The sequence below is a fragment of the Micromys minutus genome, assembly GCF_963924665.1.
Source record: "Micromys minutus genome assembly, chromosome: 1".
NCBI classification, from domain to species: Eukaryota; Metazoa; Chordata; class Mammalia; order Rodentia; family Muridae; genus Micromys; species Micromys minutus.
The window spans coordinates 237,325,737-237,469,915 of record NC_137969.1 but is presented as its reverse complement, the minus strand read 5'-3'; positions in this window follow the sequence as shown (position 1 = coordinate 237,469,915).

Sequence of the window (144,179 nt, the reverse complement as noted above, 5' to 3'; positions counted from 1 at the left end):
GCAAATTAATCTTTTTAAATTTATGTAATTTGGGGAAAGTTTAATATTTAAGGTTTCAGTGACTTGAAAAAGTTGATAGTATATTTGTGAAAAATTTAGTACACGTGACAAATGTATTGAAGTATTTACTACATTAGTCAGTACATATGCTATATTAACCTTGCTTTGGTGCTGAGGGTGCTGCTGAGATAATAAACTTATTATAGCTAAATTTCAAAACTCTAGGCAAAATGTTTTGGTTTTCCAGTAGTTACAATTAAAAAATACTTGTAGGTTAAGACTACTTCATTCATTCAGACCCCTGAATAATGACAAACTTTATATTTTTTTGTAATGCCCTGGATTGAATATTAAATCCATGTTCTGTTAATTAAATTTATTTTTTTTTCATTTTTATTAAATATTCTCTGTATTTACATAACAAATGTTATTTCCTTTCCTCCCACTCTCATCCCCTCCCCCTTCTCCCCTTGCTTCCATGCAGGTGCTTCTTCTTCAGACCACCCTCTCCCATATTTCCAATGGTGTTAATTACAATCACAAGTCTTAGTTTTATATTTTGTGGAATATTATTACACTCTAATGTATGAAAGCCAAATAAGTACACAATTAAATAACAACATATTTTTGAATGTAAGCTCAAGGCTATAACTATTCTTTTTAACATTATACATTTCCAAAATTTTAAAAAATCTACTCAGTAATAGTTTATGTAATTAGATTATTACTTCATTATAAATTTTAATGCATACTTATCATATCTATGAAACCTTCATTGTGTATAAAATGACAGAAGTTCTAATATAATATGTCTAAATAGGCAATTATTGGATGATATATTAAATTAATTGTTTATTGAATATTTTGGTACTATTTCATTGTATATAGATTGGGAGTTTTCAACCTGTGTTTTTTTTTTACCCTTGGCAAAACTCTTCAAAATTATTTGCATTACAATACATCAGAGTAGCAAAATTATGATACTAAGTAGCTACAAAAATAAATTAATGATTAAGATTCACCACAATGTGAGGAACTGTATTAAAGAACCATGGCACTAGGAATCTTGAGAATCACTGTTATAGAAGAGCATCTACTCACCTGTAATTCACAATAAACTGAAGTAATAATCGGAGACATCACTGAAAACCCTTACACAGACAATTCTCCAAGCATGTGATTACACTTCTCTGTTTCTCATGGTCCTAAATCAACCTTCCCACCCACCCCCATGGTTTTCTGCAGAATGGCTATTTGACATTCTATATCTTAGTGCTAAACCAACACATAATAAGAATATTTCTTGTCTAAATTCCAGAGTTTTCTGCAGGAAACAGACTGAACCAGATATTGTCATTCACATTATTTTTGTGCAAGATAGCCTGTGAGACTTTTTCTGGGTATTCAGGAAACACATAAATTCAAAACACACACATTCCAGATATAAAATCCATCAGAGACAAAAGTATGACTCTACTAATGTCCTAATTGGTGAAACAACGATAGTTGCATTCATGTTGCTTATTGGAATATAGCTGAAGAATTTCTTACAAGAGAATAGGCGACTCAAAAGCTGTTTCGTCAGTGAAAGTCAGTTCTGAAATAAGAGATATTAATGAAAGCTGCTGCTTCTGATCTTACTGCGATGCTTGCAACTCCTGATCTTACTGGAATTCTTGCAGGTAGCTCAACATATCAAACAGAATATTCTCTAGGTAACTTGGCTTTCTTCAACTACTTGAGTTTCCTTCTCTGGGAGTTGTTTACTTTTTCCATAATCATGTAGATCTCAGTTTCCCAAGACACATGAATGTCGTTTATTTACTGGGTCTTATGAGACTTCTTTCTGATTCCTGGAAGAAATATTTCAGTACAGAAGAAATTTCCATGCAATTTAATATCTCCAGACCCATAACACAAAAATACAGTCTAATGCTCGCAGGACAAGATGTATGAAGCCCCTAATTGATTCAGACAAAGCAAATTTAACATCTAGACAACTGATTTTATAGAATCAAATGTCCAAGTAAAAGTCAGAAAATACAAAGCAATATTATATTTTAAAATCAATGTTATGTGTATGTGTGTGTTCATGCATGTGTGTCTAAGTAAAAGCCACTATTTAGTACAAACCATTTAAAACCTTATTTAATAAAATCATAAAATCCAATTATGTGTATTAACATTTTTTTGCATTTTAGATATAATTACTTATGTGCTTTGATGGAATATAATGTAGGAACTTAGCAACATATGAAGATAAGTTTCACCTCATGTACAGTCAACAGACTATTATTATCATCAAAAACCATATTTTTGGTAAAAGCCAAATCAGTATAGGGAGAATTTCTTTAAATTCTTTAATTCATTAAAATAATTTTACAGAATGAATTAATCACAATTCTATGATCTGTCCTATGCTTGGATTATCAGTGCAGGAAGAAAGTGTTATGTTACTCTTCATTTTGAGAACTCAAGATCTTGGTGACATTTCTTAAAATAAGTGGTTCTGTAATTTGAGTATGTGTTTGCGTCTTTTTCTCCCAAGCACTATGTGTGGAACATGGAGTTCAATTCAGTTCTTTAAACAGCATTTAGTTTGAGTGCACCTAGTCATTAGCAATAACTTGGGCTTTCCACTGATGGGAGAGAAAATAGCAAAATATAGTTGATGTGATCATAACCCGAGCATACATGAATTGGACTCTTTTACACAGAGAGTTGATCTTGTAAAATTACAAAAGCAGATCAACATTTGAACTGGATGTTTATTTTAAGTTAATTATATCACTCTCTGTAGCACAAAGGCAGCCCTGGAGCAGCTACAGATGTGAGGTTGAGTACTAAAATGGTTTTCAGTACCTTTAACTAAGTTGTGTAGCTCACTTATTTAAAAAGCTAAAATCTATATCACTCTTTCAAATCTTAAAATAAGCTAACAAAAAAGTACTTTTTTATCCATGCTCTGAAGTATGTAAATCATATTTGAGGTCTTGGTGGTTCTTAGATGTTGCAGTTAGAGCTACTTATCTGATGTTCTTAGTTCCTTAGAGAAATGCATCCATGTTGCTGAATAACTGCCTAGTGCTTCTGAGGAATAAATTCTCCTTCAATTAAGAATATAAATTTAAAGTATTGCCCACTCTACCTAAATTTAAATAAACTTCATTTAAAGCACACGTGTTGGACCATGTTAGGAAGGCATACTATAATTATGGAAATGCACATTACAGTGAGAAACTGATTACTTTACTCAAAGAATACATCATTAGATTTATCTTAAGGAACAGAAGTGCTTAGAGTTAATTAAGCTTGCTGTAGACTTGCCAGAAATTGTGTCATATTCCGGAAAGATGCCCTAATGCTAAGAATTCAACCAGTTCTGGACAATACTGCAAGTCTGTGTTTAAGGATTGACACAGACATCATATGAGCAAAATCCTTACCTGTGCTTAGTTCCATTAGAAAAGTACTATAAATTCTGGATTGTAAATAGGAGGTTTTAGGTACCAATAATAGAAATTAGATGGAAGCTTTCCAATTTTTGTGATGTGTGCGTTGTAATTCTGCAGGTGTTCAAGCCTGAGACTTGACTAAAGTGAAAGATGTTTACTAGGTTTCTAAGCAACTGCAAAAAGAGTTTCAAATCTAAACTTCTTAGTTATATGCTCAGGTAATTCAGAGGAGAGCTTCTAGGTTAGTGCTTTTTCTCTTAAGAAAATGGTGTTTATCTCAAAGTCTCATAATAAATAAGTTCTCTCTCTCTCTCTCTCTCTCTCTCTCTCTCTCTCTCTCTCTCTCTCTCTCTCTCTCTCTGATAATCTGAGTTATTTTTTACTATATTTTCTCATTTTTAATGCATAACAGTTTTTCACATAAATAAATCAAATAATGTGGCTGGCTTACCTTCTACCCAGAGAACATGCCCTACTCTTTAAACATTAATTTTATTGTTCTTCCACAATCATTAACAAATACACAAGGTCTCTGGAAATTTTACATAGCAAAAATGCTTTACAGAAAATGGGAAGTATCTTTGAAGATACACCCCAGTCTGTTATGAGTAATTATCAGGTTGTCTTGAGATTTAGCTACTGTGGTGAAGGAAGAAATGTTTGCAAGGACTAATGGGGTATGCAAACATTTCATTACTCAGATCAGTTTTTATGTCAAAACCAAAGGTTGGGCACTATGGCATGATGGGAAGCATCTCCTTATTGAACTGTATGTAAACCACTTTTATTCTCAATGAGGCTTCTTACATTACACATACACTACTTTGATAACATTATATATCTCATGATAGTACTATATATGTTGCTTTCTTGGGTGGGTTCAAAGAGCTCTCTTTCTCTCTCTCTATCACCTCTCTCTTTCCTTTCGTCTCTGTCTCTGTCTCTCTCTTTTTGTCCCTGTGTCATTGTATATATCTGTCCCTATCTCTGTCTCCCCCTCTGTCTCTGTCTCTCTGTCTTTTCATATCTCTGTTATCTACAAGAAGCAAGCTGGAGTGGCTATTCTAATATCGAATAAAGTAAACTTCCAACCAAAAGTTATCAAAAAATATAAAGAAGGACACTTTTTACTCATTACCGGGGAAATCTGTCAGGAGGAACTCTCAATCCTTAACATATATGCTCCAAATAAAAAATCACCCACATTCATAAAAGAAACTCAAAAACTAAAGCTCAAAAAATACATTTCACCCCAAACAATAATAGTGGGAGACTTTAACACCCCACTCTCACCAATGGACAGATCAGGGAAACAAAAACTGAACAAGGACACTGCAAAACTAGCAGAGACTTTGAACCAACTAGAATTAATAGATATATACAGAACATACTATCCTAAAGTAAAAGAATACACCTTATTCTCACCACCCCATGGCACCTTCTCGAAAATTGACAACATAATTGGACAAAGAACGAGCCTTCATCGATATAAGAAGATTGAAATACTCCCATGCAGCCTCTCAGATCACCATAGTCTACGGCTGGTCTTTAACAACAACAAAGACAACAAAATCCCCACATACACATGGAAACTAAACAACGCTCTGTTAAAGGATAGCAGGGTCAAAGAAGAAATAAAGAAAAAAATTAAGGACTTTCTAGAATTCAACGAAAATGATAACACAACATACCCAAACCTATGGGATGCAATGAAAGCAGTATTGAGAGGAAAACTCATTGCCCTAAGTGCTTCCAAGAAGAAACTGGAGAGAGCTCACATCAGCAACCTGACAGCACAGCTAAAAGCCCTAGAACAAAAGGAAGCAGATATACCCAAAAAGAGTAGACGGCAAGAAATAATCAAAATTAGGGCAGAAATAGACCAAATAGAAACAAAAAAAAAACCATTGAAAAAATCAACAAAACAAAGAGTTGGTTCTTTGAGAAAATCAACAAGATTGATAAACCCCTAGCCAGACTAACTAAAGGGCAAAGAGGGAGTATCCAAATTAACAAAATCAGAAAGGAAAGTGGTGACATAACAACTGAAACTAAGGAAATTCAAGAAATCATGAGATCCTACTACAAAAACTTATACTCCACAAAATTGGAAAATCTGGAGGAAATGGACGAATTCCTAGACAGATACAAGGTCCCAAAGTTTAACCAGGACCAAGTAAACCATCTAAAGAACCCTATAACACCTAAAGAAATAGAAGAAGTCATCAAAAGCCTCCCAACCAAAAAAAGCCCAGGTCCAGAAGGGTTCAGTGCAGAATTTTATCAGACATTTATTGGGGATATAACACCAATATTCGCCAAACTATTCCAAAAGATAGAATCAGATGGAATATTACCCAACTCATTTTTTGAGGCTACAATAACCCTCGTACCTAAGCTACACAAAGACCCTACAAGGAAAGAGAACTTAAGACCAATCTCACTTATGAACATTGATGCAAAAATACTCAACAATATCCTTGCAAACCGAATCCAAGAACACATCAAAACCATCATTCATCATGACCAAGTAGGCTTCATCCCTGGGATGCAGGGATGGTTTAACATAAGAAAATCCATCAATGTAATCCACCATATAAACACACTTAAAGACCAAAATCACATGGTCATCTCACTAGACGCTGAGAAAGCATTCAACAAAATCCAACACCCCTTCATGTTAAAAGTCCTGGAAAGAACAGGAATCCAAGGCCCATATTTAAACATAATAAAAGCAATATACAGCAAACCAACAGCCAACATCAAACTTAATGGCGAGAAACTTGAAGCAATCCCACTAAAATCAGGGACTCGACAAGGCTGCCCACTCTCTCCCTACCTATTCAACATAGTACTGGAAGTCCTGGCTGGAGCAATTAGACAGCAAAAGGAGATCAAGGGGATACAAATCGGAAAGGAAGAGATAAAAACATCACTCTTTGCTGATGACATGATAGTGTACTTGAGTGACCCCAAAAATTCCACCAGAGAACTCCTACAGCTGATAAACAAGTTCAGCAAAGTGGCCGGATACAAAATTAACTCAAACAAATCAGTAGCCTTCCTATACTCAAAGGACAAACATGTGGAGAAAGAAATTAGGGAAAAGGTACCCTTCACAATAGTTACAAAAGCTATGAAATACCTTGGTGTGACTCTAACTAAGGAAGTGAAGGACCTGTATGACAAGAACTTCAAACCTCTAAAGAAAGAAATTGAGGAGGATCTCAGAAAATGGAAAGATCTCCCATGCTCATGGATTGGAAAGATCAACATCTTAAAAATGGACATCCTACCAAAAGCAATCTACAGATTCAATGCAATCCCCATCAAAATTCCAACCCAGTTCTTCATGGAATTGGAAAGATCAATGTGCAATTTCATATGGAATAACAAAAGACCTAGAATAGCGAAATCCATCCTCAACAACAAAAAAACATCTGCGGGAATCACTATCCCTGACCTCAAGCTATATTACAAGGCAATTGTGCTGAAAACTGCATGGTACTGGTACAGAAATAGGCAAGTGGATCAATGGAATAGAATAGAAGATCCAGAAATGAGCCCTCATGTATATGGTCACCTGATTTTTGACAAAGGAGCAGTAAACATTCAATGGAAAAAGGACAGCCTATTCAACAAATGGTGCTGGTCCAACTGGCACTCAACATGCAAAAGAATGAAAATAGACCCGTTCTTATCTCCTTGTACAAAGCTCAAGTGTAAGTGGATTAAAGATCTCCACATTAAACCAGATACACTGGAACTATTAGATGAGAAAGTAGGGAAAACCTTAGAACACATAGGCACAGGAGAAAATTTCCTGAACAAAACACCAATGGCTCAAGCTCTAAGGTCAAAGATTAACATATGGGACTTAATGAGATTGCAAAGTTTCTGTAAGGCTAAGGATATCGTCAAGAAAACAAAACGGCAACCAACAGAATGGGAAAAGATCTTTACCAACACCACATCAGATAGAGGCCTAATATCCAAGGTGTACAAGGACCTCAAAAAGCTAGACACCAGAGAATCAAATAACCCTATTAAAAAATGGGGTACAGAGCTAAACAAATCATTTTCAGTTGAGGAACACTGAATGGCCGAAAAACATCTGAGGAAGTGCTCGACATCCTTAGCCATCAGGGAAATGCAAATCAAAACAACCCTAAGATTCCACCTCACACCAGTCAGATTGGCCAAGATCCAAAACTCAGATGACAGCAGATGCTGGCGAGGCTGCGGAGAAATAGGAACACTTCTCCACTGTTGGTGGGGTTGCAAGCTAATACAACCACTCTGGAAATCTGTCTGGCGATACTTCAGAAAATTGGACATAGTACTACCTGAAGACCCAGCTATTCCACTTCTGGGCATATACCCCAGAGACACTTTAATACACAACAAAGATATATGCACCACAATGTTCATAGCGGCTCTATTTATAATAGCCAGAAGCTGGAAGGAACCCAGATGTCCTTCAGAAGACGAATGGATACAAAAATTGTGGTACATATACACAATGGAATACTACTCAGCCACCAGAAACAATGACTTAACCAAATTCTTAAGAAAATGGCTACATCTAGAGAAGATCATCCTGAGTGAGATAACCCAGTCACAAAAGAACAGACATAATATGCAGTCACTGATAGTGGGATGCTAACCCCAGAGGCTTGCACTCCCCCAGAAACAACTCACAGACTGTATCGAGTCCAAGAAATAAAGAAAACAAAAACTATACATATATTCACAAAACAAGAGGACTTTGACTATTTCCATGTTGCGTTTTGTTTTGCATGTACTTTACGCTTATTGCAACTAGTACGTTTTCAATGCATACTGTCAAGCCCTTGAAAAAAATCAAGTACTGACTAAAAAACATATTCACATGGTTTTATGTAAAATTTATTTTAATGTCTGAAAAAACAGTACTGACAAAAATGTATAATTTTAATCAAAAAATTTTTAAAATCTTTACATTTATCTTTGTTTCGCAAAATAAAGTCGTTTAAAAAAAAAAAGAAGGTAAGCTCTTAACCCGGATGATCCTTGAAAGGAAATCCTAGTGCCAGGGGCAGACTTCTTCAATATGCCATATCGGCCATGGTGGCCGGAAAAGTCTTGCAAACTTTAAGGGTTCTCATGGTTGATGGTTACTTAGAAACTGTTGGTAGGGAGTTTAGGCTGAAGATCATCCTTACTAGAGTCAGATAATAGAGACTTAACAGAGTCTGTGCTGGATGATCCTTCCCCATAGTTAGTTTTAATATTGCTGAGTGAAAATAATGAACAACGTGCCTCTTTGCTTACAGATTGTGTGCACTACTAACATGCTGAGAGTATGTACTTACTAATGCAACTGTCACACTACTGTAATCATGTGCATTGGTGTTTGACTTAAGTACTACATCCATATCTTAAACTGGAGAGCATATGTGGCTGAGAAGGTTGTAACAATTATAGCTCATCTTGTCATATTGCCTTCTAAATCTTTGTGTCATGTTTATGGATTACATTTCTGTCTTTTACCCTGTTGGTTATGATACTACATAGACTCATAATCCTTCATACTACATAGAACACATAACTGTTGCTATAGTGTGGTGACAAAGTGTTCAACCAATAATGCAAGAAAGTAAACAAACTTTTATGTCACTTCTTCTGTGGTTCAGGAACTGCAGAAAAGAGGAATGAAAGAAAGATGAAGAATCTGAAAAGAGTGGTGAGAACCCTTACATTTTCTCCAAGATGAAAGAAAAAATTCCGTTAATATATTCATATAGTTTTATGTAAAATTTATTTTAAAATCTGAAAAAAAAGTACTGACAAAAATGTATAATTTTAAGCAAAAAATGTTTAAAATCTGTACATTTATCTTTGTTTTGTAAAATAAAGTTGTTTAAAAAAATTCCTTTCTGGAAAGATGAAGGGTTTCATAAGTCTCATGAAACAAGCCAAATTTTCACACATCACGAATTCCTTTCTCGATGTTGTAAGAGGAGTAAGGAATTGCTGGAAGAGAGGATACTCTTGGGTAGAGTTGAATGGAAGCTAGACATGAATCTGCTCAGAGAAACGGCTCTTCGGAGCAATTGGACATGTTTCAGGGAGCATTTGGATGATTAAGCATCATTTTAATTATTTAGTATTTTGCAGATAACTTCTTAGTCAGGCTACTCCAAGTAACCCCAGTAAACTAGCTGGTTCCACAAGTTAGACATGGGTAGAATGATTTCGCTGTTGTATTTGCTGTGCCCTACCTGGCGTGAACTGTTATTTACTCTGACCAAACCTGGAAGTTCACCAACAATGATGTTTTTATAATATATGCCATTAATATAAGAATCTCTAATAGAGACAGAAAGAGCTTTGTATAGGAAATCCATGAAAGAACAAGAATAGGACAATGAAAAGTGGAAAATTAATTTATTTTGAAGCTTGTGCACAACTATTTATCTTTGGATGGCCAGGACTTGCTTAAATATACTAGTTTCTAAGTTATAAAGAATGCCTCTTTTGTTGTCTGTGAATATTGCATAATTCAGACAATATGAACAATTGCTAATTCTTTCTTATTAGAAAATAATCCCATTTAATTTGTTCTTATATGCTTACCGCTCATCACCCAAGTTCGCAAATATTGAAATATGCATTTTGCACTTGGAAATTTGGAATTTTATCTTAACTCCCCCTCTGACATCTCATTTCTATCTAAATATTGATAATAATCGTTTGATATTTTCAAGAACCATTTTCATTTGCAGCTGAAATTATGCATCGAGAAGAATTGATCATTTCAAGGCAGGTTAGAATTTTTTTAATAAATTCTAAATTATGGCTTACATCATCATTACATTGGATATGAATTTAATCTAAATATTCTATGGTTTAAGAATGCCAGCAAATCCAAACACACTGTATTAAAAATTCATTTTAATATACTCTTAATTCATATTTTATAACATTTACAATTTTTATTGCACTTACATACTGCTTATTATAAAAATAGCCAAGACATTGTTCAAAGTATATTAAGGGAATGTTTGTCATATCATCCTTTTTGAAGACTGTGAACAATTGGAGCCAAATCACAAGGAGCTTCTGGTGAAAGACAAAGTTCAAACTAGAAAATGTAGCAAAATTTGTCCATTTAAAATCTGTTGGTTTACTAAATCCATGGGAAAAGATTTTTATTTTTATCTTGATTTTTAACTCAAAATTTAAGCAGAAATTAATTAGCCTGTTGCATTAATTTTTCAATACCTATTAAGAAAAATAAATAACATAGAATTTATTTTCAATGTCAGAAGAAAGCATGGCACATACAATTACAATTTTTTTCTTCACCTCTGTCATTTAAAAACAATTGCTTTTAGGTATTATAGAGTTATTTACATTGAAAGAGTTCTCCTATTGTATTGTTGGCTGATTACTGTTTTAAATTTAAATAAGAATTTTTGTTAGTATTTATGGACACAAGCACATAGCTTTAAAGCACCCCTAACTCTGTATCCTGCCTAATCACTTAAGATTTCTCTCTACCAGCTTTTTTGCCATGAAAATGAACAGCTTGCTTATATAAATTCGGGGAAATTACCCAAAGTTAACAATGCAAGTTTTCTCATATAGACTAATTCTTAGCTTAGCACGTTTTAATCTTTAAGACATTCTGTTTAATAAATACCTTTGATTATATTCATACTGTTTCTAAGCAGTGTGTGGAGAGAGTATTTCTTAGGATTCTTTCTCCAATGGAACCTTGACACTATTTCACTCATGTTTTTGTTCCTTTTAAGAAAACATATAATGCCCTATGGAGTATAAGTTCACCCGTTTTGGGGTTTATGCCATATAAACATTATCATGCAGAGATCTCAACTTAGGTGATGAAAATATAATTTACTTTGTGTTCAATTGTTACAGTGGACCTTCTTTATGATGTAAAGAACAGAAACAGCTTGAATCTTTTTTTTTTTTTCCCACTGATGATGTTGGGCCTCCCTATTGGTTTAATTCCAGATTCCTCCTAAACTGCAAGTATAAAAGATGTTAAATGCCATGCTTAAGGTGACAGCCCTTATTAGCCAGTATTCTGACTCTCTTCTGTGCGGTATGTTTTGCAGTCTGTAAATAACTTCGATATAAGGTGAGAAAATGGAGAGGATGTGTGGTTTCCCTGACAACAGACTTTAACTCTGATTATTGATGGCTTGAGGTTGGTCTGCCTAATTAACCCTGCTCTGCCTCAGTTAACTCACTTATAAAATTGAGGTCATTTTCCTGTCTACCTCATAGGAGATGCTGATTTATTGACAGTGTTTTTATTAGTTCAGAATTTATCATTTTCAGTGTTTCCAAAAGTTAACATACACACACATACACACATAGATACACACACCTGCACACACACATAGATATACATAAATACAAAATATACATGCACATAAACAAATACACAGATATATAGCTATATATAAAGATATACAATCAAAAAGATATACAGAACACATGTAACCCAACAAGAAGAAAGACCAAAGTATAGATTCCTCAGTCCTACATAGAGGGTGTTCAGGACTTGGAAGCAAGAGAAGATGGGGAGAGGAAGAAGAGGGGGGCAGGATCAGGTGTGAGAAGAAACAAGGGAGACCTACAGAGGGTGAAGAAATTGAATGGAGGTGTGTAGCAATAGGGGATGGGGAACTGGGGATAGCCAACAGAAACTCCCAGACCCCAGGAAAGCAAGAGGCTCTCAGGACTCAAAAGCATTACATAAGCTGATATACCCAACAAAGAGGAGAGTAAGCCTGTAAAGACCATATCTAGAGGTTATGCATAGCCCACCATTAAAGACTAGGGCAACCCACCTGTTTAAAAATTTTAACCCAGAATTGCTCCTGTCTAAAGGAAATACAGGGACAAAGAGTAGAGCAGAGGCTGAATAATAGGCAATCCAGAGACTGCCCTACCTGGGAATCTATGTCATATGCAGTCACCAAACCCAAATACTATTGCTCAAATTAAGAACTGCTTGCTGAGGGCTGGAGAGATGGCTCAGTGATTAAGAGCGCTGACTGCTCTTCCAGAGGTCCTGTGTTCAATTCCCAGCAACCACATGGTGGCTCACAGCCATCTTTATTTGGATCTGATGCCCTCTTCTGGTGTGTCTGAAGACAGCTACAGTGTACTCATATATATATATATATATATAAAATATTAAAAGAAAAAGAACTACTTGCTGAAAGAAGTCTGATATGGATGTTTCCTAAGAAGTTCTTCCAGAGCTTTACAGATACAGATGAGGAACGTAGAAGTTAGGGGAATAGAGGAATAATTGAAAGAGTTGAAGTGGTTTGCAACCCCATAGGGAGAACAACAATATCAACCAAACAGACCCCTTAAAACTCCCAGAGATTAAACTACCAGACAAACAGTACACATGGAAGAACCCATGGCTCCAGCTCAATTTGCATATGTAGAAGAGAATGGCCTTGTCTGGTATCTAAGGGGGTAGGGGGTCCTTGGGCCTGTGAAGGCTTGATGCTCCAACCTAGAGGAATGCTAGCATGGCAGGGCAAGTGTTGGTGTGTGTGGGATCACCCTCATGGAGGCAGGGGGTGGTAGGTGTAATGGGGATTTGTTCAGAGACAAAATTAGGAATCTGGGAAAGCACTTGAAATGTAAATAAATGGGGCTGGAGAGATGGCTCAATGGTTAAAAGTACTGACTGCTCTTTCAGAGATCCTGAAACCATGCTAACAAATATTTGTAATGGGATCTGATGCCCTCTTCCCCTGTGTCAAAACAGAAATGTAAATAAATAAAATAACTAATAAAAACTAAGATAAAATAAAACAGACACCTATACAAGTACAAAACCAACACATAACATATCAGAGATATGATAGACAGACACATATATACATACATACAAACATGAACAAACACACAGAAACACATATACACATATGATAACATAATATATATATATATATATGTATATATATATAGAGAGAGAGACAAATACATTATATACAATTATACAATGTACATGCAAAAACACACATATACATACAACGATATTTATACAATTTTTATACACATATGCACACACACCAATACATGTAACACTGAGATACTGTATATTTACTCACAAGAGTGTTTGCACTCTCTTCCCCACTAAATATCAGACTTCTGGAAACGAATTGCTAGCATAGAAGTACATGGTACAATGTTTTGTTATGTTCTAGATAGTCAGTCAATAAAACTCATTCCTCAGACTTAGTTGAGTCTTATGGATATTAAGTGTCTGGACTTTATCAGACTCAAGACATTTTCTTATTATATTAAATTCAATTATTTTCTAGTTCATGTAACCATGATAAGGTTCTGGTAATGTGGCATACTATACCATTTGTATATTATCAAAATAATTTTGTAAATTTACAAATATTATCAAATAACACATAAATGCCCTCTGTACCTTTTCAAACACTTAATAATTCCTTTTATTTGGCCCTGATTTTATCCTTCCAATAAAGAAGAACACATTTGTTGCCTTTTTAGCATATATATCTCACATTGAAACATTTTTAGTGTCCACTTACAGATTTGTATTTCAAGCATGATCATTAAAGGCAATAAAAAATCTTTTACTGCTAGTTTTGTATTCATCCAATTAAAACACTAGAAAACTCCACTGTAGACTTTACTAGAAAATTAAAGCCTTTATGATAACAACTTGGATTTACCCATAAACGTTGAAAGTGGAACAGGCTTAAGCATGTTCAACTTATAAAAAACAGGAAAATATTTTTTACCTATTTTCACCCTTCTAAAGAATCCCTTCTGACTATTTTATCTACTTGCTGTCTATGTTTCACATTACTCTGTTAACAAAAACATGAATGACTCCAATATCAATCATTTGTAACCTTTGACAAGTTGGTAGCTATGTTACTATTAAGTAAATCCAATATTATAGTCCATAATTTTCCTCATTTGAAAAAATGGCCATTATGATTAGGATGTCCTGGTAATTTTAATATTATTATAATCACATAATATCTAGAGATAACACAAAGTGTTCATGAATGGTAAATAATAAGAACTTTTTTCAGCAGTATCCCATCCTTTTTCCATCATCCCTTCCTCCGTGCTTCTGCAGGAATAATGAAACTGAAAATCCATTAATCACTCTGTTAGGCAGTTTCTCATGCCTGTGACAAAGCATCTGACTGAAGTAATTTAATGAAAGAGACCTGACTTAGGCTCATAATGTAAGAGAGATACAGAAAAAAAGGTTGGAAAGGCAAAACATGGAAGGATGAAATGGCCGGTCTCATGATCTCTGCAACCAGTCATTGAGTGGGAAAATGGTGCTCACATCTATGGACATATACATAAAACTAAACGCACATATACATCTTATATACACACCCATAACAAATACAAATAAATAGTGAAAAAGTAGAAAGTCTATGGACTAGGCCATGTAAAGAATTGCCAAGGGAGTTAGAAAAGTTGTGTGTGTTCTCTTCTGCAGGCTTTCAAAGCATCATTAGACAAACAGGAAGCACATGACTCTGCCTTTAATGATAGCTCTACTGTTAGGCATATTGTTTCTTCTCTGTGGGTATAATATTTCAGAGCTTTCTCTTGGGAATTGCCACTCATCAAATAAAATTTGAAAAATCATCTTCACTCAAAAATTATTGGCTCTAAGTAGAATGTTCTGTTTATTAATGCATTGGATAGCAAGAAAATTCATGTATCACGATGCTGGTCTGAGGTGATAAATGAGGATAATACCTGGTTATGAAGCCAGAGTACGTAAGACATTGAGACTCAAGTCAAGACTAAGCCAAATTGCAGAAGCTGGGTGTTGGGTAAGAGTCAATGTATTCAAAGAACCATAACTGGCTTAAACCATTGCTTTATGGAATGTGAATGGAAATTAGAAATCAGGAAAGAAGGTATTTTTTTTTTTTCTTTTCTTGAAGTTGCATATTTTTCCCAGATGAAAGGTCGAGGTGGAATAGAAGCAGGAACTGGGGGTGGGGAGTGGGTGCACCTGTGTGAAGCAATGACTAGAATGTAAATAATAGAAATAATTTAAAAAATAATAATTAGCATATTTATTTAAAAAACAGACTTGAAAAGGGAAAGCTAGGTAAATAAAAAACATCAGTGATAAGGTCAAGGTTAGAATCCTTGAAATTTTGCTAGAGAGAAAATTTTCACTTGTCATCAGCATCTATTATGAAGTTTAATTCAGTCACTTTTAGCTGGGGTAATTCGTAAACTTGGAAAGAAGCAAGAATATTATATAGCTTACTGCTGAAAACACTGAAAATTTAAAAGAGAACTTAGATGTGAATCTGATACCTGAAAGATACAGTTTCAAACTTCAAGTGAATGACACAACCTCACTCTGTTTGTGCGTGTGTGTGTGTGTGTGTGTGTGTGTGTGTGTGTGTGTCTGTCTGTCTGTCTGTCTGTCTGTCTCAGTCTCTCTTGGTCTCTTTGTTTTTCTCTATACTCTCTCTCTCTCTCTCTCTCTCTCTCTCTCTCTCTCTCTCTCTATCTATCTATCTATCTATCTATCTTACTTTCTCTCTTTGTGTGTGTGTGTGTGTGTTTACTTGCTATTTCACTATTTCTAGCACTATTACTTACTCTATTCATGCTTTTCCTGATTACAGAAATGATTTCATGTTTCAATACATATACTGCACCTGGAAAGTCTGTGTTGTATATTGTATTACAGAGATTATATGCCTGACCTTTGTTTAGCCTAATTCTGACTTTGATTATATCTTTCATCCTGGTGTTTCACTTCTGTAGGAAAAATAATAATAAAAGTGATTATATCAATGTTAACTTAATTAACTTAATATTTAACAAGACCTCAGAGTTATGAAACAGCTTCCTCATTCTAAGAACAGAGTTGTAAAAGAAAGACACAGTTCTATGTCTGAGAAGCACAAAATCCAGAATTAGTAAAATATTTTAGTGCTTCTTTTCCCATCCAGTATTTTCCAGGTCAATGCTTTGGCTTTAGACTCTCCCGTTTTATCTGCAATTGGCTCAACACATAGTAGCCATCAAACATTCATCAAAACAAATGTGATTTATACAAGACCTTGCTAGGTAACTAGAAGAGCTCTACAAATTTCTTCACTGGCTAACCCAAAACTACAAGAAAAAAAAGAAAGGAAGGAAAGAAAGAAGGTAGAAATAAGAAAGACAGACTTGGCTTACAGGTCTTCAAGTTAGGATGAGTCAAAGGCTGGCAGGAATACAGTCCTTTAGATATTTAACTTATCATTTTCTTCCACTTATTCCCAGTCCGATAACTGTTGTTATTACAGGAACCCAATTAGAAACAAATTCACTTGGAAGGTATCAATATATGATCTTTATTTTATTAAGACTCTGCAACTGAGAATTTAGGGGATAAACATATTCCACAGAAAGGCACATGTCTTGGTCTTGTGAATGAATATACAGAAAACATAAACACTAAGATTGTGTTCTTGTCTGAGATATTCAAAAAATCACCATCAATACACTGTAGTATCTTTAGTATCTCTACACTGTGTACGCTAAGTACTAAGTACTGAATGCTGAACCACAAAAGGCTAATTTGTTTGAAGGCAGTATACTTGGCTATATTATGGATATTCAAATATTATTTATCTCTGTAAAGCACAAGAATGGCTGTTCTGCCATGTTTCAGGAAATATATATTATATGTAAGACAGTACAGGACTCAGAAATCTGGGAATCACTTTAAATTGAAATATACTTCAATTTATCTGGTGCAGAAAAACAATCAGGAAAGGAAAAGATGATCTTTTCTCTTCTTCTTTTCATTAAAAGGAAGAGAAAAGATTCCATCTGAGAAATTGAAAACTTGAGAGTTCATTGAGGTCAACCTCCAATTCCGTGCAGATATGACCTGTGTAATAGTTTTGATAGTTGTTCATCCAGCATGAACTTCCAATCTTAAAGGTAACTGTATTCTACCTTGCTTATTCCATTTACAGTAGTCCTAATAGACTCTCCCAGCATACTGAGAATAAATTCAATTTCCTATAATTTCTAAACTGTGAATATGATCCTTCTCAAAGAATTATATTCTTTTCAAAGAATACCAAATTTGCCTTTTTAATCTGACTCTTAGTTTGTTAGAGAAAACCTTTGTGCCTCGTCAAAATTACTTAAGGTTGAGTTCCCAAGGGGTTTTAAACTTGCCTTCAGACATACTGTTTTTCCTACACGTATGGCTTATAATCTAATCAAGTATCAGAAATTAATTAACTTCAATAAACAATGGAGACAATATTAATGTATAATCTATTTGTACAAAATACCATAACACGTTAACTTTGCATTTAAACAAGCAATTTTTTTCTTTAGGCCATTTCAAGAAAAGAACATATTTACCTTTTTTAAGTGTTTTGGAATATATACCCAGGAAGGACAGTTGGCCTCTTTTAAGAAATACTTCTTATTCAAGAATGGTACAATAATTTTCTTAGGTGTACATTTGGTACAATTTTATTTATTCTTATTACTGTGCATATGTTCTGTCTGATTCTTACTCAAGTGATTTTAAATGTTGTTCATGTGACTCAGGAAATTCTGTTAAATGATGCCAGTCTTCATTAGTTTTCATTTGTTAACAGAAAATATTTCAAGTTGTATATTATACTAAGAAGTAATATCAAGGTCCTGGAAATTAAGCTTCAACTAAAACTTTATGTCCTTAGAAAACAACAGAAATCCATCTAATTATCCCCACTTATAAAATATATTCTTACTTTGTTTATAAAATTTGCTTTTACTTTTTCATCTTTTGTGAATTCCTTCCACACAATTTTGATGTATACTATGATATATTGTTACTTATCAATGAATTTGAAGATCTGAGACAAACTGAACTTTTTGTATGCTAGGCATGCACAGATATGTAATAACTTTACTCTGTAAAGTTTTCAGATATATGACACTTACTGACTAAAATCTTTTGATTTTAATTTCACTAGAAATACTGAGGCGATTCCTACACATATATTGACACATGGGGGATTCAATTCTGTCAAAGGACTATCTCCTCTTTCAGATAACTAAAGAGTCATTTTCAATATTAATACAGATAGAAGAAAAAGAATTTTCTCTATCACTTCTTACCCTCTTCTTCAAAAAAGCTTGATCATTGACTACATTTTTTAATTAAAAAATAGAGTTTAGGACTTTCCTTTGTCTTTTTCTCATTTAATTATCTCAGGATTTTATCATAAATTTAGAAGAAATTGTATAATTTCAATTATAATTATGAATGTGAATTGTTAAATCAGGATTACATGAACATATATATTTTAAAACACAGAATAGTTAAAAGTTTGTTATGTTCTCACTGTGTTTTCACAGATTGCACCATGGTTTGTTTCTACTAATCTAGGTGTTGTTTGTAATGATTCTTTGTTCTTCCTTAATATTCCTGATGAATATACTGGCATAACTAGACAAATACATGGCATGTTCATTGTACAAGTTTTTTTAAGTATACTGTGCTATTTTGTACACATTTGACTAACTATAGTTAAAATCTTCTGATTTCAGTTTCGTTTCAGTGTTATTACTAAATGTATATAACATTCAATTTTTTACAAATTTATTATTAATTCTCTGAGAGTTTCACATGATATATTTTGGACATTTTCATATATAACCCAATCCACCATATATCAAAATTCTTGAGGTTATCAATTTGAGATTTCTTCTTGCCAGTTTTCTTTCTGCATTAAGTTCAGTTTGCTTTCCCTTTCTAGTCTCAGAAATGGGACCTGTCATAATGTTTTGTTAGTCTAACAGGGAATTACATTATTAAAGAAACCTGACTGTTCAACTCCGCAGTTATAAAATAGCAATAGAACCTCAGAAATCTGTGATGTTATGTGTATATCTTCCATTGCCTGTGCTGTAATTTTTGTATAGCTGTTGTATGCTCATGTCTTGATTATGTTGTCAATATACATATATCAAACGAATATGTGCTGCTCACCTTTAAGTATAATATTCAAGTCACATTCCTCAGGGATATACTTAGAAGTAGATCCCTATGACCCATTGTCTATTTCTGGGCTTGTTCTTCAGTCCATAGGTGTTATGGAGAAATCCAGCAGTCCTGTTCCCCTTAGACATATTTGAGGGTCCCAAGACTAACCAGCTTAGAACCCTGCTGTACCATTCCCTTCCCAGTCAGTTCATCCAGGACACAGCCTGCAGTGATGATTTTCACACAGTCCTTTGGAAACCACTGCCTATTTCTAGGCTTACTCTTTGGTCTTAACAACTTTTTCAGGGCCACAAGGAAGCTTCTGAAAATCTCAAGAACTACCATCTTGGAATATTTCCCAACTGATCCCTTGGCGGAGAGGTCTATCTGACCCACAGGCAACAAAGTCAATTACTCTGAACTCTCTTGTCTGGTCCACAGCTATGCCCACTTTTCTGAGAAGTCCTGCTGTGATGAGGATCATCCCTGTAAACCCAGGAAAAATTGAATGCCTAAAGGTCAGTATAAGAACATAATCAACAAATCCAGGTCAATATGGCACCACTAGATGTTAGACATTTTGCTACAACACACATTGTATGTCCTAAAGAAACTGACACACAATAGGAAAATCTTAAGCCCAATCTTAAAAAGATGATAAGAGTTCTTTAGAAAGAACATCAATAATTCAGCAATAGAAATAGATCAAAATACATTCAAACTAAAAAAAGATATCAATAGAACTGTATAGTATCTGAAAAGTGAAATAGATGCCATGAAGAAAATAAAAAGGGAGGCAATTTTATAGGTGGAAAACCTAGAAAAAAAAAAAGAACAGAATCTATGGTCGTAATTATTACCAATACAAAAGGTGGAACAGAAAATTCAGTTGAGGAATATACAATAGGAAAATCAATATATTGTTCAAAGAAAATGAAAAATTTTAAATGTTCATGACACAAAATATCTAGGAAATGTGTAAAAGTATGAAAAGACCAAGTCTAGGAATAGTATTCTGAGTTCCAAAGTCGAGAAAACATCTTGAACAAAATAATAGAGTAAATTTTATTAACCTAAAAAAAGAGATGGCCATACATCTAAAAGAAGCTTACAGAACACCAAATAGATTGGACTAGAAAAGCAAATTCTCTGACATATAATAATCAAAACACCAAATAGTCATAACACAGAAATCATTTCAAAAGAGATAACAAGTCCCAGTCACATATCAAGGCAGACTTATAAAAATTTGTCTGATTTCTCAACCAGGACTCTAAAAGCTAGAAGCACCTGGGCAAAGGTCTTGTAAACACTAAAAGACCACAGATGTCATTCCTGATTTTTATACCCAGCAAAACTTTCTATTTACATAGATATAAAATACCAAGATATTTCACAACAAAATTAAAAATAAACTATACATTCCACTAATGTACTCCTACAGAGGATATTAGCAGGAAAAACCACTCCAATGACACTAAAAACACTCAAGAAAACACAAAAAATAAAAACTTCCTCACACCTAAAACTAATAAAAGTGAATCAAACATACTACCACCACCACCATCAAAATAAGGGGAATTATCAATCATTGTTCATTAATATCTCTCTACATCAATGAATTCAATTTTCAAATAAAAAGATACAACCAATAGCATGGATATAAAAACAGGAAACATCATTCTTCTCTATACAAGAACCATATATCAGCAGAAAAAATAGACATTGCCAAAGTGTCAAGAGCTTGGAAAAAAGTTTCAAAGAAAACAGACAAAAGAAGTGAGCTGGAATAGGCAATACAATATCTTATAAAATAGACTTTCAACTGAAAGCAATCAGAAGAAACAGGGAAAGATTTCATACTCATCAAACAAAAATCCACTAAAAGGACATTTTAATTATGATCATCTATACACAAAAGCAAGAGACTCGTATTTGTAAAAGAAACATTACTAAAAAGTAAATCACACATTGAGCCCCACATATTAATAGTAGAATACCTCAACTTCCCACTCTTACCAAAGAAAAAGTCATTAAGATAGAAACTAAAGAAAGAAATAATAAAACTAACAGAGGTTATGATGCAAATGGAACTAACAGATATCTACAAAACATTTCATCCAAACATAAAAGAAAATATTTTTGTCTCAGCAACTCATGGATCTTTCTCAAAAACTGAGTATATAATCAGTCACAAATTGTAGTGGTAAAAATAATACAGACAACAAACCCTCGCTATCATTGGGATCATGGAGCCATATGGCATCTGCAGGGCATTTTCATCTCAATGGTGGCTGCTCTTCTGCGACTCTGCCACAAACTCTGATCACATTTCCAGCAACCCTATACCTATTTTCACATTTACCACTAGAAAGATAAAATGAAAACACTAAAAACTTGTAGCTTAATACCTAGATTTATGTCAGTAAATTTCCACTTCTCAAAACGTCCACACAATAAATTCTGAAACAATTGATATTGGTATAAACTGCCCACTTAGATGAGGCAAATTTTCTTATAATATTCATTCTCTATTAAGATATTCATAGCTACCAATGACTATCTGTATCTATGTGGAAATGTTTCATCTTTCTCCTCCATCTTAGCTTCTACTCCTCTCTTTGCTTCTCTCCCCTTTCCAAAACTGTCTCCCTATTATTTTCACTGTCCAATCACATGTCTTGCCTTATATTGTGCTTGCCCTCACCTGTATATCAAACACAGCAAACCAATCCTAATCAGGAACCAAAAGATAGAAATAATCCCACATATCTTATCGAATGAACATGGACTCAAACTAGACTACCAGAAAAGAAACTATAGAAAGCATATATAATCATGGAAACTGAACATCTTTCTACTCAATTATCACTGGGTCAGGAAAGATAAAGAAAAAAATAAAGACTTTCTAGAATTTAGTAAAAATGAGAACACAACATTGTTGAGTTCCTTTGGAACACTATGAAAATGGTGCTAGAGGAAATTTTATAATAATATGTGCCCTCATAAAGAAATTCAAAATTTTCATATTAACAAATCAAAAATACATCTGTAGGCTATATAAAAAGAAAATAAAAAGCAAACCCTAACAGGAGGAGTTGATAATAGGAAATAATCAAAATAAGGGCTAAAATCTATCAAGTAGATAGCAAAAACTCAGTGAAGCCAAGAGCCGGTGAACAGAATGTAATGTGAATAAATTAAAACAGAAAAAAAAAAAAGAATTGCCTCCCAAGACAGGTATCTGGAAAAAGTGGTATCTCGTATAGTGTGGTAAATGTTCTTTAATTGAAAAGAGGTTATCATAAAAGGGACTGATCTTTTTGGAGGATGAAACTTTCTCTATAAAACCAGCTCCCAGTTATACATTATATTCATGGACTTTAGCAGGGCTTGTTTGGACTAAAAAAGAAGAAAGGTATTTAATTCAATCTTTTAGCTGCTTATTTTAATGGTATATATAGCAAGTAAAATTTAATTCCCCTAATCTTGAGTTATTTCATGTTTGGTCTACATTTTCATTTGCAGTTGACATAACCATCTGGTAAAACCCTAAAACCTAAAGATAAAGACAGATGTGTGATGCAGTCTATACCAGTTTTTATATAGAAATCTCTGCCATTCTTTTTCTACATCATCTGTAATATAGGACAGTATATATATGTTTATACTGGATAGTTAGTATGTAGGTTTTCCACATCAAATATCACACAATGGGATTCAAAAGCTGCCGAAAGCTACATTATTGTTGTTGTGAACTAAATCATTTCAAAATAGACATGAACTAGATTTTAAGGTTCTCTTTACCTTTGTATTTCTTTTACATGGAGATAAATGGTACCTTGAATAACATGAAAAGTGTGGAATCTAATATCAGAAAATATATGTTTTGTTTGAATGATTATGTGAAACAGTGTTGTGACAGATGTTGAATGTACAATGAATAGCAAGAAGGTGATTTTCCCAACGGCAGCATACAAGGGACCCTCATAGATCATTCACTATTTTTATTTTTTGAATAAATATTCAGAATATCCTACATTTTCTTTCCTCGAATGGTAAAATTCAACCTGTCGTTAAATATGCTTCCTGTTTCCTTTTTGCTTTGAAGAAATGGAAAAAATATGACAGGATCAAATTAGTCAAATGCCCAACATGAATTGGCATACAGTGAAAATGTACAACTGTGCTTTGCATAATAGTGCATTACCATGATATAATTGAGAGTGGCAGTTTTGCTTGGAGTTTGAACTAATAGAGTATGTTTTGTTAATTTTTTATTTACTGAGAATGCAAATAACCTTTGAATAACTACTATGTGACAAAAGCAAGATGATGAGACCACATTCATGACCTCTAGAAGTACCAATACCATCACATCTAAGTACATGTTCCTTTTGTCAACTTTCTTTTTCTCTCATAACTGGTTATAAATCCCTATCAATCTCTTCAAATTCGACTTCATTCTTGAATTTTTCAATACAATTAGAGGATGTCCTACAAGATAAGACACAGGGATTCCTGTATTTTATCGGGCTGAGCCCTTCCTTTGGTCAACCTTCTTTACCCATTCCCAATTTTATTGAGCCTCTCATAGCCAATATTCTACCATTTGATTTATTTGGGATGTACTTGTCTAGGCTCCACATATGTGAATATACATCTATTTTCATATATCTTACATGTCATTTAGCATAGTGTCACTGAGGTTCATCCATGTTATCATAAATGGTAGAATTTCAATTTTTAGGCATATAGCAGAGGAATAGTGTTGAATACATAACGATGTGCAGGCTAAAGTAACCTGTTTTAAAATTTGAAATAAAAATAGCTTTTGGTGATGTTCATCAATAATAATTAATATAGTTTGTTTTTTTTATTTTCACAATCGATTTATCTCCATTGCTTCTAATTATTCTTTCTTAAAGTTTGTGGATTAAACATTTCATTTCATTTTATTTCATTTTTAATTAGTTAATTTGTTACTTAATTCTTCTGCAGTATTTCTAAATTGAGAATATCTAACAATGATTACAGGCCACTGTTACTGATAATTCTCTCTCTGATGACTACAGTACTCTTCCCCACTATTTATAAAAACATATAATTTGAAATATTTATCTAAGTAGATTTAGCTAACATTTGCAAATATAATTAGCGCAGAACATAATTAAATAAACGATGTCCTTCCAGCAAATGATTTGTTTCTAAAATGGAAACTTTGATAGCATATAATTAGAAGTACAGCAACATGTTACATGGGTCTGCATGCTTTCATGATGTAATGCTTGCTCAATGTTTCCCATGGCAGTGCTTTTCAATTCTCTCTTCAGACCGATATATAATACAGAAATCTGATGTGGCTCTGAATATTTCAATTTACTTTATATGATTTCGGTACAAGCTTATTGTATTTTAAAGTTTCTCTGACAACAGAAAACTACAGCCAGGGTTAAGATAAACTGGTTTGCTGAAGTCTAAGGATCCATATTAATTTGGGACAACCAATAGTATCTATCCTGACAGTATTGAATGGCTGCTTAAAACGTAGGAACAATTTTTTCTTCAGGAACTAGCTCCTTAGTAAATATTCCGGTCATAAGCATAGAGCAATTATAATATATATATAATTTATAATTATATTATATTATATATAATTTATAATTATATATAATTTATAATTATATTAAATTATATATATATAATATACATATATATATAATTTAGAATTATTAATTAGAGAAATACTTGGTCAGAATATCAGAAGTGTTAGCAGGGAGGTAAAAGCGGGATATAATATAGATGTAGTACTTATTCATAAGTTTTTCAAAATTTTACAAAAATGTAAAACAATAACACGAAAAACACAGAGATTGTCTAAAACTCTGTAGACTCTGAAGTTAAGTCTGATGTCCTTAGAACACAGAACATGCTGTTTCTATAGCTTTGGTAATATTGTTTACAATTTCAATATATTTAAAAGAACATCGGTTTTCAAATGCAATACTAACCTCTAGCAGGAACAGCGGGCTGCCTTTATGTAAATGATGGGCCACACAGCCTTAAAAGCTTCTCCTGGAGAAAGACCTAATGGAAAAATGCTTGAGGGACCAAGGATTGCTGGTGCAGACAATGCTAGCTAATCAGGAACTGCTGTTTAGAAAAGACATTTTCTTAGGAACAATGAGGCTCATGGAAGGGTCTGAAAGGAGCTAGCAACAGTGCTCAGAGGATCTTGCTGCACCTGCTCCTGGAGTTTTTGTCATTGACCCTGTGTCACCTCTTCTCCAACCAAATGCCACGGGCAGGTAGGTTCAGGCAGCGAGGTCAGTCCAGGGCTCAAGCAACACTAACAGTTCTCTATTATTTTGAGGATTAAATGAAATAACATGCACTATAACTACAAGTTATTTGATATGTAATAATATATACAATATGATAATCTTTGTATTATAAAACAGAGTTTCTTGTACTTGTGGCATGCAGCAGTTCGTAGAAGTTTCGCCTAGCATGAACAGAGCCCAGAATTTCATGCTCAACACTGCATAAATAAAATATCGTGGTGCGCAACTGTAATCCTGCTTCTCTAAAGAGGTAAAGGTTGGAAGATCAGAAAATCATCTATGTTAACAAGGCTTTAGGTCAATCTGAATCATATACATCCTTTTTTCATGAAATCAAAACCAACCAAACACAAAAATACTATGGTCAAAATACTTTAATAAATTTCTTCTCTTTAGATCATTTAAAAAAAAAACTTAGAATAATGCAGGCATAATATTTACTTGGAGAAAAGGGAGATGAGCCCAGGAGAAGTTGCTCTTGAAAAGGGTTTTGAAGGATGTCTGACAATTGTCCATTATTGTATGTGGTACTGTGCATGCTTTATACATGATCTGATGAAATGCATGAAAAAGCATTCACTACATAGTCACGGGGGGGGGGGGGGAATGCCAATGGTTTATCAATGGAAGATGCAGGAATAAAGAACCATCATAATAGAACATGACCATCCATTAAAGCTACAATGATGTCTTCTGAATGAGTTAAGCTGTTTTCAACATTAGTGGTTTCTTTCTATACAAATGTATACTGAGTTATGTGCATTCACAGAATTTATCCAACAAGACTTTCTGTGACGGACCTAGCATACATGCATCATACTTACAATGTGAAATGTAATTTAATTATAAGAAACTGATTCCTAGTTGTACAGACCATCAAAGAGCTTGCATACTGAGTGTCCATTCCAGGAGAAGGGAATAAGCATAAAGACCTCAGTTTGGATATTCAGAGACATGTAAAATCCTGGCATGCTGCAACATGCTTGTGCCGTAGAGCTTCAGTCCAAAGAGGTGGATCCTCAGAGCTTAATGGACAGACTGTCTTCCCACAGTTGTAAGATCAAGGCTCCCTGAGATAAGTTGTCTATAAATATAAGGCAGAGAACTATAGGAAAAGATGTAAGTCAATTGTTGGTGTCTATTTGTAAATGCTTACCCCAGTACATGTACACAGGCAACACACACACAGATACACAAACAGACACACAGATACCACAGACACATATCACATATGCACAATGTACACATGCACACACATTAAAATGTCAATTCTGTTAATGTAAGCAAAATCTAGGAAACAATATGTGAAATTAATATGAATTAATTTTGATCTTACATTTATTTTCAAGTCCTTTTAAATACTGTATGCATAAAAGAAATATGTAATTATGTAACAAGGAGGAAAGTGTAATCAAATGTAAAGTTTTCTTCATGATACTGAAAGCATCAGTATAAAATTATTTCTTTCTAAAATGTTGATTGGACTTGTGTTTGTCATATAAGTAGTGTTTGCTCACAGGATGATTACAGATTCAATTTCTTTAACAGAATTTAACAGAATTACCCTGAGGTTGCTGATTGCTTTTTGCTTTATAAGATGTGTTTTCAAGAATTCTAAAGTGTATAAGATGCCAAATATTTAATGTGGTGCTTATTGCTTAACCCTCTAAGAATTTTAGTGATGTACACTGCATTTATTTCTTCTTTTCCTCAAACTTTGCTGAGTTCATGATTTTATCGACCTTTTAATGGATAAACTTCTAGTTTTGTTGTTTGGGCTCAGTTTTCTTTTTATTTCTATTTCAATGACTGACCATGATTTTATTTTATTTTCTTCTGTATGTAATTCATATTGTTAAACTTTTATTATCCTATTTTACTTATTTAGAAGTTAAATTTATTAATATTTTGTAAGAAATTTTTGTACAAGCTGTTAAAGTTATATAAAAGGCCGAAGTCATGAGAATATTGAAACAAATTTTTTACTATTTAGCCTCCCATAGAATGACAATCAAAACATTTTCAGTCCAGATGAAGAACATTTCTATTGCTGCTGTTCTGTTTTCCAGTGAGTCTGTGACTCCACATTAGTCACTTGCTTCTACTCTTCCATATTTTTCTTTTTAGAGATTTGTTTCATCTGGAATTTTTATTCCAATTAATCTGTATAACATATTGAATTTTAACCTAATTTGGTCATGCAGAATATATATCATTAGGATAGAGTCATGCTGTAATGTATTTCATTTTATTTCTGATTGGCCTCATTGTGATCACCCTTTGTTTATCAATTCATTGAATAGACATTACATTTTTGTCTTTTAGTTTCTCTCAACTGTGTACAAGTCTACAATGCATATTCATGTATAAGGCTCTATAGGACTCAGGTTTGTATTACTTAGATATAGATGTCCAAGCGCTTAATTACTGAATGAATGGTGGATACAGTAAGACCATTAAATTCTTTATAAAAGTTACAATTTCCACTATTTTACCCTTTTTGGGGAGTATCTAATTTTAACTTTCCTCACAGGCTAAAACATGTGTTTAACTCTTATTTTTAATGTATTTACTGAAAAATAAACACATTGATTTCTCAATGCGATTTTCATTGTAATAATACAATCTAAAGATTAATCATTTGAAACATTCTTTTCTGATTTTACGCATAACTGAAATTATAAATACTTTTTATTAGGCATTTCTTAATATGTTACAAGCTGAATTATACCTTCCAAAAGGAAATTTGGAAGACCTACCCCCTCAAGGACCTAAAAATATGTCTCACTCTACATAGGTCCTTAGGAGATATAATCAAGTTAAGAGAGGTCATAGTGAAAAAGAAGAGTCCTTAATAAATAAGATGGTATCTGGAAATATGCAACATGAAACCACAAATGTGGGAGAAAAGGAACCAAGGAATGCCTAGGATGGACAACATCCACATATGTCCTTAGGGCAAAAGGGAGAGGGGAAAAACATATTTAATAAGATGGTGGTCTTCTTGACACCTTTATTTTGGACTTAATACTTGTAAAAATGTAAAGTAGTGAGTGTCTCCTGTTTAATCCATTTGATTTATAGAACTGTAATTCAGTGTCTCTAAGAAAGTTATATATGTTATATCTTTAAAATGGATTATTCATTTCCTACCCATGAATTCTGATTCCACTTTGCAGACTCTAAGTTAGCACACATGGAATTTTAAATAGTTTCTTTTCATTTGTGATGTTTATTTGTGGGTCCATGATCCATTCTTCTGGAAAAGCAGACAGTGTTTTTAACAGCTGAGCCACATCTCTGGCTTAAACATCACATTGTCTAATATGATTGTCCTCTCATGACATTTGAAAATAAGATCTTTGATGGAATTTTGGAAAATACGACATCAGAAACAGTATTTTAATAATTGTGGAAATCAGTGAGAGAAATATTTAAATTAGAAATTCCACCTAACTCAATGCTCTAGAGGTTCTCATATTTATGTGACATTTTCTGCCTTTGACAGACACTATCTCATTTCCTTTATCCCCTGTCTTTGTCACAGAATCTCTCAAACTTTCATACCTTCTCTACTTTGACCTGTAAATAATTCCAAATTTCTAAAGTCATCAATTCCACTATAACAAGTGTATCTGGGTTTGCTGTTGTTTGGGTTTAAGAATGCTAAGCTCTGGATTAAAAAGATAAAAAGGGAAAGGGAAGAAAAAAAAAAAAAAACTTTGCTTTGCTATGCCTGGCTTTCCCTGCTGAATAAAAGGCCGGAAAATAAATGTTTGCACCTTTAATGACCTCCATTGTCCTGACTTCACAGAATCCCCAGAGGGCAGCTAATCCTTTGGAACAATACAGTACAGATGTTTCACAGGATAAGAAGGCTAATTCCAGACCAATCAGAGTCACTCCAAATGTCAGCAAACCAAAATAAAGTTAAAATATGGGACAAACAGACACAGCTCTGCAGTTTGATCTATGGCTTGTTGGGACATTCTTCAGGAAAGTGTTCCTTTTCTTCTTTGCCTGTGCCAGGGTAACTTTCTCCTCAGGGCAACATGCATTGTACACATAGATATTTTATATTAACAATGTTCAATACCCATTGGCCTGTCTTAAAATCACCACAATTTACATAGTGAGGAGATGTGTAACCTCTTTTTACTCTGTGGAAATTAACACTAGGTAAGACATTAAGAAGTCGTCATTTTATATATGCCTGATAGATATTTCATTTGTGTTCAACAATTTCAAATTTGTATTCAAGAAGAGTAAAACTCTGCAGATTTCCACTGTGATATACAAAATTCCAGGGTCTCAAGAAAATGTTTCAAAATTTGCTTAAATTTTCCAGATTAATGCTGTAAAATATTGTGCAAAAGGTAATTTCAATACTAATATAAACTACAAGACATAAACCATATGAGTAGATATGGTAGTAAACATGCTTGTTTCATATATACACACACACACATATATATATATAATATAAGTATATATGTGTATATATATATATATATATATATATACAATCTTACAATTTCCTGTTTCAAAAACATATTTTTATTGTAATTTTTTTGATCCTGACAATATTCAGACTTATATGTTTTTATGGGGGGATGAAGACAAGAAGTAAAACCTTTTCTTTTTTAATAAATGGTAAAGTTAATTATAATCTATAAATATAAGTATAAAGTTATCTGTAAACTATATTTTATTATGAACAATATAATTTATAAATAAATGTTTAATCAAAGACAGTAAATACAGAAGTGATAAAAACTTTAAACCTATTTTTTATAGGAAAAATAATTTTTCTACTTCTAGGATTATGTTGAATTTTAAGATTTTTATATTGTGTTAAAGAATCGTTATCATTTGGCAATATAAGAATGTCAAAGAATGGTTTTTTATGAAATATTACTATGTGTTCTTTGTAAATCTCGTTTTGTTTTTAATCTGTTTTTATTTGTTTCTTATTTTTAGTATTGTGAGTCAGCTCCTGTCTAAATGTGAGTAATGAAGAAACAGACCAAAGATTTTTGAGAGTTTAATCTAATGAGATTATTGAAATAAAAGTTATTTTATTTATTATTGAAAAGAGGTTATTTTACTAATAACACTAGAACTCTTGTATCCACAACAAAATGTCAGATAAATTTTCAAATTTAAAATGAAGCAAATAATCAAATGTTTTTATTTAGACACAAAAAAAATTGTGTACCATATACTTTAATATTTTTATAACAACTTAAAATATTATTACAGTTGCAATTTTATGTAATCTATTCTTTCTTTCATATTTTCTTGTAAATGTGTCTCTTTAAAAAAATAAGCAACAAATATTTAAATGCTTGTTTGCTTATGTTTTCTTTTTTCTTTTAAAATGGAAAATTATTTGTGGAAGAAAAATAGAAAAATAAAACAATACTTTGTTTATGTAGATAGTTTACACTGTAACTTTGTGAAAATAGTCTCTATCTGTTGACAAGTTTAATCATCATTTGGGAATGAAATAACTATTGAACAATACTATAATACTATTGCTTTAGAATAAAGGATGTATATATATATATATGGGGGGTTGTGTTTATGTCTATATTTATCTCAGTTTCTCTGCCTCTCCGTCTCTTTGTCTATCTGTCTGTCTCTCTCTCTCTCTCTCTCTCTCTCTCTCTCTCTCTCTCTCTCTCTCTCTCAAAAACACAAACACACACAGAGAGAAAACACACAAACGCAGAGAATCAAGAATAATACATATAGACACATCCTATCTTGTCTTGTTTCTCTTTTTCTCTGTAACCATCTTGGTCTCTTTCCCAATGTCTTTCTTTGATTCACTGCTTAAGTCTCTTAACACTCTCATCTTTTGCTAATCTATCACGTTTTTCCATTTAGAATTATGCAATGCTGACAAAGATAATTTGTTGTAATATGAAAGTCAGAACATATTGATAGAATACTAGAGTTTTCTGGTAACTCTAGTAAATTAGCTGTAATTTAGTAGAACACAATTTTCATAGCATTTGCTCCTGAAATTCTTTTTTTGCTTATTAGTTTGTTTTGTTGTGCTTTTTTTTATAGAGACTTAAGTATCATAGGTTAGCCATGTACAATCTCAAATTTCTGACATTCTTATCTCTAATTACTGAGAGTTGGAATCATCATAACCACTCAATTTCTTGGGTTGGTGGAAATCTAGTCCAGGACTTTGTGTGTGACATACAGCCTTGTATAGACTGAGATACCTCTCAAAAAAAAAAAAAAAAAAAAAAAAAAAGAAAAGAAAAGAAAAACCAAACAGTTTTTATTTTAAAGAATGTTTAGGTTCTCCTTTGTGCATTTTCTCACTTACTCACTTGTTTTCATCTGTTTTCTTAAAAATCATTATTGTTACAGCATCACTGGAACTCTGAATTCAACATTACCATTAGAACTGTGGCTAGTTCATTAACAGATTTTGTTAGTGCTATTCTCCAACCAGAAAGCAAAACAGTAAGCAGAAATGAACACTACCAAGACGGTTGTTTTTGGAACATGTTTTGCTGAGGGTTATTCCTGCAATGTGACTGAAAATCCCCTGCTGTGTGCCCAGGCATACTTGATCTCAGTATGTGCTTACTCATCTTCCTGACAGTTAAAAACAAGCAGAAGAATAAAGCCAGAGATTGAGTTGCAAAATGTACAGTTAAACTGTTCAAACATAAATGACGACATGGTCTTTGTACTTTAAAAATCACTTATGAAACATGGGTGAAATTTCTAGGTGTCATATGCATGCTGACTTAGCTGATTATGCTATTCCCATAAAATAATAATTCCATACTATTGGGTAACAATAGTAGCAACAGAAGAATTATTGCCTAAGCCAAACATTTTGGAACTGAGGATCACTGAAACTTTGAAACATTTGGAAGTTAAGAAACTACTTTCATAAAATAATAAACATTTTGATATGAAGAAGAGAAAAACAATGCCATGTTTGGCATTTTTTTATTTTATGCAAAGAACACAAAATAGAACATTCTGGAAAGTATTTTGCAGAATCAAAATATGAGAGCTTTATTAGATTAATACAACTTTATTAAGAAATCTGTGATTCACTACAATTAAAACATTATTAATAAGTATGTAGACAAATACTTTAAGTGAGATAAAATGCATGTGAATTATATTGAGACATTTTTTATTTCCTATTACATCAAATCTTTCCTATTCAAATGCTCTGTAATCAGTTGTGCAAAGTGTTTTCACAGGTTTTGAAAATTACGTTTCAATTTGAGCTTTCAAAGGGTTACAGTAATAAGAAAGCTATGCAACCAGATAACCATCTGAACATCTGTAAGGCCATCCATCATTGTGAAGAAATATTTTACAACATTCGACATCTCTGCTTAGAACTACCAGTGGGAGAAAGCATGCTTAAAATAATAGGGATTTTCTGGTCACGTGCCACATTTCCTGATCCATTGTGTTTGGCACCAGGAAACAACTTGGCATGAGCTGCAGAGAGATTCATCAGCAACTGTGAAAACTTTATCACTTCCTGAGCTGAGAGCCTGCATGCAGGAAGTGGATGTAAAAACAATGATTTGTAAGGGGAAAGGATGCTTGGCCATCAAAAAATAGTCAGTGTACATTTAACACTTACATGCCATGTCTTTCCAGAGAGAAAACTAGAAATTCACTGTACAAATATACATAGACCTCATCCTTTACAGAGGACACAGACCTTCATAAATAAACATGAATATACTTATACTTTGCCATAGCCATTTTGAATATTCTGTCTTGGAACTATAACTCGTGGCTTTGTGAGTTGTTTTCATCCAAAGTTTCATGTAAGATTTTAGTAGCAGATTTAGACTGTATAGTACCTGCTGTTCAAATATCAAGTCCTGAGTTTGAATCCTCAGCACCCATAAAGAGTTAGATCATATGTACACACACACATGAATATGTGCATATCACACACATACACGGGTAAAAAATATTCAAAAGTTTAAGTGTATATCACTATGTAATTTAGTATATATCACTATGTATTAAATATCCTGAATACTTAAAACCAGTGCCAAAATAAGATGTTTTAAACTATAAACATTAGTTTATTTATTAAGGGAAGATAGGATTTTAGCCAGAATGAAGAATAAATGAGAAATAATATTCTTGTACTCTGATTTCCTACAACACATTGAACCCATTGGTTACTTTCCCCATTCTAGTAACAAAATATCTGACAGGAAGTAAATTCACAGAGGCAGGGGTTTGTTTGGGCTCACGATTTTTTTTTTTTTTTTCATGGAATCAAATATAATTTTTTAAGGTTGTAATTAAGTATTTGTGGGTACATATACACACATATGTATATATGTAACAATAATATAGGAAAAGAGGTTATTAATTTGAGGGGATAGGAGAGAAACTGGGAGGGGCTGTAGGGAGGAAAGGGGGATGTGATACAGTTCTATTTTAATTAAAATATATTCTTTTTTTTTTTTCTTGAACTTCACACAGTCAAGGACCTGTGCTCATGGAATTGTGTCTCCAGAATTCAGAGGAGTATATCTCCTCTCAGATAAACAACTCTAAAAATGCTCTCACTCCTAATTTTGAAAGTATACCTTTGAGTTATTCTAGTTGTTTCTCAATGATCAAAATGCTAACTAAGATCTAATCCCTAAGGATTATATTTGTTATTATTATTTTTTCTTTATCTTCACAGTACTCAGTGGAGAATTAAGAAAAGTTATTTTACAGGGGGAAGGCCAGAAGAACAAATACATTGAGGGAATCTTTGGTAATGCAGTGAATATTGTTACATTGATCTTGAAGAGGGACAACTGTAGAACTAGAGGTATCTATTAAAAATGCTTTAACTTGGAAGAGTGGATCCATATACACTTTCCTTCACTTTGTATAATTAAGTTTTAACTGGATCTGTTAAAATAATTATTCCATTGTTTTACTGGGTAAATATGCTTTCGGTTCACAAGTTTGTACTTTTGGTGAATGTTATATAACCTTTCAGAACACTATTGATTTTATTCCTATGAACCTGGCTATTCAGAAGCTTTTAAGACTGCAAACGGAGGGTATAGAGAGCACGTTCTCATTAACCAATGATAGTGAAAATATACCAATTTTCTAAATCATTTAGTTGATATATTAAGTCAGCAGTTGCTTGCTTGTTCTGACATGGGAAAGATCTAACATACATAAATATTTGGATCAATTGTGAAGGTTCTTGATATTAGGGAATTTTTGTATTGTTCTCTTTTACAATTCATCTCATTACTGGCTTTATCTTCATCCAGGGAAGATCCTTTTTCCATTTTTCCTACTAAAGAAGAAAGGAAGAAAACTAATGAGGAATTATCAAAAAAATATTGCTGAACAGAGACATTCCACACTAACATAAACCTACCAAGAAAATGTAGTATGTTTAACTTTCTCTGCACCTTATCACCACAAAATGATGTTTCTGACCATAATAATAATTAGCAGTAGTGGAAATACATCCTATATCAGGAGAACACTATTTCAGGAGGTCCAGAGTTACAAACAAAGTCTAGCTAAATGAACAATTCTTTTGCTTTTTCAGAATCTAATTTCAATTTTATTTCAGTGGTAAAGAAAAACACTCACCTTTAAGGATATACAAATGTTCTAAGGTTAATTACAACAAGATCTTAAAGTTCATAAATGAGTGATGATCAGTGATTTTTGTGTTTCTATAAAATCTTGGAGTAGCCAATAACCAATAAAAGAAATTTTAATGTGGCTAGATAGGTTCTGATAACAGAAAAAAATTTGTTCTATTATATTTCTAATTGTGTGTGTGTGTGTGTGTGTGTGTATGTGTGTGTGTGTGTGTGTGTGTGTGTGTCTATATGTTAGTATGTGCACAAAAGCCTGGAAAAAATGATAAATCAACTGAAAGTGAAATTACAAGTGGCTGTGAGTCACCTATATGGATGCTGGGAAGTAAATTATGGTCCTTTGTAAGAATAATACATGTTATTTATTTATTTATTTATTTATTTAATTGAACAACTTTACTTTAAAAAACAAAGATAAATGTACAAATTTTAAGCATTTTTAAATAAAAATAAATGAATACATTTCTGTCAGTGCTTGTTTTTTTTTTCTTTTAAAGGTTTGATAGTGTGCATTAAGATCTTACTAGTTCCAATGAGCATAAAGTACATGTAAAACCGAATGTAACCTGGAATTAGTCAAAGTTTTCTTGGTGTGTAAGGATTAAGCATGTTTTTTTTCTTTTCTATTTTTTTCTTTTCTTGAACTTCATATAGTCTGTGAATTGTTTCTGGGGTTTTCAAAGCTTTCTGGGGTTAGTATCCCATTATCAGTAACTCCATATTATATCTGTTCTTTTGTGACAGGGTTATCTTACTCAGGATGATATTCTCTAGATGCATCCATTTTCTTAAGAATTTCATAACATCATTTTATTCTGATAGCTGAGTAGTACTCTATTGGTGTAAATGTACCACAATTTTTGGATCCATTCATCTACTGAAGGGCATCTGGGTTCTTTCCAGCTTCTGGCTATTATAAATAGAGCTGCTATGAACATTGTGGTGCATGTGACTTTGTTGTATGTTGGAGCTTCTCCGGGGTATATGCCCAGAAGTGGAATAACTGAGTCTTAAGATAGTACTATGTCCAATTTTCTGAGGAATCACCAGACTGATTTCCAGAGTGGTTGTACTAGTTTGCAACCCCACCAACAGTGGAGAAGTGTTCCTCTTTCTCCACATCCTAGCCAGCATCTGCTGTCATTAAATTTTTGATCTTGGCCAATCTGACTGGTGTGAGGTTGCATTTCCCTGATGGCTAATGATGTCAAGCACTTAGATGCTTCTCAACCATTCAATATTCCTCAATTGAGAACTTTTTGTTTAGCTCTGTACCCCATTTTTTAATAGGGTTGTTTGATTCGCTGGTGTCTAGCTTCTTGAGTTCTTTGTATACCTTGGATATTAGGCCTCTATATGATGTGGATATTCTCTGTGTTTACATTTCAAATGTTATACCCGCCCTCCCAGTCCCCTCCACCCTCCTGCTCAATTTGCTTCCCTGAAGGTGCTCTGTCTCCCAATCACTCTTTCTATCTCAGTGCCTTGACTGGTTGACATTTTTTTTCCATGAGGTAGCAAACCCTTTAGCTATATCAGTTTTTACTCTAGCTTTTTCTTTGCGGTCCCCATATTCAGTCTGTTGGTTAGCTGCAAGCATCCCCATCTATATCTCTATGAATCTGAGAGTGCCACTGAGGAGACATTAATATCTGGTTCCTGCCAGTAAAGTCTTTTAGGCATCAGAAATTGTGCTTGGGTTTGCTGACTGCTTCCAGGGTGGTTCTCTAGGTGAGGCAGTCTCTGTAGGTCTTTTATTTAATCCCTCTACTCTAATTGACCTTGTATTTCCTCCCCAGTTTTGTTCTTCTCTCTTCTAAGAAGCATTTACATTCAGGTCTTCCTTCTTTTTGAGCTTCATAAGTTCTCTGGATAGTTTCTTGGGTATTCTGAGCATTTTTTTTGGGGGGGGAGTACTATCTGCTTATAACTGAGTACATACAATGACTGATTTTTTGTGACTAGGTTACCTCAGCCAGGATGACATTTTCAAGTTCCATTCATTTGCCTAGAAATTTCATGAAGTTGTTGTTTTTAAGAGCTGAGTTGTGGTGTAATGTACCACAATTTCTGTATCCATTCTTTTGTTGAAGGACATCTAGGTTCTTTCTAGCTTCTGGCTCTTATAAAGAAGGCTGCTATGAACATGGTGGAACATGTGTCCTTGTTAGATGTTGAAGCTATTTTTGGTATGTGCCCAGGAGTGATAAGGCTGTGTTCTCAGTTACTTTGTCCAATTTTTTGAGGGACCACCAGACTGATTTTCAAAGTCATTGTACCAGTTTACAACACCACCAAAGGTGAAGGAGTGTTTCTATTTCTCCACATCCTCGCCAACATCTGCTGTCACCTGAGTTTTTGATCTTAGGTGTTCTGACAGTTTTTAGGGATAATCTCAGTGTTGTTTTGACTTGCATTTCCCTGATGACTAAGGATGTTGAGCAATTCCTTAGGTGCTTCTCAGTTGAGAATTCTTTGTTTTGCTCTATACCCCATTTTAGTAGGATTATTTGATTCTCTAGAGTCTAGCTTCTTAAGTTCTTTGTTTATATTGGACACTAGCCCTCTATCAGATATAGGATGTGCGAAGATCTTTTCCCCAATCTGTTGGTTGCCATTTTGTCCTTTTGACAGTGTTTTTGGCCTTACAAAAGCTTTGCAATTTTATAATGTCCCATTTGTTGATTCTTGCTCTTAGAGAATAAGCCATCAGTGTTATGTTCAGGAAAATTTCCCCTAGGCCTATGTGTTCCTAGCTCTTCCCCTCCTTATGATCTATTAGATTCAGTGTACCTTGTTTTATGTGAAGGCCTTTGATCCACTTGTACTTGAGCTTTGTTCAAGTAGATGAGAAACAATCAATTTCCATTTTTCTGCATGTTGACTGCCAGTGGAAAGAGCACCATTTGTTGAAAAATGTGTGCTTTTTCCATTGAATGTTTTTAAGTGCTTTGTCAAGTGACTATATGTATGTGGATTCATTTCTGGGTCTTCAATTCCATTTCATTGATCTACCTTTCTGTTTCTGTACCAATATTACGCAGATTTTTATTACAATTGCTCTGTAATACAGCTTGAAGTCAGGCATGGTGATTCCACTGGAGGATTTTTTTATTGTTGAGAATAGTTTTTGTTATAGTGGGTTTTTTATTATTCCAAATCAATTTGCAAATTGGTCCTAACTCTCTGAAGAATTGAGTTGGTATTTTGATGGAGATTTTACTGAACCTGTAGATTGCTTTTGACAAGATAGCCATTGTTATTCTGCTTATTCTTCCACATCATGAGTATGGGAGATTGTTCCACCTTCTAAGATCTTCTTCAATTTTCTTCTTTAGAGACTTGAAGTTCTTGTCATACAGATCTTTCACTTGCTTGGTTATGGACACACCAAGGTATTTTATAGTATTTGTGACAATTGTGAAGGATGTCGATTCTCTAATTGTTTTTTCTGAGCCTTTTTATCCTTTGAGTAAAGAAAGGCTACCAATTTGTTCGAGTTAATTTTATATCCGTTCATTTTGCTGAAGTTGTTTATCAGCTGAGAAATTCTCTGGTGGAAATTTTGGGGTCAATTAAGTATACTATCATAACATTAACAAATAATGACATTTTGACTTCTTTCTTTCTAATTTGTATCCCTCTGACCTCTTTGCTGACTGATTGCTCTGGCTAGTATTTACAGTACTGTATTGAATAGATAGGGAGATAATGAATTCTTATAGAGAGACCCATGTCTCCAGGTGCATATGAAGCAGAGGATATCATTCTCTGGCATCAATGAGAGGAGAGGACTTTGATCCAGGGATCTGGAAGAGGGAGTGTGGGAGAAAGAGCATCCTTATGGAGGCAATGAAAGGGGGAGGGGTATGGGATTGAAGGGCAGAGGATAACACCTAAAGTGTAAATACAGAGAATAAACAATAAAAAAATAGAAGAAAAATCCTACTTTTGTTGTGGTAGACACATAGCTGAAAGGCAGAGATGTGGAAGGCTTCTGAGAAAACCCCTAACCACCCCTCTCCAAAGTAACATCCTAAACAGGAAGTCACATAAGAGACCTCTTAAACAGTACGATGGGATCATGCAGAATAATAACTCTTGACAACTGAAGACTTCTGACAGAAGTATGAGAGGTGAAAGACTCAGTTTTATTTAAGGGACATGCTACTGAGAATTTGACCATGTTCCAAGCAAGTATAGATATAAAAACAGTTGGAGTTTTAAAAATTACTCCCATTTTTATTTTTACTGTTTGGTGGTAGTCATAAATAAGGGATGGACATAAAAGGTTTGGAAAGTACATATAATTTGGGGTAGATTATATGAAATTCCCAGAGAATCAATAAAATCTTATGTTGGAAAAAAATTAAAGCTCTGAGGCAGAAAATGTAAAACAATATGAATCTAATTCAAGTCTGTAAAAGGTAGGAAAGTACCACCAACTTCTTGTTGATAGATGAGGTATGAGAACCAATAGTCTTGTAGCAAGATTAGGAGAAACTTAATTTTTATACTGATAGACAAGTAACAGAGAAAACAAATAACAACTGTAGCAAAAACAAAGCCAAACTGGCAAAATCTACTTAAAATCAAAGAACTATGGAACAAGCTGCCAAGTTATTATTGGTATATATGTTTTTGAAATATCACAAGAAAACTTAAGCCAATGGGGATCTTTGAACTTATGCTAACTGTATGATTTCTAAAATCAATGACAGACACTGAGAACATTGAGCAAACTAAGAAAAAAAAAACAAACAAAATGATTATGATAAAGTCACATGCACGAGACCTAGGCAGCTTGCTTTCACTATAGCAGCATCCGAAAGAAAGAAAAAAAAAATGTTAGGAGAAAGGCTTAGTTTCCTGTGCTAATTAGTATTTAGCTCATTGCAACTTCTTTTTTAGCTTTATATCAGTTTTCCTAAGCTTCTCTATAAAGAGTGAGTTCTGTGAAGTTTCAAAGAGATGAGATGTTTATGCATGGATGAATTTTTAGCAGAATCATTTATGATTAGTAAAAAAAAGTGTGTGGGGAGCTATATTATAGTTACTTAGGTGCCTCCTGTTAGCTTTTCACCTAGGCTCCACCCAACAGTAACCTAGCAACATCCAGGTACAAGCCTGGATTGCTTTAAAAAGACTGTGTCCTCTTTCTCTCTCTGTCTGTCTGACTGTCTTTTTCTGTCTGTCTGTCAGACTGTCTCTTCTCTCATCTCTCCATGTTTTCCCAGATGAGCTATTCTTTTCTTTTCTTTTAAACTAGACCAGTCTTATGGCTGGTAATTCATGGGGTGGGAGAGATGTCTTCAGCATGGGCCTGCTACTACAACATGCCACAGCATTTCAATACATAATATTACCACCTCTTTGAAAATTTTAAAATTGAAATTCAAAACAAATCATTATATTTTATAGCACAATAATACAAAAACTTGTATTCATATGGATTAAAGGATTAGGAAGAATTTATTTCCTGTCTTTCTTTATCCCAGTCTTGTAATGTGAAAACCACTCTTTTAAATCAAAATGTGAATTTATTCTAAATCATTAGTTGCTTTTTACTGTCTTTGCAAAAAGCTTTCTCTAATTTGTAGAATCTGAGTGTAAATAATTTATCTCAAAATTGTCTAAGATGATCATACAGGTGTGTGTAGATTTACAGTTAATAAGACAGTCATATTTCCATGGTAATGTTTTGTATTAAATTAAATGAAGTTGGTTTACTTTTACTTTACCTGAAACGGCATTGTGTAATTAATACAACAGCACTACATGACCACCAGTGGAGGTCTTTTTTATTCTTGGGTTTTACAAAACAATGGCTATTTTTCATTATTTAGAAATATGCCCAATATTTCCAAAGATAAACATAGATGTATCTGTGTCTGAGATTTTAGTGAAGTTTATTCTATGCTATCAGACCAACACTTTGTGGGTATTGAACTCTTGAATAAATGTTATCATAGATGACAACTCTCCATTTCAACCATGAACAAAAATATCTCTCCTTTTCTCTTTTTACTAAGACAGAAAATAATGGTACATTTTCGTGCATTGTTCTCAATCCTTGTGCCTTACGATGCTATATTTGAATAGGATCAAAACAATACAGTTGATTTAAAATTGGGGGTGTTCTGGGCAATGATATCTATGATATCAGTAACTGGTTGTGCTGCTTGCAACAAAGCAGTGGCATGTGATCTCTGGATTTCTTCATCTGACAAAGATAAACATCCTGTGCATTCAGCATGATTCACAGTGTGAAGAGAGTGTGATTATTAGTTTTGAGGCTTTGTTGTTGTTGTATTGTTTCATTGTGTCAGTTTGATGCAAGTTAAAATCATCTAGAAAGAGAGAGATTCAATTAGGAAAGTGACTCCATAAAAACAACATGTAGGCAAGTACATGGTGGTACTTCCTTAATTAGGGACTGAAGTCAGGAAGCTGAGGGTGGGATAGGGTTTGTTGATTGCTATCACTGGGCAGGTTGTCCTGATTTTTGTTTTCTTTTCTTTTGTTTGATCTTGTAATTTTATTTGAGCCATTTCCATCTCTGGGCAGATGGTCTTTGTGTATATAAAATGTTGAAAAAGCAAAGGCAAAAAACACAATAAATAGTGTTTCTCTGTGGTTTCTACTGTAGTTCCTGCTTTGACCTGCTGCTCTGACATCCTTCAGTGATGAAGTGTTACCTGTGAATTGTAAGATACATAACAATAACAACAACAAAAGCAAAACCATTACTTTTGTAATAGCTGGGACAATAGGGAGAAATCCAGGATAAGAAGCAGTGAAGTATTGTTCTTAAGTGTCTTACAGTTTGGACACTTGCAGTGTGAATGGCCACTTTTCTAATACGACCTACAGACTACATTGAGTAAATTCTGTGTGTTCCTTGGGATAGTGGTCGTTACCTATAGCATGTCTCAGAGGACACCTCTAAATACTTCTTGCAGTGTCCAACTCAGTCCTGAATATGTGGGCATCTTTTTCCATACTAAAACATGTATGTATGGTTATATTAAATATATGGTGTGCTTTATGTAGAGGAGGTACTAAAATAGGAGATAGTCTGTTTATCTTTTTTCCTTTTTATAATATTATTTTTCACAAATAATGTTTTTTTTTATTTTATTACTTTTTACAATAATTTTTGTTGTTTTTAAATAAATACATGCTTTCTTTTTAAGATTTATTCATTTTTATTTTACATTAGATTCAATTTTGACCATATTTAGTGTCCTTATTAATTTTTCTCAGATTCACCCTTACCTTCCAACCTAATTATCCATCAAAATTTATGTTCTTTCCTGTTGTTATTATTGATCCAATCTGTGCTGCATAAAACCTACTGTGTATGGGGCCTCTCTACAAATGTGGTTAAATTACAAAGTATTATACCCTTAAACAATATCAAGTCTCTTTATTAGCAACGATTATTAGCAACTAACCAGAAGCTTCTTAGCTAGTCTGGTAGTGATATGTGACTATTCTCCCTAACACAAATACTTGAGTTTTGTTTTGATTGACTTTGTGTGGATTTTGTGAATACTGGATCAATAATGGTGCAAATTACAGATTTTCTCTCACTGAGTAGGTCCTTACCTAAATAAGAATATGGTTGTTTACTTTCATGTCATTAATTCTAGGATTATATGTGAGGGTTGATATTGATAGGACAATTATAATAGAAGCTAGTACGGCTCACAGTAAATAAAGGGAAACTCATACTCACTGAGAGTACAAAATGCTGCAACCAGTATGGAAAGCACTGTACAGAGTCCTTGAAAAGCTAGAAGTAAATCTACCAAATGATATAACTATAAAAGTCATAGGTATATCCCCAAAAGATTCCATTTCTTTTTTTTTAACGACTTTATTTTGCAAAACAAAGATAAATGTAAAGATTTTAAACATTTTTTGCTTAAAATTATACATTTTTGTCAGTAGTGTTTTTTCAGACATTAAAATAAATTTTACATAAAACCATGTGAATATGTTTTTTAGTCAGTACTTGATTTTTTTCAAGGGCTTGACAGTATGCATTGCAAACGTAATATTTGCAATAAGCATAAAGTACATGCAAAACAAAACGCAACATGGAAATAGTCAAAGTCTTCTTGTTTTGTGAATATATGTATATTTTTTGTTTTCTTTATTTCTTGGACTTCATACAGTCTGTGAGTTGTTTCTGGGGGAGTGCAAGCCTCTGGGGTTAGCATCCCACTATCAGTGACTGCATATTATGTCTGTTCTTTTGTGACTGGGTTATCTCACTCAGGATGATCTTCTCTAGATGCAGCCATTTTCTTAAGAATTTGGTAAAGTCATTGTTTCTGGTGGCTGAGTAGTATTCCATTGTGTATATGTACCACAATTTTTGTATCCATTCGTCTTCTGAAGGACATCTGGGTTCCTTCCAGCTTCTGGCTATTATAAATAGAGCCGCTATGAACATTGTGGTGCATATATCTTTGTTGTGTATTAAAGTGTCTCTGGGGTATATGCCCAGAAGTGGAATAGCTGGGTCTTCAGGTAGTACTATATCCAATTTTCTGAGGTATTGCCAGACAGATTTCCAGAGTGGTTGTATTAGCTTGCAACCCCACCAACAGTGGAGAAGTGTTCCTATTTCTCCGCAGCCTCGCCAGCATCTGCTGTCATCTGAGTTTTGGATCTTGGCCAATCTGACTGGTGTGAGGTGGAATCTTAGGGTTGTTTTGATTTGCATTTCCCTGATGGCTAAGGATGTCGAGCACTTCCTCAGATGTTTTTCGGCCATTCGGTGTTCCTCAACTGAAAATGATTTGTTTAGCTCTGTACCCCATTTTTTAATAGGGTTATTTGATTCTCTGGTGTCTAGCTTTTTGAGTTCCTTGTACACCTTGGATATTAGGCCTCTATCTGATGTGGTGTTGGTAAAGATCTTTTCCCATTCTGTTGGTTGCCGTTTTGTTTTCTTGACGATGTCCTTAGCCTTACAGAAACTTTGCAATTTCATTAAGTCCCATTTGTTAATCTTTGACCTTAGAGCTTGAGCCATTGGTCTTTTGTTCAGGAAATTTTCTCCTGTGCCTATGTGTTCTAAGGTTTTCCCTACTTTCTCATCTAATAGTTCCAGTGTATCTGGTTTAATATGAGCCCTCATGTATATGGTCACCTGATTTTTGACAAAGGAGCAGTAAACATTCAATGGAAAAAGCACAGCCTATTCAACAAATGGTGCTGGTCCAACTGGCACTCAACATGCAAAAGAATGAAAATAGACCCGTTCTTATCTCCTTGTACAAAGCTCAAGTGTAAGTGGATTAAAGATCTCCACAAAAGATTCCATTTCACAATGTGAAGATATCTGATCATTCATGCTAACATTTACAGTCACTAAGAAATAAAACCACTTTCTCATCTAATAGTTTCAGTGTACCTGGTTTTATGTGGAGATCTTTGATCCACTTGCACTTGAGCTTTGTACAAGGAGATAAGAAAGGATCTATTTTCATTCTTTTGCATGCTGACTGCCAGTTGAGCCAACACCATTTTTTGAAGAGGCTGCTATTTTACATTGAATGTTTTCAGCTCCTTTGTCATAAATCAAGTGAACATATGTGTGATAGTTCATTCTGAATCTTATATTCTGTTTCATTGATCTACCTGACCATCTCTGTACCAGTACCATGACATTTTTAACACAATTGCTTTGTAATATAGCTTGAGGTCAGGGATGGTAATTCCCACAGAAGTTTTCTTGTTGTTGAGAACAGATGTTGATATTCTAGGTTTTTTTGTTATTCCAGATAAATTTGCAAATTGCTCTTTCCAACTCTATGAAGAATTGAGTTGGAATTTTGATGGGGATTGCATGGAATCTGTAGATTGCATTTGGTAAGATGGCCAGTTTTATAATGTTGATCCTTCCAATAAAAGTGTATGGGAGACATTTCCATCTTCTGAGATCTTCTTCAATTTTAATCATCAGAGATTTGAAGTTATACAGGTCCTTCACTTGCTTAGTTAGTGTCATACCAAAGTATTTCATATTGTTTGTGACTCTTGTGAAGGGTATCTTTTTTTTCTAATTCATTTCTCAGCATGTTTGTTCTTGGAGAAGAGGAAGGCTATTGATTTGTTTGAGTTAATTTTATATCTAGCCACTTTGCTGAAGTTGTTTAGCAGCTGGAAAAGTTCTCTGGTGGAATATACAGGTTAATTTAAGTATATTATCATGTCATATGCCAATAGGGATATTTTTACTTCTTCCTTTCTGATTTGTATCCTTTTGATTTTCTTTTGCTGTCTAATTGCTCTGGCCAAAGATCTCTACATAAAAGCAGGTACACTGAAACTATTAGAAGAAAAAGTGGGAAAACCTTAGAACACATAGGCACAGGGGAAATTTTTTTGAACAAAACACCAATGGCTTGTGCACTAGGATCAAGTATCTATGAATGTGACTTAATAAGATTGCAAATTTCTGTAAGGCTAAGGAGACTATCAAGAAAACAAAATGGCAGCAAATAGATTGAGAAAAGATCTTTACCAATCGCATATCTTATAGAGGTCTAATATCCAATATATACAAAAACTTAAAAGTTAGAGCCCAGAGAATCAAAAAACCCTTTAAAAATGGGGTATAGACATAAACAAAGAATTCTCAATTGAGGAATTTCAAATGGCTGAGAAGCACCTAAGGAAATGCTCAACATTCCTTGTCATGGGGAATCAAATCAAAATAACCCTGAGATTCTACCTTACACCAGTCAAAATGGCTAAGATCAAAACTCAGATGACAGCACATGCTGGTGAGGATGCAGAGAAAGAGGAACACTCTTCCACTGTTGGTGGTGTTGTAATCTGGTATAACTACTCTTGACATTAGTCTGGAAGTTCTTCAGAAAATTAGACATAATACTATCTGAAGAGCCAGTAATTCCACTTCTGGGCATATACCCCAAATGATGCTCCAAGATACAATAAGGATACATGTTCCACCATGTTCATAGAAGCCTTATTTGCAATAGCCAGATGCTGTAAAGAACGCAAATATCCTTCAAAAGATGAATAAATACAAAAATTGTGGTATATTTATACAATGTAGTACTACTCAGCTTTTAGAAACAATGACTTTATGAAATTCCTAGTAAAATGGGTATATCTAGAGAATATTATCCTGAGTGAGATAACCCAAAAGAACAGATATAATATGCAGTTTGTGGTAATTGGATACTAGTCTCAGAAAGCTCTGAATACCCAAGAAACAACTCACAGATCATATGAAGCTAAAGTAAATGAAAGAATGAATGAATGAATAAATAAATAAATGCATAAACAAATACATAAATAATAAAGCCCAAAAGTAGAAGCCTTGGTCCTTCTTAAAAAAAAAAAAATTAAGTGTATAGCATCCTCTCAGAGTGGTTACACCTAGACCTTAAATCATTAATAACTCAAGACGTAAGAATTGTGGCAATTTTTTGGTATTTAAAAATCAATGTTTAATCTATACACACCAAGAAAACTTTGACTATTTCTATGTAACATTATATTTTACATGTACTTTATGCTTATTGTAACTAGTAAGATTTCAATGCATATTATCAAACTTTAAAAAAAATCAAATACTGACAAAAAGAGAAATAAAACCAGTTTAAATGTTATTTAGCTAATAAAGGAATGAAACACTAAATAACTTAGTTTACAGAATAATGACTCTGCAGTTCCGCAGTGTATACAATTGGTATTATTATTGCATTCAACACAGTATACATTTTTATACCAATCCTAAAAATTATGGACATTATTAAATAAACATAAAATGATAAAGCTGTTTTTTGATTGTTAGTTTCTTTTGTTTGTTTTTAGAAGAGCTCAGAATTCTGGCTCTTACTGTGATATAAACACAAAATAAGAACAGTTTTTAGATTTGGGGTTAATTATAATAAGGCTGCACTTTAATGTTCCTCGAATCACTGAAGGGACTTCATAGTAGCTGGGCACAGAGTTAACAGTTCTGCTGATCCAAGAAATGAATTGTATATACAATTACCCACCATACTGATAATGGTGGGTATAAATTGCTTCAAATTTCAATATTATCAAACATCCAAAAAAGAAAAAGTAAAAGAAGAGGAAGAGGAACAGAAAAAAGAAGATGATGAACAAGAAGAAGAAGAAGAAGAAGGTGGAGGAGGAAGAAAAGGAGGAGGAGGAAGAGGAGGAGGAGGAGGAGGAGGAGGAGGAGGAGGACGAGAAGAAGAAGAAGAAGAAGAAGAAGAAGAAGAAGAAGAAGAAGAAGAAGAAGAAGAAGAAGAAGAAGAAGAAGAAGAAGAAGAAGAAGAAGAAAGACTTAAAATAATTGCTAGAATGAATATAAGATGTATATCAATACAGAACTTATCCAGTCTACAAGAAATGTAGAAATTGGGAAAGTGGCAGAGACTGAGGTAATGGGCAAACAATACCCAGTATAGCTTGACACCTATCACCTGGGCAAGCACCAATCCCTGACTCTATTAATGATATTCTGTTATATTTGCAGATTGGTGTCTAGCATGGTTGTCCTCTAAAAGCCTCCACCCCACTAACTCAGAAAAATAGAGACACCTTCAACCAAACAGTGGATGAAGACTGGTAAAATTGGAGTAAAGCTAACATACCTTAAGGGGATAGGAACCCTACAGGAAGACAAAATATATAAATATATAGTGAATGTGTAGCTTGATCTTCATGTGACCATCTTCCCTAAAACCTGGGTTAGGTATTATCAGGAAAGGTGTTGCCTATAGGTGGGATATGTTCTTCTACCTGGGCTGCCCTGTCTTGGCTCCGTGAAAGAGAAAGTGCCTAGTCTAGCAGAGAATTGAAGTGTGTGTGTGTGGGGGGGATACCCAGGGGGTCCTCAACCTGTTCAGAGAACAACTGGAATGGGTATGGTGAAAGGATTGTGAGAGTGGATGACCAGTAATCGGACAGTGAGAAGGATATAAAGTGAAAAAATAAAAAGAAAGAAAGAAAGAAAGAAAGAAAGAAAGAAAGATAGAAAAAATGAGACAAAGACTGAGAGATAGAAACAGGCACACAGAGGGAGGGAGAAAAGAGAGGGAAAGACCAAAGGAAGAAAATAGTGAATAAGTAAAAATTAAATGAAATGATAGTTAATAAAAATAAGTTGTATTTCTTAATAATATATTAGTAAAAAAATCCCTAATAGTCATTATTAAACAAAATAAAGTGTGAAATATTAAGGGATAATTTGAAAACATTCTGCAAGGAGAACTTTTTATTAACAAGGTAAAAATAATCTAGTATATGACAAAAAGCTTATCAGCACATAGGATGTGATCTGGAGAATAAAATGAATACTTGCTGCTGAAGATTACATCTTGTTTTTTCTTTAAATTATGGCATGTTTTCTCTGCTTGATACAAATCTTAAAACACTCCAGTGAAAGATTTTTTTTTTCATTAGACAGAATAAATAATAAATTTTCTTGTGACAAGATAAACCTTTCTTTTAGCTCAAATTTTATACTTGCAATCAAATGAATGTAATTGAAGTTTAAATACCCCTGATACAAATTCTATTGCTCAGTCTTATTAAACTATACATGGAAACAATAATAAAAACGTATTATAGAAATACAATAGTTTACAGAGCAATGGTATTGCTTGACTCACTAGTTAAAAAGCAGAAACAATTTTAACAGCCTTACTGACACTTAGATCTAAAATGTAATCATTGAGATAGAATGATGCTATTATATAGCAAGTCAGAATTCCTAGGAGAATGAGTCCTGTACTATATATAATTTGCCTTGTAAAATCACTAAAAACAAAGCTACAGAACATTTATCAAATGGATTTCTTTGTCAGGGAAAGTGCTGGGATAATGCAAACCTTAAAGGTCCAGTTCCCTAGATAGACAAATATCTTTCTGCCAACATTACAAACCTAAGCAACAGTTAGATGCTGTAAGTGATATATTGATAATATAAGTTTGACTATGAAGATATTAGAAATTCAGTAGATATAAAGATGACAACCACTGCATTTTGTTTTTTTCATGAGACATCCAATATTTCTGTTCTTTTTAAACTTAACTGGGGCTTATTTTCACTGGTCTGAATGTTTATCATGCTGCTGTTGCTCCTCCTTCAGATCACAGCTAGAAGTTGAAGCCATATGGTCAGTGACTCAGAGGAGAACAAGGAAAGAAAAGGATACACAGCTTACAAGAGTACCATTGACCAAGACAGACAAAAGCCCAGCTGTGTAAAACTCCCCAAAGCAAACAATCCCCCACCATATTTCCAGTTCAGTTCAACTAATAGACACTCTCAAATCATCCTAGACACAGTGTTTATTTTCCTGATGATTTTCCTGTAATCTGTTTCAGATTATCTTTGCTTACAGAAATGCTCTTTCCCTTAAGATTAGAGACCACCAAAGTACTACATGTGCAAACATAAAAATTATCATTCCTAAACCCTGAATTCAGACTTTTTAAATTAATTATTATTTCACCATAAGAGCAAGCAATATACAAGGTGTAACCAACCACTCAAAATGTGAGCAAAGTGTAACTAAATCTATTTTCAGAGGTTTGAATGTTAATGGGGTACTGCTAGAATATATCCACATGTTAGAAAGTCACAACATTTCTGCATTTCTATACAACCTAGGAGTCCATGTGATGTTTTCCTGATATGTGTCAATATTTATGACAAAGATAAAAATGGGAAGGCTGATAAAGTTTTATAAACAATGGAATTGGTGAATGTTTGCTCATGTTTTGAATAACTGCTATGCTGCTAATTCTCACATAATATTCTTAGTGTTAGATCTCTTGTTCTGGATCAAATTTAAAAGGGAAAACACGTCTTTTCACTACTTAGTTTTCATCAGGGAATGAAATAATTCACAGTTTTTAATGAGTCAGTGATCATCAGAAAGAATCAAATTATGTGGTACACTGATGATAGATAGATATTAGATAGAATTATATATATATATATATATATATATATATATATATATATATATATATATTAGATAAAAGATAGGTAGATGATAGAACAATGGGTGATAGAGCTAAATAAGTAGCAGAAACTATATACATACATGCACAGATACATAAAATAAAAAAGAGATTCATTTATTATTAGAACTAGCTAAGGCATGTTCCCCTTTTGCCAAATCCTTGCCAGAATCTGCTGTCACCTGAGTTTTTTTTTTTTTTTTTTTTTTTTTTGCACTTCTTTCTATTTATTTATTTATTTATGTATTTATTTATTTATTATACATTTTTAAGGTTGTAATTAAGTATTTGTGGGTACATATACATACACATATGTATATATGTAAAGATAATATAGAAAAAGAGGCTATTAATTTGAGGGGATAGGAGAGAGACTAGGAGGGGCTGTAGGGAGGTAAGGGAGATGTGATATAGTTATATTTAAATTAAAATATATTCTTTTGTTTTTGTTGTTGTTGTTGAGCTTCACACAGTCTATAATTTATTTCTGAGGTGTTCGGAGCTTTCTGGGGTTAGTATCCCATTATCAGTGACTGCATATTATGTCTGTTCTTCTGGGACTGGGTTATCTCACTCAGGATGATATTCTCTAGATGCATTTATTTTCTTAAGAATTTGCTTAAGTCATTGTTTCTGATAGCTGGGTAGTACTCCATTGTGTAAATGTACCACAATTTTTGTATCCATTCATCTACTGAAGGTCATCTGGGTTCTTTCTAGCTTCTGGCTATTATAAATAGAGCTGCAATGAACATTGTGGTGCATGTATCTTTTTTGTATGTTGGAGGGTCTCTGGGGTAAATGCCCAGAAGTGGAATAACTGGGTCTTCAGGTAGAACTATGTCCATATTTCTACGGAACTGCCAGACTGAGTTTTTGATCTCAGCCATTATGACTGGTGTGAGATAGACTGGTATGTGATAGAATCTCAAGGTTGTTTTGATTTACATTTCCCTGATGGCTAGCCTTGTTGAGAATGTCTTTAGGTGTTTTTCAGCCATTTGTATTCCTCAGTTGAGAATTCTTTCTTTAGCTCCTTACCCTACTTTTTACACTCTTATATTGTTGGAGTGGTTGTAAGCTGGTACAACCACTCTGAAAATCAGTCTGGCAGTTCCTCAGAAAATTAGACATAATACTACCTTAAGACTCAGTTATTCAACTCCTGAGAATATAGCTAAAAGATGCTCAAACATATTACAAGGATACATGCTCCACCATGTTCATAGCAGCCTTATTCATAATAGCCAGAAACTGGAAAGAACCCAGATGTCCTTCACCAGAGGAATGGATACAGAAACTGCTACATTTACACAATGGAGTACTATTCAGTTATTAAAAACAATGACTTAGTGACATTTCAAGGCAAATGTTGAAACTAGAAGCTATCATCCTGAGTGAGGTAATACAGTCACCGAAGGACACTTATGGTATTCAATTACTGATAAGCAGATACTAGACCAAAGAGCTCTGAATAACCACGAAACAATTCACAGACCTTAGGAAGCTCAAAAACATGGTAGACTAGAATGTAGATGCCTCAGTCCTTCTTAAAAAGGAGAACAACACACTCAGAGGAGGAAATAAAGAAATAAAGAAAGAAGCAGAGATTGAGAAAAAGATCATCCAGAGACTGATTCACCTGAGGATACATCCCATATTCAGCCACATAACTCAAGCACTATTGCTTATGCCAAAGAGTACTTAACAGGCAGGAGCCTGATATAGATAGCATCTCAGAGGCTCTGCCAGAGCCAAACTGATACAGATGAGGATGTTTGCAGCTCACTATCAGACTGAGTATGGGGACCCCTATTAAGGAGCTAGATAAAGGACTGAATGAGCTAAAAGGGTTTGCAAACCCATAGGAAGAAGAACATTATCAACCAAACAAGCCCTCCAGAACTCTCAGGGACTAAAACACCAACTAATGAATAAACATGGAGAGACATTGTCTCCAGTTGCATATGCAGCAGAGGATATTATTATCTGGCATCAATGGAAGGAAAGGCCTTTGGTCCAGTGAAGGCTGGTTTTTCCAGTTTGGGGGAATACCAAGCTGCTGAGGTGGATAAAATTGGTTGGAAAAGGAAGGACTTTTTTGGAGACAAGGGTAGGTGGGGGGACAGATGGGAGTAGAGGGAAAGGGAATAATAGTTGAAATATACATACAAAAATTATCTTATAAAATAAGAATTAGCACAGGCAATATGGAGCCCATGAAATATATACTGACATTTTTTTCTTCAGTAAACAGGATGAGCAAAAGTGTATCATGTTTTGTTTCATTTTCATGTTGAAGACCACAAAATAGGAAACATACCCTAAATGTTTATCAACCAAAGTCCAAAGAAATAGAATATATTTTTTCCTATTGGCTCTGATAAAGAAGCCTAACAAAGGCAACAGGAGGGAGAAATATTATATTTTGACTCAGAGTTTCAAGTTAAAACTATTACAGTGCTAATGTCAAAGCAGCTGGACCACAAAACATCTAGTTACATCACATCTGTAATTAGAGCCAAGGATAGCAGATTCAGAAATCTCCCCCATAAGGTCTAGAATTCTAGTAAGGAAGTTTTGCCCACTAATGTGGGCAACTCTTCCATCTTCAGTTATCACAATCAAGAGAACTCTCCTCAATTATGCTCCAAGGACAACCTCACAAAAGATTGCATGTCTTCCAAAGTTGGTAAAAATCATCAAAGATGGGAAAATGGCAAAATGCATTCAGAAAGGTGAGAGAATGCATCTTTGTGTCATTATTTTGTTTTTCTCAAGCTTTTAACAGATCTTTTGACTCCTTTCCTCTACTGGATTGCAGAAAGAAGGAGCTTCTTTACTGAGCTTTCCTATTCAAATGCTATGTCAAGAAACACTTTCCCAGGTACGCCAAGAACCAATGTTAAATTAATTACCTGGTTATCCTTTAACTTAAGTTGGACTAGACAATTAACCATTATCATTTTATCTCATTTTCATAAGAACATGAAACTTTTTTACTAAATAATATAAACCTTAAATTAAAATTAAATACCAGGTTTCCACCCGGCGGCGACTTCAGGGTGCAGAACAGAGCCTGGACAATCTGCCACCCGGTCCGGAAAGCACTAAAGGTTTAAAAACTGGTGAGTAGGAGATCAAGGCAGCAAGGGAGCAGAGAGATCTCTGCAGAGTGCGCACAGAAAGCCCACCCATGCCCTGCCCGATCCAGAGACCAGGAACACAACTTTGGAACTTCTGTTTCCAGCCGGTGACTCTGAGGCATAGAACAGGGCTCGGCCCATCTGCCATCTGGACCAGTGGAGATCCAGGAACACAGACCAGATAGATACAAGGGAAATGGGAGAACATATCACTGACAACAAAATGGCAAGAGGAAAGCAAAAGAGTATATCGCAAGGAAACCAAGACAACCTGGCAACACCAGAACCCAGCTCTCCCATAAGAGCAAACATAGAAATGCCAAACACTCCAGAAAAAGAAGACGCAGACCTGAAATCATACCTCAAGATGCTGATAGAGATACTTAAACAGGAATGGGAATAAAAGCAAATAGATTACGTAGCCTTTAAAGAGGAAACAAGAAAAACACTTAATAAATGCAAAGAACTAGAAGAAAACAGAACCAAAGAAATAAAGGAATGGAAGAGGGAAATTAAAATTAAAATTGACACAATAAAGAAAACACTAAAATAGATAAACCTAGAGGCAGAACACCAAAAAAAGAAATCAGGAGTCACAGAAGCAAGCATTTCCAATAGATTAAAAGAGATAGAAGAGAGAATCTCGGGGGCAGAAGACAACATTGTAAACATAGACAAAACAGCCAGAGAAGATGCAAAAAACAAAAAGCTCCTAACCCAAAATGTCCAGAAAATCCAAGACACAATGAGAAGACCGAACCTAAGGATAATAGGAATAGAAGAGGGAGAAGAGTATAAAATAAGAGGCACAGTAAATATCTTAAACAAAATCATAGAAGAAAACTTAACTACACTCAAGAATGAGATGACCACAAGCTTAAAAGAAGCCTTCAGAACTCCAGATAGATTGGACCAAAAAAGAAATATCTCCCGACACATAATAGTAAAAACATCAAGCACCCAAAGCAAAGAAAGAATACTAAAAGCAGTAAGGGAAAAAAGGTCAAGTAACATATAAAGGCAGACCAGTCAGAATCACAACCGATTTCTCAACAGAGACTAAGAAAGCTAGAAGAGCATGGACAGACATCATGCACACCCTAAGAGAGCACAACTGCCAGCCCAAGCTGCGATACCCAGCAAAACTATCAATCACCATAGATGGATAGATGAAGATATTTCAAGACAAATCAAAATTTACACAATATCTGACCACAAACCAAGCACTACAACAAATTTTAGGTGGAAAACCCAATACAATGAGGGAAAATACAGCCTAGTGAAAACAGGAAACACCGAAACAGGAAAAACTAAAGAAGAAAAAGACAAAGAAAAAAGTCAACCCACAAAAGCAATAATAGAAGGAAACAGAAACAACTATTCCTTGATATCTGTTAACATAAATGGACTAAACTCCCCAATAAAGAGACATGGGCTATCAGACTCGATACATAAACAAAATCTAGAATTTTTGCTGCATACAGGAAACTCATCTCAGAGACAGAGACAGACACTATCTCAGAGTAAAAGGGTGGGAAAAAAACTTCCAAGCAAACAGCTCCAAGAAGCAAGCTGGAGTGGCTATTCTAATATCGAATAAAGTAAATTTCCAACCAAAAGTTATCAAAAAGATAAAGAAGGACACTTTTTACTCATTACCGGGAAATCTGTCAGGAGGAACTCTCAATCCTTAATATGTATGCTCCAAATAAAAAATCACCCACATTCGTAAAAGAAACTCTACTAAAGCTCAAAAAATACATTTCACCCCACACAATAATAGTGGGAGACTTTAATACCCACTCTTACCAATGGACAGATCAGGGAAACAGAAACTGAACAAGGACACTGCAAAACTAGCAGAGACTTTGAACCAACTAGAATTAATAGATATATACAGAACATACTATCCTAAAGTAAAAGAATACACCTTCTTCTCACCACCCCAGGGTACCTTCTTGAAAATTGACCACATAATTGGACACAGAGCGAGCCTCAATTGATATAAGAAGATTGAAATACTCCCATGCATCATCTCAGATCACCATGGTCTACAGCTGGACTTTAACAATAACAAAGACAACAAAAAGCCCACATACACATGGAAAATAACATCGCTCTGTTAAACGATAGCAGGGTCAAAGAAGAAATAAAGAAAAAAATTAAGGATTTTCTAGAATTCAACAAAAACGAAAACACAACATACCCAAACCTATGGGATGCAAGGAAACCAGTACTGAGAGCAAAACTCATAGCCCTAAGTGCTTCTAAAAAGAAACTGGAGAGAGCTTACATCAGCAACCTGACAGCACAGCTAAAAGCTCTAGAACAAAAGGAAGCAGATATACCCAAGAAGAGCAGACAGCAAGAAATAATTAAAATTAGGGCAGAAATAGACCAAATGGAAACAAAAGGAACCATTGAAAAAATCAACAAAACCAAGAGTTGATTCACCCTAGCCAGACTAACTAGAGGGCAAAATGAGAGTATACAAATTAACAAAATCAGAAAGGAAAGTGGAGACATAAGAACTGAAACTGAGGAAATTCAATAAATTATCAGATCCTACTACAAACACTTATACTCCACAAAATTGGAATATCTGGAGGAAATGGACGAATTCCTAGACAGATACAAAATTCTAAAGTTAAACCAAGACCAAGTAAACCATCTAAATAACCCTAAAACACGTAAAGAAATAGAAGAAGTCATCAAAAGCATCCCAACCACAAAAAGCCCAGGTACAGATGGGTAAGGTGCAGAATTTTATCAGACATTTATTGCGGATAGAATACCAATACTCTCCAAACTATTCCAAAAGATAGAATCAGATGGAATACTACCTAACTCATTTATTGAGGCTACAATAATCCTCATACCTAAACCACACAAAGACCCTACAAGGAAAAAGAACTTCAGACCAATATCACTTATGAACATTGACACAAAAATACTTAACAGAATTTTTGCCAACCGAGTATAAGAACAAATCAAAACGATCATTCATCATGACCAAGTAGGCTTCATCCCTAGGATGCAGGGATGGTTTAATATAAGGAAATCCATCAATGTAATCCAACATATAAACAAACTCAAAGAACAAAACCACATGGTCATCTTACTAGATGCCGAGAAAGCATTTGAAAAAAATTCAACACCCCTTGATGTTAAAAGTCCTGGAAAGAACAGAAATCCAAGGTCCATACTTAAACATAATAAAAGCAATATACAGCAAACCAACAGCCAACATCAAACTTAACGGTGGGTAACTTGAAGCAATCCCATTAAAATCAGGGACTCAACAAGGCTGCCCACTCTCCCCTTACCTATTCAACATAGTACTGGAAGTCCTGGCTAAAGCAATTAAACAGCAAAAGGAGATCAAGGGGATACAAATCGGAAAGGAAGAGATGAAAACATCACTCTATGCCGATGACATGATAGTGTACTTGAGTGACCCCAAAAATTCCACCAGAGAACTTATACAGCTGATAAACAAGTTCAGCAAAGTGTCTGGATACAAAATTAACTGAAACAAATCAGTAACCTTCCCATACTCAAAGGACAAACATGTGGAGAAAGAAATTAGGGAAAAGGTACCCTTTACAATAGTTACAAAAACTATGAAATACCTTGGTGTGACTCTAACTAAGCAAGTGAAGGACCTGTATGACAAGAACTTCAAACCTCTAAAGAAGGAAATTGAGGAAGATCTAAGAAAATGGAAAGATCTCCCATGCTCATGGATTGGAAAGATCAACATTTTAAAAATGGCCATCCTACCAAAAGCAATATACAGATTCAATGCAATCCTCATCAAAATCCAACCATGTTCTTCATGGAATTGGAAAGATCAATGTGCAATTTCATATGGACTAACAAAAGACCTAGAATAGTAAAATCCATCCTCAAAAACAAGAAAACATCTGCGGGAATCACTATTCCTGACCTCAAGCTATATTACAAGGCAATTGTGCTGAAAAGTGCATGGTACTGGTACAGAAATAGGCATGTGGATCAATGGAATAGAATAGAAGATCCAGAAATGAGCCCTCATGTATATGGTCACCTGTTTTGATAAAGGAGCTGTAAACATTCAATGGAAAAAGGACAGCCTATTCAACAAATGGTGCTTGTCCAACTGGCACTCAGCATGCAAAAGAATGAAAATAGACCCTTTCTTATCTCCTTGTACAAAGCTCAAGTGTAAGTGGATCAAAAATCTCCACATTAAACCAGATACACTGAAATGATTAGATGAGAATGTAGGTAAAACCTTAGAACACATAGGCACAGGAGAACATTTCCTGAACAAAACACCAATGGCTCAAGCTCTAAGGTAAAAGATTAACAAATGGGACTTAATGAGATTGCAAAGTTTCTGTAAGGCTAAGGACATTGTTAAGAAAACAAAATGGCAGCCAACAGAATGGGAAAAGATCTTTACCAACTCCACATCAGATAGAGGCCCAATATCCAAGGTATACAAAGAACACAAAAAGCTGGACACCAGAGAATCAAATAACCGTATTAAAAAATGGGGTACAGAGCTAAACAAAACGTTTTCAGCTGAGGAATATTGAATGGCTGAGAAATATCTGAGGAAGTGCTGAACATTCTTAGCCATCAGGGAATTGCAAAACAAAACAACCCTGAAATTCCACCTCACACCAGTCAGATTGGCCAAGATCCAAATTTTAGATGACAACAGATGCTGGCGAGTTTGAAGAGAAAGAGGAACACTTCTGCACTGTTGGTGGGGTTGCAAACTGATACAACCACTCTGGAAATCAGTCTGGCAATACCTCAGAAAATTGGACATAGTACTACCTGAAGACCCAGCTATTCCACTTCTGGGCATATACCCCAGAGACACTTTAGTATACAACAAAGATATATGCACCACAATGTTCACAGCAGCCCTATTTATAATAGCCAGAAGTTGGAAGAACCCAGATGTCCTTCAGAAGGTGAATGGATACAAAAATTTTGGTACATTTACACAATGGAGTACTACTCAGCTATGAGAAACAATGACTTAAGGAAAGTCTTAAGAAAATGGATAAATCTAGAGAATATCATTCTGAGTGTGATAACCCAGTCACAAAAAAGAGACATAATATGCAGTCACTGATAATGGGGTACTTACTTCAGAAAGCACTGAACACTCCAGAAATAACTCACAGACTGTGTGAAGCTCAAGAAAAAAAAAAGAAAGAAAGAAAAGAAAGAAAAGAAAAAAATCATTATGCTCAATCCTTACACACCAAGAAAACGTTGACTAATTCCAGGTTACATCCTGTTTTACATGTACTTTATGCTCATTGTAACTAGTAAGACCTTAATGCACACTATCATAACTTTGATAAATAAAGCCAAACATTGACAAAAATGTATTCATATACTTTTATGCAAAAATCCTTAAAATTTGTACATTTATCTTTTTTTTAAATAAAGTTGTTCAAAAAATAAATAAAATTAAATCCCAAATATATTTATTGTTTTCATTTTGTTGCTGTTTAAAAACTAATTGTATGTTTTTCTTTTTATTTTTTACTTTCCCACTTCCATTGAAAATAGATTATTTTCTTCTACAATACTTTCTGACTAAAATTTCTCCTTTCTCTACTCCTATCAGTTTCTCCAAACCTCTCCCTTATTTCTTTCTCTGTCAGTTCATTTTCTGTTTGTTACTAGGAAGGAAGAGGCTTCTAAGAGATTACAACCAAACATGACAAAATAAAATATAAGATGAAGCCAAAACTACCATAGCAACATTCGACACTATAAACAAAAAGCACAGAGTTCCAAGAGCAGACACAAGGGTCAAAGACCCACACATTCTCAGGGTCAAGACTATAATGAACATACTAAGAGAGTAAATAGAATATTTACTTGAAGGATCAGGTGAAAACATCAGATGCTGGGAGATCATATGTGCTTTGCTTAGTTGGTTCAAAGGGCCATTTTTCCTGTTTCTTCCATTCATTTTTCCTCTTAAAATCTTTCTACTACTCCTCTCTCCTCGAGGTTCCCAGAGCTCTGAGGGAAGATTTTATACATATATCACATTTAGACTCTAAGAATAATGACTGGTTGTGAATCTCTGCATCTGTAACCATCCTCTGCTGTAAGAATCCTCAGTGATGATGACTGGATAAGGCATTGATCTATAAGTAAATCAGAATTTATATTAGTCCCCTAACCCCAGAAACATACCAGTAAGGCTTGGTTTCATACTATGCTTCTGTTGAAGCTAGTCCCTCATTCTTCCTTACCAGTGTCAGGTATGGGTTTCCTCTTATGTAGGTGGCTTTAACTCAAATCACAAAGTGGTTGGCTATTCCTATAAGGTTGTGCCACCATTGCCCAGTCATATTTTATAGACAGGACAGATTGTTTGTCAAAGATTTTGTGCTTAGTTAGATTTCTATAGTTCTCTTTTGGTAGTTTTCAGAGTCCTTTCCTGCACCAGAAAAGACCAGATGAAGTCCAGCTTGACTTCTCCATGTTCATTGAATTATTTGTTATCCTCAAGAAAGTACTACCACAGCCCAGCATTGTGTCTATACTATATAGATCATTTAACTTTCTAAAAAGAACCAAAGTTATTCACATCATCACTGTGAAGAGTGGGATATATTTTTAAAATAAAATCTACATATACATCTCTTATTTTCTTAGAATTAGTGTTGAGACTATACATGGTATTGAGAAACATAGGAAACTATGTTATTACATTTTTTTTAATATTTCTGTAGTTATGGTTTAACATTTCTGTAGTTATGGCCCAGGAGAAACTTAAATACATTAGACAATGGATTGGTAGCATTTTATTTGAAAATATGGTTTTGATTCTGACTCTGAAATGTTCCTCTGCCCATATGACATACATGTATCATATGCTATAACATGAATTTTAACATAAAATCATGAACTTAGTAAGTGATATTATCTAATTATGTTTAATAACTAAATTAGAAAAGTTCTACTTTTCTAAACCATTCTCATCACAAGCAATTCAATATTTCATGCCTCTTTGTTCCTGCATAGAGTAAACACACAGTTCACTATTTAAATTTGCTTCTAGCACATGATTAAATGACCATTGTAAGACAAATGTTATTGTAATACATTTGCATGACCAAAGAAATCAACACCTTTAAAACTACATAGGTTTGTTACTACTTGCATGCAGTGATTTGGTTTTATCAATTATAATGGCATCTGACATAATATTTCATTAAATTCAATTATTAGACTAGATGTTGTGGGCCACACCTATGGCAGAATTAAGTTTAGAGATCATTTTCTTTATATGGAAATCTATATGATATCAAAAAACTTTGAGAGAAGAGTAGATTCTAAAAAGTCTGTACAAACAGCAATGTACAGCCCAGGAACTATTTGAATATTTTTGTTTCTAGTGTTTAATTTAATCAGTTCAGGTCAAGTTGACCCAGTTTGATATGAGAACTACAATTCCATAGTGTTCTTCAAATCAGACAGATTTATGATATAACAGACATTATCAGGGTTAGAAACTTTAGAAATGATTTAGTAAAATAAATGTGTGGTCTCAAATACATCTACTAATATAAATTGTTTTACTAATGTACTCTTATACTTTGTGTTTTCTATAAGTTTTATGCAACTCTAATGGATTTTTTTTTCTTTAATGATTGTAGGCAATGTACAAGTTTATCTCCGTAAAGGTAGCCTAAAGATTAGACATAGGACTCACCTTATTTAACACTGAATTCTGCGAAAAGTAACATCTTTCAAAGGGTTGTCCAGCTGTACTACAATAATGTCACTCATATTTTAAGGATTTGGGTGATCAAGTTGTTCAATCTATTTGTCATAACAACACCTCAGAAGAGCTAAATCTTACATGCATAAAAAAATAACACACATGGGATTCTATAAAGAAGGGAAATAATAATACAATGTTATCATGCTGGTTGATGAGATAGGTTTCTTCTTGAAGTAAATTTCTATTCTATGGCACTAGGAAAGTAACTGAATGACTATAACCTGGAACATGCACATTTGAATCACCCAAAACTATAAATGTTCATCTTGGACAAACTTTCATTTCAAATTCTGATATTAAATAAAAGTGATATAAAGATATTTTAGAACAAATATCACAGCTTTACTTTAAAATCCACATCAACATATTTTCTAAAGATTTTGAAATGCTTGCTTGTACCCTGCCACCAGATGGTTTAATGAAACACTTGCTCCATCCAATCACAACCTTGTAGTATGCTTCTGTGGTGAGACAGGGATCACGAAACAGAATTCAAGCTTTAGATGTCATCAGGTAAGACTGTTGTGGATTAAAATAAATTTGAGAGGAGAAGTCAACAAAAATAAGAAGAAAAAGAAAAAAAAAAAAAAGAAAAGAAACTTGATGAATAGTTCCCAGCAAAATTAACCCCCTTCTATAAGTGTCTACTGACAAACCTGGAGCCTTTGTTTAATCTCCCAAATCCACATGGTTTTCAATGCTAAACTTTTTTTTAATACAAAGGACTAGGGTTTGAACCCCAAGCTTATATCCTGAGTTATATTCACAGCTTCATCTTCAGTATCTAGTCAAAAGAATGGAGGTTAACTACATAATGAACCTTCACACTTTTTTTCATTGCTATCCTGCTTCAGAAATACATATGCTACTTTGAGTTACACATATCAAAATTATAATTTAAAAAATATTTGAATTAAATGAGCTCTAGGAGAGGTAATTAGTGCTATGTTGAGTTATTTGAAGAAACTATAATGAGTCTATCAGAAAGCAAACTATCAAAGTTAAGAAGTGCAGAGAGAGAACATTAGAGCTATTCTTCTTCTCATGAGTATTGAGAGTTATACAGATTCAGGGAAAATATAAAATGACTATCTGGCCACTGGTTCCTCTGAACTAGAAAAGATCAATTCAGCAGTAGCCTGCAGAGTGGATATAGTAAATCAACATACAAAGTAAAGTCCTTCCTCTAGTGTATAGAATTCAACACAAGAGAACAAGATGTTCCACAGTGTAGAATATAGGTTTTAAAGGCAATGAATTCGTTAGGATAAATAGAAACTAACGGTGAGCAAACATTGTCACTGAAAATAAGCTACCACAGAGTCTTCCATATGGAAAAGAAATCACTTGATATCAAAGTCACTTGAGAAAGATTGCAGTGTACACAGGTGCTCGAAACTTCAGCTTCCCACAGTGGAAAGTAAACTTGAGCTTCACAGTCAAAAAGTAGGTTCACACAGGAGCCCAAAAATACAACACATAGATAGTTCTACTTTCAAAGTAGCCTTATTTGTAGTCCATGGTAACTAAATATTCTGTGCACAGAAGCACCAAGAGATAATCAAAATACCCTGCTCTCTAGTCCTGATACAATACCCTTATGAATCAAGTAGAGATGATTCATCAAGGGGAATTTTTATCTGATGAGTTTGTGAATAGGTTTCTAGTCCTCAGCAAATGTTCGACATCGCATACCTTTCCCTTCACCTTATCCACACCCACACCTACATTTAACCAGACCTCCCCACTCCTTGGGGTCTCCAGTCTCTGAAAGGCTAGGTGCATCTTCACTGACTTACTCCAGACCAGACAGTCCTCTGCTTTATATGTGTTGGGGACCTCATATCAGCTGGTATATGTTGTCCGGTTAGTGGCTCAGTGTCTGAGAGATTTAAGATATCCAGGTGAGTTGAGACTGCTGGTTTTCTTATAGGGCTGCGCTCCAGATCATCTTCTTCCAGCTTTTTCCTAATTCAACCAACAGGGGTTAACAGCTTCTGTTCATTGGTTGGATATAAATATCTGCATCTGACTCATTCAGCTTCTTGTTGGGTCTTTTAAATGGCAGTCATGAAAAGACCCCCTTTTATGAGAAGACCATAGCATCATTATTAGTGTCAGGCCATGCAGTCTCCCCTAGAACTGGATACCTATTTTTACCTTTCACTGGACCTACTTTACCTTGGTTTCATCTCCATTTTTGTCCCTGCATTTCTTTCATACAGGAACAATTCTTAGACAATTTTTAATATGGGATAGCAATCCCGTCTCTCCACTTGATAACCTGCCTTTCTAATGGAAGTAGGTTCTACAAGTTCCTTCTATTCTTTGTAGGGCATTTCATCTATGGTCTCTCCTTCTAAGTCTTGAGAATCTCTCACCTCCCAGCTCTCTTGTATATTCTAGAGGTCCTGCCACCAGCAACTCCAATGGTTATCTGTTCCCATTCTTTCTGCTGTCCCTTGGGGCTTAGGTTCTGGTTCCCCCTTAATATCCAGAACCTGGAAAGAACCGAGATGTCCATCAACAGATGAATGGATAAGGAGAGTGTGGTACATTTTCACAATAGAGGACTACTCAGGTATTGGAAATAATGACTTCATGAAATTCATAGGTAAATGGATGGAACTAGAGACTATCATCCTGAATGAGGTAACACAGCTACAAAAGAACACACATAGTATGCACTCACTGATAAGTGGATACTAGTCCCAGAAAGCTCTAATACCCAATACACAAGAAACAATTCACAGACATTATGAAGCTCAAAAAAAAAAAAGGAAGGCCAAAATGGGGATACCTTAGTCATTCTTAGAAAAAAGAGCAAAATTCTAATGGAACAAAAGGCAAGGATTGAATAGAGGAACAGGAATTGAAGAAAAGATCACTCAGAAGCTGACTTACCTGGGGATCCACCACATATGTAGTCACCAAATCCAAGCACTATAGATGATCTCAAAAAGTACTTGTTGGCAGGAACCAGACAGAGAGGCCCCCTCAGGGACTATGCTAGAGTCATATAGATACTGCTGAAAATGTTTGCAGCTAACTATTTGTCTGAACTTGGAGATCCCAAAGAGGTTGCTAAACAAAGACCTAAAGAGCTGAAAGGGGTTGCAACTTCATGCTAATATAACAACATTATCAACCATAACTCCCATGGAGCAAAAGAACAACCTTTGTGTGCACTTTGAGGGACCTATTGATACAGTTGCACAGGTAGCTGAAGATAGCAGTGTCTTGCATCAATGTGAGAAGAGACTTTGGTTCTAGAGAGGGCAGGCTTTCCCAATGTAGGGGAATGCCAAAGCAATGGGGTGGAGAGAGAAATCAGAAGGGAGGTTGTCGCATGCCCCACATCCCATCGGCAGGAATGGCATGCAACAACAGGATTCTTCTTCGAACAACCTTTATTGTACAACACTCTGAGCAGGTGACCACGTGGAAGAAAAATGCACTGCTTATATATGCCCAGGAGACTCGTGTTGCTATCTGATTGGTGCGCCCTCCAGTAGCTCATTAGCATGCCCCAAGAGCGGGCTGTGAAGTCTGTGGTACATGCATACTACGTCTCTCGGGCTGGGCAACAGCTCTGTTTGCTGAGTCATCGGCAGGAAGCCGGCGCCATCTTTGGGTGCGGCACAAATGGCTCTCAACAGGAGTGCACCTTTGTGAAGGCAAATGGAAGGGAAAGGGGGATGGATACAGGTTGGGGGGAAAGGGATAACATTTCAAATATAAATACAGAGTATCTAACAAAAATGCATGTTTCTGGTGAAAGGTAATAAGGTAATGTTAGAATAGTTATGAAGCCTTCTATAAGAATGATTTAAATTATAATATACCTCAACTGGACAGCAGTTTGATTTTGGTAGTTATTACTAAATGTTACTAATAATGCTACACTCAAATTAATATATGTGAGCTGATTACATGTTGCAAACACTCTCCTAGACATTGGAAGTAGCAATGTACATTCTTGTTAGGGATACAAAATTGAGACAGAAAAAAATTTTTTCTACATGACAGAAATGGCAAGGCAAGCAGAAGACAAAGTTAATAAAGATAAGCTTGAGAAACATGGTTGTCTGATGGCAAAATCAGATTAGAGTGCAATTTGAGCTCTGTGAAAAAACATAGCTGTACAGAGATGGGACCACATTGTAGATCTCTGAGCAGGTGGATAAAGATATCAGATACACACACACACACACACACACACACACACACACACACACACACACACGTGTGTGCATTTGCATGTGTACTTATGCATGTTTACATATACATATGTATAATTCATGCAGGATGAAAAATAATGTAACACAAGGTGATTTACTGTCTGTTAGGTGATAGGCACAATACACAAAGAACATTATGAATACCAGCATTACAAATTTAGATCATTTCTATTTTATTTAACAATATTGTATGTATATATGATACACTAGGATCACACTGACTACTTGTTACTCATGCTCATTCTGCCTCAAACCACGAGATCCCTTTGTCTATTCCCAAATAGGTCCTGTCTTCCGTACCTCCCTCCCTCCATCCATCCATCCATCCCTTCCTCCCTCTCTCCATTCCTCCCCTTTTTTACTTCCTTCCTTCCTTCCTTCCTTCCTTCCTTCCTTCCTTCCTCTCTTCCCATCTTATTTTCTCTTTCCTTTTCTTGCCATTTTTGGTGTGTATTTTTCTTTTGTGAGCTTTGTGCAAGGTGTTGTATTTTTTTTTTTTTTTTTTTTGAATTCCATGTCAAATCTAGAAGGTGGCAACCTACTAGACTCCTCCCAATTCTTTACCCTCATTGTCTTTTGAAACCTTATTTTGGAAATGAAATTTCTGGTACATTATGGGCCACCACTACTAATTATATGTCTCTTCAGAAAATGCTTCCAATCAAGCTCATTTTCTTCCCACAATCATGTCTTGATCCATGATTCTGTTTTTGAAACTATGCATGTATTTTCCTGCCACTAGTAGAAGTGTATATGTATCTGCTCTGACTTTCTGAATAATAAACACTATTATGATTTTATTTCCAATTTAAAATGACAAATATGACTATCTACACAACTGTATGGTGGCAGAGAAATACATCTGCTTAAGATCTGTGTGTCCTTTCAGAATCTGGAGTTATATAAATTGTTTTGTTTATAAATTACAATTGGGAGTATACCTGTCATGTATTCTTTTTTATAGTAAAGTTTTTAGAGAAAAAAATTACCTGCATATGTGCACCTGATTATAAATGGTTAGTAAAAACATTGTATGAAGTTAGAATAAACAATATGGATGATTCTGCAATGAACCTTGGCTCTTAATTTGAACTTAATGTTTACATACTCTAAAAGTCACAGGTTGAAGACCTAACCTTCAGTGCAGCTATGATGGACATGAGATTTTTAAAGAAATAATTAAAAATAAATGAAGTCATATGTGTTTGAAAGTTTAGTGTCAGCTTAAGATGGGCCTCCTTTAAGCTTGTTGTCTCTCTTTTATATGAAGAGGTCATGTGAGCATCAAATAAGAGGACAGCGAACCATAAAGTAAGAGGAGAGTTCTAACTCTCTGGAGGCACTTTCATCCCCAAATTTCAATGAATGTAGCAGTCTGAATATAAAGGTTTGCTGTTTAGGATAGCCTGTTTCATTTAGCTGTTGCCTAATCAGCAAATCCATACATCTAGTTATATGCAGACATTTGACATCTTACACTAATCAAGCAAAACAAGAACATGGTCAAGGTAACCTTATGAGTTGGAGCCAAATCTAACAATTGAGGCAGAAATTATCTGACTTCAAGTATTCAGCTCTGTGGAAAATACTATTTCATCTTCATAATGGGCTTTCATAGAATTATCATCATGTTGAAGCTAGCAAAACAGAAATCCTATACTGAGATTGATTCTGAAAAATGAAATTTGTCCCTCATTATGAATGTGTATTATGTTACTAAAATGATCACATACTTATTTTAATCTCATTTTACAACAAAAAGGGTATACGTGTCTAGATGACTCATTTTGAGCTGGGAATTTTCATCTGTGATTAATCACTCCTAGTCTGGAAAATGTCTGCCTGAGTTTTCTGCTGTGGAGCAAGACTCACAATTTAGCATCCTATAGCTATACAAGATTCATTGTCAGGGTATGGACATGGGGTGGGAACCCGCACAGCAGAGATGTAAAGCTAGTTGGCCAGGTTCCTTTCCATGAAGGATAGGTGCTGGAGAAGTTCCAGGAGAAGGGAACAAAGAAAATCTCACCAAGGAAATAACTTTCAAGCCAAGTTTGCTGCCTCAAAACAAAGGAAACTAGCTTATCATGAGTCACATTCTGACGCTGAAAGTAATTCAACTTCTCCACATCACAAGGAGAAGCATTAAAAGCATATGGTTGGGAGAAACAAGGTCTCTTGGGAGAAAGTGCAAGGTCAATATTTTTTGAACACTAGACATAAAACATGTGTTTTATTACAAGACATTGCAGAATAAGTCAATCTCACCCTCTTTGCTCTCACATTCTTACACACACAAAATAATATATTAAGAAAAATACAGAAATGTCTGAAACTTTAATATTATATGAATTTTCGATTTATAAAACATTACACCATCCTGAAAACAGACAATCATAACACCTGTATAGTTTAACAATATAACAAATCTAGTCAACCCAAGTAGTACTAAACATTATGAGATTTTATTTTACTAAAAACATGTCAGAGGCAGTGGTAGACGACTTATGATTACAAACATTGATTAGATAAATGTCAGTTCTTAAAAAGATAAGCTATTCTATCCTAAAAATGTATAAAATAACAGATATTTGTTATGAACTCTTAATAGTATTTAAGTCTGCAACATCCCCTACATGTTCACATATTAAATGTATGGTTTGTAGTTGAAGTACTACTTGAGGAAATCATAGAACATTCTAAAAAGGAAGCCATTCTGGCAGACATAGATTTCAAAGCAGAAACTAAGAAGTCCTTCCTCATTCCTAGATCTTTCATTCTCTTTCTCCCTCTTTCCTATTTCTTTATTCTTCCTCTCCATTTTTAGCCCATTTTATGTTACATAGAAAATATGTCTTCATATGGAATTTGGATGACCAAACTGAGACAAATTCACTTCCTTTAAGATGTGTTTTTCTAGTCATTGCCTTTCAGAATATGCCTGGTTTTATTAAGCTATTTAGACCACAGCAACAATTTCATTACCCTCTTACTATTTCAGTGCCTAAAATTCTGGATTAGCTATGCAAGTATCTGTTAATATTTTACCAAGGGGAGACATACTAGGTTTGTTCTTCTCGTTATAATGTGTTTAAAAGAAAACCACTCATTAACCAAAGGCCACATGTATGTCTCAATTGTTTTTAATGTGGAGAAAATGCATATTATGGTTTTATAAACACTTTAAAGTACATCAGCAACAATATGCTATTACTTCCAGCTATAACATTGAAAATTGTGCCTCCTGTTTCTCTAAAAACACTGTGAAATCTTTCATTGTTTGTGTGTAAATTACTATGTAATTTTGATTATATGGAACAATATTAAAAGTAAGGGTTGGTAAAGTATTCCCAGTATAATGGCCTCCTGTCTCTAGTAGGAACCTGAAATGTCCTCTATAGGGGGTTATGTTTTCAATGACTTATCTTCAGCCTCTTTTGGAAAGGAAGCTCAGATAACATGACTAGATTAACAGGGGTGTGGTGTCTTGAATAGGAAAATCCCATATAGGCTTATGTATTTGAATGCCAACTTCCTGTTGGATGGCATGTTTAGGGAGTTAGAAACGTTTAATTGGTACAGGCATACTGGTGTAAGGAAATTCAAGTAGCTGTATTTTGAGCACTCCTAGCTCTACCCCACTTTTAGTTCACTCTTTCTGATTTGTGATTGAAGTTAAAAATATGATCCTGGATATTATCCCTCTATCAGATGTAAAATTGGTGAAGATTTTTCCACTATCTGTTGAATACTGTTTTGTCTTTGTTCCATGGCCTTACAGACAGTTTGCAGTTTTATGTGTTCCCATTTCTACATTTTTGATCTTAGAGCATAAAACATTGGTGTTATATTCAGAAAAATATCCCCTGTGATTAAGTTCTAAGTTCTTCTCCACTTTCTCTTCTAATAGTTTTAGTGTTCCTGGTTTTATGTGGAGATCTTTGAAACACTTGGAAGTGAGATTTGTACCAAGTGATAAGAGTAGATTGATTTGCATACTTGTACATGTTGACTGCCAGTTGAACCAGAACCATTGGCTGAAGAAACTGTCTTTTTTCCATTGAACATTTTTAGCTCTTTTGTCAAAGATCAAGTGAATGTAGGTGTGGGGGTTCATGTCTGGGTCTTCAATTCTATTCCATTGATCTACCTGCCTGTTTCTGTACCAATAACATGCAGTTTTTATTACTATTGATTATGATGGATTACAGCTTTATTTATTACTATGAATTATGATGGTCAGAGATGTTGATTTCCCCAGAAGTTATTTTATTGTTGGAAATAGTTTTAGCTATCCTTGATTTTTGTTTGTTTTGTTGTTGTTCTTTTTGTTTATTTGTCTGTTATTGTTGCTGTTATTCCGAATGAACTTGCAAATTGCTCTTTCTTCTTCTATGAAGAATTGAGTTGGAATTTTGATGAGAATTGAATTGAATCTGTAAATTGCTTTTGGCATGCAATAGAAGGCTAATATCCAATATATACAAAGAACTGAAAAAGTTAGACTCCAGGAGAATCAACTAATCATGTCAAAAAAATGGGGTATAGAGCTAAACAAAGAATTTTCAACTGAAGAATATCGAATGGCCGAGAAACACTCCAAAAAATGTTCACCATCCTTAGACATCAGAAAAATGCCAATCAAATTAAACCTGAGATTCAACCTCACACCAGTCAGAATGGGTAAGATCAAAAACTTAGATGAAGGCAGACACTGGCAAGGATGTGAGGAAAAAGGAACACGCCTCGACTGTTGGTGGGATTGTAAACTGGTGCAATCACTCTAAAAATCTGTCTGATGGCTCCTCAGAAAATTGGACATGGTACTACCTAAGGACCTAGCTATAACAGTCCTGGGCAAACACCCAAAAAATTCTCCATCATATAACAAGGACACATGCTCCACCATGTTCATAGTAGCCTTATTTATAATAGACAGAAGCTAAAAAGAACCCAGATGTCCTTCAGGAGAGGAATGGATACAGAAATTGTGGTATAGTTACATAATGGAGTACTAACTTAGCTATTAAAAACAATGAGTTCATAAAATTCTTAGAGGAATCGATGGAACTTGAAGCTATCATCTGGAGTGAGGTAACCCAGTCACAAAAGAACACTTATGGTATGCACTTACTAATAAGCTGATACTAGTCCAAAAGTTTGGAATATCCAAGAAACAATCTATAGAGTTTATTAAGGTCAAAAAGAAGGAAAGCCAGAGTGTGGATGCCCCAGTACTTCTTAGAAGGGAGAATAAAATAGTCACAGTAAGAAATGCAGGGGCAAATAGAGGAGCAGGGATTGAAGGAAAAATTATCCAGAGACTACCTCACCTGGATTTCACCCCATATGCAGCTCCCCAACCCAGTCACTATTGCTTTTGTCAAGAAGTGCTTACTGGCAGGAACCTGATATTGACAGGTCCTCAGAAGCTCTGCCAGAGCCATACTGATAGAGATGAGGTTGTCTGCTGCTAACCATTGGACTGAGCATGGAGAACACAATGATTGAGCTAGATAAAGGACTTATGGAGGTGAAAGGGTTTGCAACCTCATGGGAACAACAACACTATCAACCAACTAAACCCTCCAGACCACCCTGTGACTAAAACACCAACCAATGAGTTCACATGAAAAGACCAATGCTCTAGTTTCTTATTTAGCAGAGGATAGCATTGTCTGGCATCAATGGGAGGAGAGGCTTTTGGTCCAGTAAGGCTTGTTTTCCCAGTGTAGAGGAATGCCAGAGTTGAGAGTGGGGGTTGGGAGTGAGAGGAGCATCATGGAAACAGGTGGAGGGGTAATAGGGATGGGATTGTGGGGAAAAGGAATAATATTTAAAATGTAAATAGAGTGAATATCTAATAAAATGATAAAACAATGTGGTCTAGTAACACACTCTTCCAGCTTCCTGTCACCATGTCATGGATTCTTAAGAATAAGCATTTTGTTGAAATTTTTCTCTATACAAAGAGAACTTGCTTTTTCTTACCTCAGTAACAGAAACAAATATTCTAAGATTTTAATTCATGAATGAATAAGAAAGTTCCTCTTTGTGTTGCCCTCAGATCATCTAGGCTTCTTACTTCATTCTTGGCACAGTTACTGTAGCCAACTGCATGAGCAATTTTGCTCTCAGCTTCAGTGTAATTTCATGCTTCCTAGTCTATGCACTGGAGGCCCTATGACTCTATAAGAAACATTCTCCTGATACTAAACATCTATGTTAATAAGTATGTTAAAAAGGTTCTGCATTTAAATATGCATTTGTTTGTGTGAAACATGGTGAAGCAATAGACGACCTATTCCTGTTTCCTCTTTGTGGTAAGAGTCCGGAGACAGAACAGAAAGCTTCATAGAAATTACCCTGGTGCAAGTATCTTGGCCCAAGACCACTTTGCTAACACATTTTTCGATCAACTTTCTGTTTTATCCTTTCTTCTCACAGGCCCTCTCATATCCCTAAAATCACATTTCCAAATAAACTACTTACTTCACAGGATTTTTCTAAGAAAACACATACCAAGTCATTGGCTTGCCTTATTATTGAGGACGGTCCTGTTTCAAATGTGTCTGTCAAATTTCAGATGGCTCAATAAAATAAAGTAATTCAAGATTCAGACTAACACTGTGAAGTAATCTTTGAGATTGAAGGAAAATGTGACTTCATGTTACATTTGACATAATATCCAGGAATTTTAATTTAAATGTAAAGATTGAAAAATTGTGTTACCTGCTATGGCGAATACAATATGAATCCAAAACCACTAACTAAAGCAGTCAATATTATAATTACCCATTTATTAAAACATGATCTCTTCTTAAATTAACTTGATGTGTCTGAGAGGTAATGGGTTCATATTTCTCTCTGTAGCCAACATTTATTTGTATCTTTCTTCTTTCTTTTGTTATATAAAGCTTTAAACATAAGAGATTTAGACATAACATGGTGCCTACACTCTTCTATGTAACAACACAATAAGATAAAACTAGAAGCATAAACTGATCCTGAAAATTACTTTCAAATTGAGTTTCAAAAAAAGTTTCAAAAAATGAGTCCTTGGACAAAGCTCTTTGAATATTTTACATAAAAATTTGAAGACTAGCTTTATCAGAGATGCAATCCTACACTGCCATTTTATACTAAGTGACAATATTTGTAGATTTAAGGAAATAAATTATTTCCTATAAATTATCCCTGTTTCTGTCAATATAAGAAAATAGGCTCCACAACTTTGGAAGCCCAACCACCTTAGATATCAGTTGGTATTCAGTCAACATCATCAAAGCTCAACAGCTGTTTCTGGTTTAAAGGTCATTGGATTTTGTACAAAGTTCCTGTGTTTCTGTTTTCCTTGAGTTTAATTGTCTTATAATAAAAATATACAAATATCAAGTGTCTGATAAGTATACCCAAAGATAGTAAATATCTATATGTTGCAGGTCTCTACATAAATTCTTACTATTAGAAAGAATTATTAAGATGATAGTTTCAATCACATTGGTATGGGATCATTCTGTAAATCTTCTTCTCTACATAACATAGTTATCAGTAAGCAAGCTACAAGTCATGCTTGAACATTATCATCTATACAATATTTAATTTGATTAATATATAAAATGTCTATGTCTAAAATATCCACATAGAGAACACACATCTATACACATGTAAACACCATCACTCACAGAGATACTTGATTGGCAGTACAGCATGAGGGATCTATCTCTTAACTCTCCTCAAAAGCAGGACTCATTATTCTTTATTTGTGGCCCAGGCAGAAGAATATATGAGTGTCAAAAATAAAAATTACTTCTAAGTAATCTTTACTTTTTTTCATGTTTCTTTTTACTTCTTATTTTGTAGTCTCAATACCATTTGAATAATTATATTTAGATCTCTCTGTCTCTTTGCCTGTGTCTATGTGTCTCTGTCTCTGCTTCCCTTACTCCCTCCCTCTCCCTTTCCCTCTCCCTCTCCCTCTCCCTCTCCCCCTCCCTCTCCCTCTCCTTTCCCCCCACCCTCTCTCTCTCTCTGTCATTTCTGTCATTTTCCATCTCTTCATTTTTCCCTTCCTCTAATGAACCTCATTAATCACTTTTTTCTTTCCTTTTTAATGTTTTATTCCTCTACTCTCCAGAAATTAATACAAATCCATAAAATTTAATTACCTTGGATCTTTGTGGCCCAACTGCATTAACCATTAAAGGATGATGAAAACATTAGAATTTTTAGTGATGGGACAAAGAATACTCCTTAGAGAAATCTGCTTGTACATTTCAAGTCACTTCCTACTGTGATGGTGTCTGTTCAAATTCCTGATTGCTCTGTTATCTATCACAGGTTTAACCTGAAATTTCTACAATTATATCTTGAGATCACTAAGGCAAAGGCCCAGATCAACAAAGTTAACCAATATATTGGATATTGGTGAAAGCTACATCTTCAAGTCAACATTGCATGTTTCTTTTGTTTAGGTTTTCCGCTGACAGCAATTTATACACTGCTATGCATGCTCTACAGGATAAAGGACATATCTAGTTTAAGTGGCTGGAGTTGTAACCAGCCCTATTTAGGTGGCAAAGCTTTCATAATTTTTTAACATAGTAACTGCTTTCTTAAAGCTCTTATTTTATAATTATGGTTTGTATCTTCAAAATCCTTTCTGAAGGATGGGGATTTTTACTTTCCTTTATTTTGTTATTTTGTTTAAATTATTCCAAAGTAGGGTATTCTCAAAGTATCTGGAGATGACTAGGAGAATTGCCAATAGGAGTTTGGAAAACATAAAAGAGTTTAAAGCCAATCTAGGAGATACAGCATAATGTTAGCACTATAGAAGTAGAGTTTCTTTTCAGAGGGAGATCTGGATAGAGTCAAACATGTTCTACCTTTGGGCACTCTGGGACACTGGAAACTAAGGCAATATGTATTCTCTATCTATATTCTTTTGTTGTAAAGTTTCCTGTGGAGTGTTAATTCCTAACATTTCTCAGTTATCTCTATCCTGGGCAGAGTCAGTGTAGTAGCAAGAAAAAAACCTTAGCAACAAAGTTAAACATTGGTAGTTAAAACTTTCTAAGAATTCAAAAGGGCATGACTAGTACACTAGCTGGGTCAGCAGAAGAACTTTTTGAGTATTCCTATTTTGTGTTCCTAGAAAACAAGGAGAAATTTTAGTGTGCTCTTCTAACATAATATAGGGTCCTTGCAGGAATTTGCATGGAAAATACAGTAGCTATTATTTTAAAGGAATTATCAAATGAAGCATAATCATTTTCATCTGTGTCATAAATTCTTCAAGGTGTATTAAGTTAACTATGATAAAAAAGACATTCACTTCTCCAACCTGGGAGAAAGGCTAATGCTAACATTTCTGTTATGCAACCTAACTGTTGCTGTTTTGCTACTTGGGCACACTGATTTGTGGAAGAATGCCAATCTCTAAAAAACAACAGAACGATATGAATAAAATGTATTATTATTGTACATAAAATTTAGTATTATGGGTAAAATAATTTTCATCTAATTAATAATAATCTGTTTATTGTATATTTTTTATATTTTGAATCATTTTCATCTGTTTTTCCAAAAATCTTATTAAAAATTTTATCAAACATATAGCTAAACTGAATGAAATACATATTAAATACCATTTAATCATTACTTATTACCTATTTAACATTTCACGTGGTTCTTGAAACTCTTATAAAAAAAATCCACAAGATCAATTACTTAATGCAGTAACATCTATTACTACAGGTATTATAAATTTGAAATAGAAGTTTCATACTTTCTAGACTAACCTAACTATATTATATGAGCAAGACACAGAAACATGAAAAGGAGCATTGGTCAATGATTAGGGTAATTATCTTTAATAAATCAAAATATTCTCATATTCCATTGCAAGAAGTTTTGAATACAAATATAACATACTGAAAATATTATTTACAAGATTTGTCTCTAGAATATTATATTAACATTGAGTTGACAAATATACGCACACTATCTGACAAATTATAAATCAACTGTTTAACACGCAGAGTAGGAACTTCAAATTTATAATATTAACTCATGTTTATTACATATGAAACACTGAATTTGTTTAGTATTGCCTCTCACACTAGATAAATGAGAGAAAATCGGAGGGCACATTCAACAAGATACTCAGTTTTATATAGTTAGTGACTGAAATGGTCAAAGTCAATGTCACACAGCTAAGCCCTTTGTCTTTGGCCAGACTCATCATTTCAACTATGTATGGAAGGAATAGAAATATAAAATACACATTGTATTAAATTTAATGTCTAAAGAACATGTAGGGTCAGTCTTCAGTAAAAATTAAGAGTTTTCAGCTCATAAAAACAGAGTACTGATGTTTGTGCAGAAACATTTCTCAGAGAAGGACAGATTTGTCTTGCACACCAGATTGGTTAATATCAGTTGAAGTCAGTTTTTATTTTCATTATAATCTGAAATGGATGAAAACATTTACTTCACAGATGTCCAGGACTTTTTATTTTGAGATGACATTGGCATTTACCTGATTCATTCTGGAGAATCATTCACGCACACGAAAGAGAGAGACATATGCCTGCACACACAATTGCACATGGTGTGCATGTGTGAACAAACATACACACACACACACACACACACACACACACACACACACACACAAGCATAAACACAAGCATACAGAGGAGATATCTCATCATTTTTATCCCTAACTGTAAAGATTTAATTTTGAGTACTGTTAGCCTCACTTAACTGTGAGGAGAGTTGAAGAATCCAGACTAGATGTGCTGAATTATAAAAATAAATATATTAAATAAATACAGACCAGGCTTTAAAAGGGGCGACTACTCTTCCTTCACTAATTTTAAAGTATAAATATGTAAGGATTCAGTAAACTTGATGATGCACATAACACAAAGACAATGAAAGTAATAAAACATTCTCATTCACAACCTCATTATGTTTTATTTGTTACTTGACTTTTAATAATTCTATTATGAAATTATAGAGAATTAATTATTTCTATAGTTTAATAAATTTATACAATTCTGCATAAGTGTTATAAAAAATAAGTTGGAAAGATTCAAATATGTTTTTAATCAACATGTAATTAATCACCATCCAAAATTTTTTAACTTTATTTTAAAAAACAAAGATAAAAGAAAAAAAATTTTTAAACATTTTTGCATAAATGTATACAAATACATTTTTGTCAGTGCTTGGCTTTTTTTTTTAAGGTTTGATATTCTGCATTAGTGTCTTACTAGTTACAATGAACAAAAAGTACATGTAAAACAGGATGTAACCCAAAATTAGTCAACGTTTTCTTGGTGTGTAAGGATTGAGCATAATGCTTTTTTTTGTTTGTTTGTTTTGTTTTGTTTTCCTTTTTTCTTGAGCTTCACACAGTCTGTGAGTTCTTTCTGGGGCAATCTGAGTCTATGGGGTAGCATCCCACTATCAGTGACTGCATATTATGTCTGTTCTTCTGTGACTGGGTTATCTCACTCAGGATGATATTCTCTAGATGTAACCATTTTCTTAAGAATTTGGTTAAGTCATTGTTTCTGATAGCTGAGTAGTACTCCATTGTGTAAATGTACCACAATTTTTGTATCCATTCATCTACTGAAGGACATCTGGGTTCTTTCTAGCTTCTGGCTATATAGAGCTGCTATGAACATTGTGGTGCATGTATTTTTGTTGTATATTGGAGTATCTCTGGGGTATATGCCCAGAAGTAGCATAGATGGATCTTCAGGTAGTAATATGTCCAATATTCTGAGGAAACACAAGACTGATTTCCAGAGTGGTTGTATCAGTTTACAACCCCACCAACAGTGGAGAAGTGTACCTCTTTCTCCACAACCTTGCTAGTATCTGCTGTTATTTGAGTTTTAGATCTTGGCCAATCTGACTGGTGTGAGGTGGAATCTCAGGGTTGTTTTGATTTGCATTTCCCTGATGGCTAAGGATGTCAAGTACTCCTTAGATGTTTCTCAGCCATTTTCTATTTTCATTCTTCTGCATTCTGAGTGCCATCCAAATTTATAAGATGTAGACTGTGGGTCTGCATTTGTGTTGGGAAAGCAAGTAAAACACAACCCTTCTCTAATCCTATATTAATGCAAACTAATTAATGAAGTTGTACTTCAATTTCAAGAAACCACTTGGAGGCATGTGTAGATTTACCAGTGCATAAATTAAATTAGAAATATATAATTTCATTACCAAGATTTTAACTGTGTTTTAGCTTCACGCAATTAGATCAAGAGTACTTCAAACCAAAATAAGTAAATGATGTGGTATTCACAATGAAAGGCATTTGATATACCATTCATTGACCTTTACAGAGGATCTAGGTTAGACGACATTCCTGATCATGAGACAATAACATTTTGTTGATCTGTGCTTGCTGAGTTGAAGGATGCTGCTTCTACTTCAAGGCAATTTCTTCTGTTCAATGAAGCAGAAGTCTGATCAGGTTAAAGTCTGATATTTATGAATAGATATATTTCTTTGTTGTAATTTATATTTGATTTATAGTCACAAATTATTTTGGATTGCCAAAATTGATTTTTAAACTAGGCCACCAAAGAACTCACCAAGAAATGGCCAAAGATCCAGAGACTTGGGGCTAAAACAAATTATAGGTGGAAAACCAAATACAATGAGGGAAAATACAGCCTAGTAAAAACAAGAAAACTCCTAAACAAGAAAATTAAAAGAAGAAAAAGACACAGACACAACTCAACCCACAAAAGCAATAATAGAAGAAAACAGAAACAACTATTTCTTGATATCTATTAACATAAATGGACTCAACTCCCCAATAAAGAGACATAGGCTATCAGACTGGGTACATAAACAAAATCCAGCATTTTGCTGCATACAGGAAACTCATCTCAGACACAAAGACAGACACTATCTCAGAGTTAAAGGGTGGGAAAAAACTTCAAAGCAAACAGCTCCAAGAAGCAAGCTGGAGTGGCTATTCTAATATCGAATAAAGTAAATTTCCAACCAAAAGATATCAAAAAAGATAAGGAAGGACACTTTTTACTCATTACAGGGGAAACTGGTCAGGAGAAACTCTCAATCCTTAACATATATGCTCCAAATAAAAAAGCACCCACATTCACAAAAAAAAAAAAAAAACCCTACTAAAGCTCAAAAAATATATTTCACCTTACACGATATCAGTGGGAGACTTTAATACCCCACTCTCACCAATGGACAGATCATGGAAACAGAAACTGAACAAGGACACTGCAAAACTAGCAGAGACTTTGAACCAACTAGAATTAATAGATATATACAGAACATATTATCCTAAAGTAAAACAATACACCTTCTCAGCACCCCATGGCACCTTCTCGAAAAATGACCACATAATTGGACACAGAGCAGGCCTCAATCGATATAAGAAGATTGAAATACTCCTATGCATCCTCTCAGATCACCATGGTCTACGGCTGGTCTTTAACAACAACAAAGACAACAAAAAGCCTACATACACATGGAAACTAAACAATGCTCTGTTAAACTATAGCAGGGTCAAAGAAGAAATAAAAAAAGGAATTAAGGATTTTCTAGAATTCAACAAAAACGAAAACAAAACATACCCAAACCTATGGGATGCAATGAAAGCAGTACTCAGAGGAAAATTCATATCCCTAAGTGCTTCCAAAAAGAAACTGGAGAGAGCTTAGATCAGCAACTTGACAGCACAGCTAAAAGCCCTAGAACAGAAGGAAGCAGATATACCCAAAAAGAGTAGAAGGCAAGAAATAATCAAAATTAGGGCAGAAATAGACCAAATAGAATCAAAAAGAACCATTGAAAAAATCAACAAAACCAAGAGTTGGTTCTTTGAGAAAATCAACAAGATTGACAAACCTCTAGCAAGACTAACTAGAGGGTAAAGAGAGAGTATACAAATTAACAACATCAGAAAGGAAAGTGGGGACATAACAACTTAAACTGAGGAAATTCAAGAAATCATCAGATCCTACTACAAAGACTTATACTCCACAAAATTGGAAAATCTGGAGGAAATGGACGAATTTCTAGACAGATACAAGATCCCAAAGTTAAACCAGGACCAAGTAAAATATGATTTGAAAAAAACATTATATGTATCCATGAAATTTACAAATAATAAAAACTAACTATTTAATAAATAATCAATAGGGGCCAATTGTGTATGGCAATCAATTGTAATCATGGAAAAATGAAAATGTATAATAGAGCTATGTTTTATAAGTTTTTCAGAAATGTTTAGTATTGTATTGTCAAAGAAGAGTTGTAGTGAAGCCACAATGTTGGAATGTTTAGTGATGAAAAACAAGGAATAAGAAGAATACTCAAAAAGACAAAAGTAGAATTTTACAAATATGAGTGCTCAATCTGGGTAAGAAAATAAATTTAATAAATGAAAGAAGCAATATGCACATCAAAAAGATCATTCACAATGATCAAGTAGGCTTCATCCCTGGGATGCAGGGATGGTTTAATAGAAGGAAATCCATCAATGTAATCCACCATTGATATAAAAAAACTCAAAGAAAAAAACCACCAGGTTATCTCATTAGATGCCAAGAAAGCATTTGACAAAATCCAACGCCACTTCATGTTAAAAGTCTTGGAAGGAACAGGAATACAAGACCCATATCTAAACATAATAAAAGCAATATACAGCAAACCAAGAGCCAATATAAAAATTAACAGTGGAAAACTTGAAGCAATCCCACTAAAATCAGGGACTCGAAAAGACTGCCCACTCTCCCCCTACCTATTCAACATAGTACTGGAAGTCCTGGCTGGAGCAATTAGACAGCAAAAGGAGATCAAGTGGATACAAATCAAAAAGGAAGAAACAAAACATCACTCTTTGTCGATGACATGATAGTGTACTTAAGTGACCCCAAAAATTCCACCAGAGAATTCCTACAGCTGATAAACAAGTTCAGCAAAGTGGCTGGATACAAAATTAACTCAAACAAATCAGTAGCCTTCCTATACTCAAAGGACAAACATGTGGAGAAAGAAATTAGGGAAAAGGTACCCTTCACAATCGTCACAAAAACTATGAAATACCTTGGTGTGACTCTAACTAAGCAAGTGAAAGACCTGTATGACAAGAACTTTAAACCTCTAAAGAAAGAAATCAAGTAAGATCTCAGAAAATGGAAAGATCTCCAATGGTCATGGATTGGAAGGATCAATATTTTAAAAATGGCGATCTTACCAAAAGCAATCTACAGATTCAATGCAATCCCCATCAAAATTGCAACCCAGTCCTTCATTGAGTTGGAAAGAACAATGTGCAATTTCATCTAGAATAACAAAAGACCTAGAATAGCAAAATCCATCCTTAACAACAAGAAAACATCTGCGGGAATCACTATCCCTGACCTCAAGCTATATTACAATGCAATTGTGCTGAAAACTGCATGGTACTTGTACAGAAATAGGCATGTGGATCAATGGAATAGAATAGAAGATCCAGAAATGAGCCCTCACATATATGGTCACCTGATTTTTGACAAAGAAGCTGTAAACATGCAATGGAAAAAGAACAGCCTATTCAACAAATGGTGCTGGTCCAACTGGCACTCAGCATGCAAAAGAATGAAAATAGACCCTTTCTTATATCCTTGTACAAAGTTCAAGTACAAGTGGATCAAAGATCTCCACATTAAACCAGGTACACTGAAGCTATTCGATTAGAAAGTAGGGGAAACCTTAGAACTCATAGGCACAGGAGAGAATTTTCTAAACAGAACACCAATGGCTGGAGTTCTAAGGTCAAAGATTTACAAATGGGACTTAATGAGATTGCAAAAATTTCTGTAAGGCTAAAGACACTGTCAAGAAAACAAAATGGCAGCCAACAGAGTGGGAAAAGATCTTGACCAATGCCACATCAGATTGAGGCCTAATATCCAAGGTATACAAAGAACTCAAAAAGCTAGACACCAGAGAATTAAACAACCCTTAAAAAATGGGGTACAGACTTGAAAAAAAAGTTCTCCATAGAGGAATACTGAATGCCTGAGAAACATCTAAGGAAGTGCTCAACATCCTTAGCCATCAGGAGAATGCAAATCAAAACAACCCTCAGATTCCACCTCACACCAGTCAGATTGGCCAAGATCCAAACTCAGATGACAACAGATGCTTGCGAGGATGTAGAGAAAGAGGAACACTTCTCCACTCCTGGTGGAGTTGTAAACTGATACAACCACTCTGGAAATTAGTCTGGCATTTCCTTAGAAAAATGGATATAGTCCTTCCTGAAGACCCAGTTATTCCACTTTTGGACATTTACCTTAGAGAAGCCCCAGCACACAACAAAGTTACATGTACCACAATGTTCATTGCAGCTCTATTTATAATAGCCAGAAGCTGGAAAGAACCTAGATGTCCTTTAGTAGATGAATGAATACAAAAATTGTGGTACATTTACACAATGGAGTACTACTTAGGTATTAGAAACAATGACTTAACAAAATTCTAAAGAAAATGGATGCATTTAGAGAATATCATTCCATGTGAGATAACCCAGTCACAAAAGAACAGACATAATATGCAGTCACTGATAATGGGATACTAACCGTAGAAAGCTCTGAGTACCCCAGAAACAACTCATAGACTGAGTGAAGCTCAACCAAAAAAAAAAAAAAAAAAAAAAAAAAAAAGATGCATAAACATGTACCTGAAACTAAAAAGCACATACTTATGATTTAATAATCACGCAGAGCATTTTCCATGTGTATAATCATAAATGCACTTAAAAGTTCTTCTTTAAACTTGTCTATCCTCCAAAATGGGATGAGTTGATTTAGGTTTCTTTGATTATTTTCCCAGTGTCAGTAGTAACAAGCCGATACATTGAGTATCTGAGTTTGTAATTTCAAATAAAAACAGTATGCTTCACGTAGTCTTGCTTTAGGATAACCTTGGGCTATTATTATTTATTAATCAAACATACAAAGATTTCATATAATCTTCCTTCTATCATACTCCATGTATATTCTTTCAAAGAGGGCCTTTGATGAGATCTATATCCAGATGTAGAAAAGTCAGGAGAATGTAACTCTTTCTTTCAGAATCTGTATCCTCTGTGACTCCAGACATTAAAGGTCATTGCATTTCTAGCACATTTTTTTGTAAATGCTTCACCTCCAGAATTCAATGCTTATATATTTTATATTTACATGACACACCTGATCAATTTTTCAAGCTATATTTTTCACAACTTCTGGCATTACTCCATCCCTTTGGCTCTCCAGGTGCCAAAAATTTCAGATTCTTTTGAGCACATGAATGCAACATTTCATATTTTCACAATTTGTTATCAAGTCATATAAAGCTAGTTAGAAAGAAATGAAAATAAAGTAAAGTCAATGCATTCAGTTTTAAGTAGCACTTACTTGGTTAGTACATAGGTTTTTTCCATTCATATAAATCAAGTCTCACTTTCTCATCAGAAGTTGTGATTTCAGAAATATCAATATTTATTACACATCTATACAGTAAAGGACCTTTCATGTTAAGTTGGATAAGTGCATGATTCTTATACTGTTGTGATGGATAGGTGTAAATTCAGTGGATTAGAATACTATGATTCACACAAACACTATGAAATGACAAGTTGGTTTTAGGTTAAATATCTGCAAAATATGAAATGAATTCATCAGGTGATGCATGGCAAAGTACACAGCTTAAAAGGCAAAGGCCAAAGTAATAATGGCAGTAGTATATGGGAGGATCAGAGAGGTCCTGTTATGCCACAGTTAAGCCCAAGGGAATAGATATGATAACTATTCTTGAGAATATAAGAGCCTTTATCAGACAATTCCAAGCCGATATTGTGAATACAGCTTAGCAGTTTGAATGAGTCCTTCTTTGCCATCAAAAGACTGAGAAAATATACTGTGAGTAGTGAATAGGGGAAAGGAAAGTGTGAAAAGCTGCAACAGTCACTGTGAGTGAGCCATTATTTAAAAGACTTGGGGACAACATGCTAATGTTATGTACAGCTCATGTGCATCAACAAACCTCTATGTCTCCCTGAAAAATGGATATTTTTAAGTTCTGGGATAACTCAACTATTTGAAGTTCATATTGTTTTAATATTAAAAGATAAGCAATACAAAAAAATGAGGTAATATTCAATATTAGTGTTATAAACTAATTTGTGATCTCCCTACCTTCTTTTAAAAAAGATTTACTTATTTTACTGATAATAGGACTATGTGGCTGTCTCTAGATACAGGAGAAGACAACACTAGATCACATTACAGATGGTTGTGAGCCAGCATGTGATTGCTGGAAATTGAACTCAGGACTTCTGGAAAAAGCAGTCAGTGCTTTTAACAACTGAGCAGTTTTTCCAGGCCTTATAATTTCTTTTAAACTTTAATATTCAATTGATTAATTTTAAAATTGAATGTATGTTTCAAGGGGATTGTGGCAGATACCTATAATCCCAGCCACTCAGGCTGATTCAATGTTGTAGAAGGATCTCATCTTATATGTCTCTCTGGGACATAGGGTAAGACCTTGTTTTCCAAATTAAATAAATTTAATTTAAAGAGAGAGAGAGAGAGAGAGAGAGAGAGAGAGAGAGAGAGAGAGAGAGAGAGAGAATAGAAAGAAAGAAAGAAAGAAAGAAAGAAAGAAAGAAAGAAAGAAAGAAAGAAAGAAAGAAAGAAAGGGATCCAGGGACCCAGGCCTAGAGAGATTGCTCCATGAGTGGCCAGGGCACAGAGAGGTCTGGGCAGTGCACACAGAAAGTGCAGCCTCCTGATTGGTTCAGGGGAGCAATAATATTTAAATAAGGACTTGGTATCTGCCCAGAAAGCCATTGAATGTGGATCACACACTTAGGCTAATTGAAACCAGGAACAGCTGACATCCAGGGACACAGGTCTGGAAAGACTGCACTGTAAGTAGGCCAGGCACAGAGAAGGCTAGGCCTAGCACTCAGTTGTCGCAGGCCAATGGTGGGTCCAGGGGAGCAGGAGATCTGCCACAGGAACACAGTGTTCACCCAGAAGGCACTTGCTTAGGGATCAAATGCTAAGCCATTTGCCACCTAAAACAGCAGAGATTCAGGGTCACAGGTTAGGTACACAGGTGAAACTGGAACCAATTACTGACAACAAGACAACATATAATCACAGACAACAAGATGGCAAGAGGAAAGCTAAAAAACTTACACAATGAAAACCAAGACAACCTGGCAACATCAGAATCCAATTCTCCCATCGCAGCAAGCAGTGGAATGCCAAACACTCCAGAAAAAGAAAACCCAGACCTGAAATCATACCTCAAGATGCTGATGGAGATCTTTGAGAAGAAAGTGAATAACTCACTTAAACAAGTACAGGAGGAAAATCATAAACAAATAGAAGATTTTAAAGAGGAAACACACACACACAAAAAAACTCAAACAAATCAAAGAACTAGAGAAAAACAGAACCAAAGAAATGAAGGAATTTAATGAAATAGAAAATGAAAACAATAAAAAAAAAAAAAAACACTGAAAGAGACAACCCTGGGGGAAAAAAAAAAAAAAAAAAAAAAAAAAAAAAACAGGAGTCACTGAGCAAGCATCTTCAACAGACTATAGGAGATGGAAGAGAGAATCTCAGGGGCCGAAGACAACATTGAAAACAGAAAAACAGTCAGAGAAGATGCAACAGCCAAAAAGCTCCTAACATAAAATGTTCAGGAGATCCAGGACACAATGAGAAGACCAAACCTAAGGATAAAAGGTACAGAAGAGGGAAAAGAATATAAAATAAGAGGCACAGTAAATATCTTCAACAAAATCGTAGAAGAAAATTTCCTTACCCTTAGGAATGAGATGACCATGAGCATAAAAGAGGCCTAAAGAACTCCTAATAGAGTGGACCAGAAAAGGAATTTTTCCCAACATATAATAGTCAAAACACCAAGTGCCCAAAGCAAAGAAAGAATACTAAAAGCAGTAAGGGAAAAAGGTCAGGTAACATATAAAGGAAGACCAATCAGAATCACACCCGACTTCTCAACAAAGACTATGAAAGATAGAACATCCTGGAAAGACATTATGCAGACCCTAAGAGAACACAAGAGTGAGCCCAGGCTGCTATACCCAGCAAACTATCAATCACCATAGACAGAGAGACCAAGACATTCCAGGGTAAAAGTAAATTTACTCAGTGTCTGATCACAAATCGAGCACTACAACGAATTATAGGTGGAAAACCCAATACAAAGAGGGAAACTACATCCTAGTAAAAAGAAGAAAATAACTAAGCAAGAAAACCAAAAGAAGAAAGACACAGAGGCACGACTCTACCTCTAAAAGCAAAAATAGCAGGAAACAGCAACCACTATTCCTTAGTATCTGTTAACATAAATGGAGTCAATTCCCCAATAAAAAGACCTAAGCTATCAGACTGGATACTTAAACAGAATCCAGCATTTTTCTGCATACAGGAAACTCATCTCAGAGACAAGGACAGACAGTATCTCAGAGTAAAAGATTTGAAGAAAAACTTCTAAGCAAAGAGCCACAAGAAACAAGCTTGTGTAGCTATTCTAATTTCTAATAAAGTAGATTATTAACCAAAAGATATAAAAAAAGATAAAGAAGGATACTTTTTACTAATTACAGGGAAAATTTATTAGAAGGAACACTCAATCCTTAACAAATAAGCTCCAAATAGAAAAGTACCCATATTCATGAAGAAACTCTACTAAAGCTCAGAAAATACACTGCATGTCACACAATATTTAAGTGGGAGACCTCAACACCTCACTTTCATCGATGGACAGATCATGGAAGCAGAAAATGAACAAGGATGCAGTGAAACTAGCAGAAGTTATGAACCAATTGGAATTAATAGTCATCTACAGAACATTTCATCCAAAAACAAAAGAATACAACTTCTTCACAGCACCTTACGGCACCTTCTCCAAAACTGACCATATATTCAGTCACAAAACAATTCTCAATAGATATAAGAAAATGGAAATACTCCCATGCATCCTACTAAGGCCAGTCTTTAATAAAATCAAAGAAAACAGCCACTCTCAATAGATATAAGAAAATGGAAATACTCCCATGCATCTTACTAAGGCCAGTCTTTAATAAAATCAAAGGAAACAGATACAGGCAAGAGGAGTAGACTGCAAGAAATAATCAAACTCAGAGCAGAAACTCATCAAATAGGAACAAAAAGAACCATTAAAAGAATCAACAAAACCAAGAGCTTGTTCTTTGAGAAAAATAACAAGATTGATAAACCCTTATCCAGACTAACAAGAGGGCAAAAAGAGAGTATACAAATTAACAAAATTAGAAATGAATGTGGAGACATAATTTCTGAAACTGAGGAAATTCAAGAAATCATCAGATCCTACTACAAAAGCCTATACTCAACAAAGCTGGAAAATCTAAAGGAAATGGATGAATTACTAGACAGATACCAGATACTAAAGTTAAAGCAGGATTAGGTAAACAATCTAAATAAACCCATAACACCTAAAGAAATATAAGTAGACCTCAAAAGCCTCCCAACTAAAAAAATCCTAGGTCCACCTGGGTTCAGTGCAGAATTCTATCAGACATTTATTGACGACGACCTAAAACCAATACTCTCCAAAGTATTTTACAAAATAGAGTCAGATGGAATACTACCTAACTCACTTTTAAGGCTGCAATATCCCTCGTTCATAAACTACACAAAGACCCTAAAGGGAAATAGAAATTCAGAACAATCTAACTTATGAACATTGATGCAAAAATACTCAACAAAATCCTTGAAAACTGAATTCAAGAACACATCAAAATAATCATTCACCAAGATCAAGTAGGCTTCATCTCTGGGATGTAGGGATCGTTAAATATACAGAAATCCATCAATATAATCCACCATATAAATCAACTCAAAGAAAATACCCACATGATCATCACACTGGATGCTGAGAAAGCATTTGACAAAATTCAACACTGCTTCATGTTTAAAGTCTTGGAAAGAACAGGAATCCAAACCCACACCTAAACATAATGAAATCAATACACAGAAAAGGATTAGCCAACATCAAACTTAACAGTGAGAAAATTGAAGCAATCTCACTAAAATCAGAAACTAGAGAAGGCTGCTCACTCTCCCCTTACCTATTCAACATAGTACTGAAAGTTCTGGCTGGAGCAATAAGACAGTAAAAGAAAATCAAAGGGATACAAATTGGAAAGGAAGAAGTAAACACATCACTGATTGCAGATGACATAATAGTGTATGTAAGTGACTGCAAAAATTCCAGCAGAGAACTACTATAGCTGATCAACAACTTCAACAATATTGCTGGATATAAAATTAACTCAAACAAATCACTAGCCTTCCTCTACTCAAAGGATTAACATGCAGAGAAAGAAATAAAGGAAAAGATATCCTTCACAATAGTCACAGCCAATATGAAATAACTTAGTGTGACTCTAACTAAACAAGTGAAGGACCTGTATCACAAGTACTTCAAATCTCTGAAGAAGGTACTCAAAAAATGGAAAGATCTCAAAAAATGGTAAGATCCCCATAATCATGGATTGAAAAGATCAATATTGTAAAATGGCCATGTTACCAAAAGCAATCTATAGATTCAATGTAATGCCCCATCAAAATTCCAACCCAATTCTTCATAGAGTTGGAAAGAGCAATGTGAAAATTCATCTGGAATAACCAAAACCTAGAATTGGGAAATCCATCCTCAACAACAAGAAAACATCTGTGGGAATCACCATCCCTGACCTCAAGCTATATTACAAGGCAATTGTGTTGAAAACTGCATGGTACTGGTACAGAAATAGGCATGTGGATCAATGGAATAGAATAGAAAATCCAGAAATGAGCCCTCACATCTATGGTCACTTGATTTTTGACAAAGGAGCTGTAAATATTTAATGGTAAAAGAACAGCTTCTTCAACAAATGGTGTTGGTCCAACTGGCACTCAGCATGAAGAAGAGTGAAAATAATCTTTTCTTATCTCCTTGTACAAAACCCAAGTTCAAGTGGATCAAAGATCTCCACATTAAACCAGGTACACTGAAATTATTAGAAGAAAAAGTAGGGAAAACCTTAGAACACATAGGCACAGGAGAAAATTTTCTGAACAGAACAACAAGGGCTAGTCCTCTAAGGTTAAAGATCGACAAATGGGACTTACTGAGATTGAAAAGTTTTTCTGTGGCTTAGGACACTGTCAAGAAAATAAAATGTCAGCCAACAGATTGGGAAAAGATCTTACCAACATCACATCTGATAGAGGCCTAATAGCCAAGGTATACAAAGAACTCAAGAAGTTAGGCACCAGAGAATCAAACAGTCCTATTATGAAATATGGTACAGAGGTAAGCAAAATGTTCTCAATTGAGGAGTCCTGAATATCTGAGAAATATCTAAAGAAGTGTTTGACATTCTTAGTCATCAGAGAAAGGCAAATCAAAACAATCTTGGGATTCCTTCTCACACCAGTCAGAATGGCTAAGATCAAAAATTCAATTGACAGCAGATGCTGACGAAGATGTGGAGAAAGAGGAACACTTTTCCACTGTTGCTGGGGTTGTAAACTGGTACAACCACTGTTGAAATCAGCCTGGTGGTTCCTTATCAAGTTTGACATTGTACTAACTGAAGACTCAGTTATTCTACTTCTGGCATATACCCCTGTGTTGCTCCAACTTACAAGAAAGACTCATGCACCACATGTTCATAGTGTCCCTATTTATAATAGCCAGAAGCTGGAAAGAACCCAGATGTCCTTCAGTAGATGAATGGATACAAAATTTGTGGTACATTTACACAATGGAGTACTACTCAGCTATCAGAAACAATGACTTTATGAAATTACTAAAACTATGGATGTGTCTAGAGAATATCATCCTGAGTGAGGTAACCTAGTCACAGAAGAACAGACATAATGTGCAGTCAATTGAATACTAACACCAGAATGCTCTAAACACCCCAGAAACAATTCACAGACTATATGAAGTTCATGAAAAACAAAGGCCAAAAATAATTAGAAAAATCATTATGTTTAATCTTTACACACCAAGAAAACTTTGAAAATTTCCATGTTACATTGTGTTTTACATGTACTTTTTGCTCATTATAACTAGTAAGATTTTAATGCATACTATCAAACATTTAAAAATTCAAGTACTAATAAAATGTTTTCATGTATTTTTATGCAAAAATGCTTTTAAAATCTGTACACTTATCTCTGTGTTTTAAGATAAAGTTGTTTTTTTTAAAAAAAAAAGAAAGAAAGGAAGGAAGGATTGAAAGAAGGAAGGAAGAAAAGAATTAAGAAAGAAAAAATGAGGAAAGAAGAAAGAAAACAATATGAGTGTCTTTTAGGCCTTTATAAACTAGAGAGGTAAGAGAGTTTTAACAACTTATTAGGGAGAGTATTCCTACAGTAGTAAGAATCATGGGAAAATACCTCAGAAAGGTCACATGATGCAAAATAAAGCTGGCCATCTACAAATAAGAAAAACAGACCTCACCAGAAAGTACCAATATAAACAAAATTATCTTGGACTAATGTTCTGATAAATAATTTTTCTTTGATAAAGGCATTCCGTCTGTGATATATTCTAATCCAACCAGAAGGCTACCTACCAACTCAGGACTAAAAATCTTACCTTCTAGTCTCTTTGTTAAAAATATTTTAATTAGTAGGTTTCTGTGTTGATCAATATGATGTTTTAATGCCATAAATTCTGGTGTAGAGTTATATCAGGCTTGTCTATGATCTTTGAACAAAGCTCAAGTATTACCTCAAAATGATAAATGCTATTTTGGTACCGTCAACCTAAATTTTTGACTGAGAAAAAAAAATTCCATATTTTGAGATTACAAATATTCTTTTTTAGTAGTAAATGAGCATTTAAAATTAGTAAAGTCTTTGAAAATAATTTCACAATGTAAAAAAAAAAAAAAAAAAAAAAAAAAAAATGAGGACAGTCCTTGAAAAGAAACATCTTATTTCATTTTGGTTGCTGCCTTGAAAGTCAGAGATGGGAACCAGAACTTTCTTTCTTTTCTTTATTTCTTTCTTTTTCTTTCTTTAAGCTGAAGAGTTTTTACTATTCTTAAGTTCTTTCTACCACCTCCCACTTTCTCAAATACACTGGCTATTCTCTTAAAGTTGTTATCAGTGACTAACAGAAATCAGAGTGTTAAAAGTGTTCAAAAGAAGAGTGAAAAGGAAGGAGTGAAATGGTTGTGGGAATGGAAATCTTGGCATAACTGAGTAAAATCGACAAATAACTTCATATGTACATGAGTTTGTGTGTGTGTATGTGTGTGCGTGTGTGTGTGTGTGTGTGTGTGTGTGTGTGTGTGTGTGTGTGTAGGAATATAGTAAACAGGTAAACTAAGGGGTTAAGTTCTATGTTCTCTAAGTCAGAGTCAAAGTTTTACTTGGAGTCAATTACCTAAAAATTGACACTGAGTCAGTATATTTATATGCTGAGTATAATGAGAACATCTCATTAAGAAGAGATTTTACAACTATAAGGAAAAAAGTCTCTTAACAATGGGCTATAAAAATATAAATCAATAAATAAATGACTTGACTAAGGACCCTTGATGCAGGGACAGCAGATAGAATTAGAATGTTATAATTGTTAATTTTCCTTTGAGGGATTTTCAGTATTTTTATACAAAGTCTTTTCCAGACATTAAGGTGTTAGTCAAGTGTGGTAAAAAATTTACTGTAGGCAAAATGACAATAACACTAGCCTCTTGATCACACTAGAAAAAATGATTCTGTGATGCTGCATTATGTTCTGGTGTGAAGCTAAACACTTATTTTCTCTTGAAGATTTTGGATGGTTCCTACTTCTTTAAAAACAAGAAGAAATTCATTTTTCTATTATTTTTATTTATTATTTTTACATCCAAAATTTTATTCCCCTTCCAGTTTACTCTCTGACAGTTCTAGATCCCATACCGCCTCCCTGTCCACATGTCTGCATGATGATGTTCCCAGTTCACCAACTCTACCAGACCTCCCCACTCCCTGGGGCCTCCAGTTTCTGGAGTGAGAGGTGCATCTACTCTAACTTAACTCAGACCTGAGAATCTCTGCTGTATATGATTTGCTAGTGTATGCTGTCTGGTTGGTGAGCCAGTGTTTGAAAGATCTTTGGTGTCCTGGATATTTCATACTTCTGGTCCTCCTACAGGGTTGCCCTCAACAGCTTCTTCCAGCTTTTCCCTAATTCAACCACAGAAAGAATGGAAACAGGCAACCTTGGGAGGTAGGAAGTTGGGAGGACCCTCCAGAATGTACCAGAGACCTGGGACATAATAATCTCTCAGGACTCAAAGGGAGGTACCCTATATGATATGGCTCCTGCTTTTTAAACCTGACCCATTTTACTTCTGTAAGTAATCTGTGTCAGTCACATTCACCTGTTCCTTAAGCTTATGAAGACATTTTCATTTAAGGGTCTTTGCTAAGATTAATTTTATATCCAAAACTATTGACATGTAATGTAAGTATGTCTATATACTAATTCCATTATACTCAACATTCATAAACATATATCTATTGGATCAATATTCTCTTTTTTCCTTTGTGTCTCTAGGATCTCTCTTATCTTTTTCAGAGAGTACTTTAGATCCTATAAATCAGAAACAGTGGACACCATCTTTAAGTTTCCCCATGCCATTTGAGTTATTTTGGGGTTGGTTAATAACACAGAGGAGATCAAAAGTGGGTGCTTACAGATCTTAGTGAACTTCTTCCATTCTCTTTCTTTGTTTGTTCAGGTAAATTTAGTAGTTGAAACACGAATTGCTAGAAAAAGATTTCTGTTGTTTTGGTACACCAAATATCTCAGCATTTTAAGGCAATTTTTATTTATGAAAATAACTATTTTATCATATTCTCTTTAGAAGATTATTTGAGTTGTACAGTCCACTTCTTTACTAGGCTTGGAATGAAAATCTGTCCACAGGTTCTGTAGAAATATTAAATGTCACTATTGTCCAACCTATAGTCCTCAATTCCTTTCATACTATTTTATATCATGCACACATATATCATTGTCTCTTATAAAATTTATTTTTCATAATTCCCATTGGTCGATACAAATCTTGGTATCAGGTATCTTTTATTTACTGGGGTACTATGAGCAGTTTCAAGAGTATTAGGTGCAAAGAAGCGACCTTGGACATCATTTGCTGAAAGAATGGATAAATTCATCAATCCAGTAGCCATATATAATGTCTCCTAGGAAACACTACAGGTAAATACTGTTAAACATTTACATATAGCCCAAAGTTCTATTTTTGTATTCCTTTTTAACTGTAATAGATTTAGAGACTAGGAGACAGAATTTAGGTAATCCAGTAACACTTGTGAAACTAAAGGAAATCAACCTCTTTAAATTTAAGTCCATGAGAATTAGTTAAGAGTTTCATATCTTATTGTTTGCTTGTTTGTTTGTATTACTTATTAGGTATTTGGGGCTCTATAATTCAGCATGGCTGTATGAGGAAGATAGGATTTCAAAATTGAATATGGAAGGAATATAATAGTTCTCTAGTTTACCAGTTGAGTTGGTGTGGGCTGCTGTGGTATAGAAAAATCAACATGCAACAGCCACACATTTCAGTTTTTTGCTTCTGTAAGTCACTTACATCATATTCTTGCATAAAGTAAAAGCCATGACACACAAAACTTAACAAGAAGAGAAGAAACAAACAAACAAAAACATAACTACCTTGTTTTCAGGAGGAAAAATATATACAATAATTAATTATAGTTATAAATTAGCTACATTGAAAACAAAAGCCCGAGTCTGTTAACGTGTCACTGCTGTTGTTAAAATATAAGCTTTCAATATTTGTATAGCTGCACATATATCACATAGATATAAAATTTAAAGAGTTGAAAAAATGTATGATTGAATATCAAGTTAGAATAATATGCCAATTTAAAACTAGCTTTTCTTAAAGGTTTGCACAACATATTGAAGGAAGGTGTTCCTGGGTATATGCTTATATTTTGTGGAGCTTGGATATGTGTGTGTAAATTGTGTGTCTATGTAACTGTAGACAAGAGGTCAACATTGCTCACTACCTTAGCTTTGAGACAGGACCTATCCCTAAATCATAAAGTCACTGAAGAAGTGCTGATATTACAACCACTGTCCCTTACACACAGCTTTTGGTCATATTGGCTAATTGTGTGAATGTGGGTCAATACACTTCATCAGCACACCGTTTTCTGATGGAACCAGGTCCCCTATTTTAGAAGATGGGACATTTTCAAATACTTCCAATGAAACTCTCACAGATAAAATACTTTTTATATTCATTGACCTTGACCTTTGATCAGAATCTTTGAGGTAATTTTCCAAAATAAAATTAACTTTAAATTTGGATTTGAGCAGAAATTAGAACATAAGACCTAAATTCATTAGCCTTTGCTTTCTTAGTGGTGTTATTTGACCTTGCAGGCTGTATCATATCATGCCACACTGCTATACACTCTTTTTCAAAAAGAGCCCATGGATTCAGTCTGTGATTCATGGTGCCTCTGCTTGCTCAAGGCTCATCTACTTTTTCTCTTTCTTGGTCACTTCCCAAGATTTTTAGGTGTTTAAATTTAGGGCTGTTTTCTCCCAGTGAATTCACACACACACACACACACACACACACACACACACACACACACACACACGTACACATGTACACATACACATGTACACAAATGTACACCCAAACAAAAACCTTTCATTTTCCTACCAAAGAAGATGTGTGAGTTGCAGTTTGATTAGTTCTAAGACCTTAGTCAAAAGAGACTGGAATGAGATTGTAAGTCAGTGTGTGGGGGAAAGTAGAAGAAAACATTACCCGCTTTGGCCTTTTGGGGAATTCCCTAAAACAGTTTTTTTTTTTTGATTCAATTATGGTAAACAAAGTCTTGATTATACAGTGTAATTATGCTGCTTTGAAATAACAAAATGACAATGTCTCTACTTTTGATGATTTAGCACATCTAAACATAGGAGGAAATCTGAAATGTCCTTAGACCACAAAGGACCATATGTCATGTTCAGGGATATATTCACTCTGGTCAGTTGCCTCAAAATTTAATATCACATTTTCTTCATGACTATAGAAAATATGCATATTCAGCGTAACATTTGTTAGTTGGTTATCTATAAATGACTGCCCTTAAATCAGAATTCTTATTAAAATTCACTCTAAATGTTAAATATGTATGCATGTCCACCTAGTCTCAGTTTTTTTTTTCTTTTTGGGAATAAGCACGTTAACCTCAGGAAAAAATTTCCATTATCATTTTCAATATATCCAGCTTTCTATATTTTCTGAGGCATTTTGTGAAACATCACTAAAATTAATAATGAGATCCAAATTTTATCTTTAAATAGGTTAAGAATTTCACTTTTATCTTCTATTAAGATAGTTTTTGCTCTATTAAAAAGTAAACATTTTTCTAAGACGAAATCACAAAATTGGGATCTTTAAATTTCTCTGATAGCAACTGTAAAATACAAAATGAAAAGAAGTACAAAAAAAAAACAACCAAAACTTTTGATATTGTTACAAATATTGCATTTATATGAAGACCCCTTCCAAAAAATTGCTGCTAAATGCAGTTCATCTAAGTTATGTGTGTCATGAACGCTGTCTGTGAAAACTAGATAAATAGTCAAAATAAAATTTTATATTGGTGGATGTAAAAGTATCTAAGTTATATTGATGGCTCAAATTTGTTTTTTATTTTGCTTGTTCTGTGACTTTTTCAGAAATATGATTAGAGTTTGGAAACCTGAGCGAAAAAATGGAATTCCAGTGTATTTTTCTTTCAATTTACACCAGGATGGGAACCTGATATCTTTGTATTGTTCGGTCCACTAAAAGCTGACCTCCTCCTTCTTCTAGCTACCTCAACCAATCCTAGGAAGGAACTGTTTTGAAGTTTATCAATGCCTATATGCAGTGATAACATTTTTTTAAAATAACCTCAAATGACCAGCTAAATCTGCTCTGTATGTTTTAACCTTTGAAATAATTTCTCAGTCCCTCAATTGGGTGTAGAAACTTGTATTTTTTATATGACTTGTAAATGAATTTACCTCATTGTCTTAAATTAAAATTTCTCCCACCAATTTGTTTTTCCATGGACATTGTCCACTGTTAATACATTGATTTATATTTCTATAAATAAAAATTAGATGTGTTAATCTTATTTTAATGTGGCTTGGAATTTATAATAGCAATAATAAGAAGTAACTATCCATAAACCCAATAATCTAATATAAAGCAAACCCAAATTACAACACTTTCCAGCTCTTGAATCCTTTTGCTGCCTTAATTCTGTCTTATTGGTTCCACCTACTGGAAAAGATTTAAACAAATCCACCATGCTTATCACTCAATAAAAGAAAAATAGTCCCTTATGATGATCCTACTCTCATGAGGTGTATTAAAGGAAATCAAAGCCTTTAAAGAGTGAATTAATTAATCAAAGTTGGGCTTCAGAATCCATCTGAGACACATAATTTTGAAGACCACCTGGTCCTTTTTATCAATGCTAATATTCTTTGATCTGAAGCCTTTTCTTTCACTTTCTAATATACAAAGGAGGGCTTGGGGAATGCATAATTCTAGTACAGACTATCTAAATATAGAACCACAATTTGAATTGCAAATAGTGTTTTTCTTTTCAATTCTAAAAATTACATGTCCCCCAAACCATGATATAGGAAATTTATTTTCCCTTACATCTCAATTATTTTTTCCTGTAAGGTGAGAATTTAAAATGACCCTATTATCTCTTTGCTGATTATTTATTTACACTGTATCTTAATAGTTGAAACATGTGGTTTGCTTGTAGTAGGTTAATAAAGATGTAATGTTAGGGAACTGGTATGCATTCCATGAGTCTTATGTAAAACCAAGTCCTAACCTTTCACTCTCTCACCTTTATAAGCCTGGAACAAACACCTTGCAATGAAACTCAAGAAGATAAGAAAAAGAATTTTGGTGATATCAAAGGGGGATGAGAACAACAGGAAAGGCAGGGTTTCTACAAAAAATATCCCACATCAACTGGGTCTAGTCTGGCGAACAATAGAACATACAAATAACAAATATATTAAATAAAAAAAATCGTCCATGCTAATGTATTTTTTTTAAAAAATATATGTATAGTTTATATGCATATGTTACTATCTATCTATATCAAGTGTGAACCATTGTTCTCAGAAGCTAAAAGAAGGCATTGATTCACCTGGAGATATATTTACAGACATTTGTCACCTTCCCGGTAGTGCTGGGAACTGAATCTTAATCACTTACAAGAACAGTAGGTGATCTTAACCACTGTGCTATTTAAGTTCCAGGTATCTAGGAGTTCACGATGTCATACATGACACTGGTAAACTATTTGCCTCTAATTAGAGACTATTGTTGGAACCTAACATCTCAAAGCAAACCAGAAAACTGTAAATAGGTAAAATCACATTTTTTTCTAAAATATGCAATGTCTCCTAACTTTATACTTCTCTACTATTCTTTTTAATATTTAAATAGTTCCTTACCCCAAGTAAGAAGGAACCACGTCACGGGCACATTCAAATAAAATCAAAACTGAAGTCCAACAGTATAAGAGGTTTGTGTTTGAAATCTGGAATATACCAATGTTCTTCTGTTCCCAAAATGCACCAGGAGTGCAGCTCTTTGAGGTTTGCTATCCATGGCTCATGCAGTGATGAGCATCTCCTAGCATCAGTGTAGCTCCATATTATAGCTCATATTGTTTTTGATACTCACACAGCTCTCTTCGGGGATTCTTATATTTCCATAGAGTGCCATGTCTCAGTCACTCTCTGTGACCTTTTCTATATGGGATTTCCAGTTCATCTGAGATTACATTAATAACTGGCGTCTCCTGGCCTCTTATGGAGCCAAATCTCAGCTACCCTTTTTCCAACCACCTCCCCATGCCTTTAAAGCTCATTCCAATTGGGAAACTTATGCATTACACAATTCAAATGTCAGCATAGGGTACTGATGGATGTGGTCTTCTGAGTCTGAATACTATTTATGAACATCAATGTCTGAAAAGGGCCACTCCTTCACAAAAAAGCAAAGCCTAAGAAAAGAGATCTCTAGGGTCTCTATGCTGGCATGGGGGATTTCCTTGAAGTATACTCAGCAACTCTGTATAGGAAAGGAGTTCCTAGGTTCCCTGACTGCCCATGTATCAGCAATAACTGTGGATAACAATGGATTAGGTATCCATGAACTTTATTCCCTTCTTTCAGATCTCCAGGGCCTCTCTATATGAGACAACTCTAGATACTTCCTGCATAAGATGATGCCTATATGTACGAAGGCAAGTACAAGATAAAACAAGGTCTATTCTTGGTGGAGAAGGAAAAATGGATGGGAATAAAGTTTTAGAAAGAGAGAGAGGAGCGAAAGCAAAGTTAAGGAGCTCAGAGCAACATGGGGGCAGATATAAAGATTGTTTTCTGCTCATAGATACAGATTATGAATATTTTAATGTATGGGTGCGTACAGGACTTTGTGATGTTTACATGAAAAATTATATTGTATCAGTTAGATCAGAAAAAAAGTGATGCCAAATTTATGTGTTCTGCATATAGTCATATTGACAGCATTAAATATTGGTAATTATCTTAAAATATCTGCTTACTCTAAAATAAAGAAAAGAAACATGTAAGACATTACAAACAATATTTCTTTTCTAGTTGATGATTGCTAAGTCCATATCTGCTTCATTGTCGGGGACAGGTAGTAAATCTACTTATTTTTTAGGCAAAAATGGGGAAAAAAGCAGTGTAAGGTTTAAAAACAATTCTCTTTATATGTAGTAAGACTATTCCCAGTCATCTCAAGAAGCCTGGCATGGATTAAATCAATAAGTTAATGTGAACATCTTCTTCCATGCTTTGCATATCTGTAGGACACGAGGAGAATTTTAAAAACTGCTGAAGGGGATTATATTGAGATGCATGAATTTTCTCTTCCAAATTTCAGTTCAACTCTATATTTTTATTCTATTTTCTACTACTTCATACCACACTAGAAGAAAAGGACAGAATTATACCTTATAATATGGTGCCTCACCATGAAATTCTTGTTCTCTTTGCTTCTTAGCACTCAGCAACTTAAATAAATCCTTTTATATGAGTACTTCTTTTTCTTGCCACTTATTTTTCTAAGGTGTATGATTTACATTTCTTGAACTGTTTTTCAGGTTTACGGTTTTAAAATCACTAATATGTTTTCAATCAGAAATTCTGTTTAGCTTTATTACAGACAAACATTGCACCTGGAAATCCTAAGCTATTTAGGAGCTAACAATCTGAGCAACATTGGTTTGAACTCTGAAATAGAAGAACTGAAAAGGAGAACTTCATCAAAGAATTATGATAGAACTTTTTTTTTGCATGTAGACTGAATGTTTTATTACTAGATTATAAAATAAAATATAAAATAATTTTAAAACAGAACTTAAAACACTGTATAAAGCTTTAATATAGTACAAATAAGAAAATTAAATAAATAATTACACTTCTTAAAAGTTCTTCACAAGGTATCTACCTCTTTTGAGCATCTTGATATCTGTTAAATAGTATTAATGATTTTGCAGTTGTTATTATTAAATATATTATGGGAAAGTACTCCAGGACTAAAACCTAGCATATTGTAACACATTTTCAAAAAGTAAACAAGAGTCATTATTAGAGAAAGAAAATGAAAATATGAATAAAGGGAAGAAAAGATTCCTGGGTGCTTTCTCTAAAGATTTAGGGTGGGCAGGAGTCAGGAAATATGAAGATTCCCTGTCTTAGCAGAGGTTGTAGGTCTATAACCAGATATTCAAAGTTGGGTAACTTATAAAGAGAAGACATTCCTTTAGATGACATTTTTTATTTAATTAAAAATGCAAAGGCACGACACCAGAATAAGCCTCAGACATGGGGAGAAAAGAGAAGATAAAATAAAAAAGAAAAGAAGGGAAAAAGAGAAAGGGAAAAGAGAAAAATAGGAAAGGAGAAGAAAAGAATCATAGAGAGTAGATTAGAGGAGTTGAGGAGAGGGGAGGAGTAGAGTAAAGGGAAAGGGAAGAAGGAAAGAAAAGGCACAGAAAAGAAAGGGAAAAGGAAGGGGGAGGGGATGGGAAAGTAGGGGAGGGGAGGAGAGGGGACAGAATGGAAGGAAAGAGAAGGAAAGGAGAGGAGAGGAGAGGAGAGGAGAGGAGAGGAGAGGAGAGGGGAGGGAAGGGGAAGGGAGGGGAGGGGAAGGGAGGGGAGGGGAAGGGAGGGGAGGGGAGCTGAGGGGAGGGGAGGGGAGGGGGGAGGGGAGGAAGGAGTGTATGGGGAGGGGAAGGGAGGGGAAGGAAGGGAAGGGAAGGAAAGGAAAGCAAAGGAAAGGAAAGGAAAAAAGGAAAGGAAAGAAAAGGAAAGGAAAGGAAAGGAAAGGAAAGGACAGGAAAGGAAAGGAAAGGAAAGGAAAGGAAAGGAAAGGAAAGGAAGGGAAAGGAAAGGAAAGGAAAGCAAAGGAAAGGAAAGCAAAGGAAAGGAAAGATTCCACAATAGTTTTCTATAAAGGAAACAAATGATTGTCAAGAGACTGGTTGCATTTCAGTGAGAACTTTCCCACTCTCTGAGAATAGAATTTCTTCTTCCACAACATTGTATGCTAATTAGCTTCTACCTTCTTAAAGATCAGTTAATTTTCATTATTATTATTATTATTATTATTATTATTATTATTATTAATAAACTCACTATTTTGCATAAAATTATATGATGAAAAACTCAGGATATAAGAGACAGGGTGTATATGTATCTCCTCTATTAATATAGAATCAAGAACTAAAAAGTTAATAAGAAAATTTGAGTTACAATAGAATACATCAGTTAACAGAAAGATTACATATAATGCATAAATAGATACAGTTTTTAAGAGACAGGAAGATAACTGCAGTGCACTTGATAAACAGATTCTTGCAGACAATAGCCTCTGAATCCCATCTGTTCCTCCTGAAAAGGGAAAATAAATTACAGATGGAAGTCAAGAGGCCTTGGAATTTCCCTTTAGTTCTGAATTCCTTGCTACAGCTCTTGGAGAAAATGCATATTTGCAGATCTTTCCCTGTGAGTGAAGATATATTTATAAGATAATTGTTCTTTGGATAAGAAGCAAAAACTATATCACAGGCCTAAAAGGTTTCCAAAACCTCTCAATTTAAGCTCATACTATTAAACATACTTGCTTTGGCAATTTGACCATAGGTCATGGCCAAACCACATATGTGATAATCCCTGTACTTGTAGGATGGAGTAGACCACTCTGCCTAACCACATTGTAAATTTTGTTGAATAATGTTTTTTTTTGTATTATCTGCCATATGTGAAGTTAAACTAAAATCAAAAAAGAAAAAAGAAAGAATATATAAGATCACTTACATTTTTTTCTTTTTTTTTTTTTTGCTACTTTTTTGTTATTAAGTTGTTTACTTGAAGTAGTGCTAAGAATAAAAATAACAAATCAAACAGTAAGTGTTAATTATGCAGATTATGATCCAATATTGTGTTGTGTGAAATTACTTAACTATCAGCAAATAGTTATTCCTACTAAATTTTATTTTAAAACATTTAGATAAAAAGCTTGCTGACAAAGCATGTTTGCATTTTCCCCAGAAAGCAAAACAAGAATAAACTATGAATATCTTTAAAATAGATTTAGTGTATACATGTGCAATATAAGAATACTAGCACAATAGCTGTGTTGAGTTCTAAATATTTTAATTGCTATTTGACTCTTAAGGGAAGAATACAACATCTTCTTGAGGTCCTGGTCCTGCCTTTCTGATCACTGAGAGAACTGAGCCTCACATGCAGATTAAAACAGGTTTTCTTTTCTTCTGCCTCAGTGAAATGGAATATAAACAGGTTCACCATTTGAAGCTGTTCTTTTTTTTTAATTTGATTTTTTTACTTACATTTAAAATATTATGCTCTTCCCCAGTTTTTCCTCAGGAATCCCCCTATCCCATCTTCCCTACCCTGCTTCTAGAGAGTTTTCCCCACCCACCCACTTACTCCCTCCCAACTCCCCTCCCTGATATTACCCTACACTGGCTTATTGAGCCTTCACAGAGACAAGGAACTCTCCTCTCAATGATGCCTGATAAGTCCATCCTGTGCTACACATGTTGCTGGAGCATAGGTATGCTGGTCCTTATTTAGTAGGTGGTTTAGTCTCCGTAATTCCTGGGGGGTGGTCTGGTTGATTAATATTGTTGTTCTTCCTGTGGGGTTGCAAACCACTTCAGCTCCTTAAGTCCTTTCTCAAACTCCTCTATTGGTGACCCCACTCTCAGTCCAATGGTTAGTTCAGAGCATCTGACTCTGTATTTCTCAGGTGCTGGCAGAGCCTCTCAGGAGACAGGTATATCAGGGACCTGTCAACATGCACTTCTTGGCATCCACATTATTGTCTGTATTTTTGACAGTATATGGGATGGATTCCCAGTCTCCGGATGGCCCTTCTTTCAGTCTCTGCTCCAACTCTTGTCTCTGTATTTTGTACTGTGGATATTTTGTTCCCCTCATTAAGAAAGACTAAAACATCCCTTTTTTTGGTTTTCCAACATCCTGAGCTTCATGTGGTCTATGAATTGTATCTTGGGTAATCCAGGCTTGTGAACTCATGACCACACCATCCAAATTCTGACATGATTGTCTTCTTATATGGAAACTTTGTGTCTAGAACAGGGATACATTAGCTGTCATATCTTTTCTTTTCTTTATTTTTTTTGAACAACTTTATTTTAAAAAACAAAGATAAATGTACAAATTTTAAGCATTTTTGCATAAAAGTATAAGAAAACATTTTTGTCAGTGCTTGGCTTTTTTTTTTAAAGGTTTGATAGTGTGCATTAAGGTCTTACTAGTTACAATGAGCATAAAGTACATGTAAAACAGGATGTAACCTGTAATTAGTCAAAGTTTCCTTGGTGTGTAAGAATTGAGCATAATGTTTTTTTCTTTTTCTTTTTCTTTTTTCTTGAAATTCACACAGTCTGTGAGTTGTTTCTGGGGAGTTCTGTCAGTGCTTTCTGGGGTTAGTATCGCATTATCAGTGACTGCATATTATGTCTGTTCTTTGTGACAGAGTTATCTCACTCAGGATGATATTCTCTAGATGCTTCCATTTTCTTAAGAATTTCATAACATCATTGTTTCTGATAGCTGAGTAGTACTCCATTGTGTAAATGTACCACAATTTTTGTATCCATTCATCTACTGATGGACATCTAGGTTCTTTCCAGCTTCTGGCTGTTATAAATAGAGCTGCTATGAACATTGTGGTGCATGTGACTTTGTTGTATTTTGGAGTGTCTCTGGGGTAAATGCCCAGAAGTGTAATAACTGGGTCTTCAGATAGTACTATGTCAAAATTTCTGAGGAATCGCCAGACTGATTTCCAGAGTGGTTGTACCAGTTTACAACCCCACCAACAGTGGAGAAGTGTTCCTGTTTCTCCACATCCTCGCCAGCATCTGCTGTCATCTGTCATTTCTTTTCTAGTTAGTAACTATTCTCAACATATTCTTTCTAATGTAGCTCTTTTACCCTATTATTAATGCAAAAACCCAACAGAAATACAAAATGTTAAAAAAAGAATTTTGGAACTTGAAGAAAAAGGTCCATTTCTAATTTTGTTTTGAGAGTATCATAATTCTGTTATTTGAGCAGACTAAACTTTAACTATTGGTGTCATTCAGTAAATAAAGTTGACTTCTTAAACAACTTAAGATTATGTAATGGAAACCTGTGGCCTCTCTTGAAAATATTTTAAATTCTGTTTTGCAAATTATCTCTAATGGGTTCTTGGGTTTGTTTATTCCCAAATTAGTTTGTTTTTGCAACCTCTGTATAGAAAGCTTTCTTACATACTTTCCAAGGAATTAAGTTCCTAGGGGTGTATTTTGATGAAACCCAAAAATTTTTGTAAAGTTTCACCGTCATTGTTAACTCTTAACTTTGCAAAACAACAGTTTTCAGAGAACATACATTTGACTTATCTCTGTACTTCAGCGCACATAATTTCCCTGACATATTTGCTTCCAAATGCTTGTACATACAAACTATTACAAAAATGACAGAGAAACAACTAGCTTTAAAAATTGATAAAAGGTCTTGTTGAGCCTCAGTGGGAGGAGAAGCCCTTGGTGCTGCCAAAGCTTGATGCTGCAGTGTAGGGGGATGTCAGGGTGGGGAGGTTGGAGGGGGTAAGTGGGTGGATGAACACCCTGATAGAAGCATGGGGAGGGGTAATGGGATAATAAATATTGAGGGGAATCCGGGAAAGGGGATAACATTTAAAATGTAAATAAAATATAACCAATAAAAGCAGTAACAAAAAATAAAATAAACTGAAAAAAAGAAATATATATTTTATGAAATACAGATGAAACATTTAGGCCAAAGCTTTAGCTTCAAATTAAAATGTCAGCATAAAATGCACAATGAAAAAAAGAATATATGACACTTTGCTAATAATTTCAGACGTATTACATTTTGAAATGATAATACTATGTATATTGAGCTAAGTAAAACTGTCATAATTAAGTTCAGTTGTTTTGTCATACTGTGTGTAATGTTGTTTCTATAGAATTTAAAATAAACTTTTTTGCTTCAAAAAAAAAGCAAATGAAAAGAAAGAAAATATGATCTATTCATATCAATTGATTAAACTATTTTACAATACTTTTAAAAATTGATAAACGTTTAAGGTAGAAAAATTCACATGCAAAGTGTTTTCTTTCCCAGTAAACAAACTCCCTCTCAGTATTAATTCTTTGATGTGTTGACACTAAACAAGATAGTAAATAATAATGTCTATGAGAAATCTCATTATACTCAAACTTACACTGTTATTCCAGTTTCTATCTGCTTAGGCTTCTGAGATAAGGTCTCTCAAGGAGTACAACTCATCAAACAGGCTCTCTGGATGGAGTGTCCACTTCCACAGGATGGTGCTTCTATGGGAGCATCACCATACTTAGCACTATTTACACCTGGGTTGGTTTTGTGTGGGTGTGTGGGGTTGAAATTAGGTTTCTTATACTTATAAGACAAGCATTACCATCAACTCAGCCATCACCCGTGCTCTGTTGGCTTATATAGTCTTACTTCTAATCTATTTATCAGCTCATATATCTTTATCCAGTGATCACTTAATAATGCATCCGGCTAGGTATAGATCAAATATTTGACTTTGTTGTTTATTTATTTATGATCGCCTGTTGAGACTTTAATGAGAATTTTATATTTTCTTTTGGAAGCCCCATGAATTTGGCATTTGTAATAAAAATCCCATAGAAATTAAAAATCCATTTGAAACAAAATTGACATTTTTAAGTAAATTTTAGTCCTGGTGTTTCATAAACTCTTCCCATAAATGGGTGTCATGTATCATCGTAGTTATTTATGTTTCTTTTTTTTTAACTTTAACGTTTTATTTTGTGTAAAAAAAGGGCAAATTTAGTGAATTAATTTCATCTTGTACACAAAGTTATAATTTTAATGCTTTTCACATCCATGCTGAAATTTGCATTTTGGTAAAAAGGAAAGAAACATAAACTTCTCTGAAGGACTTTTTCACGCCATTATATACATTCCATGAGAAAGCTTCAAACACTTCCTCAGTGATCACAAGTTACCAGAAAATAACTTTTATTTTCTGCTATTTATGTTTCTTAAACATCCTTCTATGAATGTTCATAATTTATTCAGTGTAAGTTATGCATACTTTGACTATGATTACATTTAAGTAACACAATTTAAATAAATTTACAATTGTATATCTTAATATTTGGGCATATTTTGTTAAACTAAAATCAAATATTCAATCATTCTGAAACCAATGTTTCAGATACAATAACTTATTATGTATAATAAACAGTATTTTTTTGTGTGTGTCAATGTTTCAATAAATGCCTTTGACATGGATAGTTAATTTTATAGACTTACTAAGTTTCTTTTTCCTTTTTTTTCTTTTTTTCTTAGATACTCATTGTATTTACATTTCAAATGTGATTCTCTCACCCCCTCCCATTTCCTTTTTCCCTCCCTGTCTCCAAGAAGTTGTGCCCTCTCCACCTCAGTGCCTTGGCATTTCCCTACATTGGGGAAACCTGCCACAGTTGACCAAAGGCCTCTTCTCACATTGATGCCAGACACTGCTATCTTCTGCTATATGTACAACTGGAGCCATGGGTCTCTCAATGTGTGCTCATTGGTTTGTGCTTTAGTCTATGGGAGTTGTGGAGCTTTTGGTTGACTGATAATATTGCTCATCCCATGAGGTTGTAAACCCTTTCAGTTTCTTCAGTCCTTTCTTCAGCATCTTCATTGGAATCCCCATGTTCAGTCTGATGGCTAGCTTCAAGGATGCTCAGCTGAATCTGTATGACTTGGGCAGTGGGCAGGTATAAACATTTTTTCTTTAATGCATACACAGTTCATGTGTTTGCTAACATCAAAACTATGGAAGAACATTTTCAAATTCACCTTTTTAAATAAATTCTAAAATACATTTTTGAGTGTTAGAATATCCAAATTGACTGTGTAAAAACTATTTTTGTAGGTTTGATATTATTCAAAGGATGATTCAACATGTAATCTCTCTTTCAAACATTACTTTGGTGCTTAAAAAAAAATCATGTTTTATTTCTGCATTGCAGTTTTCTTCACACTTAACAGGTATTTTCTCTCCTCTTTCTCTTGTTACTGTCTTTGGTCAAATATCATAACTGTTTTCCGAAACTTCCATGTTTTTAAAATTATTGAGAAAGTATGCCAAAAATATCCTACTCTTAGATTTTTCACTTTCTCTGGATATGACAGACACTTTTTTTCTCTACCTGAAGAATGTATTAGTAGCTAAATTCTTTTCTCACTTGTTTAAATAAACCTTTTAAATTAAACCTAACAGCACAATGGGAGTAATGCACTCTTATTCACTTATGTTATTTCAGATTTTTATACATTTTGCTTGATTCGGTACTACCTGATTTTTTTTATTAATAGTCCCTGATATTATTAGTATCCTAGTAGTATTTTAGGGTGTTTTTTTGTCTTTGAGAAATTTCTCTTCTTAGATTTAAGCATTTATTTCAAGTCTTTTTTTATTGGATATTTTCGTTTCAAATGTTATTCTTTTTTTCCCTTTCTCATTCCTTCTCACCCTCCCATTGCTTCCATGAATATGCTCCCACTCGCACCAAACCATTCCTATCTCATCACCCTGGAATTATCTGATACTGAGAAAATGAACCTTCAGAAGACCAAACACTTCTCCTATTGATGCCAGACAATTCCATGATCTGCTACATAGGTGGCTAGAGCTTTCAGTCACTCCGTATGTACACTTTGGTTAGCTCTAAGGGGTTTGTTTGGTTGATATTGATGTTCTTCCTATAGGGTTGCAAACCCCTTCAACTCCTCAGTCCTTTCTGTAAATCCTCCATTTGGGTCTCCGTGCTCAGTCTGATGGTTGTTTTCAAGCATCCTCATCTGTGTCAGTATGACTCTGACAGAACCTCTCAGGAGACATTCATATCAGGCTCCTGACAGCAAGCACTTGTTGATATCAGCAATAGTGACTGGGTGGCTGCATATAGGATGAGTCCTCTGATGATGCAGTCTTTGGATGACCTTTTCTCGAGCTTCTGCTCCATTCTTTGTCTCTGTATTTCCTCCCCTGAGTATTTTGTTGTCCCTTCTAAAAAGGACTGAAACATCCAAATTTTGTCTTTCTTTTTTTTTTTTTTTTGAAAATTCATATGATCTGTGAAATGTTTCTTGGCTATTATATGCTTCTAGGCTAGTATCCACTTACTGAGTGCAAACCATGTGTTTCCTTTCGTGACCAGGTTACCTTACTCACTCAAGATGATATTTTATTGTTCAGTTGCTCATTGATTGGCAAGATTAATATAGTAAAAATGGCCATCTTGCCAAGAGCAATCTAGAGATTCAATGCAATCCTCATCAAAATTCCAACTCAATTCTTCATAAAGTTAGAAAGAACAATTTGCAAATTCATTTGGTATAATTAAAAACTCAGGAGAGCGAAAGCTATTCCCAAAAATAAAAGAATATCCCTGGGAATCACCATCCCTAATCTCAAGCTGCATTACAAGCAATTGTGACAAACCTGAACAGTTTTGGTGCAGAGACAGGCAGGTAGATCTGTCGAATACAATTGAAAACACAGAAATGAATCCACACACCAATGGTCACTTGATCTTTGACAAAGGAGCTAAAAACATTTAATGGAAAAAAGACAGCATCTTCAACAAATGGTCCTGGTTCAACTGGCAGCCAGCTTATAGAAGAATGAAAATCGACCCATTCTTATGATTTTGTACAAAGCTCATGTCTAATTGTATCAAGGACCTCTATTTCAAACCCTGCACACTGAAACTAATATAACAGAAGTTTAGGAAGAGCTTAGAACACATAGGCACAGGAGAAATTTTCCTGAACAGAACACTGACAGCATATGCTGTAAGATCAAGAATCAAAAAGTGGGACATCATGAAATTGCAAAGCTTCTGTAAGGTAAAGTACACTGTCAATAGGTCAAAACATCAACCAACATATTGGGAAAGGATCTTTCTGAATTCTACATCCAATAGAGGGCTAATAATCAGCATATACAAGGAACCAGTCAGAATGATTAGGATCAAAAACTCAGGTGACATAAAATGATGCTGAGGATGTGGAAAAAGAAGAATGCTGTTGCATTGTTGGTGGAATTGCAAGCTTGTACAACCACTATGGAAATGAGTCTGACAGCTCCTCAGAAAATTGGACATAGTACGACCTAGGACCCAGCTATACCTCTCCTGGGCATATACCCAAAAAAATGCTCCAACATATAATAAAGCACATGCTCCACTAGGTTCTTCGCAGCCCTAATTATAATAGCCAGAATTTGGAAATGTTTAGACATTTTCGTCACATTATATTACCAGATTTAGTTTTGTTATTTTTAAAATTCAAAAGAATTATAAATTATAATTAAAAATATTAAATAATTATCTGTTTTTCTCTTCTCTTTTCAACACCTCCTCATGGAGTTCCAAACTCTTTCTCAAGTTCAGAGCCTCTTCAATATATATATATATATATATATATATATATATATATATATATATATATATATATATATGAATACAAACTGCTAAGTCCATAGCATGCTTGTGTTTGCATGAGTTTAACACTGACCACTTTGTGTTGGATAAGTCATTAGGAGGCTCATCACTGGTGAGATGCATCTTTCCCTTCACAGCATCTCTTATGTCTATTGTAAATCTATTAGAATTGAAAACATTTTCTCCATATTACACTGTAATTTGTTTTCTTTTTTTTCAAGACTATAACAGTATATATTCATCTTACATGAGCTTGGGAAAGGTATAATTACATTTATATGCAAGAAAATTCACAAGTAGCAATGAAAATCATTTCCAAGCTATAGTAGGTAATACTTCAATATTAATATATATTACTATTATCCAAACAGTAACAGCTGACTGTATGATTTACATTTCAAACAACAATACTTCTGGCCAACTGACCTATGGTAGACATAATTGTCTGGGGAGCTTTTCAAACCAAAATATTTTAATTAGATTTTAATGAAAGAAAATCATATACAAGGTTTAAAAGAAATTACATATTGGAGTATTAAATAAATTAATAAAGTTTGCTTTTTCTTTACCTATCCCCATTTATTTTCTCTATAACCACTTTAAGCTCTTAATTTTCCTGATTATTTTGTTTCCGTTTTATATATTTAACTTCTTTTTTAAGTTCTGGGTATCAAACCCATAGGGTCATGAATGACAGGTCTACAACTTAATTCTACATAAGTTTACAACTTAACCAAATCTCCTGTCCTCCATTATACATATATATTTTTCAGCTTCCGGTCTCCCACTGTTACATAATTATTTCTTGTTAAGTAGGAACCTATATCACAGGCACACTATTATTCACATGAGATACCGCAGCATAAAGTACACTTATTTTATTTTTTTTGGCATTTCTAATTCCTTGCTTTAATTTCAAAACAAAATACAATGACTAATTCACCCCAGGCTTGTAAAAATCTCTAGCATACATTTGCATACACCAGAGATTTGCTCTTTTTTAGACACTAAGAACATGCCATCTTTGGATATTAACTGTCTGGGTCATGTGGTTACCGCCCCCATTGAGCAGTTAGAAACATGGCCGTCCAAAGTCAAGAAAATCTCCTTTTTGTTCACAAATACACGTTTTACCTTCCCACTGCACAAGGGCATCATCTTTCTAGTTACTTTTTTGTCCCTCCACTTGTCAAGTTTTGTAACATCTGCAGTTTACTCTATAACTAGAATTAAGTATTCTCTTTAAAGAAGAAAGCCATAGTTGGCCCATTTGCCTTACTACCAGGGTGTAGTCAATTCCTGTGAAACTGAACTTTCTTTCCTTTGGAACCAGTGTCTTTTTGGCGGGAACATCTTCACATAGTCCCACTATTTTTTTCTTTTTTCAAAATCCTGCCGTCATATTTGGGGGTTTTCCTGTAGTCTGGCTTTGACCCACGGTTTCAATATAGCCTCTTGTGGGAAGAAGAGATGCATGCTTTTAAGTTCACATTCTTGATATAACAGGTCTCTTATTCAATTCAATGTCTAGTTCACAGTCCAGTACTCTTAAAAGATTAATTCAGAACCCAAGTTTGAGGTACATCTGTGTTCTTGAAAACTTAACATTCCTTTCACATTATGCATCCTGTGCCCTTTGCCATATCCTACGTCTTGCCAGGAGTTTGCTGATGTGTAGTTTCTTGGATACTTTCTTGTTTAGTTCCTCTGCTGCTGGAACAATATTTTTGCTCTAAATCGACCCAGCTAGCTTTCCCACCTCCAATTCCCAGGTACACTGTAATTTCAATTTGGTAAAACATCTTTTTTTTCCTAGTTTCCCTTTAAATAAATGGTACCTACAATTTCACATTAGGACAGTTTCATAGACCTTCCCTTCTCATACTTCCTAACTTATTAATAATTCACTTCATTAGAACTTCTACGGATATGAGTGTTTTGCCTGCATGTCTGTCTATGCATCTTGTATATGGAGTGTTCGTAGAGGCCAGAAGAAAGCAGCAGATTACCCTTGACCTGGAGTTCATAAAGTTGTGAAGTGCCACTATATTGGTGTTATTAATTTAACTACGGGCCTTAAAATTATCAGTACACCAGCACAGGACCCCAGTGGAGGAGAAAGGACTGAAAGCGCTGAAGGGCTTTGCAACCCCATATAAGAACAGCAATATTATCCAATCAGAAACCCCAAAACTCCCAGGGACTAAACCGCCAATGAAAGCACATGGAGAGACACATGGCTCCAGTTGCATATGTAGTTGAGGATGACATTGTCTGGCATCAAGAGGAGGAGAAGCCCTTGGTCCTGTGAAGGCTTGTTTTCCCAATGTAGGGAATGCCAGAGTGGTGATGTGGGAATGGGTGGGTGGTAGAGGAGCATCCTCATAGAAGCAGGTGGAGAGGTATGGGAAAGGGGGAAACTGGATATGGAATACCATTTGAAATGTAAATACAAAAATAGCCAATAAAAATGCAAACAAACAAATACACAAGGAGCAGCATTTAACTCCTGATCCTTTGTGTCAGGCCTAAATCTCTACTTGTATGTGTTCCATGGGTTTTGTCTAATCAGATTGTTAAATTGCTGTGAGGGGGATTTGACCAGCTTGCAATGCCACGTGGATCTGCTCTGCTTCCCTTTGCTTACTTTCTTTTGAAAGACAATTAAACACTTGTTCTATAGTATAGGTTTTAGGGGAAGCTATACAGGAATTTTGAGATATAAATGATTCTTTTGTTGATTATGTTAACACTTTTTTTTATTATATCCTAGATAAACAGGTTCAAAGTCAGTCTCTTATAAACAATAATATTATTCTTTCATTTTCTTTAGTTCTTTTAGGCTATGGCAAATAATTTTGTCAAAATATTGTTTTTCCTTTTGAGATGATCTGCTTTATGCTCAAAATAAACTTTTTGATTTTTAAAAATGTCTTTATTATTAATTATTAATATTATTATTTTTGTTTAGCACTTTATACTCCCTTTCAGGCCAATGTTTATTTCTTAAATCCTGAACACAGTATTTTTACTGAGTCTCCTCATTGTGTTGATATGAAAACTTATTTTAATATTTTTACTTCAACATGTATTCACAAGATGCAATTTCTTTCAGTTACATCCTTTGATAATTCTTCAATTTAATTATAATCTTTTAACTCTGTTCAAAGTTCTATTTATTTCATCATCTGTCCACCCACCATCTCTTTGCATGTGCCATCAGTTTCTAGTTTTCTGTTAACGCTTCTGCAAGGATTTTCTTCTATTTATTGTCACCTAATAATCTCAAGAAAGATGGGAGACAGGTTTCCCAGGTTTTTAACCAGCAAGATACTGATCCCTCAAATTCTACATTTCTTGTTTTCTGATCTCCTCTGCACTTTTATACCTCTAGGGAAACTGCATGAGAGTTTACTAGGGACAAACACGCACTTCAGAATCACAAATTGTTGTATACACTGTCTTAACATGTTTGGACTTTTGTCCTGCAGATGGCCTCCAGGGTATGCTACACCAGGGCCTGAAACATTGGCCTTGTCTTTTTGCAGTGAAAAGGCAAGTATTTATTTTCTCAAGGAGAGCGGGATAGGTGAACATCAGCCTAGACATAGAAACCCAGACATTTCAAAAGAACCTTTCATCTCCTCTGTAGTTACCCTTCTCTCACTGGCATTTATTTTCCTTCCTGGGTTTCCTGTGTACTGACTTTCTGAATAGGAACGTTTGCCTGTACAAATCTAAACAGCATTACTTAATACATCTGAAAAATAGGAAACATATATAACTTTATTAAATAATTACTCCACTAAAAGAGACATGATGTGCCAGAAATCTTAAATAATTTATTTTATGTAAAAATACTGCTAATGACATGCTGAATCTTTATAAAACATACTTTCCAAATTCTCACAGCTATGAATTTTCTAATAGAATTCTAAGTTGAAGTGAAATACACATGTGTATTCAATCCCATTACGTCATTACTGTCTGGATGCACAGAATTTTTTTCATATATATTTTATTAATGTGGAATAGACCCTTATAATCAATAATGTCAGCATATAAGAGTCATGGTTTTGCTTCCACAGTTATAACAAACACAATTTTGAACATGCTAACATATTATCAAAATACTTATGATTAATAATTATATAATAAATGATTTGAGAAAAAGTAAACTAGTTGAGTTATCTAAATTCATTTGAAATGCTACCTTGAATGAGTAATGGCATTTAAATCAATTTATGTTGCCTTGGTTGTCTTATGTCTCACTCTCGACCAGAGTGACCTCAAACTCTGAGAGATTCTCCTGTGCCTGCGTCCTGCTTATTGAGAGTAAAGGTATGTGCCATTATAGCTTGGCCGAAATTAATTATCTTTTGTAGGATTACTATTGCCTCTATTTCCTCTAGACAGTCAATCTAGTTATTTGTGTTTAAAAGTTTATTTTTAAGTTTTTAATACAATGCCTCCATAACTCACAATATTATGTATTAATTTCAAATTTTTATTTTGTATTAAAAATGCATGTATTTTTTTCCCTGTGGGTAGATATTTGGTCTAAAATGTGATTATCCAGTTCAATTATTTAAAAGTATTTTGCTTTATTTAAGTTCCTGAAAAACTAACAGCACTACAACAGTATTAGCACTTAGGGTAAATAATAATTTTTAACTTGCTTTGTATTATACAATGCTATCATAGTTACTGACTTTATTGATATTCAATTAAATAAATCACTATCTTTAAAAATTCCCTTTATGTGAATTTTTATATAAAATCTCTAATAAAGCAGGGAAACTATTTAATTCTAGGATTTCAACACAACTCCATCAACAACAGAAACATAAACAATGAACATACTAAAGATCACCCAGCAGATTGGAGGAGTGGAGAGCCTGAGAAATGAGGAGTGTGGTGGGTGTTGGACATGGCAGGATAAGAGCAGGCTGGGAGGAGATGATGGAAGGAACCCACTTAAACCGTGTGGTATCTCTCCTGAGCCATGGGCAAGAAACTCCCCTTCTTCCTACCAATGCCTTCCTACCCCTGAAACATGTTGGACAGGAAGAGGAAAGAACATAGAAACAGATCAGCTTCCATAGTTGAGACTTGTCTATAGCAAATCCCTGGAGATAACAGACAGCTGGTGCTTGACTTCTTGGTTCTTCCTCTGTTCCCCAAATGGCCCAATCAAATTATGGTCCATTAGGTGCAAACCCTAGAGACCCAGTTCATTTTTGTAAGTACCTAACATGGACAATGAATAAAAAAAAAATGGTTCAAAACTGATGGTAAGTGAATGATATGTCTATGGATATATATGATAATTCACAAGGAAGAATCTCATTCTCTCCTTTAAAGACCAGGATACTAATATGTAAAGCTTCTAATCAGTATCACACAATAGGCTAGTGGTCCAACCCCAGATACTATTAAGCATAACTCTATATTCAACGGTAATCTCAAACTTACGTTCCCTCTTTTAAGTCTAAATTTGTGTACTATGTAAATTTCCTCATTCTCTAATTCAAGTGAGCAAACATAAAAAAATAATTCATGCATTTCTGCATTTGCTGTTAGACTATAAAGATGAGAAATCTGTCTATTCATAACCAATTACTATTTGTATTTTTAAATATTTGGCAATCCAGAATTTCACTAGGGTTTTAACTGTAATTTTAATCTAGTGGCCGAGGACAAGGAACAAATGGTTCTGGGTTATGCCTCCTTAATAGTCAGTAGTCTGCTATATGCTAAATGTCATCAGAAGATCTTCTGAATGGAGAGCCACTATTATGTCCTTGAGTCTACATTCACCATAAGGATTGCTCAAATAACTTTCTCTTATGGTGTCTCTTCATATTTAGATAATTTTTAAACTCATAAAATGATTTTATGTATCAACTTAACTGACATGGGTACTCAGATATTCATCTCTCTGTTATTTAACATAAGAACATGGATGCAGAGAGAAGTGAATTTTTTTTCTTTCTCTCCAGCTGATAATTGCACCTGAAATACAGTTCTTTACCTATGGACTGGAACTTACATCAGAGTCTCGAATTCTCAGTTCTTTGCATAACCTCCACTATCCTGGTATTATGACAGTCAAGCTCATATAAGCCAATTATTTTTCATCAACCTTCTATGCATACGCTGTGATTTTTATATGGTAAGCATTGAAAAATAGGCTCCTGTGTACTGTTATTTACACTGATTAATTAACTTACTATATTAAAATATTTGGAAGTATAAAAAGCAAATTCTCTCTGGGAGAAAATAATGACATTTAAAAATGTGTAATCTGTATTTGAGTAACCAAGTGAATTAAACTCATGTAGAAGTAGAAATATTATGTTGTCCATTTTTATTAAATACATAATAAAGAACTTAATTTATTTATCAAAGTTATTAAAAACTAAATGCCATAAAATTGGGGTTGGGGAGAACACTCAGTTAGCAAAGTGTTTGTCTTCCTTTAAGACCTAAGTTTGATCCCTAGAACTTTATATATATATATATATATATATATATATATATATATATATATAGAGAGAGAGAGAGAGAGAGAGAGAGAGAGAGAGAGAGTCTAGTAGTGCATGCTTAAAATTCCTTCAGTGGGTTGCATAACCAGGGAGATATCCAGTTTTGGTGCCCAAGGTAGCTTATTGTGAGAATTCTAAAATACACACATATACACATAAGAAAACACACACACACACACACACACACACACACACACACACACAAAAACACCACAGATAAATTTAGTGTTCAATTAAAGAGATATGTTCTACAGTTGTAAAATAATATATTTAATGTTCAATACTCACCAATTTTATTTCATGAGTGAAATTAAAGCTAAAATAAACACCACTTAGCAGAAAGTATGTTCACCTCTCCACTAAATCTCTGTGTATAAAAGTGAATTTCCCATCATATAGGTTAACAATAAGATGGTGTAATATTTTTTTTTAATGCAGGTAATTTGGTTGGTTGGTTTATTGGTTGGTTACATTGGAAGCTTGTAGGAGAAAACATGCAGAAAAGTCATTAGAGTCTGTCATTTTCAAGCTTAGGAAAGAAATTGTAAGCTTTAAAAAGGCAATTACATAGTATAAAGTAATTTTAAATGATAATGTTATTTTAACAAGGTCTGTGAGCTCAGAACTCTCTAGAAATCAACCTTTCATCTTTGATAATATGAATGTTATATCTTTCTCATTAAGACTTCATATCTGGTTTTTAAGTAAACTCATGAAAGATACTGTACCTGTCATCCCCGACCTTTTAGATGTCTTTAGCTAAAATATACAGCAAAGAGAATATAGAACCTGTAGAGGCCACCTTCAGTAGGTAGGCATGACCACCAGTTGAGGTATGGGGGCATAAAACCTTCTCAATGTTTTTAACCCAGAAATGTTCCTATTCAAAGAAATATCAGAGATAAAAATGGAGCAGAAACTGAAGGAAGGGCCTTCTGAGGATTGCTTAACTTGGGGATGCATTATGTCTGTTAACACCAAATCCTACACTGTCACCATAGGCAACAGTTGCTTGTTGAGAAGAACCTAATGTGGTGGTTTCTTGGGATGTCTGGACAGTAACTAACCAATGCAGATCTGAGTACTTAGAGCCAACCATTAGACTGAGCTAATGGAAGCTGGTGGAGAAGCTGGCAGAAAGACTGGAGAAGCCAAGGGGGATTATAACCACATTAGAAAAACAGCATAGGCTGGCCTGACCACCCAGTTCTCCCAGAGACTAGACCACCAACCAAGGAGTGTACCTGGAGATATCCATGGCTCCAGACACATATGAAGTAGAGGATGCCCTTGCCTGACACCAAATGAGAGGGGAGGTCATTTGTCCTGGGGAGGTTTCAGGCCCCAGTAGGTGATGCTGGACCGGTGGGGTGGGTAGATTATAGGTGAACAAACACCCTAACACAGGTAAAGGTGATTGGGGAATGCAGATATGGGATGGGGAGTTGGTGGAGGGGTATCTGAGAAGTGGGACATCATGAATTGAGATGTAAGCAAATGAAGTGATTAATAAAAAGAAACATCTTCTGTCATTTCAAAGTTGACTTGGAGCAACAGGGAGATAGGCATTGTTGTTGGAAATGTAAAGTAGTGCATTGATTTTGGAATACAGTTTGCCAACTTCTCACAAATTTAAATGTAGTCACCAGGATCTGGTAATTGCACCCTAACTGATTGAGGAATAGATGGCTTTGAAAACTTTTATACAAACATTTATTGCAGCCTTCCTCACAGTCACCCCAGAGCTTCCACTGGGGCAGCTGTCTGCTCTGTCTTAGACGTTCTTATGTACTCTCCTTCTGGAACCCTGAGCAAAATAATATCCCTTGATCAGAATAACAGCAAAAAGATTTCTGCCTCAAACTAAGAGAGCCAAAATACACTTTAGTAGGTAACAAGGTAAACACTCTTCATCTATAGGAGGAAATACTACTCAGTAACTAAAAACAAATTCCATATTTCAGGGACTGTGGTGGTTTGAATAAGAATGGTTCCCCCAGGCTCATAGATTTGGATGCTGGAGAGTTTTGATGAGTGATGCTTAGGGAATGTCTCTCATAAGGATTACAGGGTATGGTCTTTTTGGAGTAGGCGGAACTGTATCACTGCAGGTGAGATTTGGAATTTCAAAAGCCTATTCCAGATATATTTCTATCTACTCACCCCGTTCCCCCCACACCTATGGATCAGGATGTAAAAATCTCTCTACATCTCTTGTTCAGCACTGTGTGCCTACATACTGCTGTGTTAATCACTGTGATGATAACAGGCTAAGGCTCTGCATCTACAAGGGAGCCCCAATTGAATTCTTTCATTGATAAGCGTTCTCCTAATCGTGGTGTCTCTTCACAGCAACAAAACAGTGATTTGGGTATTTATTAAAAATATTTCCAATTAAACATATGTCAATAAATATAAGTGCATTACTAAATAAAATATGAAACTGTATTATATCCTGAAAATGAGAAAACAAAAGATGAAAGAGACAGCTGGGTCAGAACATTCATTCACACATTGTTTGAAGTATTCATTTTTTATTATTGATTCACTTATTTTATGTTTGTATTTGTGTGTGTGGGGTACAGATCTTATAGTCGTATGAAACACATGTAGAGGTCTTCCTAACTTGTAATTTCCTGATATCCTTTGGTTTATCCATTTGCATCTTCTAGTTTAGGTGGACCATGAATGTAAATAATGTTCTTGTCTCTGATCCCATCTCATTGCATGAGCACTGAAATTTTAAAATAGTGCCTCTTCTTTGGCTTTTTATATAAGACAAGACGATTCAGCCTTGACAGTTATAACTCTATCTCATGGACCCATCTCCCTGGTCTGGTCTATTGCAACTCTCTCTCTCTCTCTCTCTCTCTCTCTCTCTCTCTCTCTCTCTCTCTCTCTCTCTCTCTGTCTGTCTGTCTCTGTCTCTCTCATAATTTCTTTTCTAAAGAATGTGTAAATAAAGATTTTGAATGCTACAAATGTAATACATAATTTAATATATTCTAAAATTGAGATACAGATACAGTGTCATTATTTATTGACATATGTGTATATAGGAGCACTATAAACTTTTTTATTTTGCAGAATTTTTTTTTGCCCTAATCGTTGAAGTTCTTAGTGACCTTTGTGAAAATTTAAAGGTTTCATCTCAAAAATCATGTTCTGGTTTATTATTCTGTTGTATTTTCTATTATCAAAGCCTATTCTAAGTAACTGTGCCATGCTTCTATGCTGAGTATTGTACCTCCAGTTTTAACAAATTAGAAGATGATGTCATTGAAGATAATAAGCACAGGAAGCCAGTGCCCCTAGGAACAGGGTTTAGTGCCCTTACAAAAATAATTAAGATTTTATGTCTTCCTTCTCTTTTCAATACAAGATGAAGTTTCAGAATGACTACATGCAAGCCAGAAGAATATCTACATACCATATTCCATCTGCTAGCACCCTGATCTTAGGTTTTCAGCTTCTATTAGGGTCAGAGATTATTTTTCCCCTGTTGTCGAAACTAACTGACCCTTAAGGCTGAACTATGTAAGTGAGTATTGGTGAAAACATTTTTAATTAAACTTACCTGTTTTGTGACATTATGTACCAAGTATGTATGAATGCCAAGTGAGTGCCTTGTGCATATAGAGGTCAAAAGAGAACTGGAGTTATGTATGACAGAGAGCTACTATGTATGTGCTGAGAACCAAACCTGAATCTTCAGTAAAAGCAAACAATCAACAACTTTTCCATCTTCTCTGCCTTTTGGCAAATATTAGAATCTACTGAACTATTAGGAACAACACTTACTTTAATGCTTTATAGATTACCTTGATGTGTATTTTACATATGTAAATCGTTAAAGTCTCTGAAGAATTAAAACTGATGTCTGAACATTATAAAACATAATTTCTTCTGTTAAATTAGGAAAGCGTCCTTTAAAAACTACGTTAAAAATTTTAAACTCAATAAAGTAAACCAAATTTCCATAAAATGACACATCTGTTGGAGAAACAAGTCCAAAGTAGGTCTGGAGACAAATACTCTTTTACTGGCTGCATAACTGTTTCAGCAAAAAACAAGCTACATTGCCAAGAGTCCAAATGTACAAGTTATTAATTTATATGCAAGAAGTTCATTTGGCACCTTTCCTTAGAGATGAATTGACTTTCATTTTTCTTAGGAATTGAAAAAATCCATAGTTTTACTATTTGTTCCTGTTAGTTTGCTTGTATGAGTAATAATAACATTCATGCGGGCCTTCTCATGGAAATTAATGACTGGTTGGAGTTAATGGACCAAAGAGCTTCCCCTCCCAGACATTCATTAATCTCCAGGAATGCCTTAAATGGAAAATGCAATTGCTTAAATGAAAGCTTGCAGGAGAATTCAGAGAGAAACACCAGACCTGTCCATGTCACTACAGAACAAATGGCTGTTTCGATCGCAAGGAAATCTCCAGGGGGACTAATCATTTGTATTTCAATTGTTCTGCTTTTCAAACTGCTTTGCAGCATTTACAACATCTGAAGGCAGAAATGTAGGTTGTATTTCTTTAGGGTTCAATACCGCTGAAAGTGTCCCAATTTAGAATTTTATTTAGGGGAAGGATCCTGACAGTACTATGAGAAACTAATTTCCAATATAGTATTTTTTTTCATTCCTCACAGGAACTCAAAGAGGCTTTTAAGCCAACAATATTGTAACTTAAGGAGATTTATAGTAATTAAATAGAATGAAGCTGTCTTTATTAATAGGCAGTGGATTCAGGATTAATTATTCAGCTTTTATTTTTGCCATAGTAAACACTCCTGCCATCTTTTTATTAAAAGACTTTCCTTCTTTGTGCCGAATTACTTTTCCTCCTTACTTTTCCTTAAGTCCCTGATTGAATCCTAACAGATATATTTCCACAATTTCTATATCAAAATTCTATACTTCATTTATTAAGATACAGTCAGGTCATGAAATTGGTAAATCAGAATTATATTCTGCAAACAGACATAGTGAAAATTATTTCTTTTATTAAAACACGTGAGAACAGACAAGGATGGAAACCTGAAACTAAAAGGGTTCTTAACTGAGTCTGTGTCCTGACTTGAGGGTGTAGGTTCAAGCTACATGAGGCACATTCTGTTCCTTACAGGCTACTCAGTCCATTTGCTATTATAACCCAAACCAACTCTATCCTTAATCTTTACTGTGTTTCCTGAACTCCTGTAAATGCCAGCATAAGGTTTGAAGCATATTGAATCTTTTTATCTTATAATTAAAAACTTCAGTTCCTTACCCAGGTAGGAAGGCTATCCTTCTCTGAACACCCTTCTTCTCTACACCATCTATTTCTCCCTTGATGATTTCAGTCTCAGAGAATTATTAGCCTCAACATCCACTTCAAAGAAGTCTCTTGCAAAATTCTCTTTTCTCCACTATGCCAATCTATTCCCTTTTGAGAAAAGCATCTCAAATCTATCCAGTGTTTGTCACACTCACATGCACACACACACACACACACACACACACACACACACAAACACACACACACACACACACACACACACCAACTATCTAATTTGATGTGATGTAGTCCTTCACATGGATGGGTGGATGGATGGATGGTATACTTGAGTTTTTACATTATTTTTATACACATTTATATTACATATTATATATATATATATTTCATATTGTAATATGTATTTATATTATACCACTAATAATATATCATTTTGTTCTCAATACAGACCATATTATGTCGTGATTGTTAAACAGTTATCAATTATCTGGCTATCACATTGAAAGCAAGATATATGGTGAATGATTTATTAAGGTCTCAGAAATTATACAGTAACTCATTTTGGGGGAGGGTTGAGTTCACAGCTATATAATCTGAGAATCAAGTTAGCTTCAGGTACTGTAGAAAAGCCCCATCCTGAGAATTTTAGCCTTGAAAGATGGTTTTATTCTCTTCCAATGTGGACCCAGAGATGTTATGCCTAAATTTTCTACTGAGACCTCAGAGAGTGGTACATATATTGTCTTATGCTATTAATACTTTGGTAGCTGGTTATCTAGGAGTAAACATATAATCTATTTGTTATAGGTAGTAACATATTGACCTATTCAAATGAAATGAAGGTCAATTAAGTAAGGATGTTAGGATGCCACAAGACTATGAGCTCAGTTATTAAGAAGGCTTACCATGGAGGTTGGCAATGTGAATTTCTTCCAGTTTTTCCATTCTACAACATGAACTGAGTTTTAGGCTAGTGTCAGCAACTTGGTAAAACCTTGTCATATATACTAATAATTATTTTGGTGATAATAATAATAATAAATATTACAGGTAGAAATCAGTTATAGGGGACTTCCTTTGCATATGTAAATCCATACTATGTTTAATGTCTACTACTGCAAAACAGTTTTTTGAACAAATATCTTGAGAACATGTGTATAATTGAGAATCTAATATATAAAACAGAAAGTTATTATATTGCCAAACAGAAATAAAGGCACATCAATAAAATGCAAGAATAATATTTTATTTTAAAATGCTTTAGGTAATGGCAAAAAATGTTGACTGCAATATGTAAGCAAAATTATAAAGCTAAAATATTGCTTTTAGAAGGAAAATGATGATTATAAACAAAAAAATAGGGTTTTTTTTTTTTTTCAGAGAGTATGGTAGATAGATGGGAGTCGTAAAGGAACTGTCACCCCTCATGAGGTTGGACTGAAACTCAACTGGAATTTTTGATGAAGTATATTTATGTCAAACTCTTCAAAGCTGAGGGCAGAGAAAACTTGTCCTTTTTCCCCTCTGGGAGCTTAAAGCTGAAAATCAGCCTTTTGAATATGCTACTTGCATTTCACAGATAAAGAAACAGAACTCACAAAGAACTAACATAGCTCCTTGAAAACATCAAGATCCAGTATTTTGGGGCCAGAAGTAATCAGATTTGACTATCGCTAGTGCCATCCTTGATTTATTTAGATAGTATACTAATTGCATGTTTCAGCTGATATATCCAAACAATCAGTCATTACTAGCAAATGTAGCTATTTTCAGGAAACAGCTTCTGCCTTGAAAATCAAACCCAGATATATTATCATTTTCTTTGTCTTTTGCTGAGGTTTTGGTTCTTCTAGATTTTCACCAGAAAAAAAAGGAAGGTTTATAAAGTGGTGAATCTCAAGCTGAGACAAGTATTAGCTTCTAATTTCTATACATAATTCTTGTATCAAATCTTCTTTATTGAAGCAAGAATGGTTTTACCTGGGCAGCATAGTTACAGCTAATTGTCTTCTTGCGGATTGCAGAAAGGCTATCATGACAAGTACTGGGAAGATGTTAAGTAAAAGATGCAGCCTGTGAAACAAAATCCTTGCATGAAGCACTGAACAGTTTCTAGGAATGGAGAAGATCCAATGACTAATTTAAATGAGACCATCATCTAGACATCTTAAGACTGGGGGTTAACCAGTGAAACAGAAAATGTAAAGTGAAAACTTGAAATAAAAATGCTTCATTGTGTTTCCATAGAAACTGAGACTTTGCTTAGCAAACTGAATGCTGAGGCCGTTCAATGATGACTGTCTAGGCTAACTGAATAGGTTTTTTTTTTTTTCTCCTGTGCACCTTTTTTTTTTATCTGTTCAGACACCATCATTGAAATGAACCTTGAAAAAGTAAATGAAAAATCCCAGAAAAAAAAAAAAAAGATTCTCCAGGTCTAAGTAATGCATCATCCTGAAAAGAATGATGAAAGTTTTTTTGTTGTTGTTGCAGATGAATTTGCAAATTGCTCTTTTCAATTCTATGAAGAAGTGAGTTTGAATTTTATTGGGGATTTCACTGAATCTATACATTGCTTTTGGTAAGATGGCCATTTCTACAGTCTTGATCCTTCTAATCCATGAGCATGGGAGATTTTCCAATGTCTGCGATCTTCTTCAATTTTCTTTTTCAGAGATTTGAACTTCTTCTCATACAGATCTTTCACTTGCTTAGTTAGGGTCACAACATGGTATTTCATATTGTTTGTGACTATGATGAAGGGTATCTTTTTTATATTTTATTCTAGCATGTTTATACTTCCAGTAGACGAAAGCTATTGATTTGTTTGAGTTAATTTTATAACCAGAAACTTTGCTGGCATTGTTATTGTTGGATTTTTCCATCTATTATTCTTTGTAGGGATAGATCTGTGGTCAGATATTATGTAAATTTGATATTGTCCTGGAATATCTTGCTCTATTCATTTATATCTAACAAGGACACATTTTCCACATGTACATAACAGCCTTATTTATAATAACCAGAAGCTGAAAAGGACCCAGATGTCCTTCAATAGAGGAATGAATACAGAAATTGTGGTACATTTACACAATATAGTACTATTCACCTATTAAAATCAACAACGTGAAATCTTTGGTAAATGGATGGAATTAGAAAATATCTTACTGAGTGAGGTAACCCAATCTCAATAAAATATGCACGGTATGAACTCACTGATAAGTGGATATTAGCCCAAAAGCTTGGAATACCCGTGACACAATTCACATACCAAATGAAGCTCAAGAACAAGAAAAGACCAAAGTATTGAACCTTCACTCCTTCTTAGAAGATCAAACAAAATTCTGAAGGCAGAAAATATGGAGACAAATGGTGAAGAAGAGACTGATAGAAAGGCCATTTGGAGACTGACATACATGGGAATCGTTTTCACATACAGACACCAAACCCTGACACTATTGTGAATGCCAAGAAGTACTTACTGACAGGAGCCTGATGTAGCAGTCTCCTGAGAGGCTCTGGCTAGAGTTTGACAAATATGGAAGTGAATGCTAACAGAAAACCATTGGACTAAGCACAAGGTCCCCTGTGATGGAGTAGGAGAAAAGACTGAAGCATCTGAAGGAGTTTACTACCCATAGGAAAACAACACTGTCAACCAATCGACTCCCCCTGCCAGAGCTTCCAGATTCTAAACCAACAACTAAAGGGTACACATAGAGTGGCTCGTGTCTCCAGCTGCATATGTAGCAGAAAATGAACTTGTTGGACATCAATGGGAGAAGAGGCCCTTGAACCTGTGAAAACTTGATCCTCCAGTGTAGGAAAATGCCTGGATGGGGTGTTGGGATTGTTTGTGTGCATGGGGGAGCACTTTCATAGAAACAAGGAGAAGAAATACAGATACAGTTTCTAAAGGGAAAGTAAGTGAAGGGGATACCATTTGAAATGTAAATAAAGGAAATATCCAAAAAAGTCCTGTGAAAGTTGAAGGCTGTGTATGAGTGTAGTGATATAATGTTTTTTGAGCATGACCTGGCTATCACAATCATGAACACCTAGCAACTGTGTTTAACCTGCATAAACCCTGCAAGCCTTAATCTATGACATAGATGGGCCAAGTGCTTCACTGAACTCATCCCCTACTGAAGAGATAGAGATAACAAGTACTTGCTGAGAAAAATATATATCATTTTTCCTAGGGATGTAACCAAAGATAGGCTTCTCATCTTCCATTTGATGGTGACATACTTATAAAAATATGGGAAGCACCATTTGGAGTTACTGAGTTATCAAAATCCACATAGTTGGGAAGAGAGAAAGAGAAAAACACATCATATTGAATATAGGGGATTTGGGAGTAATATATTTTCAATATATGTTTGTATTAAATTCTCAAGTAATAAAAAGTCTTTGTAAATTTCTTCAAATACTGTGAAAAATCTTTAATTTGGATAAAATGAGTATTTTTTAAATTAATTAATTCATCCATCCATCCATTCAGCATGATATTAGTTGCATTTGGATTAAGACATTCTTAGATAAATAAAATTCTGGATCAGTTCTGGCACAGATCTAGGAAGGTGGAGAAATATAATCAACTAGCTTGTAAAAAGGTTATATCTTTTCTGTCCATGTTATAAACTACAGGGCCTCAGGTCCCTTACATAATTTACTTTTCTGGTTCTTAATCTCTAAAATGAGGCTCTTTATCTCAATTTCTTACTGGTTTAGTGAAGATTAAATATGTTCATGTTCCACAAATGCCTGATAAATACTGGGTAACCACCATACTGTATCTATTTCCAATTAAATAATACCATACGGGCCAAAATATTGTAAAAGAAATTGAGTGGGTAGAGATTAAATGCCAGGTTAGAATCGTGGAAATCTAAATCAAATCTAAATCACAATATTTGATGTACTTTTTCACCTGGCAGAAATAAAAATAGTTCTGGATTATCTGTACATGTAAAATTTAAGGATATAGAATAAAACAAGTGACAAACACTGAACCTGGGACAAAGGAGACAATAAATTAGAAAACCTGTCATTATGTCTGGGGGATGGCTCAGTATCTAAAGTCACCGAAGGTTGTTAAGGCTTCTGACCAGAGTTCAACCTCTAAACCATGTGTAGTGGATTTCAGAAAATGCCGACTTCTATGACTTTTCCATATCACATGCACAGGCTCACACAAAAACATGTAGAGAGACACAAATAAGTACTTGATATTTTTAAATTGGAAAAAAAGTCCAGAAATAAAATGTAAAACATAAAGACTAAGTAAGCAAATTATGTAAGAGATTTTCTTAAAGAAGCAGTATCTTGAGGCACACTTATCAACAAAGTGTGTGTGTGTGTGTGTGTGTGTGTGTGTGTGCACATGATGAAGTATTCTCCATCCTGAAAAACTACTCCAAAACTTAATTATTTATACATTAATGCCTAGAACATATGTGTGGCATATTCCTCAATGAGCTTTTAACTTACATAATCCATTTATTCTATGTGATACCTCTGTTCAGTTTCATACATCCACCACCTTGGAGGACAGTTGGAGAGCCTTCCTGCCTCTTACTGACTTTCACAATTCATAGTTATCTACCAGAACTTTCAGTTCTTCTTTTCTGCCTTTTGCTAATAGGCCATCAGCTTTTTATTGAAAGGTGATACCTCCACATAGTCCAAAAGTATCTATAAGTTCAAATAATCTTGCTCGTTTTTTGTTCAGTAACTGAAAGCAAAATTTACTGTTTAATACAAAATTTTCTGCCCAGAATCATTCCCATTTGCTATGTCTGAGAAGAAAATTAATGAAGGGAAATATGCTTATCTGTAAGTGAGACAGAGTCCTCCAACAGAATATTCTTTTTTTCCTCATCTGGATAAATGTATATTTGGAGAATTATTTCTGATATTTTGCTTATTTGCAGTCCGCAACTAAGCTTACACTACATGATCCCCTCTATGTGCTTGTAAGATTTTCTCTCACTGAGGAATGAGCCCAGTGCAATCTGTCCACAGTACCACCAGCTTTCAGTATTTGAGATACAGTAAGATGCACAGAATTTTCAAACACAGTGTAAACATAGCAACTCATTCTATAAAATTTGTATAATTTTAAAATTAAAAGGGAAATAAAATTAAATATTAAATTTGATATACCTAAGTGTGTCAAATGAATTGTAATAGTTGTTTTCAAAGTTGTCTGGGATAAAATAACGTTGTGTTTTCTGCCAAAGTATGCCAGAGTAATTTTTATAAAAATATATTATTTGGGTTATATTTATCTACATCTAGGATTTATTTTACATTTTTAAATTTATGGTTACATTTAACATATATCCCATTTTGTCTGTGGACATAAGAATCAAGGAAAGAGATTTAGCTCTGTTTTATCTATAGTTACATCACAATTGGTTACAAGATGCCAAATATGAGTATTTGTGAACAAAACTCATGTCCCCTCAAGTATTCTTCATCAGTGTTCCATTTCCCAAGCACTAACCTTATGCCTGCCTTTAAAGTGAAGAACAAAAGCAAATTTGTAATTGTTAATTGCTAAGATCAAGAACCACTCTCATGTCTACAATAGTAAAACCTGTAAGTTTACAGTAGAGAATAATCCTTAAATAATTTATAGATATTTACGAACAAGTACTCATGCTAAAGGAATTTTAACTTAATTTACTTTTGGTGTTCCTGCAGAGTTCCTGGTTGCAAATTTTGTACAAAATACTAGAGGGGAGAGACTTTTGAACAATGGCAAGAAATACTTAAACAGTAGGTTCCAGAAATGGCAATATATTTAAATATAATAATAATAATCTCCATCTGTGTGAGTTAATAAAGAAAAAATATTTTAAAGCATATTTTGATGTAGCCTCAGTTGTCAAAAAAAAAAAGTCACGCTAAATCTCAAGTAAATTCTTCATTTCTTTGGGAATCAAACATAGGAAAAGTTTAAAAAACTTACCCAGGTACATGAAGCATGTCTAAAAGTGATAATTTCAGTATTACAATTCAGAAAGTTGGGTACTGGGCTGTTCCGAAGGTCCTGTCCTTAGCTTTTCAAGGGCATTTGAAAGTCTGAGCTGTTATTTAAATGGTGGCACAGGTGAATAGAGGCAAGAATATATTGATGAGGAGCCTGATCGTAGCCATGACCAAACAGAAAAACCTGGATGTTTTTCAACTTAAGATTTTTTTTTTAAACTTTAGTGAACCCACAGCATTTTGGGTGTCACTGTGTCATTTTTATAAACACTGTTGTTTTCATCCATCTTTGTCTTTTGTTTCTCCTTCTACAACTTCCTTACAACATTTTTGTTCCATCTGCACATATACGTAGTCTGTCAATTCTATTTCATTCCCTGAAGTGGAAACACATTGTTTGTTTTGAAAATCAGCTGAGGTGTACAGGGCTTTTTTCTGGGGCAGACACATGAAGTGTTTATCTGAAGTGGACACAGATGAAAGGTTGTTTTGCTAAAGCAAGCACATAAAAGGACACACAATGAAGGAATCTTCACAAATGACAAGCATGTATTGGATCCTTTACACTGAGTTTCTGAGCTCCATTTGTCATGAGTCCATGGAGAAAAAGGCACCAACAAACTTCTAGTGGTAATCTGGCAGCTTTTTGCAACTTCTGAGAACTCAGCTGATTGGCAGAGCGATGTCAGCTGAAACAGAGTCACAGAGAGTTCTGCTAAGACAGACTCTCATGGGGACACAAGACTGATGCAAGGACTCAAAGGACAGGGACAGGAAGCTTGCATGGCTAGCTTTATAGTGTATTGTTGGCCTTGCAAGCTCACTGAGAGAGGTACAGCTGAGAAGTTCTGGTGTTCCGGGTGGTTCTGCTAACTCATGCCAACTAGGCAGTGGGCCCGCCTATTTCAGCTAGGTTGCCACTGCTGCTGATTCCTGTCTGCTATCCTCATATTACTTAACTGGACTGCTGAATCCTGAGAATTGAACGGCTAATTTGCTGTCAAGGCAAATTGGATTTGCTAGAAAGAACATTTGCTGAACAGGTCCACTTCCCCTGTATCCCTTATATCTCCTGTCTCTGGTGGGTGGTGACCAAGAAGATCAGTTAAAGAATTTAAGACATTTAATAACCATTCTTAAAATGAGGATTGAGAAAATATATAAGACAATTCACCATCCTGGGATCTTGTTTCTGCTCCTGTCATTTTCTCACTCCTAAATGAACAATTTACACAGTGTGTGTGTGTGTGTGTGTGTGTGTGTGTGTGTGTGTGTGTGTGTGTGTGTGTATGTACAAGCACTCACACACATGTGCATACTCGTGTGCAGGCATATGTTCGTATGTGCTTTTTGTTTTATATCTAGGATGTCTAAGATTTACAGGAGAGAAAACATATTTTCGCAGTTATAAATATTGCTTAATGTTTTCCCAATGCCGTCATTCCATTTTTCTCTTTATAGGGGATTAAAATGGAGCCACATAGGGTATTGAGGCACTCAGCATTCACTTCATGTGATCATTTGCATGGAGAATAGGCTATATAAAAGACATCACTGTCATTAAAACTTACAGTTTATGTATGGTTTCTTAATCCTATTATGCTGGTCAATGATTCTTTTTTGATAATATTACCACACTGATTTTACTTTTAGATCTCAAGTATAAATTAAAATTTGGGACAGTGATACATGCATAGGATTTTTTTTTCAGTATTGTTTTGGTTGTCATGGGTCTCTCATATATCTGTATGAAATTTAAGACATTTCAAAAACTGTGGTACATTTACACAATGGAGTAGTACTCAGCTATCAGAAACAATGACTTAATAAAAATCTTAAGAAAATGGATGCATCTAGAGAATCCTGAGTGAGATAACCCAATCACAAAAGAACAGACATAATATACAGTCATTGATAATGGGATAATAACTCCAGAAAGCTCTGAACACCCCAGAAACAACTCACAAACTGTGTGAAGTTCAACAAAAAAAAATATATATATATTAATTAAAATAGACCTGTATCTCATCCTCCTTTCCTTCCTACAGCCCATCCTAGTTTCTCTCCAATACCCTCTAATTAATAGCCTCTTTTCCTATATTATTGTTACACATATACATATGAGTATGTATATGTACCCACAAATACTTAATTACAACCTTAAAAAGATGTATTCATATACTTTTATGCAAAAATGCTAAAAATTTGTACATTTATCTTTGTTTTTTAAAATAAATAAATAAAGATGTTATATTCACAAAAAAAATTTCTATGAACAGCTGCATTAGAATTTAGGTAGGGATTACTTTTAGCTGAGTAGTTATTTTCACAATGGTATTTCCATCATATTTAAAATCTCAGATGCTTTGAAACAACCGGTAATTAAAGAGTCTGTCTAAGTCCACTTCAGGAATTGTTTCATGTTGCAAACGTAGCCTGGAGTTGTTAGCAGGATGAGATTAAGCAGCTTGCTGTGTGCATGACAGCTTTACCTATTATGCTGGAGATTAGGACTCCCACAGACAACAAACTCAGAGGGGCTCAAAGGCCACAGTAGAGGTCTGTTTCCTAGAGCTTCTTGAGCATTCTTACACATGAAGGGTCCATCTCTTCTGCCTCTTTGAGTCATGCCCCCACTTCCCTCTTTTATGTTTTAAAACTGCCCTGCAGCTTAATTTTCTTCCTAGAAACCTCAAGTGGCTAAAGCTTTTCTGTAGGAGCGTGTTTGCTTTTCTCAGAGGAATACTCATCCCATTGCTGAGAAGCCAGAGAGTTTAGAATGTAGGGCTGAGAACCAGGATTACAGAACTATTCCATTCATACTGAAAATACAATCATCCTCTGAAATCTTAGTCTTCTAAATATTTGCTTCCAATTTAGCATTGTTAATCAAATTCTATTGCTTCTTTGCTCTTTCTTTCTTTCTTTTTCTTTCTTTCTTTCTTTCTTTCCTACTTTATTTTTACTTCCTGCTGGGAATAGATAAAATCAAAGCTCTGGTCATATATTCAGATAAAAGTCCACTTTACATATCTACTAAAAGTGGTGTGTCTTCAGAAATAGCTCACACATGCTACCTGTAATGGCTTTTTAAAAAATGATTGGCTGGGTGTGTGATTAAAGAACTTCTGTAAATGTCTGCATGGAACTCCATCATGAATAAACTCTTAGTATCCATAGACAATGTTCACAGTTTCAACAGTGAAAAAAAAAAGCTTATAAATATTCTACTCCCAAAACACATGTAGTTTTATTTTTCCTAGTTGAAAATAATGTTATATAATATATAGGCATAATATGTAATATTATATATAGTAAGTATTAATGTATGTCCTAGAGGATGATGATACTGTCCACATGAGCTATAGATTGTCTAGAACACAGCCATTGTCAGGCATAAGAAATTTTCCTTAACCTGTGTGTCAGAAGGAATTTAAGGGATTCCCACAACAATAGAGGCTTTGCCATTTCTCTTGGTTACCTTCAGAACTTGGATATAAGACGTTATTCCAGAAGATACTACTCCCTGTGGATGCAGCATTGGAAGGAATTAGTTGCTACCTATGAAGGGGAGAAATCCAGTATATTAGGGCTCAGGGGCCTTCATTTGGTTAAGTTATTCTTATAGCATTTTATGAGAGTCAGATGATTTAGCGCTGTCAGTCTGCTGTGTAATTTAAGCAAGGGTAATAAGGCTTCACATGTGGTAATTTCACCTACTTCATATACTTAGCAGACTTAAAAAGACAGTTAGCACATAAAATTACAAAAGAACTGTTCAATAACTAAGTTATTATCACGTGTGTAAGCCCAAACTAGGACTTAGTCTTTCTATTTTAGTTCTAGCCACAGAAAGGTCACTCTCTACTTAATAGACAGAAAATAAAAAAGTAAATAAAAATAAAATTGAAAAAGGGCAGGGGAAGATTTGACTGTTTGATACCATGTTTGAAATTCTTTACATTCTGAAATAGCAACAGGCTTGGAAACCACATTTGCCTTAAATTCCAAAAATGCTTCGGTATGGTCTGGTTCGGCCATTGCTTTTCCATATTGTTACTGGAAGTAAATGGAGAAAGACACGTTGGGGATTTCTAAGAGGACCTGAGAGTACATGCTGCCGTGGGACCTGCCTTCTCATTGATCTTAACAGGATAGAATAAGGAACAGTAGTGATGATGATTGGTTTGGGCAAAGAGCAAAGTGTTGCTGCTATTTGGGAACTCACTGTTCCTAATGTATCTCTAAGCTTCTCATTGCTCTTGATCTCAGATTTAACCTTATCAAAAAGTACCCAGAAAGATCTCTGCGGTTTTCTCATCACAAGGTTGTTTGGAAACTTCCTCAGAGAAATAAATGTGTCTGCTATCATGTTTTCATTTAGTGATTTTATTTATTTCCAATCCAAATGATCCTCCCTCCCCAAGTTTTTCACCACACACACACACACACACACACACACACACACACACACACACACACACACACCAAAACACAACACCTCTGTTAGAGTGCCATCCTGCCCGTCTACCCACCCTCACCTCACACCCACTAGCATCCCTCTTCCCTGGTGCATCAAGTTTCCACAGAACTATGTGCATCCTCTCCCACTGGTGCCAGACAAGGCAGTCCACAGCTAAACGTGTGACCCCTACCATAGGCCAGCCAGCGTATGCTCCTTGCCTGGTGGTTTAGTCTCTGGGGGCTCTGAGGGGTCAGGGTTAGTTGGCATTGCTGTTCTTATTCTGGGTTTGCAATCCCCTTCAGCTCCTTCAGTCCTTCCACTATTTCTTCTTCTTCTTCTTCTTCTTCTTCTTCTTCTTCTTCTTCTTCTTCTTCTTCTTCTTCTTCTTCTTCTTCTTCTTCTTCTTCTTCTTCTTCTTCTTTTTTTTTTTTTACTTACATTTCTCGCCCATTTCCAGACATCTTGAATGCACTGAATGGGCACTGAGTGGGGAGAGACAAATATCAATTCACCCTCAAACAGACAAGAGAAGCCTGCTATAGATATAGGTGATCTTGTCTCTGCGTGGAGCCTGTCTCTCCTGTAGATCCTTCTGCTGAGAATGAAAATCATTCCTGCCACTCTTTCCAGCTCCCAGGGACCTGTGCTTGGACTGGCCATCTGTCCAGATGCAGCAGAGCCAGGGCTGGCCCTTCTACTTAGGATGGAAAGCGTTCCTGCTGCTCTTTACTCTTGGTTTGCAATCTCCCTCAGCTCCTTCAGTCCTTCCCTTAACTCTTCCATAAGGGTCTTGACCTCAATCTAATTGTTAACTGAAGGTATCTGCATTTGTCTCAGTAAGCTGCTGGTAGAATTTCTTAGAGAATGATCATGCTAGACTCCTGTTTGCAAGCACAATATGGTTGGTGCCTACTCATGTTATTGTTTCCAAGTTGGGTCAGTCACTGGTAGCCTTTCTTTAAGTTCCTGCTGAATTTTTATCCTGGCATTTCCTTTATACATGAACAATTCCGAGTAAAATAAAAATATTGAAATTCAGTGGGTGCCCCCTCCTTCAACTGGGGATCATATCTGTCTACTAGGTGTGGTTTCTTCAGGTTTCATCTTCCAACTGTTGGGCATTTTTGTTAAGGTCATCACCACTGAATCCTGGTAGCCTCTGATATCACAGGTCTCTGAGATTTTAGAGGTTCCCCCCGCCCACTATCCTACACTACTGCATATTTCAACTCATTCTTCTGGCCCCTGGGCTTCAGTCATGCCCTCCATAGCTCACTCTGCCCCTGCATTTTCCCTCCCTTTTCCTTCTCCCAACCAGGTTCTCCCTCCTTATTCCTCCCATTATTAGTTTGTTCTCCCTTCTAAGTGAATTTAAAGTCCACTATCTTTAAGATCAACTTCCCACACAATATCTTTTCATGAATACAACATTGTGATCCTTGACTATTTATTTTGTTTAGTTTTAGTTACTGTGATGAGTTAAAGTTCTCAGGTGAATTCCAAAATCAAATAAATTCATTAAGAAAAATTTCAGCACATCTTTTTGTTTGTTTGGTTTTATTTATTTATTTATTTATTTTGGATTGCAATAGGCATTATAGTCTTCTGCATCCCAACAATATCATCTACATAACTTTAATTACAACATTGTAAGCTTTATTTAACCAATTTCTCAAAATTGCTGATGAATATTAATTCTTAAAGCTTTTCCCATTTTTTAACATAGTTAACAGGAAGACAACTCTCTTGGGTATTATTTTTCTATGCTGGCCATTTTTCTATTTTCACAGCAGATATTTAAATTAATTTTTTAAAAGGCAGTTTGGCTAAGTCATATGGCCAGGTTGACTTTTTGTCATGTCTTTAATTGGGTGACAGACAGATAACAATGGCAACAATGATGTCTACCAGTTAATGGCAATTAAGAGGAGGAAAGAAGAAGGAGGAGAAGGAGAAAGAGAAGGAGAAGAGGAGGAGGAGGAAAGAATGGAGTTTTAAAATCCCCTTCAGTGATATATTCCCTATGACTTATGTCCTCACATTAAGCCTTTAATATAAAAATTACATCATCAAGCATTAACATCTATCTGTACTATGTCTTTAGTATTGTATCCTTTGGAGAATCTAAATTCTAAATTAATATCTTATTTTATAAACTTAATGAAGTTAAAGAGTTAAGAGAAAGAAAAGTTTGGGCTAGAATCTGAGCATTTTCAAATGGCATCATTTCAAGGATCCATTTACAACTCCATTTTCTACTTATTATTTATTAAATAAATTATTTTCTCATATATTCTGAATCAATTTTCCCTCCCTCCACTCTTGAAGTTCCACCTCACCTCCCCCCACACTGAGATTCATACCCTTCTGTAACTCATTAGAAATAAGTAAACTTCTAAGGGAAAATAATAACATAAAACAAAGAAAATATAATAAAACAAAATCTATGACTTTGACATTGAACTGAAGAAATCAAGAGAAATAATGGAGACCAGAGAACCACTTGGTCTCACACTCAAGATAAAAACACTAAATTGCAAGGCAGAATATATGTACAGAGACCTGGTGCAGACTCGTGAAGGCTTTGTAAATACTAATTCATTCTCTGTGAGTTCATATTTGCTTTTCTAGGACCCTATTTATTATGTTGGTGTGTGGGGATTTTGTTGTTGGTTTTTAAGTACTCTACTTTTGAGCTAAACCCAGAGTCTTTCATTTTGAACATTTAAATTGTTTCCATATGGAAACTCCTTCTCAAAGCCCATCTATTTTCCAAGACCATTTACAAAAATAAAAGATTACCTTTCTTTAAAAATTGAGAAAAGCCACCACATACATACAAGTTTTTATATTCAGCAAAGTTATTGGTACATATTGTTTTATTCTCTCTTTGCCCCAACAATATATTCAATGACAATTTAATCTAGAGTTGACCCAGGAACAATGTTCTTTTTTTTTTTTTACTTTTCATTTTTATCATCTTGAGAATTACAAATTTTATTATCTCCTTTCTTCAGAAAGCTCTACTAGTTGAGAGAATGGCTTCTGTTGAGCAGTGCATTCTGGTGAGATGACTATGGGCTTTGCACTTGGCATCAGGGGTAGGGGCATATTTACTGAGCGTTAGAGCATTATCCCAGTAGTCCAATTTCTATGCCTTCTGGAAGACATTATCTTTGTACTTTGTTCTTGGTCTGTTTTCTTGGTAAATTCCAGTCCCTTTCCATTGCGATTTTTTTAATATATATATATGGCCACAGGTATAGTAAAGTTTCTATTATAAGTGCCAAGGGAAAGTCCCTTATGAGTCATGAGTTTTCCTTGTGCATCAGGGAAGTGAATATTGTTATAACAGTAGGGTCTTTTCCTAACAAGGGAATATGAAGTAGGCACAGATTTGCAGTGTTTCACAGTCTGGCATTGTGATATTACATGTCATAAAAAAAATGGACTTTCTTGCATTTAGGGAGCAAAGCCCTACAGTGGGTTTACAATAGAAGTACCAGCCCTCAGGGAGTCGTGTGAGAAATCATGATTGCTCTGAGGAGAGAGGTGGAATTATGTGACAGGTTTCTTTTGAAAGGTTTTTCACTCCTGTTATTTCTTCTTCAGTCAAAGTGAAGGCTGTGCTTGAATGACAGCAAATGTTGCTACAAGAGAAAGATCAAGAACCACAGAGAAAACAGGCCCTTTGATTCACCTTCGTTTAAACTTTGTTAAATTATCTCATAACAAAAAACACATTATAAACCATGTCCAATCTGGTTCTATACAAGGAGAAAAATATTCTACCCAGGATCCCTTTGGTTGCTTCTAGCGGCCAGTGATTTTTGTGTTTATTATTTATTATCAATTGCAAAATATATATAATTCTAGTAAGCACCTAAAAGATTTCATATCTCCTTCCTGAGAAAACATAATACAGTAGATCTAAACTATGAACTGAAATTACACGCCACTAATATTTAACATTGAAACCTCTGGTCTTTAAAGCATGTCAAGGAGCATGCCATAAAGTCAGCAGCAATGTCGCACTGGAGTGGATATTGTACAGCAGTTAGCAGAGTGATATGAAGTGATTAATCAAAGATCACATAACTACTACATTCACAGTTGTAATCTTTTCTGTTCTACAACTCAAATGTTTTAACATGTTAGTTTTATTATTCAGATTGCAGCTGGGCATGCTCTGTTAATGGTTTCATTGGCACATGTAAATCAATTACTAGTTAACAGAGCCAATGTGAAGAATATTTTATCCAATTCACACTTCTATTTGCCTTCTGAGCCTTTTAAATTTTTGGTACTATGTTTTTCCTCAAAAAATGAGAAATATTTTGAAGAGTCATGGGTTTTTTTTTTCTACCTAATATTAAGTTCTCAATATGCATGTCAACAACAGCATGATCAAATTTCCCAGTAAACTCTATTGTATTTGAATACCTGTAAAAATTTGAGACACTCAAAAACACTATTTGCAGAAGCTGGTGTTAAACACATAATTTCTCTGTCTACACATTGAATATCATAGGATTTTAGCTATGAACTCCTGTGCAACACACCTGGCTTATATGCATAAGATTACACCAGCTCTATATGGACATTTGTAAAAAGTAAGAAAAAGTTATCACAAGTTTAATTCCTGTGAATTCTAGACTCACTGATAAAAATTATCATTTTTCTGTGCAAATTGTACAAGGAAACATGTGGAAATGGAGATCATATATAGTCCCTGCCTAGTGCCTACACAACAGATAACAAAAAAAAAAAAAAAAAAAAAAAAAAAACCTACTGTAGGAGAAATTGATCCTATTCCTTAGTACTATAACTTTTTATATGAATGTCTCCAAGTTTGGACAGATACTTTCTCTCCTTATGACCTTTAAAGATACATATACACAATATTCATAAATCAATGAGAAAACATTAACACCCATTAGAAATAGATAGACAGGAAGAGATAAAAAGCAAAGCAAATAAAAAGAATACATGTAAAAATATCCAAAAAACTGTCTTATTATACTCCAGGATGAGAATAATCTAAAGGAAAAATATGTATACGGGACAGATGAAAAAAACTTTAAAGCCGAGAACATAAAAATTTCATAGGAACTGAAGGAAGAAGTAATCTCAGAGTGATCTAAAACAGCAACCCACAAAGTAATCTGTCTTCTTACCAAGTGCTAAGACTATACCTTGTGGCAATTTTTGGTTTTCAAAGATCATTATGCTTAATCTATACTCACCAAGATAACTGTTTCAATGTTCCATTCTGTCCTACATGTACTTTATGCTTATGGTAACTAGTAGAATTTCAAAGCATGCTATCAAACCTCTAAAAGAATTAAGTACTGACAAAAATATTCATATAGTGCTATGCCAAAATGCCTTTTAGAATTTGTATATGTATCCCTCTTTTTTAAAATAAAGTTGTAAGAGAGAGAGAAAAAAAGAAGCTCATGTTAATACAAATGGGTTAAGCTACAGAATTACTCAAATACAGCTGACATGGTAGGTAATGGGAATCCAACAGTTACCTATTTACTAGTATCACTATGTAGAGAAGTTAGATAGTGTATGTGTTCTGTATAAGAAAATTTAGAGATGAGCAAGCCAATGAGGTGAGTGTACACGAACCTCTGTTGCTACATAATGGAACTGTTCATGAAAGAGGAGAATGGGAACTATCTCTTAAATGCATCAAAAAGTACTGACAAAATCTGCATTCAATGATGTAAGTACAAAACTTGATATATGACATGAATTCTCTAATTAGAAAAAAATGACTTTATGAAATTTCTAGGCAAATGGATGAAACTAGAGACTATCATCATGAGTGAGGTAAGCCAGTCACAAAAGAACACACATGGTATGTACTCACTGATAAGTGGATCCAGAAAGCTCTGAATACCCAAGAAACAACTCATAGACATTATGAAGCTCAAAAAGAAGGAAGTCCTGAGAAAAAAAAGAAAAAGAAATCTTGTATTCATCACATATTAGTATATAACATGTTTTGTGTGCTATAATATTTTATAAAATAAATAAATGTAAATAATCCAAAAGGAATGCACAGTAAAGTTATGTAAGTCAATGATCACACAGTTTTTTAAAAGTCTGAAGTTGAGGCATGAAGTTAAATATCCACAGGTTAAAAAAAAACAATTTTCTAAAGTCTTAAAATGAAATTCATCCTACATAATTAATACTTACTAATGACAAAGCACACAATTTCATATTATAACCCTGCAATGTAAAGCCCACTCTTCTATAGGTACCAATCCAAAAGGTCTTACTTACAAAGTAAAATGTATATACCAAAACCAGATGTAAAAAGCTGATGAAATAGCAACCTTGTGAAATAATTTCTTGCTAGACTTCAAGAAAATAGCATAACGTGTTTAACCTAGGTGCCCCAAACAGAAGAATAGAGACAGAAAATGTGGAACATTTACACAATGGAGTATTACTCGGTTATTAAAAACAATGACTTGATGAAATCGGCAAACAAATGAATGGAACTAGAAAATATCATCCTGAGTTACATAACCCTGACACACACACACACACACACACACACACACACACACAGACACACACACACACACAAAACCCACATGGTATGTGCTCACTGATAACTGTATATTAGCGCAAAGGTTCAGTGTACCCATGAGACAACCGACAAACCATATGGAGCTTAAACCATATGTTGCTGTTTTTCATTAGGTATACTTATAAACACACTCAAATAAAAGACTCTCACTAAATATATAAAATGGAAGCAGGAAAGAATAAAGTTCATTTATTGGAATGAAGGGTTGCAATGAGAATAGCAGAGGCAAGATAGAACAAAATGACACAGAGAAAAGTGATTAAAATTCATTATATAACTCTAGGACACTATCATAGAAATTATTTTAAGCCATAGAATTAACAGAAGATGACTAAATTTGTACTTTACACATTTATTAATATATTTAATATGTTTTATTATGCAATATACATCATAGTAAGTTAAGTAGTCGATTTTGACACACGCCAAAACAGAAAAGTAGACACACACACACACACACACACACATAGATAAATACTGTGTAATAGACCTGTAATCCTTGCACGGAAGTGACTGAATACAGTGAATTATCCCAAGTTTGAAGCCTACCTTACTTATATTCTAGAACATTTTTGTTCTCATAAAGAAAACATTGATATTCATATAGATAACTTATTCATATGCATTCACAAACATTTATATGAATAAAAATTTTAACTTTTGGAGGTAGCTAAAGGAAACAGATTTAAAAGTGTTGAAAAGACATCTATCTATCTATCTATCTATCTATATGTATATATGTATGTATCAGAGATAATTATATTTAATGTTGTACCACTAAAGTGCACCTTAGAGAAAAACTAGTTGCCAAATGTCCCCACTGTTTGATAATATACCCAATGTATGCATTATAAATCCTAAGAGAACCTTTTTGTTGTTGCTGGAATATCTCTTTCAATTCTACATGTATATTATTTATTTTTAGAATTTATATATGTGGAAAATATCCAGTGAGGAAAAGTGGTTTCTGTACAGCTGGTAGCCTGATATGTCCCACTGTGTGGTGTGGAAAAGAATAGATGCCAAGTGTTGTCCTGTGACCTTTACATGCACGATTTGGCATCTATAGCCAAGTACACCCACCACACACATTCATGTAAATACCATAAATACGTGAAAATAATATCTATTTACTTTTTACCTGGGAAAAATTATCGATTTTGTTTCCTCTAATTCTAACAATTCTTTTTTCTTCTCTGTGCTCCAAAATGAAGACATGGTTCTGTATTTAATGGTCCTTATTTTGAGCTGTCACACTTGTTAAATATTAAAAATCTCTGATTACTCTTGAATTCTATTCTTCAGAAATTTATCTAATGATTTAATATGTACAGTGGACTGTTCTAGGCAACTCTCCTATTGTTAGTATATTTATAATTATATTCAAAAATGTAATAATTCTCCTCTGCTATAACCAACTTTCAAGCAAACAATGAAACTAAAAAAATTCAATGTGCTTTGTACATATTTCTGAATAATAATTTGCATGTTAACTTGAATTATATAATTTATTGTACTTTAAAAGCTAAATTATATATTTATTAAGTCATTATCTTCATGTTATATTTTTAGTACAAAGTCTTTTCAGATGATACATATTTAACATTGATTGTTTTATTTTCTGTTTTGGATGAGTTCATGGTGATAAAGAATGGTCTATATAGAGAATACATGAACATGTGATTCATTAAAGGAACATCATTGGAGAGGAGCTGCAGCTTCTTGAGTTCCAATTTTCTTCAGAAGTTATATTACTGGGTGTCTGTGTATGTTCATATGTTACATTCATTCTTCTGAGGTTCACTATACCCAACAGTGATTTTACTCCTGCTATCCATTCGAAAAATATCAGCATATTATTTTTATAGTTATTCAAATTTCAGCATCTGAAAATTCATGTGAGTTAGACAGTAAGACTGCTTAATGCTAGTTGTTTATGTTTCTTTCTTGTAGTTTTTTATTCTGACTGCCTGAAGATTGTTTAGATTATCATCGTCACATGGACTGATAGTTTTTTCATTTTCGCTTCAACACACAAGCACATCACACCCTAATTTTATCCTATATTAAAGTTTAACTTTATAAAGAAAGCTAAAGCTTGTCACAATGCTATTAATATTCTCTGAATATGCTAATTACAACTTCTTTTTTAATGTTGTATGTTTTTGTCTGCTTGGTTTCATCTAAATCCTGCCATTGTGATAAATTTATTTTCATTGTAATTGTGAAATGTTTGAGTTAGCATTTAATACTCATTCACACTTAACAATAAGATATTAAAAATAGCTTGGAAGTCAGTAGACAAGGCAATGTTATCTATTAGATAGAAATGGAATGCAGTCTGTGAGTTGTGTTTTCTGTTGGCAGCCACACAAAATGACACTATCTGAGGGCAGATGCTTGCACTGGGAAGTTCTGGATTCTTACTCCATCTTTAGGCAAATATTTTCAGAATCTAGTTAGGGTTAGGACTGTTTTCTCCACTTTACACGTTTGTTGTTTTCACTGAGTGCAACATTTTTCTTGCATCTTTTCCTGTAGTTTGGTTAGTTCTAAATGCTGATTGTGGTCAATTTAAGTATGTATCTCTATAAACCTGTGCTATCATCTGTGAATAGAAAAAGTCCATGATTCATTAAAAAACACTTGGCATTAATATTTTTTCTAGATACCAATTCTAATAATGAAGGGAGATTTTTCTCTTCTCTATAAAATAAGCTACGGATAGTCTCACTGAAAGTTTATTACTTTAACAACTAAAAATAGCATTGATATGAACCATATCTAAGTTGACTAAATGAAAACTTGAAATTAAAAATAAAATCTGATCATTCATATATTACAGAGGACTTGACTTTAATCGGCAAAACACACCTGAAATTATGTAATAATTTTGTTATTTGTAAACATTTGTAAAAATTTGTCTTAATTTGTAATTTTATGAAAATTTGTAATATTGTTTGTGTCTAGGAATTTCTTTGATTTTGATTAGTGGCTGCTACAAATAAATTGTAGATAACTTATTTTAAAGAGGGTTGATTCACATAACTGTATTTTTAATTGGATACTTTATGTATTTATGGGACTGAATGTAATTAAATACATTAGGAATCACAACGTTGAGATTAAGCAATAAAAAATGCTTGCTTAATAGCAAACAGAAGATTTTCGCGTTTATATTTTATATCCTGACTTCAGTTTCCCCTCTGTCTACTTCTCCCAGTCCCTCCGCACCTGATCAATCTACTCCTCCTCAATTTCTATTCAATAAAAGCTGGCTTCCCATGGAAAATAACAAAATATTGCATATCAAGGAGCAGTAAAAATAGATGAGGCAACTCACCAGGAGGAAAGTGTACCAAAGGAAGGGAGGAGAATCAGAGACAGCCCTTGCTTCCACTATTATGAGTCTCACAAGAAGACAAAGCTATTCAATTCCAATACATATGAAGAGAGACTAGGTTAGTCCCATGTAGGCCTCCTAGCTGGTGGTATGAACTCTGTGAGACCCCATGAGCCTAGTTTAGTTGATTCTGTGTGTTTTCTTATCTACAAGAGAGACCTAGATAAGATTCCTAGCAATGGTTCCTGACCAGGTCGTCCCTTTTAACCAGTCAAGCTTTCCAGTGGAAGAATTGTTACACCAACTGTACCACAGAACTTCACCTGAGAGTTTGTCCAATGTACAAGATGTTCTACAGTATAGGTGGCACAAAAATTGTGGGATCATCCAACCAATTACTGGTCTTTGTTGAGAACCATTCATCTCTGACATTTTCTTTTGACAGGAGGAATTCTGGATTAATATTTTTGAGGTGGGTGGGTGGCTGCATTTCTCAACTGGGGGCTGTGTGTATCCACTGCATATTGTCTCTACAGTTTCTATATTCACTTTGTAGGGTATTTCAGCTAATATCCTTCCTGTTGGGCCATGGAACCTCTTGGTTCTTAATATTTATTCATATGATTACTTCATCTTTTGCCCTTATTTTTATATCCTATTAATTTTTATATATTCTCCGGGTATGCACATGTGTCAAGATATGCTGTCTATCCTCTGCCTTACTATCTCTCTGCTTCTCTGTCTCAGCTTATCTCTATCCCTCTGTCTCTCTCTCTTCATTTCTCCCTCCCACTCACTTGCTATCACTTTCCCAATCCCTCCCTTCCTTTCCCTCCCTTCCTCTCTCTCTCTCTCTCTCTCTCTCTCTCTCTCTCTCTCTCTCTCTCTCTCTCTCTCCCTCCCTTCCTCTTTTTCTCCATAACTGCCTCTCATTCTCTCTGTCTCTCTGTCTCTCTGTCTCTCTGTCTCTCTATCTCTCTGTCTCTCTGTCTCTCTCTCTCTCTGTGTGTGTGTGTGTGTGTGTGTGTGTGTGTGTGTGTGTGTGTGTGTGTTTAGATGTTACTGTGGAGGTCAGAGGGCAAATTGCAGAAGCTGTTTTTCCCATTAACTCTATAGACTAAGCAATTAATCTTAGGTTTGGTAGCATACTTCATTACCGTCAACCCCCAGCCCCCACAGGCCTGTCTGTGACACCTTTCCAGCTGATTGTTTTATTCTCAATAAATCCATTCTACATTTCTACATTTTCTGCCAATGCAACCACACTCCTACTCACTTAAGTTTGAAAAAGTCTTATTTTTCTATACTTTATACATAGAAACAGAAACACATTTTATAATTCTCAAAAATAGTATCTATACTGATGTAAGAATTAGTCACTGTGCAGCATTACACGCAATGTCTCTCTTCAGCTATGTTCTTATTTATTTGTAGAATTATTTCATACGGATATTCCTACTGATACTCCTAAAATTGAGGTATTTATATTGACTACTCTAGTTTTGTTTCTGCTGAGTAACTTTGTAGTCATTTAATTTAAATTTTCCAGCCATGTGGTTGACATTTAAAATGCAAAATTTAATTAGAAAAACGTTAGATCTATAAAAAAGATGTAGATTTTACAGATTTTTGAAGTATTTTGAAGATTAATTCACTATCTTTGGTATTAGTAGATTATCCTAATATAGAATATGTATTGTGGTGAACTAATCATTGGTGATAACTTTTATTAATTGCATAGTTCCTTGGTTGTGAAAAATGATCTTATTCTTTCTGCCAAATTTCATGAACACATAACTTTTAACATTTACCTTGTTTTTTTTT